The 135,514-nt window shown below is 45.1% G+C and overlaps 3 protein-coding genes across 15 annotated transcripts; 2 read left to right on the top strand and 1 right to left on the bottom strand.

The window, feature by feature from the left end:
- Positions 1-26,041: 26,041 nt before the first annotated feature.
- ido1 (indoleamine 2,3-dioxygenase 1) lies at positions 26,042-43,351 on the bottom strand. 6 transcript variants are annotated; one of them, XM_064347396.1, is made up of 13 exons: positions 43,258-43,351; positions 38,144-38,212; positions 34,802-34,876; positions 34,535-34,631; positions 32,892-32,987; positions 32,004-32,123; positions 30,625-30,743; positions 29,098-29,112; positions 28,399-28,498; positions 27,316-27,433; positions 27,127-27,178; positions 26,742-26,890; positions 26,042-26,659 (listed from the first exon to the last, which is right to left on the bottom strand). In XM_064347396.1, the coding sequence occupies exons 3-13, from the start codon at positions 34,810-34,812 to the stop codon at positions 26,262-26,264; spliced, it is 1,275 nt and encodes a 424-aa protein (XP_064203466.1). In that variant the 5' UTR covers positions 34,813-34,876; positions 38,144-38,212; positions 43,258-43,351; the 3' UTR covers positions 26,042-26,261. The 6 variants fall into 6 exon arrangements, with proteins under 6 accessions (XP_064203466.1, XP_064203463.1, XP_064203467.1 ...); XM_064347393.1 differs by having other exon boundaries at positions 34,535-34,876; XM_064347397.1 differs by lacking the exon at positions 34,802-34,876.
- Positions 34,533-57,355, top strand: LOC135261268 (rho-related BTB domain-containing protein 2-like). 7 transcript variants are annotated; one of them, XM_064347386.1, is made up of 11 exons: positions 34,533-34,672; positions 40,328-40,391; positions 46,917-47,118; positions 49,126-49,229; positions 49,331-49,516; positions 49,894-50,840; positions 52,822-52,940; positions 53,201-53,351; positions 53,622-53,710; positions 54,627-54,732; positions 55,280-57,355. In XM_064347386.1, exons 2-11 carry the CDS (start codon positions 40,366-40,368, stop codon positions 55,474-55,476), a joined length of 2,127 nt encoding a protein of 708 aa, XP_064203456.1. In that variant the 5' UTR covers positions 34,533-34,672; positions 40,328-40,365; the 3' UTR covers positions 55,477-57,355. The 7 variants fall into 7 exon arrangements, with proteins under 7 accessions (XP_064203456.1, XP_064203457.1, XP_064203455.1 ...); XM_064347387.1 differs by lacking the exon at positions 34,533-34,672 and adding an exon at positions 39,844-39,990; XM_064347388.1 differs by lacking the exons at positions 34,533-34,672; positions 40,328-40,391 and adding exons at positions 43,324-43,450; positions 43,975-44,026.
- Positions 57,356-60,933: 3,578 nt separating this feature from the next.
- LOC135261256 (phosphatidylethanolamine-binding protein 4) lies at positions 60,934-134,242 on the top strand. Of its 2 annotated transcripts, XM_064347356.1 has the most exons (7): positions 60,934-61,026; positions 61,475-61,600; positions 62,350-62,482; positions 90,577-90,675; positions 120,971-121,016; positions 122,029-122,145; positions 133,405-134,242. In XM_064347356.1, the coding sequence occupies exons 2-7, from the start codon at positions 61,482-61,484 to the stop codon at positions 133,494-133,496; spliced, it is 606 nt and encodes a 201-aa protein (XP_064203426.1). In that variant the 5' UTR covers positions 60,934-61,026; positions 61,475-61,481; the 3' UTR covers positions 133,497-134,242. The 2 variants fall into 2 exon arrangements, with proteins under 2 accessions (XP_064203426.1, XP_064203427.1); XM_064347357.1 differs by lacking the exon at positions 90,577-90,675.
- Positions 134,243-135,514: the final 1,272 nt, after the last annotated feature.

The following is a 135,514-nucleotide window of genomic DNA, read 5'->3' as shown; positions in this document are numbered from 1 at the left end:
TGATAAATTCATGTGTTTTATAACAGGGGTCCTATTAAAATCATACAGTTTTGCATGTAGTTTGGCTGTAATGGTTTCTCTATGGTAATGTATTCTGTGGTAACGCTTGCACAAAGTTGTAAAGCCACAATATTAAGCATATACTTCTGTGACAGGTGAATGTACCTAAATAGAAAAAAAAACATTAATTGATGGTTATATAGATGTGTACTGTATGTGTATGTATCTTTTTGTGTGCATTTCTTGTGCATATCTTTTGACAAGGGACTGGTAGTGGATCACTGACTTATGAATGACTAATTGGTAAGTCACATGTGTGTCAACACATACAGAACTCCCCTCTTAGGACGGACCCTCCCTAATCTAACATCTTTGAAGAAACCTCAGGTGATTTTAAGTGGTGTATTAATGTAACTCTATCAGGGAAGAAGTAGTGCAGCTGAAACAATACTCCAAATGTGTCTTTTGAGATGATATACTGTACATAAACTATTCATCCTGCCTCTTTTCTAAACCCAGATGTCTCACCAGAGCTATATGCATTTTGCTGGTAAGTACATCTGTGTGGATGGTACTGGAAGGAGTTAAGTGGCTGGTGCAATAAGTGGAGTCTACTGCAGGCTCTCCCAGCTGCTCGGGCTTGCGTGTAGCGGGAAGAGAATGGGGAGTTTTTTGCACTTCAAAGCCGTAACCCTCGGGCATGGCGTTTCGCCGCGTGATGCGCCAGTAACATATGTATTTAGGGGAGAGGGATTAAAATGTCAGCCCGTGTTGGCAGTTTTAGCATTACCTGCGGTAACGCACAAGTAGTTTCCCTTCAGTGCGCATCAGGAATAATTTCTTGGGCTAAAACAGGTTCTGAGAGTTCCCTGTAAAAAAAAAAAAAAAAAAACATTTTTTAAGTTAGGCTTTCATGGAGTGTAATCAGGTGCATGTTTGCATGCCTGAACGTTTGTGTGTGAAATACAAAGACTGATACTAGGAGGGACGTACCAGACAGAGAGGGCAGCATATTTGTGAGCCATTGGTTACTTAAAGGACAGTCTTGCTTCCCAAAATAAGTTACATTTTCTTTATGCCCCACTCTGACTTAAATGAACCTTCATTCATACTTTCTTTTGTTTCCAAGTTGAATATCTTTTTTGTGTGTGGGTTATATCAGACTTGGCAACCGTACTGGTCTGTATCGATGGCTCAACTGAGAACACCTTAATGGAGAAAACTTCATTTGCAAAGAGATCAGAGTTCATCTGCTGGAAGATGAATCAATGTCTTTTGCTATTGAGCTTTTTGCCAGTGCCCTTGCTCTTCTGCTCCCTGCCACAAAGAAACATTTTTAAGTGCTAAATATAGGCTTGTTTGAAGGTACAGCGCTATCAATGGCACGGATAAATTTCCTCTCTGTGGGATAAAGGCAACCCTCGGGAGAGGGTGCTCTTTCAAGGCCATGCGTGGACAAAAGCACCATTCACAGCTCGCCCCCACATTCACCAACATGTCAAAGTCCTTCACCTACAAAGCGTTTGTCTCAGCTTCATCCGCGATCCATTGTGAGCAGAGCGCCGAGTGGCTTCTCTGACGTCTGAGTTAAAAAAGACTTGTGTGAAAAGTTGCGGACGCTGTTGCTTTATGCAGTCGGGCAGCGTGGGTCTGGTGCAGGCAGGGACGTTCTGCAGTGTCTCCTGTGGATAAAGTACTGTAGCCTACCTTCTCCCTTTGTTTAGCCATTTCCCTTTTGTTGAACTTTCCTTTTGTTTCTTTGTGGTATTAGTGCTGTCAAATTTAACACCTTTCTTGTGGCATGGAAAGCGATGTCAAATATAGCTCTACAGATAGCAATAGCTTCTGTAGCAGTAGCTCTACAGTAGCTTGCAGATAATGTTTGCATGGTCTTCATGATCTTTTAGCCTTTCACTTGCACGGTCACATGAACTTTTGTGCCTAGCCACCCTCATCAACCTACCAGTATCATTAGGTTTGTGGCCATCTTGAGCCAAGAGGAGTTGTTTACTTGATAAGGTGCTTTATGTTAAACTGTGTGGCAGTCTTATTGTCGTTGGACATCCATTATCATTTTACCTCGCTGATGGTTATACCTTACCCAATGGAGACTACTTTAAAAGCCTCTCTGTATTTTTTTTTCTATTCTCCAAATCTGCAGAACGAGCGCATTTTCATGGTTGAACTCCCATAATGGTGGATATTTCAGCAGAACTTAAAATGGTTCTTTTATATTATGGAACAAAAATGGGTTTTATGTCCTATGCACCTAATACAAACATACAAAACATTATGTATATATGAATATTATTCAGCCCATTTGTGGTAAAAAAAGAGAAGTTTTAATTGAGAATAGATGCACAAGATAAGGCTTCTGCAGTCTTGCACCCTCATGATAACCTCTTTTTCATCTTTCATTTTAATAGTTGTATTAGACTGGTATTGCATTTAAGATTATAAACAAGTCAATGATGCTCTTTATAGTTACTTCAAGCCCATTAATATTACACAGACCAAAGGACACGCATGGAAAAGAAACACATGGGGCTTTCAGAGATGAAAATAGGAGCTGAGGATATCTGGAACAAACTATCCAGTCATGTTGTTGAAGTTAATTCCCTGGGATTGGTCACGAAAAGGCCTACGAGGGTTCTTGAATCAATAAGCTAATGGCAATCAAGCCAGAAAGAGGTTCAGCATGGCTTCTCCTTTTATTTTCAACCTGCCCAAGGTTTAAGAACAGAACCTCTTTAAAATATCTTTTTAAAAGATCTTGGAACCCTGTGACCTGTCATCCGTGTTAATCATGATGGAATTCTGAATCGCCCTGCCCGGACATATTGAGAAACCTCATAGGACAACAAAGGAAACTTGACGATGCAGTCCGTGTTGCTGAGCAATTTAGCCAATGGGAATAGGAGTCAGATGTATCTGGTGTAATACGGCACAGGGGAAAACCCACGGGCATGAGCAGTATTCCTGCCTTTCATCCTGATCATTACCGAGAAAGCGTATAGCTTAGTCATCCCACCTTCGCGACTGTCTGGCCACTATCGGCAATGCCTGTTCAACTGCGGGCAGCGCGGAGACGTCCGTGCGGGGTTGGTCTCCGTGGTGACGTCGTACTCTCTTGACAGGAGTGCCATTTACAACTTCCAATTAGAGAGGGGGGGGCCCTCTGTACCAGGCCAGACGAACGGAGAGAATTTGCAGTGCATTTTCCACAGATCCATCAAGCGCTAAACAAAACCTTTAGGGTTCCACTCTCTGGAAACAGACCGTGCTGTGGCTGTGCCGTTTTCCCCCCTTTGTTCCCGCTTTGTTTAGTCCGGATATTAGATGTTGAGATTTAGCACACGCAGAAGAGATTACACAAGAGAGAGAAAAAAAAGGGATGCATGCGAAAAGACAAGCGTTTCTCGTGAACTCTCAGAAATGTTTTTTTTTTTCCATATCTCTCATCTCACCGAATAATGAGGAACGGAGGAGAACGCAATTCGCAGTGGGGGAGTGATGTCATGTTTTCCATTGGACGCGAGGAATTTGAGTAATAATGAAAAAGGTATTCTTGGCCGGTGGACGGTGGCGTGCCTCACAACCGATCAACTCCAGGTCCGTACGCGGAGTGGAAGCAGGGCGCTGATGTCACAGGAGCACTTCCTGTGATGGTAGACTCCTTGAAGGCAAGCTTTCAAGACCTAGTACAATAACAAGAACTTAATGTCAGTAATGTGACATATTTCCTAAATGAGCACCGTATGACACAGAAAGCAAGTATGCATAACGGTTTGTGTGGGCATGATTCAGGCATTCTTTGGTTGACTTATATATAAAAGTATGTCAATGGGTGGGCCTATTTAAGATGTGGTTGGATTTCCTTTCTCATAAATGGAAACGTGCACAGTAAAATGTTCAGTGTTAAATCAGCTCTAACAGATAACTCTTGGTCCCATCCTGGTCCAGAGTGTAATGTAATCCGTTGGAGTTGAATTAACACTGTTGGAGTTGAATTACCACTGGACATTTTACTGTATATGATGACAGATGCATCTTTGGTTGACACCCTGGTGAACTGTACAATAGAATGCCTGCAATGATTGCTTGGGCTCACTTTATGACTGAAAGCATACTGTATATGAAGCTATCTTAGTTTGGTTGAACACAAAACCGCTTTTTTGTGGGTGATTATCTGGCAGAAGTGTTTATATACTGTAGAGGTATTTACGACTCCTGTTTTGAACAAGGGGATCTTGTGGGTTGATATTAACATGTTCTCTTCAGCGCACAGAACATTCTGTGTGGTTGTAGCTGCAGGGAGTGTAAGGAGCTGAACAGGGGGATATCGTTGCAATCTTTCTGGTTAGCATTCCTGGCAGCCCTCATCTCCAGCACCCAAGAGGGCGTTTCACATTGGGCCTCCCTGTGAGGCGAGCCTTTGTAAAAATCCTGGATCTACGATGCATTAATTGTCTGCCATAAAGCTCAGGTGCCGGTGGTTTCACCCTGCGTTGAGTCAGTGTGGTCTTAACGGGTCCTCCGCGCCTTTGAACTGTCTTTGATCAGAAGTTGCAGCTGGCGCCGTGGGCCCGCACCTGCCGACCGCTCGCTGGTGGATGGTGGCCTCCCCGCCCTCCCCCAGAGACGAATCATAACTCCCCCGCTGGGCCATGGATGTGTCATGCTTGCCACCTGCATGTGGACTGGGGAAGGTGCATGACCCCACAGTGAGACCGATCTCAGGGCCTGATCCTTTGAAAAGGCTGGATCTCAGTGACACTACTGTATGTGTTGCATGTGACGGGCGGAGTGGCCTGTGGCTTTGTGCTGTGGCCTGACAGTCAATGTTCTAAGTACATTGCTGTACTGTACGTCTTCACTCTGCCAGGACTGCATTGTAAGGGAAGCAGTCTAAATAAAGGAAATTAGCTCTGAATGGAGGACAGGAAACTCATGAGCTTATTTCTGTAATCAGGGCTACCTCCACCTATTCCACCACAGTCTCCTCCTATTACTACTATGGCCTTCCACTTTTATTTTTGAAAGCCTCCACCTATTCCTACAGCATCCTCCACTTACACCTTCTACAGCGTCCATCTATTCCAACTACATCCTCTATTTTTGACTGCCTCCACCTAAAACATCCTACAACATCCTCCACCTATTTCTACCAGAGCCTCCTGCTATGGACTCCATACAAACGGTTATCTTTCTATCATTCCCCTCCATGATAGAAATAGATAGCCGCTAGATGCTGTCCTCACAGCTGAAGGGCAAATTTAGCATAGACGGTGCTGATGTACAGTACAACCCACCCACTCACCTACCACACACGTTTACCCAGATAAGCTGCATGTGACCTTGGTTTGGTGTATGCGCTCGACAGTCTGAAATTTGATGCAGCACAATGGATTGTATGTATAGGGAATAATCAGATCCACTGTTAATTGTTGCTCTCAGGCACATTCAAAGACATGAACAATGTTTTGAATTTTTTTAAGAGCAGCAGGATAAATACGTGCCAGCATCTGGTATACATCATCCCCTGGAAACTGAGTGAGTTGCGTAGGTTCACATCCGACAAGGAACAAACTCGCGGAGTGAAAAAATAGTGTCAATGCTCTGTTAGGGAAATAAGATCTTGCCAGCTTATGTTTTAGAAAGTGTCACTCATTGTGTTTCAAGTCTCGAAAACAGTTCAGAGGGTAATTGTAAAAATGATTTTAGCATTCAATAATTCCATTGTGTCCTCAACATTCTTTCCATCCCATTACATTTCCGTGAGCATATAAATCCATTGTTTATTTAGTGTGAGTAATTATAGCACTAAACTGCAGTTTCAAAACTCGGTGTGTGGCTCGATCAAGGGTGTAACTTCTGGGGCGGGGGAAATGGGTTGAAATGCATAGACCCTATGAACTTCTTTATAAAATCAAAAATAAAAGATGTGAAATTATCATTTCTGGTGAATTATACTGTAAGGAAAAGATAGTTCAGACTACTGATCACTATATCCCAATCACAACATGAAATCTTTATTATGTGAAATTCTTTTTCTCATAATCATGCATATAACTACATTATTGGGGTGCTATTTGGCCTGTTTTGTAATATTGGGGGTGGAGGTTGTATCCCCCCCAGAATTTTCTCCCTTGGTCTGGATAAGCCTTTGTGAATCATCACTTGACCTATGGATAGAATAGAATTCACTGTCTGATCTTGCTGCTTGCTATGCTGATTGCTATGTTGTATGTCAAGGCAAGGCATGATGATACTTAGCTTGCTGAACCCACGGCTAACTTTTATTTTAAGGGGGATATCCAGCAATCATGAATTATAGTACTGAATTTGCTCATTCAAGGCAGGAAGGGGGTGGGCGGGAGGACAATAATATTAATGGCACTTAATTTTATTTTCATATCGCTTAATTTCCTGTAATTTAGAATTACATTTCAAAGCTTTGTGTGAAAGCTGATCCTTCTTAGAAAAGAAGCCAAGCAGTCTTTGGGAGAGAAACCATGAAATGGATGTTTGAATTCTGTTTTGTGGTCATAAGCCCAGACAGTCAGCTGTATGGTTTAACCGCTGAGACTTGGCCCTCGTGTATGCGGTGGTCACTTTGACGGCAATTCTGTTGGATTGAAGGTGAAAACCTTATGGAAGTAAAGTTGAGCAATCCAGCAGATGGACAACCAGACCATTAGCCCTCTTTGAAGGCCACATTGTTATTTGCAGTTAGCCTTTTTTGGGAAATTTCCTCTTTTTTTTTCTCCCATTTTTAAATCACTAGTTACACTTCACAAGTCACTGCCATGTCACCAGCATTCACGCTGATGTGCTGCAAGCCAGTGACTCTATTCTACAGTACTACAGGAGAAATAGCACTTATTGGAGGAAAGGTGCATCTTTTGCTTCCTAGCCTGTGGACACCAGGTATGTTTTTGAGAGAAGCTAAAGTTGCGGTAGTCCCAGCTAACTGAAACCCGCTCTTTCCCAGGCAAGATGGATCCACTTTTGTTTCCTGCTACTAAAGGTTGTTGTCACTAAATGACACAGCTCAGTTTAAAATCTGTGGCTAGGCAACCATCTGAGCTCATAGCAAGTGCTTTTATCGACTGAGTCACTCGGGGGCATCTTCCCAATTGTGCTGAGCACACAGTACTGTTTAATGTTTCTGTCACTGTGCGAGGTTTAAAAATAAAACTGGTCAAAATTACACGGTTCGCAGAAAGAGGCAGCGAGAGGAATTACGTTTTGACCGCAACTAAGGGAAAACTGGCCTCTCTCTTCATTTTAATTGATGCAAGTTGTTGCAGCCATTCCGCATTCTTTCCCCGTGCTTCCACGCAAAATGAACATGTTTCACACAAACAACTGTCCTCTGAATCAGACCCCCCAAACGAAACCATTGTTTAAAGGAATCAGTCAGCCGTATCAGTCGAGACAAGGATACGCTAGCGCTTAGCGCCGGTATACAGTACATACTGTGCGCATCATCTGCCCTGAAGTCTCAGAAAGCACAACACCAGGCCTGCAGATTGTCGTCACAGGTTTAACGAGCATTTTTCTGAACGTTGGCCACTTCAGGACAGTGTGGTTAGTTTTTATGTGGAAAAAGTAAAGGTGCGTTATCAGTTCCAGTGTATTTTTTTTTTTTTAACAGGGGGAAGAACGCATTAGAGAGAGCGAATTGGTTTCCATGATGAATGCCATAGGCTTGTAAACACCACCATCCTGCGGAGCTTGTTGTTGTGCAGATGCAGATGATAGCCAGCATGTTTTGGGAAGAAAATCTTGCTGCTATTTTTGTTTTCATTGACATTCTTCCCCTACTGAGTTCATGCTAGATTACCACAAATAAACGTCACCTCACCCCTAACTTTGATTCTCTTACCAACAGCTTTAGGCGTATCAGTGCCCACATCTTCACCGTGTGGTCGTGTGTCTCTCGGTGGGTGCGGTGCCCCGTTGCATGTGCGGGAGACAACAGACGTGCTGTGATGTCAGCGGCGGACACAGGAGGCTAAGGCTGATCTGGCATGGTTGTGAATTTAGAGAGGAAGATCGTAGCACGGGGAGTCCGGAGGCTCAGTCAAGCGCATCTTCAAAGTGAGCATGCCCCGTGACCGCGCGTTCGTGCGTGCGCGCGTGCGCGCCTGCGTGCATGCCTGTGTGCTTTTGTCTGCAGCCCTGCAGTGGACAGCTTTAAGGGGAATGACTGTGTCTGTTTAAGCAGGAATATCTGTGAAATTTAACAGGCCGCACGTAAACTACCCTTCAGCTGGACTCTGTTTTTACGGTGCCAAGGGGTTTGAGTCACGCAAAAAAAAAAGTGCTTTGTCAAGACTGCCCACAGTTTTTAACTTCGGCCGCGAATTTTACTGTTCCTTTTTTCTCCCAGCCTTTTTTTTTTTTGTTGCCTTTTTTTGATGTTCAAAGACTCCTTCTGTTCTTCTCGTAACTGCCCTCGCCCTCCTTTCTCTTAACCTTAGAGGACCGCTTAATTTTCATAATGAGGTTTTACACATTACCTCTTCGTTGGCAGATGACCGCTCGCAATTTTGCGTGCCATCAAGACGGTAACCTTGGATTGCATTATGTAAGCGAATTGACAGCTGCTTCTAATTTTAGGGATCTAATACGTTTTATTAGGTTTCTTTAACCTGAGGAGTGGTCGGTTCCGTGTATGCCCGAGACTGTTATGTTGGTACAGTGTGTTCTGCCTGCACATTCTCTCCCAGAACAGTACGCACAACATGGTAGGGTGCAGTTATGAGGTTTTTTTGACCATTAGGGAAGTTGCGGAGTAATTTACTGATTGTGGTTGCAGTGGTTTTATAGTGAGTAGCGGTGTTGTTTCATGCTGGGTCTTAAATTCTTGTCCCAGTCGCTGTCGGCAACCGCACTGCATTCCCTTGCGTTCTGATATTTGCCCTCTTCACACTTTCCTCTAGGTACTGAGCAAGTCTGGACAGGTCCATTTTTTTTAAAGTGGGGATGTCTGAAGTGTCCAGTTGGAGTTTCACGTCAAACTAAACTGTGAAAAAGGCAAAAAATATTCAGCCCAAAATTCCCAGTACATTGTGCGCGTTGAAATGAATGGGACTTTTAATATCCGCCTTGTTTCCCACACACTCGCTAATGAATGGCCGCTGGTCTGCAGGTGTTGCCTCTTACTCCAGAAGTCCAGAGCTGAGTCATGTCACACTCATGCATGAATCAGTTAATTCAGCATCCTGCTGAACAATACACAATGAATGCCCCGCATTGGGCAATGCTGCTATAACAGGTCTTCTCACTTCACAATATTTTGAAAAGAGCATACTGAGTCTTTGGAGCCAGATGCCCCAGACTTTTGACATTGAGAACCAAATGCCTCTTACCACAACTTACAGTATGCACTGCAGTTGTAAAGATTGCTGTTGTCTATTCATCAGAAAGCACTATGTACCACACCCATCACACAAATAGCCAGTATCCTCAGACATTTTGAACAGGTAAAAACACAGCTGGACAGTTTTTTTTTCCCCAGACAACGCATTGATGTATGACAGTCGGTTAAAAGTAGCTACGTTGTCCGCCAAAAACATTTTCCAGAGTTGAGCCAGAGTTTGACCGATCGCATCATGACATAGCAATACATCATCGGATAGGATACACTGTAGAGTGGGTTCACAGTGTTTTGAAAATGTGAAGAACTATACAGTAAGCATAGGGATGGCCCACTGTCCACTGCGTTCTGATACACAAACAAATACTAGCTACAGGTTATCCATGCACATCTGCTGCATCTCTGTGTGGGGTTGAAACACTCCCTCCGTGTAAGCTGTTCCTTTTGTGTTAATAGCGCTGGTTCCAAGCTTTAGTTTCTGGATTTATTTGAGAAATTTGGCCATAATTTATGAGGTCATTTTCAGTTTGGCTTTGGGACAGCTTTTTTTTCCTGCATTCCATCATCTTGTTTTTTAAAATGAAATATTTGTTTCTGTCAGATAACAAACTCACAATCATTCAGCAAACAAAATATGCTCAGAATTGCTCAGATTTTCTCAGTAACATTTGGCTGCATACTGTGCTTGTTTTTACTTTTTCTGTTATTTTATACCAAGCCAAAGAATATATCTTCTGTTAGCCACATCATTTCCCCAGTGCTCCAATTGCTGTTCCAATGTGTGAACATCTGGAATGAATCTGTTTTTAACCAGATTGGAGTCATCCAGCACCAAAACTTATATAACTTCACCTTCCTGGAAAGCAAAGATTTTTTTTCCAACAGTGACATTAAATTTGGCCGCCTTATTATCTTCTCTAGGAAAATGTCCTCAGCTGTGAGTTGTAATACTGTGGCTATTTAGCCCAACGTTTCATTAAATTTATTTGCACTTCTTGGAAAGACTAGCACAGAACAAAGCTGGATTTCATTTTAAATACAAATCATTTTGAAAACAAATGTTTATTTTTTGGGGAAACATTAGCCTGGATAGACAACTGGGATAGTGTCATAATCTGGCTCAGAAAGCACTCTCTGGCCCTTTATTAACCATTGTATTAAACAGATGGCGCTTGTGAATTGTAGCTTTTAGCAGGGTCCAGTTAAAATAAAAAAGTAGCCCATGGTATTGGATAGCCTCATATTAAAAGTGGAAACATTAAAGTAAAAAAGTAAACATTTAGATAAAACACAATCTGAAGGATTTTATGACTTTCAACTCTTCAGAAAAAAATGAAAATTATGCACTGTTAGTTTGGCTGCAATAACAGTAGGTTTGACATCCAGTTGCCCCGGCTCAAATCTGAATGTCTGTTGTATCTCCCACAGTTGTAGAAGTAGCCGGAGTATGTTTGTGCACATGTTTGCGGTTTTGTGCCTGAGGTCGATCCCTGGGACCCTGGCCACTCCTGGCACCCTGCCGACTGTTGTAGTGATTGGCTTACAGTAGAAACCGAGCGCACGCAGTCAATATTTATACGGAGAGGCTAATTGAAAGGAACTGGCCCCGTGGACACCTGCCCTCGGGAGCTCTCACAAGTCGTCAGCGCTAATCATCCGCGGCTAGCGCAGGAAGCAGCGGGACTTCCTGTTCGCTTGACTTCATTTCCCCTGTCCGTCACCACCGCCGCATTGTTTCCCCCCTCCCCCCCCACGCTTCTTCCTCCGCCTGCTTGTTTTTTCGTTCACACGCATATTTGTTCTGCTTTAAAAGAAGCAGTGCTACCCTTGTCCTGATTGGGTTTATTGATTGTGCCCCATATAGTTCAGGCCTTTCCCCCCTCCCCCTCCTCCTCTGCCCCCAGTCTCAGTGTTAAATGGCCTTTCCCTTTCACGGTTTGCTAAATGGGTTCCCACGTGTTTGTAAAGCTGCTCAATCCTCACCTGCTCATATGTTATCCTGCCCTTCTGAGGCTATTAAGACCACGAGCCAGACGCCGCTGCTTTGTGTACTCTCCAGTCTCTGGAAACAGTATTCTTCCAGAGATAACGTTAAATTTAGATCCTGTTGACCTAGTGCTGAAAACTGAACCATTATTTCTGTATGGTGTGGGGTGGGGGAGGCATATATTCCTGATTCTTAGCAGGGAGAGGCCAGCACGATGTGCATTGAAAGATTCTCATGTGTAGTGTTGGGATTTTCTTAACTCTAGGCTGACAAGCTGTGTAGGGTGCTGGTGCAGTAGTGAGAAAAAATGGGGGCGCTCCCCATCCCTAACCAATTACATAATTACAATATTTCAGTGTTACGGACAGGTGGATTATTTGTGATTTTTTCCCACCACTTGTGTGTTGACATGATACAATGTGCCTTTGCGGATTTTTTCCACGGTTGTCATAACCCTGTACAGAAATGTTACTGATGAGACATTCACACAACAGGCCTTTCACGTTCCAGAAACCTTTTGCCCATGTTCATGCTTGAAAATGCATGTAGTTCTTTGTGCTTACACACTTCGAAGGAACATGACTAAACTTTACAATGTAAGGTTGTTTGCAATGTAATGGTTACAGTACATCCCCATGCTGTGAGAACACACGTTACGGCATTTCTAATCATTGTCTCCTGTAGTTGATGAATTAAGGTCATATGAAAGCTGGGAATACACCATTGACAGGATAAGAAGGGTCAGGTTCTGTGCTGCCAGGAAATGGACTAGAATGTTAGTATCTGACAGAACCTGTAAGTATAAGGTGCTTGTACATGTCACACACACAATTGAAATACAGTATAGAATTTGGAACATGGAAATTCCCCTTTAAAGAGCAGCCACCTGATACTTCTAGTGATCCCTTGTACTGTATGCTTAGCAACGTGGTGGAATCTTTGTAAGTGTACAAAAGCAACTGCTTTGTAATGTAATCACTTCATTGAAAGATGAAGTACTCATAGTGTCCAATGCATTTTTATCACAACCATTAATAATTCAAAATATTTAGCGATTTCAGTGAGGGTCAGGCCTGGCGGATCATTTGAGCCGTTGTGCTCATTTATTAACGCGCAGAGTAAACACAGCTTTGGAACAAGTGTTGATTAAAAGAACTGAGTGAGGGTGGGCTGGCTGCTCTTTTTAATACTTACAGTAACGTGCTGTCCATATTCAAATCTGCCATACGAATAACAGCAAAACCTAACTAGCTGTCTCACAGTCCAATCCTGGACTAGCTAAACCAGAACAAGGAAGTGCCACACATAACCATTGACTATAAGATGTGGTAGCTAGCTAGTGTGCAAGCGACCACTGCAATTTGTTTGGAAGAAGATTTCTTTTGAAGTATTCTCATACAGTAGTCAGTAATATGAGGAACTTCATATTTATATTCTTGCTTGTAAATAATGCTTATAAACATGTGACATAAATCATGATATTAGATACATTATAATCAACAACCAAGTGTTTAAATGGGTAGCAGAACATGGAATTTTCTTTCATACATACTTTAAAGCTGTTATACTCATCTTATAAAGGTGTTATATAGGCTTTATGCAGGTTCACACAAAGGATTAATACTGTTCTGTCCTGAACATGGAGGGAAGCTGCAAGAATAATGAATGTCCTATAGCACACTTTCTCAGTGAATCGTGTGGGTCATCAGCTAACATATCGGGAATACTAGCCTTGCATCTTTCTGTGTTGTGCAGTATATAATGGGCATTTCTCTCTCATACACGTTGAATTGCCGTTGTGTACGAAGGGCAAAGGATCGAGACTTTATCTCTACAGAACAGTGCTTCCTACAAAAGATGACGAGTAATTTGCTATTTGTAAATGGGAAAAGAGCCAATCTTATCACGTTGTTGTTTCACCATTTCCGACGGCATTTTAAAGCAAGTATGTGTTCTGTTCCAGGATGTTTGGAGTCGGAGGTGGTGGGAGAACGTAGCCTGTTTGACAGCTTTCTGTTCATAAATGGAAGGAGAGGATGCACTGTGCGTTTGTGTTTTAAATAATCACCTGTGCAGACAGAGAGCACAAGAATGTACATCCTCTGATTGAATGAGCACTCATGTGAACTTTCACATGTTTTTTTCTGTTGTGTGTTTTTTTCTGTGTGAGTGTGTGTGTGTGTGTGGTTGTTTCCTTTTCTGCTCCTCTTCACATTTGGCATGAGGACAAGAATGTTTGGTCACCTCGATGCTAATTTTAATGAATCCTTTGGCTAAATATAGTTCCAGAACACAAACAGCAGTCTGTAATCTCCTCACTGTTTCTTTGTTGCTTCCCTTCTCTGTCCCCTTCAACTTAGGAAGCGTCATTAGAAGGTCAAGTTTCTTCTTTTTCAATATCACTAAGGAGTCGCACGTTTCAGCTGATTCTGCAGCTTTGTTTGCAAAAGCATTTTACAAGGTTAATGTAGGCCGTTTTTCTGCCTTTTATGTATGAATGGGGGCATATGACGCTCAACAGTTCACATTGGCCTGGAAAGATCGTATTAACCCAGTGATGAGGAATTCCATTGAAAGAGGACAATATGTGCTGTAGTTATTGTTAGTATGGGATTTCAGGTTAGACAAGATGATTTCAGTCATTTTAAATAGAATTTTCCACATTCCCTTAATGGGTCTGCTTCAGTTGTACCTGGTTTCTAGGTTGCTATTAGCTGTGTTAATAAAGACCACATTGTGGGAAAAGTAGTTAATGTGACCCGACTGTGCCTAGCAAACAGTCATGTCCACCAGCAGTGGGTAACAGAGTGGCTGCTTTTTTTCTGTCGTTTTTCTTTTTTTTGACAGAATAAAGTGACCCTGGCTCACAGTGCTTCAAACTTTTGCATTTACTTTTTTTCTCTGGATTCCGTCGGAATCCTCTGTACAGAAGGACATGCTTTCCTTTTTTGCTGGTTAAGACTTAAGCCTTGCAATAAATTGCAATTATGTAATGAAATGCAATACTTCCTGAAAGCATTAGGGATTGTTTCTGTCAGTTTTTGTACGTTCCTCCGTACTGATTATTGGCAAAAGTAACAAGCTTAACAAATGGAAAGCTTTGTACTTAATAATGCAGTGCTTTACACATGTGACGCCCTTTAATTATACTGTGGTTGCTATTTAGCTCTTAACTTACAATCCACACTCATGAAGAAAGTTCCGGTAAGATTCTACACTTTTACCACATTATGATCCATTTTCAAAAGCATGAAACCCTATGTATGTTCAAGTTGGCTGGTTAATGTAGCATATTTTTGTAGTTTAATATGAAAAATGTGCTCATTGTTGCTAAGGAGTGGGCTTCAGTTGTAGGCCATTGCGGTTGGCTCCTGCGTTGTGAGCAGAGGTGTATTGTTACTGACTGTGCATTGTCATTCGGATGAGTGCACAGCAGTATTATTATGTGTTGACGTGCGGAGGGAGTGTGTGTTTTTGGGTATTACAGGAAGCGTGCATAGGTGTGAAAGCTGTGATGTCACAGGGAGGGGCCAGGGCATATTTTCCACTGTCAGTCCCTGTGACATTAAAGATGGAACACCTGATTTACTATGAACAAAGGGCAACACAGTGACTGAAGGTGAACATTGTTCAAAATATGCAGTACATCAGGGTCAGGACTATACATATATTACACCCCCTTTTTTCAATCGGGTGAGCGTGAAATGTGTTCAAACGAAAGATATAAAATCAAAATGTGGGGTAATAGATTTCAACCTGATATAGTGCAGTTATAGGTATGGGTAGGATGGCAGAGCTCTTGCTATGGCATAATGAACGCATTCATCCGGTGCCAGTTGCTCATGATCTTAATGGAATGCAGTCAGACTGGAAGAGAGACGAGCCCCTCGCTAGTGTGTGGCAGCATTGTCTGAGCACGTGCAGCTGCCCTGCTGTGCACCTACACTATCAGTATCAGCATCCCACCAATCGCTTCTACCTGAATTGCATTTAAACAGCTCTGATTAGCATCCAGCTCTTTTACCTTAAACTCATTACTGCTGCGTGAGCTCCACATGGCAGAGCAGCCCTGATTCTCCTTTTTCTTGGAGTGAGAGCGTGTACCTCAATTTGATTCAGAGCTACTGGGTGATTGTGTGATAAACATTTGAACCTGGGTCTGCCTGGTGTCAGAGCATTGGGTGAGTAGTGGGGAAGCAGGAGGTCGGGCACAGAGAGGGCACAACACGGGCACAGAGCGGGCACAGAGCCCTGCGGCCTGCCTGCTCTGATGGAAAGACCCAGCCTCTCTCTCCCCATAAAAACCTGCCCCGCCCCCTTCACTCTACTAATTGCCGCTCCCCTGTCCCGTACCCCGCCACTTGTGCTCAAGAATTTTTATTAAGACCATATTTCAGCGTTTCAAGAGACGTCGGCCGAATAAACCTCCGTCAAGTTCGTTTGCTCCTCGCTGATTTTTATTTGTCTAGCGCCCTGCCTGGCAGGGCAAAAAACTTAATGGGAAGCCAGAGTCCACAAGTTCAACACCCTCCAGTCAAGAGCACAGCTCACAAACAATGTGGTGGCTTCTGACCTTAGCGATCCTGCTTCTTTGGAGCGAAGATAAATACTTTCCAAAGGGGGGGAAAGAAATGACAATAAAACCGCAGTCTGGTAAAACAGCAGGGTGCAGGAATATGGTGTATTGTACAGAGCAATAACATGCTGAGTCAAGCCTGAGAACGTTCATATTCAGTAAAGTCAAAATTTATTTATGTAGTGCGTTTAACAAAGAAACCCTCACAATAAGCTTCACAGTATAGCTCAGCCTAAACCCCAACAAAGCAATCCAAAGGGGACAAGCAGGACAGGAAAACATCCTGAATGGCCCGTAGGAAATAACCTTGGGAGGAACCAGACTCAGTAGAAGGAGCCAATTCTCCTCTGGTCAGCTCAGGGTAAAGGTCAGGTTGTAGACTTCTCTGTTAAGGTATGTTTTTAATCTCAACTTTAATATTGAGACTGCCTGATTCCCATATACTCGAATGCTTGTTGCATAATAGAGGAAGCTCTATAAGAAAACACTCTCCCAACCATTAGGTTCTTTGCGATTTTTGGGACTGTTCTTCACATACCTAAAGCATGCATTAATGTCTCTGTATCCTCCAGTGATAAGAAGTGCCTGATTTTTTTAGCAATAATGTTAATGTTTCCTGTGTGAGACAAATGTCTCTTCCTGCTACGTCTAAAATTGTGAACTGCAGTCCCAACATTACGCCTATCCCTGCTTGGTGATGACATGGTTGTTACCAGGGTGATCTATTTCTCATAGAGTACGTCGGTGCTGTCTAATCTACTGCATCTCCTGCCTGTGGGCAGGGTACAGATGCATAGAGCGCTCTCACTTGATGCTGTTGCTTGGCCCGAGTCACGGAGTAGAGGCAGAGGCAGGGCCAGTTCCCACAGACGCCATTGGTCCCTTGCCCTGTTGTAACGCAGTATCCAATAGGCTCCCCTCTGAGCTGAACTAAAGCGTTCATTAGAGTGGGCTTCCATCTCAGCATGGCAGTGTACCTTAACATAATGAGATCAATAAAACTGCATCTGTTCTTTTGGGCCGTTGCATAGCTGGCCACCAAGATAAATAAGGCACGGGCCAAACATTTTTACAAACGGGTCCATCATTCTAAATGGGTTTTAGTGGAATTCGGGAGCTGTTGAGCATTTTTGTCGTTCTTGCTCTGTTTTTCCTCCTCTCTTTTTTTAACAGAATGATGGATCTTATAGAGGAATTTTCCATCGCAGCTAATGAGATGAGTTGTCGAGAAACTGAATTCCTTGCTAGGGGAGGACAAGGAGAGTTTAATAGGGGTAGACCGGTGCTGAATTTATTATGTAACAAAAATTACTAAAAAGTTGCACACAGGTCACAATATACCGCCGTGTTACAAGACTCCGTTCGGGGTAATTGCGTTTTATAGACTTTTCTGCATGGAGATTGCTGTTGAGAACCAGAGACTGCGGCCCCGTTCATCTGTTCAGCTGTGGGTTTGCAGAGAGAGAGAGAGAGGAAGATAGAGAGTGGGGTGGGGGTGGGGGGGAGCTCACACGCTGGCTAATTTTGCTCTGAATTCGACCATGAATTTGGCTGTACAACCCATGGGCCCGGCGCTCGGTCTGGCCAGACTGAGCGTCTTGATGTTGCTGGAGAGCAGGGTGATTTTTTTCGTAGAATAATTCCTTGCAGCTGCACCATTAAAAATGCTCGATACATATGGTGTTGTGCTCCGTGTATTTGGAGGAGAGGTGCGAGATTTGCGAGGGAGGGCAGAGCGTAAATTCGGTGAACCGCGGCGGACGTGACAGCGTGCTGGCTCCCGCTGCGCTCTCCAATGGCCACCGCTAGTGTCCCTTCACAACAGGCGTTCTCTCTAAAGATGAGGAAACTGTGGCAGTTACTTACTACATTACATTACATTACAGTCACTTGGAAGACGTTCTTATCCAGAACTACTTAGAGAAGGATTCTTGGAAGACTCTTCGCTATGAGTATGCATGTTACCTACATTACGGAGTGCCACTTGAGTGTCTCTTTTCGATTAAAGTGGAAGAAACCACGTAGCTGAAACACATACACGTGTTCATCATTTCCTCTACTAAATCCCTCTCAGTGGCTTAGAACGCAGACTGAGCCGCCAGGTTTACAGACACCCGTAGCTCTGCTGCTCCCGTCACTGAAAAGTTTCGCGTCGCCATGTCAGCGTGTCGCTGCATCGCGTGTATATTAATTTTCACTCCCCAACACTGCAGCTAATTCCCAGGTTTAACGCGGCTTAGGAGGGACCGAGCCGGTGAGTCAGAGGGCACCCCGGAGTTTGCTGTGAAAGCCATTCTTCCACTGCGCTTTGCGGTGTCCTCAGCTGACATGCTAAATGTCACCCTGACAATCGCGCCGATGGTAACCCCTCCGGAATGTTCTTTGCAGTGGGTCTGATCGGACCACACCAGCATAATTTTAATGTAGATTTCATTATAAGTGCCATTTTATGCATGTGCATCTTATGTTCCAGGTAGTCCTTCTCTTTCGTCAGAACGTAGTGTGTGTTCTTATTTATTTGCAGTTAATTTGTCTACATTGTGCATAAAAGTGTGGGAAATTCTTTCTCATCTGAGATTGGGCATTATTCCCTTTAAAAGAAATGGCTGTGTTATAAATCAACCTTGGACTTCGGCCTACTGATATTTTCAGATTAATGAAAAGACTTGTGTACTTTCATTGCTCCAAAACACATTTTATTTAAATGACTTTTCTCATAACATTTTAGCTGCCCAATCCAATTAAAACCTGTATTAGCTAAATGTCCAGGGTTGCAAGTCCAGGAACAAAGTTTTAGTGATCTGTGCATCCTCTCTAATTTGATTAAACATCGAAAAGCTATCTTGTAAAATTCCTTTCACCTTTTACAGTTTGTCTGTTATTGGATAGCATTTTACCGAAGTGACCCAGTGCTTCACTTTTTAGTGATTTTTTATGTGGTACATTTTCCATAAAATCAAATCAGAAGGCTTTAACAAGCAGGCTTGCTAAGGAGATTGCCTTAGGGCTGTTGCAATCAGTTTCTGTAATAATACAATATCTCAGTACTTCTCTGAAATGCTGGGACACATTCTTTCCTACTTCAAGGGGTGTTCAGATGTTCAGTTCAAATTTGTCTTCATTTAAAACATTTCGATGTCAGGCTCCGTGAATTACTGCATTCAAGACAATTGGGTTCCAACAGAGCTCTTCTCATATTGCATAAATTTATGAGCACTCAGTTGGTTGTCTTTGGCTTGCACTGAGATCACGGTTTGGCAGGACACCTTGTAATGGTGGAAATTGTGGTAAACAAATATTTTCTTGACAGCGGCCCAGGGAATCGTTTCTGTGTGTCGGGGGGGTCGCGAAAGGAAACAAGCAGTTCAAACGTAAAGACCGAGGCTTTACTTTTGTTTACTCTTATTTGGAAATGCTAACATTGGCAGTACAGAGCCACATACTTATGAAATTACTGAGACACCGCGGCATTCCACCCATAACTATCATCCACGCAACCCAACCCCCCCCCCCCCCCAGCCCCCCACCCACCCTTAACTATCAGCCAAATTAGCCCCCCCCCCCCTAGTCAGAGGACAAGATAGCTAAGATAGCCCTTTTGGAAGGGTTCAGAAAGCCTTTTTGTGTAATTGTGACAGTATAGAGGTCTATGGGGGACAGAACTTCCCCCCTGAGTTATACTGTATAGGCGTGTATGCTCCCTGGCGGGACAGCCATGAATTGAGGGTGCTCCCGTATCTGGCAGGGCAGCGCGGCCATTTCCTCCGCTCCTGTTCCGAGGCGCCTGTGCGGCCCGCTCCTGTCGGGACGTCCCGCGGGAGGAACAGGAATGTTTTCTCAGGGAAGTCGGGGATTAGCCGGACCCTGCCGGAGTTCCCCACCGCTCTCCCGGTCCTCTCGAAACAAACTCCGTCATTATGTAAGCGAGTAATCCGCGTGGATTAATGCCGCTTGTCTCACGCAAAGGAGTCGGCTGGACGGAGTCACAGAGTGCATGTACTGTACCTGCTCCATGTGTGGCTCACCTCTCTACCTTTGCCCTGAGGTTAGGTCTGTAGTCTATCGCTCTGCTGTACCGCTGGACGTGTATGCCAGACATGTTACCCGCCACTGGCTCTGTTTAAGGCAGATGTGTGTGTTCATTAATGTAATTGTTCAGTCATATTGGCACAGCAGCACCCATTAGAAATGACGGAGTGTAGCACAGTGGGTAAGGAACTGGGCTTGTAACCGAAAGGTCGCAGGTTTGATTCCCGGGTAAGGACACTGCCGTTGTACCCTTGAGCAAGGCACTTAACCATAATTGCTTCAGTATATATCCAGCTGTATAAATGGATACAATGTAAAATGCTATGTAAAAAGTTATGTAAGTCGCTCTGGATAAGAGCGTCTGCTAAATGCCTGTAATGTAATGTAATGTAATGTAGAAATAGAGTACCATGTACAGCTGTTGGCAGGCCATGGGTGCAGCCAAGCTGAACAGTGGGTGTAAAGGCCAGTCTGTTTTTTTTAAATGACCATTTACAGAACATGTACAATAACCAGAGCAACACAAAAAATACCTACAAGAAGCAAAAAACCCCAAAACTGGTTGTCATTAAAATGAAATTCCAAAAAGCTGAACCGCACCTGACCAGCACATGAAACTAGCACAACCTCGCTGTCTGCAGAGCAAAGAATGTCAAGGAAACAAGATGACGTGATCTTAAATGAAAGTAATGGAGAGTTCCAAACAGCCGACGGGCAGCTGCTATCGCAGGTACAGTTAAGAGAGCGTGCAGCAGACCTGGAAACAGGCATGAGTGCACACCACCCGACCCTGATGGATATCTGCGCCAGAGGAGTATTTGCAAATTCTGAGTCCCATGAATGGGCGTGGGATTAGTGTTTATCTTCGATTACCTCCCTAAGTTATCTGCCCTTTGCCACAGTATTTCCCCCGGTCAGGGACAGTGCATGTGTGTGTGTACATACATGTGCAGCTGTGTTGTTGTGAGTGTGCGCATATGCGCATGCACACATTAGCACGTGTACTGTATGAGCGTGTATGCAGTGCGCTTGGTTGTGTGTGCATGCGTCAGTGATCGTGTGCATGTCTTTACTGCACTGTACTGTGTGTGTGTTTGTGCGTGCATGTGTCTTTGCGTGTGCGTCCATGTCCCGCTTGCCTCTGCTTCCTCGTCCGCGGCGGAGAGTCCCGATGGAACTTCCTACACGCCTGCTTTAAATCCCGAATGGGAAAGTCCTGATAATGTGGCGATTGTGGGTGCCTGCGGGGGGAAGGTGACATTACAGGCAACCTTTAGCGGATGAGGAAGTGTGCGGCAGGGCGTGGGGCGGGCGGGGAGGAGGGAGGGGGGTGGAGGGGGGGTGGTTAGAGGGAGCGCCAGCTCTTGAGGAGCATTGCATCATTCTGGGCCGGGTTCAGGCTGCGGGCGGGGGGGCGTGACTGGAGTAGGCCGGGGGGGGGGGGGGGTGGGCCGTGTTGCCGCGGGTTCGAGCGGAGCCCCACCTGTGAGTCACTCCCCGGGCCCCTCCTACGAGTCATAGCTGTCGCACCGTGAGTCACGCTGATGTCAGCGGGCACCCACTGCCCTCCTGACACCGTCGGCCCCTCTGAAAAAAGCCCCCGACGTGTGCCCCTGCCGACCACAAGGCCGTGCCCCCCGCTGTGTGACAGGAAAGGCTCGCCAGTGCTCTGTGTCCCTCCCTACACCGTGCAGGCAAAGGCCAGTGCTCAACAGAGGGGAAAAGAGGACAGAAGGAGAGGGCAAAGGAAGCCCAATTTCTTTTTATTTACTAGAAATAGCAAATAACTTATGAAGGGGGGGACAAAGTCGATTGTGATTTCGTTGAGCCCGTTTATATTTTCGAGCATTTCCTCTGTGTGCAAGAGCAAATGTCTTTTTTAGTGCCTTGTGCTTGCATGGTGTGCATGTGCTTTCAACCATAGCAGTCTGTCACACATGTCTTACCACATTTGCAAGTTGGGCTTGCACAGACGAGTCGAGAAAAGGCGCTCGCGGGCGCTCCGTCGACCAGCAGGGGTCGCTGGTGCGCAGTGAGACAGGGTCATTGTGTCCTGGTCTTCGAAAGCTCCACGACTGGTTCTGCACGCGAGTAGCTCCATGTATTTGCTCATATATTTTGGAGAGGGGCTTTGAGGGGTGGGGGCATGCTGCTAGTATCCCAGCATCCATCTGCGGGTCTGCAGGAACATCGAGTGACGCACCCCTGTGGAGAACTGAGGGAGCATGCATGAATGGGGCTGTGTTTTGCTGAGGAGAGAGAGAGAGAGAGACTGAAAGAGAGTGAGAGAGAGAGAGAAACTGGGGGATGGGAAGAGAGATAGAGACTGAAAGCAAGAGAGAGAGAGCACATTATGTTACAGCTTACTATAAACAGATTGACAATCAGTCACAACCGTACTGAAAAAATGTACATATACTTATGTACAAAAAGGGTATATTTTTCTGTACACTGCATGTCTAGATCTGTGTTTATGCGTTCAATTTTATGTTCCTCTCTGTGCTTTGCCAACATAGGATGTACCTCTTGTCATGCCAATAAAGCATTTTTGAATTTGAATTTGAGCGTGGGAGAGAGGGCCCTACAGGTCAGTTTCTGGGAGTACTCTAGCCTTGTCGGCCGCCAGCCTCTGCTGTGACACCCGTAGTGCACCCCCCCCCCCCCACCCCAACAGGCCTGACCGCCTCGCCAACACAATGAGCACATCCTTAGAGATGAGGACTGTTTACCGCTCGGTTGTCAGGGACTCCTCTGGACTGAGGTAATGAGGAAGGGGAGTATTTTTTTTGGCCCGGGGGCTGGGTTGTAATCAGATATGTGTGTGTTGTGTGAGTCAGCCCTGGGTTTATCCCCACTCTTCCACCTCTGTCCCTACTGTCCTCTGCTTCCCCTCGCATCCCCCCCCCCCCCCCCCAGCCACACACTACATTCCCATGCGCTGCGAGACAGGTGTGTGTGTGTGTCTTTGGGTATGGGTGTATGTGTATGTGTGTGTGTGCGTGTATGTGAGTGTGTGTGCATGGCTGGGTGCAGGTGTCCTTACTCCGGAGGGTCCTGGCCCGTGTGTGTGTGAGTGTGTCTGTGTGTGTGTGTGTGCGTGTGTGCGTGCATGTGTGTGTGCGTGCGTGCGTGTGTGCGTGCGTGTGTGCGTGCGTGTGTGTGCGTGTGTGTGTGTGTGTGTGTGTGTGTGTGTGTGTGTGTGCGTGTGTGAGTGCGTGTGTGTGTGCATGGCTGGGTGCAGGGGCCCTTACTCCGGGGGGTCCTGCCCGTGGGTGTGTGTGTGTGCATGGCTGGGTGCAGGGGCCCTTACTCCGGGGGGTCCTGGCCCGTGGGTCCTCCTCAGCCCTTTGACTCATCGGGCACCTGGGCGTGCGTCTAATGAAAGAAACGAGGCGTCTCATCCCATAATTACATTACATTCATTTAGCAGACGCTTTTATCCAAAGCGACGTACAAAAGCGACGTACAAAAGCGACGTACATAATGATCAGCAGCAGTCACCACTTGGATGCCCTCCACTAGCAGCGTATGGGGAGCTCCAAACAGGGAGAGACAGGGAGTTTTGATTCATTCCCATCATTACCCTAAACTTGTTTCTGACCATTTGCCATGATTAACAATTTGCCCAACTCAATAAGGCTCACGGTTGATTCCTTTCTGTATGACCGCGTCAGTTAAAGTGTTGACTTCGTGCCCATTGGTTGGGTTGAATCTCCTGCTCTCTCTGTCTCATAATCAAAATGATTTAACATAGCCCCTGGTGACCGTGGCCAGCCTATGAAATATGATAAACAATTTAAAAATGCTTTAGGACAATGACCAGGTAAAAGGTCAGTTCTTTGCCTCGTGTTCACATTTCTGGCTGACACCACTTTTCTTGTAATCAGAGACACTGACCTTAAATGGAAGATACTGTCAGCGTGTAGATTCATCGGCGTGCACAGGGGTGAGGGAAGGGGGAGCGAGCCTCTTTCTTTTTGGTCTTTAATGACCAAGCGGCCTCTTAAATGTATTTTCTTTTCAACACAACGTGGGCCCTTCATTCAAACAGCAGATCACGATCAAAAATCAATTAGCAATTCTAGTCTCTCCTATGCGGATGACAAATGCTGTCTGCCTTGTCTGTGGGAATGAGACTGGGGTTCTGGGGCAGATGCTTTCACTCAAATCATGACAGCTCACGTGACAACAGGGTGAATGTATTTTTTTTAATTTTTACATAGCATCCATTTGTACAGCCGGATATTTTTACTGAAGCAATTCAGGTTAAATACATTGCTCAAGATGTACCTCGGCAGTGTCCTACCTGGGAATCGAACCTGCGACGTTCAGGTTGCTAGCCCGGTTCCCTCATACTACACGCCCCGGTTGGCGGGATTACGCCGTTTTAGTTTCGTCTTTACTGTGGGCTCCCGCAACACGGCGTTTATTTTGGAACATGAAGTGGGTTGCCCCACATTCCCAGAAGCATGGGCTTGTTATCATTGCTCGAAGTGTGAAATCACAGCGAAGGTTACCGTCGGTCAGGATGTCCCGTGAACTGTTTGGGCACGTCCCCCGCCGAGGGCCCGGGCGCACGGGTCTGCGGAGTAGAGTTTCCGTGGCAGCCGTCCACGCAGCGCCGCGGCGTTATCTGATGGCGCGGCGGCTGTTGTTGTAACGAGACGCTGGCGGAGACGAGCCAGCCGAGGTGAAGAGGATACGTGTGCCCTGTGGCACAGACGGCCTCTTTATCTTTATCCCTCCCCGTTTCTCCCCCCCGCTCTATCGTTCCCGGAAGCCGCGCGGGGTTGTGGGGGTGGGGGTGGTTGTGGGGGTGGGGGTGGGGGTGGGGGTGGGGGTGATGGTGGGGGTGGGTCGTGGGCCCGAGGCTGGGCGGAGGCCAGGAGTTGGGGGATCGCTCCGATAAGAGGCGGGTCTCTCTCCGGCGGCCATTGTGCATTGTGCTCTGCCGCCCCTCCCTGACGGAGATCACCTGACGGAGGTGTGTGTGAGCCTGTGGCTGCCAGGCAACCCGCATAAGCTGGTGCCCTGTGCTGTCATGGTGTTTTCTGCTCATTGACAGGTGGTGCACTGGGGTAAGCCAACACTTACCTGTCGAGCTGATCAGCGCTGACCCCGCATGTGCACATCAGACTCACACTGTACACTGCTTCAAAATACTTAGGACTGCACTGTACATGATTCAGCTTCTACATGGGCAGGCCCAGGACGTTGCTTGTGTACAGTGGTTATCATAACATTGGCTCTTGGCTGTTCCCTCTGGATGACCCGATTCAAAATGGAATGCTTTACATTTGTACATGGACTGTTATGTATGTAGTCTTGTAAATATATGTAACCCTGAGCAGGTTCTTGCACAGGATTTGGCTACAGGTGAACTATTTAGTTTTGATCATCACTGTTTTCTTTAGTTTTATTGCTTGTACTCATTTCCATTTTTAAGAAGCTGATATAAGTACCCTGAAATAAATGACTCCTTGACATTTTGGATACAATATATTGTGTGGTAAAGGTTAAGTGAGCATGGTGTGTGTTTGTGTGTCTGTCTGTGTGCTTGTACATGTCTGTCACGCTTATCTCAGTTCAGCACTCTGTCTCATTCCTAAGACCATGCTATGCGCTTAGTGCCCTCCTGTGGACTCTTTGTGTATTGCAGCTATGTGTTGACCTAGGCTTCTGCACTGTAAAGTTGCTAAACTCCCAGGGGGTTTCAGTGCCCTGAACTCAAGTAGCTGAAGCTCTAACTGCACTGTTCTAGAAGCAGAATCTTCCATGAGCGATTCATTCCAAAACTATTCACAACTTAGCATTTCTTAGGCTTGCTGAGAGTCTAAAAATAACCACCCTCTCCAGCCATCCCTCACTGTCACCAGATGCTGTCCAGGAATTAGGGTTTGTGGGATATTTTTTGCATTCTAATTCTAATTAAATAAAAGGATTTGGCAGCCACATTACATTGAAATGAATGGCTGTGCTTTAGATTGTGGTTTGGACTGAAGCACTCAAATCGCTGTAATACTGATGGCGTGTTTGAATTCAAAAAGTGGGTCGAACAATATTCATTTTGGAATGCAGAGAGCAGAAACTCTTTGCTGACTTTAATTAAAAAATCAGATTGCACTCAAGCAAGGTCTGCCGCTCTCTCTTTGTTTTTCTTTCAATTGCACGTTGCCAGGTTTGTTGTAGTTGCAGGTTCCGGATCTTTCCATGGCTGAGGTAAAGAACGTGTCCTGGGTATGGGGTGGGGGGGGGCATTGGGCCAGGGGGTGTGGGGGGATTCAGTTATTCGACTGAGAGTCTGCTTTGGGGGGTGGCAGGGACACCACCTTGGTCCGGTCCCGGACGGTCTTGAGGAAGGACATGATCCCAGAGCCCCCCGTGCCCCTCTCCTCCAGGGCGGTGGGGGCCTTGGTGAGGGCGCCCCCCTCGCCCCCCTCCCCCCGGGCGCGGAGCTGGCGGGCGCGGGCCGCCGGCACGGTGACGAAGCGGCTGACGACGTTGAGGTGGTAGCTGCGCATCGCCACCAGCTGGGTCACGCATCGCTGGTACGCGGCGTTCAGCGGGGCGCTGTCCCCGTCCAGGACGTACCGCCGCAGGGACGGGCCCGACGAGATGTCCTGGATCAGCCGCTTGTGGTCGGGGGGCATGTAGTCCCTCATGCGTTTGAGGAAGGCCCCTGTCCGGGACAGACAGCGGTTTCAGCCGCGCGCTCTCGGGTGTGAACACGCTAGCGCACAAGGCCGCGGCGCCGCTCTTACCGCTCTGGGGCTCGTGCGACACTCCCAGCAGCTCGTCGAAGCAGTGCAGGAGGCTGCTCTCTGCCGCGCTCCCTCCCGAAATCTGCACGGGCTCTGCTTGCACCCCCTCATACACCAGCCCCTCCACCATGGAGGGATTGTCTTTCCACCTGAACAATACACAGAAACATATGTGCACACATCCACACTCACGCACACACACACATACACCCAACATGCACATACACATAAACACACACACATGTGCACCACAAATACAGGCATACATGGCACACACACATTTGCACGCATGCATGCACACACACACACACACACACAGAAATTTGAGCATGTGTCATATTTGATGAAGCAAACATCCATATCCCTGTGCAGGCACAGTACCCACCCTGAAAGAAAGATGCGCATGATGCCATAGAAAATGGCTGGGTCGACGTACTCTGGAATCACAGAAGAGAGGAAAGGGTTTGACGTGTCTGCTGCTGACCGCTCCTAAACCGCGTGCGTTCAGTAAACCGCGTGAGGTCACACGTCAGTCCCAGTTAGGCTGTATCAGAAGGATCAATCGGTACTGTACTGTGCAACAGTTTGATTGCCTCCGTCATGCTGCTCATGGATTGGGCGATGTCCTCCAGTGCCCTGGTCACCGTGCTGGCGTCTCCGCGGCGCACTCCGTTTATCACCATGGGGATGGCCTGCGACACAGACACGCCTCCAGTGACCGCATGCCCCATTCCCACCCACAGCCACGCAAATAAAGCCCGACCTGCCAGCCAACCAATCAAACTCACCCTGTCGAGGGGAAACACGTGCTGCAGGGTTGTCCAACCCTGTTCTTGGAGATCTACCAAGATATTACTTCAACCCTAACAAAGCACACCGCATTCAACAGCTAGAGAGCTCACTGAGCTGCTGATTAGTAGAATTGTATGTGCCAAATTAGGGTTGAAATTGAAACCTACAGGATAGTACAGCTCCGGGAACATGGTTGGGCAGCCCTGACCTACAGTTTTCCCAATTTGCTGCAGGACAGTCAGGAGGGTGTACCGTAACTTTTAGTTTAATTCAAGATTCAATTTCACATTTCTGTGCTTGCAGGACGAGGCACTTTATGTTCCCTCCAAGTCCTCACCACTGTGTATAAACATACAACTGTATACATGATTACATGGAAAAAGAATGTACACTGTGTACGTTGCTCTGGATGAGAAGGTATACATTTCTAAATGTCTGTAATGTATGTGTTTAGGATTTCTATTTTGGTTCTTGGTTAGCATGGCTGATAGGGATTTAGTTGTATCTGTACTCACAGATGTGAGAATGCTGTTAGCCAGCTTTGGCATCATTGCTCATATTAATCAAGTGAATTCAAATTTGTTTGTCCTATATTACAAGTTTCTCTGGATATGAGTGTCTGTTAAATTCATTTCATGTTTTTTAATATATATTGATCAACTGCATCAGCATTAATTGCTGTTGTACTGAATCTGTATTGAGTTTGAATACATCATTTGGCAGCCATTACAAAGGTCTACTAACTGCACACTTTAAATAGCGCACTCATTAAACTCATTAAGTTCTTGCAGCAACTGGCGTTTACAATGGTGTCTTCTGTCACCTTGACCCGCAGAACCGGAACTCGACGAAGGGGAAGACTCACCTTCACGGCTGGCACAGCGGCCTTCTCCACCATCAGGGTGACGATGAAGAACCCGCGAAAGCTCTCGCCCCCTGGCAGGGTGAGCAACAGCTCCAGATTCCTGTGACAGGCGGCACCGGGCCAGAACACGGGTACCAGGGTCACACAGGGCAACTCAAGGCTAAGCACTGGGCTTCTTTCAGAAAGAAAGTTGCTTTCATACTAATTTCAAGCTATTCTACCCTTTAAAAATATTTGGCACCCTACGTGGAGCTGACCATGTCCAATTCCCTCCCTAATTTGGAATGTCCAATTATCTGCAACTGCAGCTGCATTAATGCACAAACCCCACTGCTGAGCTGGGGGGTTTGCTGAACTGAATCCTCCCAATTGTTGCCCCACGGTGCTATCGCCACAGTCGGCACTGGCACGGTCCGGATTCGATCCGGATTTCGAGACTCATCAGCCCTCAATGTGGTGCCTTAACCAAATGAGCAGCTCTGCTATTCTGTCTTTCTACTGGGTGAGATGAGCCTGCTTTTGATTTCACTTTTCACTGAGGACCCATAGAAAGTAATGCAACTCATACTGTATTTAGAGACATGTGACACAACTAATAAAGCCAGCAGCATGTAAAGCCTTCCACTACAAGGGCATGTGAATCTCCACGCATGCCTGTTCAAATCTGTTTCCAAGGATCGATTGCAATGAGATACTTACTCCATGTCAAAGGGGCTGGTGAAGGAATCCAGAGATGACATGAAAAGAGAAAGAAGGCAGATTTATTTTTCCCGCAGGAGGCTTTGGCGAATCATTTTTCATCTCACAAGCCCCCCCCCCCCACAACATGCAGTTTTCTTTTCGCATTGACAGGCATCTTGATGCAGAGCAGAGCCTCAGACTCTGGAAGGCCCAACAAGGTCACTCTCTCCAGGGCCCGTCAGACTGCAATTTTACTGCAGCCTTGGAAGCGCGCTGCAGTGAGCGCTGAGGACGCAGTATGAGCGGTGGCCATGTGCGCGTGGGTCTGTGTGTGCGTGGGAAACGCTCGTCGTCGGAGTCCCATCACAACAGCCCGGCTCTGGAGCGAGAGAGCTCGCCTGGCCCTGACTACCAGTCACACAGGGGACCAGTTGTGATTACTCTGACACTTATAGATGTAACTTTAGCTGTTGTAGGTATGTACGTTTTCAAGTGTCCGCATGGGGTACTGCAAGTGTATTTCTAGAGGAAATCGGGCAGAATGTTCCCATTACTGAGATGCGTCTGCATCTTTGAAAGCCTCGGCGTGTGTGCCCATCTGAAGGCCATATCCCAGGGCCTGGATTCTGGGGGTTGTGTGCGGCGCCGCGGGCTGCATTCCTCCGGTGCTGTGCAGATTCCGCGCGGACTGAGCGCTGGGAAGTGTGTGGGAGTGTCGCTTGGCGTCCGGCTCTCCGCGTTGCTGGGGAGAGCTGCTGACATGTTTATTAGAGGCCTTGTGCCTGCTCTCCGTGTGTGTGTGTGTGTGTGTGTGTGGTAGGACGCCTGAGGAGGTTCTGTGATCAACTTTGTGTGTACTCTCGTAGAGGGGGTTCACAGTGGGGAATTGGCTGTGTCTGTGTGTGTGCCTGTGTGCATGTGTGCGTGTGCGTAAGTGAGTGCATGTGTGCATGCATGCATACATTTGTGCGCGTATGTGTGAGTGTGTGAGTATGTGTGTGTGTGAGTCAGTGTGTGCACGTATGTAAGTCAATCCATGTGTGTACGTGAGCATGTGGATCTGTGAGTGTGCGAGTCAGTGCATGTGAGTCAGTGTGTGTGTGTCAGTACATGTGTGTATGTGAGTGTTTGAGTCAGTGCGTGTGTGTCTGTGAGTGTGTGTATGTGTGTATCAGTCAGTGTGTGTGTATGTGTGCATGTGAGTCAGTGCGTGTGTGTATGTGTGTATCAGTCAGCGTGTGTGTATGTGTGCATGTGAGTCAGTGCGTGTGTGTATGTGTGTATCAGTCAGTGTGTGTGTATGTGTGTATCAGTCAGTGTGTGTGTATGTGTGCATGTGAGTCAGTGCGTGTGTGTATGTGTGTATCAGTCAGTGTGTGTGTATGTGTGCATGTGAGTCAGTGCGTGTGTGTATGTGTGTATCAGTCAGTGTGTGTGTATGTGTGCATGTGAGTCAGTGCGTGTGTGTATGTGTGTATCAGTCAGTGTGTGTGTATGTGTGCATGTGAGTCAGTGCGTGTGTGTATGTAAGCGTGTGAGTCTCACCCCTCAGGGTCCCTCTTCCTCCAGTTGGCCAGCACTCCATCAGCGTGGGTCAGGATTGGAGGAAGCCCCAGCCGCTGGGACACCTCCCAGAACGGGACAGCCAGGTTTCGGGGCAACACCTGAGGAGACAATGACCTCGATTCAGAATGTGGCCTTTTTTTTCCCTAAATTTCTCCCATTTTGTCTCTTTTGCAATCTCCAGTCATGCTCAGAAGCATTTCTCTATTGCAACATCCTATGCCAATATAGGCCCATTTCCCTACAACATTTAACACAGTGCTCAGAGCCCGCCTTTGCCCCAGGAGTCTGAACCAGTGAACCTCACAGCGCCTGACAGGTCACATTTAGCCGACTGTACAAAAGAAGCAGGCCTCTTGCTTCCGGGACCTCCAGGGACCAGCGTCACCTTCTGTTATGGACTCGTGGTGATGATGTACAAGCCAGGACATACAGTACAGTCGCAGGTTACACTGTTCCTTCACAGAAGATTAGTGACTAAAACAGGTTTAATTTTGTAGTAGTAGGGCGCCATGTCAAACCCCTCCCCACCCCATTTCATTTGTTGGCGCTCAGAGCTCAAGTCAGATTAGGTTAAACACTAGTTAGTTAAACACTAGACCATATAGTCTGAACAGCTAGCTACAGCGCTTTACCAGAAGAATCAAGTAAAAATTTAAATCTGCACAAGCAAAACTCAGCCAACTTTTTTGTCAATATAGATAGCTTGTAATCATTTGTTAATAAAAAGACAATTTTACAACGCACAGATAACTATAACTGTGAATATTGTTGTGCCATTACTGTAGAGAAACGAATGCTGGTAACTTACATTTGCAGTTATTGTCCTGGTCATTTCTTCATTGCCTTGCATTTTTTGACATTCTATGACTACCGTTCTGTTTCCATGACAATTCTAAATCAAGTACTGCCACAAAATTCTAAATTCTAAATCAGGAATGATTGCCAATGAGAAGACACTGGTGTTGGTCTTTTCCATAGTATAAGCTTTAGAATAGACCAGAAAATTCTTTAAATAATGGATTACAATTAGGAAAGGTACATTTTACATAATTTTATTATCTAGGTGAATTTTGTACAATTAAATATTAACAACTGTTCATGAATGTGGCAACTGGTATTACTATATTGTTTGTGTTCTTCTTAGACATACTAGCATCATTTTGTCAATGATAAAGGATAAATGACAGTCTCACCCCTATGCCAACTAAATCTGGTGATCTGAGTTCTGCAAATAACTAGACATGATTTGTCAGTAGGGTACTTTTGCACTTGTGTGTGCACTCACAGGCACACAGCATCTGTAGTATGCATCTGTAGTATGCACATTTGCATTGTTAAAAAGACTGCTATGGGAATACCTTGACGGTCCCTTTTTCTCCCTCCTGCCACACGTAGCCCATGGTCATTATACTGAGCGCCAGGTGGGCCAGACGCAGCTCCCTGTGGCTCTGCAGGAAACTGGGGTCCAGCTGGGGCATCTGGGAAAAGAGGAGGAGCTGAAATCGCGGGACAGTCGCTCTTGGCGGCATCGGCTCCGTGGTCGAACGTTACAGAACGTCAGCGAGTTCAGGCATCGTCACGGCCCAATGGCTGCTCTAGCATATCTGCATTGTCCTATTGGGCGTGCAGGAGGTGAGATATTAACCCATTCACTGTCACAGACTGAAAGATTACTGGATCTTTGTTCATCTTCTCTGTCTGGGCCTGGGCCATGTTATGTAAACCTCTTTGGACAGGAAGGAATAACTTGCTGTGTGTTCTGTTTTAAAGGTTAAAGGATAATCATACAGGATATATTTGCAGATGACAGGAGCTGTCATCGGCTGCATGATTGCAGTGCATTTTCTTAATGCGCACCTTTATCCGAGGTCTAAAATCATTAACAGCCCCTACTAAAATTTGCTCCAGACTGTATGTATATTTTATTGTTATTTTTTAATGCATTACAGCCTCTCTAAATAGAGAAGTGGACCAAGGGTACTTTTAATGACTATTGAGATTTGTTGTAATTTGTCAGTTGGCACTTATGATATTTGCTTTATTCTCAAAATAATGATGTTTTTCTATTCTAAAAATAATTAAACTTTTGTATGCTCAGGTTACATTTTAGGATACAGAACAGCTTTGATAAATAGCCAGCTGTATAAACAGTTTTACGTAAAAACAGTAAGCTGTGTAAGTTGCTCTGGTAAAGAGCCAAATGCTAAATGTTATGTACAGTATGGACAGGGCGGAGAATGTGTTACCTGATGGATGTGGGTACGGAGCGTGTGGGATTGGACAAGGTCTGTGACGCGTCGGGCGATGTCCATCCATGTCTGGTAGTACGGGGGTAGCTCAGTCTGGAGGAAGCAGATGCTCATCACTGATCCTCCCTTATTTCACATGACTTTACAAGACCTCTCCATGCAGGAATTAGTGAATGATGTCTTGCACTGATGTGGTCCCTCTCAAGGATAATCTCAGGACCCACTTCTACCAGTTTCCCTGCATTCGTGGACAGTAATTGTAGTGATGGATTCCAGTTCTTCCTAATTCCAGTTCTAAAGGCTTGTGCAACCGGCACTTAAAATACCATCCTGACTGTCTGCCCCATCCAGTGCTTAGCAGGCATTTATTTGGCCAGCTAAACTCAGAGGTGAACTTTAACCCCATAACTCCATTAATGAGTGATAGTATTTAGTGTAAGCCACACTGCATTAAAATGGAACATGCCTACCTGTATATCTGAACTGTGATATGTTATGTAACAGAATGTAACACAGCCAGCATACTGCCAAGCCTGATGACTATGAATATCTGTGGAAAGGGTACGATATGTCTTTTTTGGCATTTACACTATCTTGTGACTCAGAACTGAGAGTTAGTGTCTTGCTTAAATGAATCCCAGTGACCTGGGATCTTCATTTAAAAGGAGGCATCAACTGCAGCACTACGACACCAGTATCCTCATCACTGTGCTTGCATTACAGAGCAAAGACCGCCCCCTGCTGGACTAACAAAGCCACATTCAGCATCAAGCCAGTTTGCCTCTTCTTGTTGTCTTCTTACTACTGACCAAACTAAGGACCAGACAAACAAACTTCTGGAAAATGCACCATTCTTCAAGTAAGAAATTGATTATATGCAGTATATTTAACTCTGTAAATTTTTATATTAGGCTATTTTTGTTTTGACAGATTTCAACCTGAACAGGTGCATGTAAGCTCAGTTTAAATCTCATTGCACATCACACTTGCTCATAAACAGTATTCAGGCATAATCACACTCAAAATACAATACTAGAATTTTAAATTAATTGGCAGCTTCATGGATCTCAAACAGAGTGTGTCCTTTAGTAATAAATAAATAAATATCAGTACAGACAGAACAATTTCCTTAACAAGGTCAAGTCCAACAAACTAAGCCCAAAAGGTGGTTCTGTGAGTGAAAGAGAAAGCTAACAAGAGATGTAATCTATTTTAGCCAGGGTTTATTTGCAAAACAATCAATACGCGCAATCACCATATGTCACGGGTATGGAACCATTGACTGAAAAGGATAAAGTTCACCTACAAAGCAAGTAGAAGACACTGGAAGCATAAGCTAAAGTTTTTTGGGTTTTTTTTTTTTGCAATGTTTTAATACAGAATATCTGTTTGCCTGCAGAGCTAATTTTTTTTCTCTTTTTCAATGATCAAATATCTTTAGCCAGATTCTACTGACTCAACACTTAACCTACTAATGAATGAATGATTGTTCCCATATCCCCACTGCAACATTCCAGCTGAGAAATGGCGCTAAGTGATTGAGCTGTCTCTGTCCCTGTTTCATCTTACAGCTGATTGCAAATGCACCGAACACACAACGGACACAGCGACCGCATAAAGAAAGGAATCCCTGTCCCTACCAGGGGCTCCTGCAGAATGAATCCGTACTCCTCGGAGACGTGGTAGCGCTCCAGGGAGAAGGGCTGCTGGGGGTCCGCGGGGCTGCTGGCCATGGGGCTGGAAGTGGAGGCGAACGGTTGGTGCGTTCTGCAGGGACGGTGAGCATTTCCAAGTGACCAGCGCCCAGCCACACCATTAGCGCCCTCTGTGCGGAGTTCACCGGCTGGAAAGTCAACATGCATGACTCCTGGCTTGCGCAATTCCTTTTTAACTTCACCTTTAGTCACCTTTTACGCATTGCCCAACGTAAGCCCCCAACGTGAGAATGGAGTTTGCTCACAGCCTTTAGGCCAACAGGTCAGCTGTAAAAGAGACAGTTGAGGGCCATTAAACAAGCTGTGCGCCCGGAGGAGAAGATTCGGTTCGTCCTGCCAGTGTACACAGCAGAGACTGTAAAAAATATGGACAAAGCTACTGTGACGTCACCCATTGACTCTCCGTGGGTCTCTAAAACACGTTTTGAAGCTCAATGGCGGGCGCGGCCATGTTGTCGATTTGGAGCCAAAACCATAGAGTTAAGCGGTCTTGTGCTTTTTTACAATGTGATTGACAGTTCTGTGCGGAAAAGCACATCAACCTGAACGAACGATTGCAGAACGTTCTGCAACGTTGAGGCTAGCTGACTGTCTGCCGTTATGTTTTAAAATATATTATAAAATGTTTACGGAGTTTAATTTCCATCCGTGACTGTACTGTGTCATGTAATCACGTTATATGTATGACATTAATAATACAATTATGTTCAGTTATCTTCAATGTATGTTTCTCAGCAAAACGAATATGCTTAGCTAGCATATCAGCTTGCCAGTGAGCTAGGTAGGCTACCCGTGGTTAGCTCACGCATTAGCAATATGAACCACAGGGGAAGAACATCGACTACACTGCCGACAAACACGTTTGACAGATGGAATATTTGCCGGATAGGGTTAGCTAGCTAGTCAAATGGCTTGGTAACCGAAGTTGCGAACTGTTTTAGCATAGGCTACTGGCTACCAATCAAGCATAGTATCGTAGTTGTTTCAACTATTATTTGTTAAGTAGGCAAAGGAAATAGTAAAAATGACTCGGCTACCGAAAACCGAGGAGGATTTATTTTAGTCTCTAGTGCAGCTGTAAATAGCACACGCCATAATGAAGCATCAGAAATGGATGCCGCATTTCTGACTTCACACAGGTGGACCGTAGTCGGATCCGCAATGTCAAGGCCAAAAGGCGCCACCTCCCACCCCAGTGACCATAGACTGTAGCCCCTACTGTAGCTTAGTCCAATGCCGTAATCAGGAAGTGACGCAAACTGTACCTCATTGGTCCACAACAAATATTATAATAGTGCCCAAATGACACAATAAATCATGAAATCGACCCATGGACAGTCATAAGACGAATAAAATACACATATTATGACGATTTGTTCTCATGAGAAAAAATTATTGACTTTGTATTTTGACCGCATTGTACTGTAGACTTACATGGAAACCGGATATGAAAACACCTATACTGGAGCCAACCGTAGTGGCGCTAGTGAGCAACCAGGAATGAAGATGGTTTCCCATGAAGAACTATAAAGAATATATTTGACTCAACTTATTACACCGCTGGTACAGTAACTACAGTGGCAGTAATCTGTTTGACAAAAACGTGCATGACAATGTTGCAATGCTGTACCTCTACCTGGTGGAGTGTGTCTCACATTGCAGTGATAATGAAAATGTATGAGAGCATTATCAGTGTCATGCAGTTCTGCTCTTTTTTTTTGTGAAGCCAGGAAGCCCTGCTGTGGTCTCATACCAAGCCCTAGGGTAGGATCTCTGCTCAAGCAAAGCTTCAATTAAAAAGGCAATCCTACACACATACGCTTTCTTTGACTCTCTTTATGTAGACCGAGACTAAAGTTTAAAAAAAAAAAGATGTCTAATCTAAAGATGAAGGTCAGCTACCTTAAACAAATAATGAATGTTACATACATAGAAAGGTTACTGTCACAAAAGGAATGGATGAAGGAAAATACCGAACCACAGCTTGTTTCTCCCAGGAAGTCCCAAGCCAACCAAGATGAAGTTTCAAAATGAAAAGACAGCCAAATATTCCAAAAAGGCAGGGATGAAAATGTAAAAATGCCAGATGAGCTTTAAGACAAGGACATCAAACCTTGCACACACCAAACACCGAGAAGCACAAGGCCCAGGCCACAAGGTTCAGATTCCTCAGATGGCAACAGAAGTTACAACCCCTGAATCTCTACCGCAACAGATATGAACTGGCTAAGTTAAGTATCCAAAAATTCTGGCCTCAGTGAAGTTCGCATTTTAAGTTGTTCTGTGAGGGACGAGGAATGGTTACGAGAGAGGGGGCAGCAACATGTCTGATTGGCTGAGGTGTGGAAGGGCAGAGGTGTGGTAGCAGGATCAGACAGACTGTCTTATTTGAAAACTGATAAATTCATGTATAAAAGTTGCCTTATGTGGTTGGAGGCAGGGCTAAGCAATATGATATTATTATCAAAAGATTCATTGTCTTACAGTCTTTCTAATGAGACCGAACATTAATATGTTAGGAGGTAATGTCGTACAGCTAAGACAAATCATGGAAGTTTCATCCTATTTCTAACAAAGAGGTGAAATCTGTAAACGAATAATTGTCAAAGACATCCAGTTGTACTCTCCATCTTCAAGTAAAATATTTTAAATGGATCAAAAACAATCATATCACGTTATTTTCTGCTTTTAACTGGAATGCCCTGAAAATGTAGATTCCATTGATCTGGCCTGAACAACCCTTATCTTTACAGACGTTAAGATTTTTACTCAGCGATTTCAAATAAATATCACAGATTGCATTCAAAAGGAATATTCCTGTGCAGCATTCTTCATTCATTGTTGGGAATCTTCTGCCTTGTGGAACCATGTTGGGACTGGTGAAGTAACACACTGAGGGCCACTTCCCAACTGAAAAGGTTTTATTACAATAAGCTTCTCTTTTTAGAAACTCATACCCTGAAACTTATCTATTATGGTATTCAGAGGTTCCTTTAAGACTATGAATCTATTAGAACTTAAAACTCAATCTCGAGACGTGTTACCTTACTCAGCATTTAGGGCTTCCTGGAGATCTGGAACCTATTTAAGTGAAACTCAGTCTTGAGGCGTCAGGAAATGGAACCTGCTTTTCAGGAATTGAATCCTGAAAAGCAGGAATTTAATAGTGGCATTCCATCTAGATGTCAAAATAAGCCACAAACAAGCTGTAGGCACAGTAACTTCAGTCTGATGCAAATGACAGGAGATGTAATCAGTTTGAAGTCGTTTACTGAAATTGTAAGGTTTAAATCACATCGTGTCACCTGGTAGAAAAACTATGTGCTCCCGTGCCTAATGCTGCTCTCTGCCCGACTCCACTGCGCATGATTCTACTGCACGACGTCACTCACTATATTAAAGGGAGCATCAATAATCACATTAAATATACATGCATTTGTTTTTGTACATTATATACATTACCTGTCTTATACAATGACTAGAAATGATGAACTATACATTTTGCATGATATTTAAATTAACTTATATTCTCACATTGTGGCTCTTACACCTGGGATACTGCCCACAGATAGTATGCACCAGCTTTTAATGGGTTCTTATAAGCTGTGAACAAAGTATTTGTGAGGCTGCAAAAGTGTTAGGAAGGAAGATGGAGATGGAACAGAAATATGAGGATTTATTAATAAACATATTCACCAGTTAAGTTAATGACAGAAAATATGAAAACATGAATTACCTATAGCTGAACACAGGATCACATGCTTGCTACGGCAAACAAACATGAACATGCTCACTGACACAGTACATAACCAAATGATTCTGTACGTATTCCGGGGGGGTAATCTGCCTGTACGTTTGACCCCTCTGCCTGGTAGGCCCATGGCCTGATCTTCCAGTTGCTGTTTGTCTATTTTAACTTGTGGCTGTTGTGGCTTCACCAGTCTTCAGCAATGGTGAAAGTCCAGGAACACTCAAAATTGCACATTACATGTATATGTGTGGGAATGTGTATTGAGAATGAACTTAAGACACAAAATGCAACTTAATCAGACTAAAACATTCAATGAGGGTTACAATCAATCTGGCAATAAAGTAATAAAAATTCTAGGGCATTGTACACATTTGAGAGTCCACTGGCCTGCCCTTAATTTCCCCAAATGCATTCCTTTAGTGTTCATGAAAGGGAGGGGGGACAGAGAGAGAGAAAGAAAACAAGTAATATTCTGGTAGTCACTAAAACTAAATTCTTCATATCAAGAATTTGTATTATAACCTGTTAAAATGGAATTTTCCTATGGAACAGCTTTCCATAGGACTGCCTGATATTCTGTCTACATGCGATTGAGGAGGCATGACAGGAGGTAGGCCTCTAAAGTGGGTCCATTGGAAGGAACAGGGGTCCAAGGTGACTAAAATTATTATTAATACTTCACTGATGGAACAGGTTTTTTGAAACAGTAGTCGATTGTTCAGTGAGACCTCAGAAGGGAGAAATTCTCTATGTGGGGGATATGACCAGCCAGCCAGCCACAGTCCAAAAAAAGAAAAGAAAATTTATCCCAGGGATTAACTGATTATTAGAGAGGACAAGTCAGGCATTTCTCAGTGCTGACTTGAATATGTCCCATGCCAAAGTTGCCGTTGTACCTATGTTGCACAGCATTGTTAACTGACATTTTACAGTTGCATAAATTCATACTCTAGGAAATATGAAAATTCTTCTTTGTTTACATCACTTTAATGGAATATACTGCATACTGATTTCATGTATGGTTACTGCCTCCATTATACTGTGTCACTCACCTGATTCTCACATACCCTTGAAGTTGAAAAGTTACTCATACCTGGTGGACTTTTAATGTGTAACAGTATTTTTGTATTGATGGTCTGACACTAAAATTTCTTAGCATCTCATCTGCATATTTCTGTTCCAGTGAAACTGATTAACGATGTAACAGTGCTGAAATTAAAAATGTTCCATTTGGCAAAGGCTTCAAGGGTTAAGTGAAACATGAGATCAGGTGGCTGTTTTCTCCCTCTACTTAAAGGCAAAACACACAATACTACCTCATTCTTCCTTTTCATGGTGCTGTAAGCTGCCAAAAACCTTCAATGTTTTCGTTGTTCCCTTAAGAATTTCAATACGTGTGTGTGTGTGAGAGAGAGAGAGAGAGAGAGCGAGAGAGAAACTAAACAAAATCGCATGAATGGATACATTGGCTGACAATGCTGCACACCTGCTTGATTAGAATATAGCAAATGACAAAAGACAACGAAGCAGAGAACTGACGGGACTGCTGATGACAGGTGAAAGGTGTGGATCTTTTAACTAAGGCTCAGTGCATAGGGCCAGGAGTGCAGTGCACAGGACAGGAACACAGGTACGTAACTCTGTGTGACCTTCCCAAAGTGCCACTGACTTTGGCAAACTGGAGTCTGGCGTGATTGCTCGATCCTAGGGAGCAAGGAAACTATTTTTCTGCATAAAATGAGTGGTAATTTGATGGGTTAGACATGCACATGCTTTGCTGTTTCATACATACTTTGATAATCTGAGAGTGAGAAAGAGATTAGCCTACTTTGTCAAAGATAGCGTAAATTATTCCACTGGAACTGACCAGTTAAATTTCAGTGTGCTAACTTCTGATGACTGTTACAGGTGAATGGTTAAAACTTTTCGTACTGTGAGAAACCATTCTTACCAGATTTTCCTCTTAGGAAATAACTCCAGGACCAAACTCTTCACTGAGGACACCATGGAGGTTGTAACAACTTATTATGAGTGAGTTTGAATCCACTTCCCATAATTTTACTGAAAACCTTGATAACTGGACAATTGAGAGACTGCTGTAAAGTCCTATAAAGAAAACAGTAGGACAACATAAAACAATGTATTTGTAATATAACAATAGTATACAGTGAACCCCAGTGATCCCTAACATACTGTAGGACTCTCTAAATCCTTTACTCTCTATAAATGAATTTTGGCTATGGCTGTCCTTTCATCTTTAAGGTGTTCACAACTACTGTTCTATAGTTGCTGAAAGCAAGTTCTAGAGGACAATGTCACTGCTTATTTACCAGAAGCCTGGACTTTTATTTATTTTGACCTTGACTCTGGTGATGAGATATAATTTTACCCCCCCATGAACAATTTCAGTAAATTATTAATGAGGTTTTGCAGAGACGGTTCTCTGAGCTTTAGGCTGACATAACATTTTAATACCATTAGACTGGGATAGTATGGTTTTAAAAAAAATAGTCATTTGGAAATACTTGTAATTTGACATATAAAGAGCTGGAATATAGAAAGAGATGGAATATATTCTGCTTCTTGGAGTGTAAGAAATAAATTAAGTACTGTAGTATAGGCTAGAGCACACAACACTGTTTCAAGTTGTTTCAACAATTGTCCCAGAAGATAAATTATCTATTTAAATCAAAGGGATTTTCACGTTATATATTGTAAATCACCATAATCTGCGAGTCAGCAATCACACAGTTAAAACTGCTGGGTATTTGGAGATTTAGACCAGAAGCTACGGCAGGCAATTACCTTTGGAATGGGATTTCAAGAGATTTGGGCAGAGGAATGGTGAGGTCTGTTGTTGTGCGTATCAATTCCGTACGTACGGTAACTGAAGCCGCAGACGAGGTAGCTCGTCGTGCTTCGAGTCACAGCACTGAGGAAGAGCTTCCAGACGCACTTCGAGATATTAAGCAGTAGGCTGGCCTGGACTGGTTAGTTTACAGAGATATCCAAAGCGTTTGCATCGGCAACTGCTGCTGCCGACAGTTCGCATAACAAGCCCTGCTGTACTGCCGGGAAAATGAGGCTCAGCCCCGGCTTCCTGAAGGTGCAAGCTGCATCCGATGGGCATCGCGTCGTCCTTTCGCTTTCAAACATCGGCCAGCCCGATGCACCACTTCATTTTATTGCGGTAAGAGTATAATTGATCGTTCAAAAATATTGCACGATTGAAGTAATCTGAATGCAGTTATGTCGTTATATCATGCACACTACCAGAAGAGTAGACCACAGTGCTTAGGCTACCACGGGGCTGGCGATATTCTGTTAGGAAGACGTGCAGTCTTACATAACACAGTTGATGCAGTCGCCCTGAATGAGAAAGAGCCTACGACTCCACAGAAAGGTGTACACAAGCGTTTGTTTGGGGTGGGAATAGGATACCAAGCCCTGTTGGTGTTGTCAGTAAAATGGAATATAACCAAAGTAGGCCTGTGCGTCATGTTTTTGTTACATACAATTACGATGTTCGCTTCAGCAACTTACGTAAACTTTAGAATGTCTCAGTTACAAATGAACATGGGTTATAAGCATTAGGCTACTGCCATACAAGGAATACAGCGCAAGTACACGACTGTATTTAGGCTTAGCCTATATTAAACTGAACTGAAATATCAGGGTCCGGAATGCTCTCCAACGACATTTTCCGCTAAGAATTTTGTAAAGATATTCAGTCCTGGATTTGTCATAAAAATAAATCGTCAAGGTTACCGTTGAGCTAGAGAGCCATTACTACAGTATTCAAGCAAAAGATAGTTCGCAGGTGTAGTTTGTTGCATCACCTCGGTCATGGCTATATGTAGCTACTGAAAAGTGATTCCTGACTGCAGCGCAGACGAGGTGAAAGTGCCTCTATCAGGCCCTGATGATTCATGACGACGCTGTCTTGCTGAGCGCAGTCTGTTTCAGACCTTGGCCAGGTTCTCTCGAGTCAAAAGAACAAACGACGAGTGGCGCGTGCCTTTGTTGCTGCCTGAGAGGCGTCACCCAAGATTGGCAAACAAAACAAGAGGCTGGCATTTTTAGCTACGTCATTTCAGTAAAGATTAGATCTCTTTTGTATGACTTGGTTTTGACTTATTAAACATATATTGTACGAGAGATGTAGGCTAGTTGTGCATTACATTTTGATTGCATTTACTGAATGGTTGAAGTGTCTGTCCACCAAGAATGGGAAGTATTGTCGTGCAGTACATTAACCGATCTTATTATTACTGCTTATGTGACAAATAATTTTCTGCAGTAAGTTTGGTGATCACTGCACCATGGGCGAGCATTGCACCGTGCACTGTGACGTGAAAATTTGGCCTGCAAGTAGGCTATAGAAAACGACTGTACTGTACATAATACTGTGAAACAACAGCATGCATAGTCTTATTATATTGCTCTTGTTAACATTGTTGTTATTGTCATTGTTGTTATTGTTATTATTTTTTCATTTTATATTTATCTGCTTTCATAAACATTTAATCTCAAAGTGATACAGAAATAAAACAGGTAAGCTAAATAAAATAAAACAAAAAACACTGAATGCCTTTGAGTCACTCATTCGCCGTTTGATTGCCGAGTGAACCTGTGTTTTGTAGTGTCCGCAATGACCATGATATGCACTTTTGTACGTCGCTTTGGATAAAATTTTATCCAAATTTAGCGTCTGCTAAATAGATGTAATGTAATGAGTGGTTTTGCTGCTTTATCTTCTAATATCACAGTGTTATTGAGCGCATTATGAAGATGGCCAATAAAGGCGTAGGCCTGCATCCTACACCAAAAATAACCTATGCAGTCGTAATGTGACTATCCACATGGGCAATGGAAACATATTGACGTCGTGTCTCACCTTCAAGTGGCTCAACCCAGTGAACAACATTTAGCAGGCTATCTTAAATTTAGTGCCAGACTCTGGCCCGTAGTTGCACTTGCACTCTCAACAAAAAGGCGGGGACTCTTTTTTATGAATGAGTCTGCGTCAGCTGAGTAGACGTGGGAGAGGACCGGCGAGAAAGAATGATGTTTGGTCTCGGAAATTCAGGGTTAGCCAAGACTTATTTTTATGTAGGCCTGTGTATTTACGATTTTATAATTGAAGCGGTCACATAGCGTAATCAGAATGTAGGCAGCGCTACTTCGGAAGCTTTTATAGGGCAGTTCCCAACACATTGATAGATCTGGTGCACTTCCAGACCAGGCCGGATTTGTTGCACTCACTCTAGCTGACGGTAGCCTTTTTAGTTAACTAATAAAAAATGCACTGCCAAGGTAGTTCTGATACATGGAATATCTATACTCTCTTTTGTTTTACAAATTGTGTTGCCTGTCTATTTCCCATATCACGTTTCACGGCGTATTAGGATTGCATGTTGATTTGTTTACATTTGGGTTTAGCATCATTTTGAATATATTATTTAACGTTACTTCGCCTGGTAGTTTACGCTGGCCTCCGATGCATTTTTAATTCTCATCCTGTGATTGAAATATCTAATACTTGACACTCTTGTGAACGCAAACAAAATGTGCTGTATCGTTTGCTCACTGAGAAATAAATTCCGTTTCCAAGGAAACCAGAGGCTGGCTAGCGAAATCAACAACCACCATTTTCCAGGCGGGAGGTGAGCAAAGTGTGTTCCCCATATTATTCCTACCATTTTATTTAAATATGAAGGTACTCAGTCGCCGAATGAATAAGGTAACAATTTTTCCAATGCATTCCACAACTGTTGTCGATTTAGATGCATCAGGTTGCATGGATTGCTACCACCACATGAATATTGCCTCTAACGTGTTTTACGTTTAAAAAAATCTAATTGTAAAGAATATCGATTTTATTTCCAAATATTGGTCTTATATTTTTATGTCAGTATTGTCATGTCACTGAAACGTGTTTTCTTTTTATTGAGCCAGTATCCTAGCTATTAAAATGTTCTTATTAAAAATGATTGCTGTCACTGTCTCAAGGGAATTCAGTCGTGTCTGTGTATTGATGTACTACATAACAGGGTTTGGCATATTTACTCAATCATTCCACATCTAGTAATAAACGGCGCTACTTGCAGTAGACTAATGCTTTACCTGCTGGCAGGTACTATAAGGGAAACAAATATTGACTTCTACAGTACAATATTAAGGTTAAAATCGCTTGTGGTGATTCAATTAATGTTATTCAGTATATTCCTATTGATGCTTGCTCAGCCATGCTCTTTGTTCAGTGCAGTTGTCGTGATTCTCATGGTAGGTGTGCTTTTTTGTGGTTGGTTTAGATGCACAAATAAATAATATATTTCCCTTGAAACAGATAGGTTTAATATATTTCTAGGAACTTCAAATAGATGGTCTGTTTGCCTACCGGTGATCTTCCAGTGAGTATTGAGCGTGTCTCTAGATTAATGCAGCGATCCACTGTCTACATCAGCCAAAACTTTTGATTTTACATTATTTATCTCTTATCTACCTCTACTACTCACTCTCTCTACCCTGCTTGTAATCTCTCCAGATTTCTATAGCTTTACTATTGTAGTAATCCTCTTTTGCTTAAAAGAATATTGGAAATTCAGATTCTGTAGTGCCATGAGAAGTCTCCTGTGGGAGTCTGGGGTTAATTTATTAAATTGCAACTTTCTGTCTGCCATGTCATTGATTTTAAATCTTTGCAAGATTTGCTTTATTGTGTTAGTTTTATTTTATTTTCTGATGTGTTTCAAAAACATGGGCTAATTCTCCAAACCTTAACATTGCTTGCCGAAAAAAAACAAGCTAAAACGATCACACAATCAATGTGATCTAACAATGAACAATTCAGAGAATGTGACACATTTTTTGTATTATCATTGCCTGTGTGTTTTATTTAGAATTTTTTTTACACTTTTATCAACTGACCCTGAGAGATATAAAGGAGAGAGATGTTGTCAGCCAATAGAAAGCTGTTGCTAGGCAGAAGGGTTTGAGGGAATGAAGGGGAAGTTGGACGTGGTGTGTACACAGCAGCTAGCTCTGCCAGACACTCCTGTTCCGAGGCATCGGCAGCACTCCCGTCCACTCCCCTTCTGGGAGTATGCAGAGGAGATAGACATCATACACAATAACAGGTAACAATGCTTCTCTGAAATATTAATATCTGCTCAGTGGCCTGTATTGTGTGTGATCATGCCATTATTTACAGGGGTCACAGTAGGGTACTGAAGACAAGCTTCAGAAGGAGGAGGAGTTACAATTGACACAAGGCACGCTTTTTTGTATTTGTGTGGGTGTGGCAAGTTCAGCCTCTTTTTTTCAGACGCTTATCATCACTTTGAATGCTTCTGTTTGTGTATCAGACAGCCTAGGGAAAAGTAACCATTCATCATGAGATTGTACTCAAGATAGTAGTCAATTAAAGTAGCCTGTTTCGGGCAACATGCTTAGTTTGCTGTTTTCCTGTTGATGCAACATTTTGTTCTCAAAGCACATTTGATGCTTGGAGTTACGCGCACCTTGGGTGTGGAGGTTATTAACAGCCAACAAAAGGTGTTTGTTTTTTTGTTTGTTTTTCATTACTAAAAAGTTGTGTTTTAATTTGGGAACCACTGTAAAAAAAATTTAAAATTTTTTAAAAATTTGTTTGTTATTTTTACTTCTGGTTAGTTGGTTTAGTTGACCTATCTTTTCCTCAGTGGTGCTGCAATCTGTGGGGTTACTTCAGATGCTGTAAAATGGATGTCTGATACTGAAATAAGTTGTGTCCAGTCAGCATCAAAAGGAGACCTTCATATTACAGCAGCTCCTGTTAAGAGGATGTTTGTTCTGCCCTTTGCTTTGAATCATTGAGTAATGCATCCTGGGAAATGTGAAGTCAGATCTCTTAGAGCAATGCATTTGAGGGTGGTGTGCACAAACTGCACCTTATTTTAACTGGTGCCTTGTCTTCCAGCCATTCTGACATTTCTTTGTTAATGGAAACTGTTGCAGACATCACAATGATGAGTATTATTGCGTCCGCGGACATGGCTTCCGCACTTAGTACAGGGGAATTGAATTATCAGAGGGTTACTGTTTTCTTTCAGGGACATCTCCTTCCCCATTTCCTGGAGCTGGACCTCTCCTGCCCCCCCCTCCCCCCTCCTTTAATGTGTCTCACTGTAAGAGGAGATAGGCTGGGAGTGACAGGGTCACTGAGTGGGCTGAGCTAGCTGCATTCAGGAAGCGCATGACCAAGCATTGATATCACTGCAAGCAGTATGAGTAATGCGGTCCAGTAATAACCACAATGAATGAGAATCATCCTCTTTATCTGCCGTAGAGCTCCCTGGGTACTCTATCAGTCTACAGCGCGGTACCCTTTTCCTGGTGCTTGAGTGTGCTCGGGTTGAGTGGTTCAGGTCTGGGGTCAGGCCTGCAGTTAACTGGCTAGCGCAAGTGTCGGATTGTGTCCGACAAGGTTGGGCTGATATTTCAATTAAGCAGAAGGGGCCTTTGGGCTTTTTTTTTTTTTTTTGCTGTTTTATTCTAATTCGACACCCTTGACAGGTCCCAATTGATGGATTCTGACATGGACTATGAGAGGCCAAACGTCGAGACTATCAAGTGCGTGGTGGTGGGGGACAACGCCGTGGGGAAGACCCGGCTCATCTGCGCACGGGCCTGCAACGCCACCCTCACGCAGTACCAGCTGCTCGCCACGCACGTGCCCACCGTCTGGGCCATCGACCAGTACCGCGTCTGTCAGGAGGTGAGTGCCCGTACTGCAGGTCCCTCGATGGCTGCCCTAGCAGGCCGATGCACTCTACCCGACCCACTCCTTGTGCTAAAAAAACTGAAGACTGTACCATGTAGAATGCTACGTCCATTAATGTGGTTCCTAGAGCAAAGCCTAGGCCTTACCTATCACATACTGTATGTGGAAGTACTACTTGGGCAAATTTAATTGTAGGAAATGCATGACAAATTCAATGTATTTGTGAAATGTGAGTAACTGTAGAGCTCAAGTCAAAGACTGATGATTTATGTTCCAGCTGATTTCATTTGACATCTACAGGGCGGTTTACAGAAGTGTGCCCCTTATCAGACCCCCAAAGGAAAACAGACTGTTTGCTGTGCTGACAGGGAGTCAGCGGGGTGTGATAAAGAGACAGCGCTCAGTTGCAAAACACCCGACTGGATCAGCATTATGCAAACCTCAAGTTCTCCATAATACAGTGTAATCATGTTTGGTATTGTTGGAAAGCCGATGTCACGGGGAACGCGTTGGTGTCTCAGTTACAAAGGTTAACGCAGTGGGATATGCTTACAGAGGGAGCGCAGGCAGGATCATTGATGTACTGTTTTGTTCTTTATTTGATGACTTGGGGTTTTTCCTTTGATCCCTAGGTATATACCAAGACAGACAGCCATCCGTATAGAGCCACACTACTGGTGGAAAGTCTCCTCCATCTATGCATAACTGTTAGCACAGAGGAAAGGTTGAAACGCTACTTTGGAGTCAGATAACTGAGATATAATTAAATTAATCCCATCGCGGTAGCACTGGGGAAGACTGCACGCGTTCGCTGTTTGGTGTGTCTAGGGGGTTTCTTACACATGGATGAGGTTTAGATTGCTGTTGTTAGGGACCTGCAGTTCTGTTTGCTGCCCTCCTGCAGATATGATCATTTCACTCTATTGCCCATTGAAATAGAGTTTCAGGCTAAATTCATGCATCTGTGTGGGGGTTTTGGAAAAATCAGTGCATAACCCCTACGCTTTGAATTTGAGGAACCTCAGGAATGTATTTTTATTTTTGCAATTATTAATCCCTACCTAATGCATGACTTTCTTACGACAATTCTGCAGTGTTTCAGCTGTATCATTGAATATGAGTAACCTTAGCTACAGCAGTGCGGCAGACTGAGAAGGCGCAGTATCCTGCTCGCCCAAGAACCTGAGCTTCTGCTTCTGCACCACGTGGACGAAGCTGCGGCATCTTTGAGTGTCTAAATTTGCCTGCTGCAAAACCATCGATCTGGTCCTACACTCAGCTGAACCCTTTACGTAAAAAAGAACACAGATTATTTCAGTGGGGGAAAAAAAGCTTTTTATTTGTAAGGTTTAAAAAAAATGTGTGCTGCTCTGTGAAACCTCCTCGTTAGGGGCTAATGATCTCTTTAAGCTTTGAAGTTATTTTGAAAAGCCACAAGACGATGTGGCTGTGGCGGCGTGGTTTTTTAGGCTACTTTCGTATCGGTAACCAAACCCTCATTTACACTGTTGAAAGTGTAAACACAGGTATCGGATATGGCTCACTTTTATAAAAGTAGATGTAAACAGGAAATCACAGTCAAAACAGCTATTAGACATTTGTGTTGCAGAAACACACAGCTAACATAAGTCTACCCTATCTTGTGTGAGATGACAGCAGTTGGGCACAGTAAAACATCCAATGTTAATTCAACTCCAGTAAGGACCATATGTACTTTTTAAAAGTTGATTCAACACTGAATTTACTGTGAGTGGAACTGTTCTAGAATCCCAGTCAGTGTCTTTCAATGACCAGATTCACAGTAGAAATGTTTGGCCAAAGTAATTGTCTTTTCATTTCTGGTTGTTTGCTTTTTAGAAAGTCTGTGAAAAGTCTGTTATCGCCCTTGTTCAGGAGCATGGCAGTAACTGACCCTCTGAAAGACATAGCTACACAGCTCTGCTGCAGATGAGTTTGTTTAATGCCAGTGCGTGTGACGCATGGCCTTGTCTGTCTGACCAGGTTTTGGAGCGGTCCAGGGACGTGGTGGACGATGTCAGCGTGTCCCTACGCCTCTGGGACACATTCGGGGATCATCACAAGGACCGGCGCTTCGCTTACGGCAGGTGTGTCCCGCGTACTCCGTCCCGCTCGAAGGGGATCCCTGAGGCCTGTGACGGGCGTGTGTTTAACCCCTCCCCTCTCACTCTCCGTTTCGTCGCTGCAGGTCGGATGTCGTGGTGCTGTGCTTCTCCATCGCCAACCCCAACTCTCTGCACCACGTGAAGACCATGTGGTACCCCGAGATCAAGCACTTCTGCCCCCGGGCCCCTGTCATTCTGGTTGGCTGCCAGCTGGACCTGCGCTACGCCGATCTAGAGGCCGTCAACAGGGCGCGGCGCCCCCTAGCCAGGTAAGTGGGCATGGCGTGCCTCTACCAATTTGGGAATTCCAAATGAAGAGTACATTATTTATACCAAATATACTATTGTATGTTTGGAATGACTGTAACGTATGTGAGACATTTAAAAGCAGTGCTGTGCTCATTTCATAGAAGTGAATTCTTAGCATATAGGACACCATCTAACCTACCTGTCAAATACTGCACTATTTTGAGGAGAAACTAATTTGCTAAAAATGTAACTCAATTAACTATTCTATAGCTATGGGCATTTACTGCTAATGCTGATTTAACAGATCTGTATCTGTAATTATCTGACTTGCTTTACTTTTTTAATTGGCTGCCATTTACAAGCCATACTCTTGCCTGTTTTTTCTCCTGCATTGCAGACCAATTAAGCCCAATGAGATCCTGGCGCCAGAGAAGGGCCGCGAGGTGGCCAAGGAGCTGGGCGTGCCGTACTACGAGACCAGCGTTGTGGCGCAGTTCGGCGTGAAGGACGTCTTCGACAACGCCATCCGCGCCGCCCTCATCTCGCGGCGCCACCTGCAGTTCTGGAAGTCCCACCTCCGCAACGTGCAGCGGCCGCTCCTGCAGGCGCCCTTCCTCCCGCCCAAGCCCCCGCCCCCCATAATCACCGTGCCCCCGCCCCCCTCCTCCACCGAGGAGCACCCGGGCCGCCTGCTGGAGGACCCGCTGTGCGCCGACGTCGTCCTGGTCCTGCAGGAGCACCAGCGCATCTTCGCCCACAAGATCTACCTGGCCACCGCCTCCTCCAAGTTCTACGACCTGTTCCTCATGGACCTCAGCTCCGAGGAGAACGAGGAGGCGCGGCCCCACCGGGCCCCGCCCCTCAGCGGGCGGGACCTGCTGATGCGGGCGGCCAGCTTCGACGTGTGCGAGAGCAGCGAGGAGGGCAGCCGGGCCGGCCTGCGGGCCTGCACCAGCGACGGCACCCTGAGGGGGGGCGACGGGCGGCGGGGGAGGCTGCTGTCCACCTGGAGCCGGGCCTTCGTCAGCATCCAGGAGGAGCTGGTGGACGACCCGGTCACCTACAACCCCCGGCCGATGACCGTGGTGCGCATGGACCCCTCGGTGCAGCTGGGCCCCTTCCGGGCCGTGCTGCGCTACCTGTACACGGGCCAGCTGGACGAGCACGAGAAGGAGCTGATGCACATCGCGCACATCGCCGAGCTGCTGGAGGTCTTCGACCTGCGCATGATGGTGGCCAACATCCTCAACAACGAGGCCTTCATGAATCAGGAGATCACCAAAGCCTTCCACGTGCGCCGCACCAACAGGGTCAAGGAGTGCCTGGCCAAGGGCACCTTCTCAGGTAAGAAGCACAAGCACGGTTTCCACAAAGAGAATCTAGGCCTCCAGGACAGGTCAGCAGAGCCTACAGAAATGCTTGGAGAAATTCTAATTCTACTTGTGATTTTATAGTAGTTGTACTGTATGGATGTAAATGGTAATGGTAAATGGACTGCATTTATATAGCGCTTTTATCCAAAGCGCTTTACAATTGATGCCTCTCATTCGCCAGAGCAGTTAGGAGTTAGGGGTTAGGTGTCTTGCTCAAGGACACTTCAACATGCCCAGGGCGGGGTTTGAACCGGCAACCCTCCGACTGCCAGACAATCGGTCTTACCTCCTGAGCTACGTCGCCCCTTGGATGTTTATTACAGACAATGAAAAGGTTTTGCACGAGCTCGCACAACCTTGCGGTTTCAGGTATGTGTACAGTGCATTCACATTCCAAATGAAGGGTCCTGAGAATGTACTCAAATATGCTGTGAATCAGGACACAAAGAAAAGTTTATTTAAAAAAAAAAAAAAAAATGATGATTTTGTCTGCAATTACATGTTATTGAGACCAGTGGATTTGCAATAATGTTGAAATTGAAATCTTTTTTGAAACATGAAATGACTGTTATAAATGTTAGGTGAAGTTAAATATGAAAAAGTGAAGTGTAAATTTATTCACACTGCATGTTCATTTTTAACGTCTCCGGGTATGCCAAAAATGTGCTAGATTTTTTTTTTTTGGGAAAGAGCTCGCATGGCTTATTCCAAAAGCTTGAGGTTCACCAGCTTCCTTTTGGAGCAGAACTTTCACACTTTTTTTTTTTTTTTTTTTTTTTACTTTCAGAAAAAAGAGACATGTCTTGATTTTTGGAAATAATCCCTAGAGCTTGGAGACCCATTTTCATTTCTTACTGTTCGGTTTCTGGTACTCTTAATGTTCAGTGTGTCTGTAAATTCATGCTTCCAAACAGGTGAGCTTAGGTGCATTGCTACGAAGCAGAATTTAATGAGAGCTATTCATAACTTGACCGAGACAGTCAATCGTACTGAAGATAGGAAATTCTCATGCTATGGAATAGGACATTTATTGTGCGTCTGGTGAAATGCAGTATGTGAAAGTGCTGGCATATAGCTCTCAGGTGTGAGGTGTTGCCTGTTAAAATGTTAGTGCTCAGAAAAGGATTGCAGTTTTCCATTGAGTGTTTTCTGGGGTGCCTGGTGGTGCGCTAGGTGGGTGGACAGGGTGCAGTATGTGCATTAATCACCATATTTGCATTTACAAAAGGATAATAGAAGATGCTGAAATGAAAGAACGCTGCATTCTGAAAAGCGTTAGCGCCTTACGCACAATGCGAACCACCCACGGAGGTCTTCACTTGTGCTGTCATTTCCAGGTTATATAAATCAAAGTCTCTCTCACGATAAGAGCCGTCAAAATGCCCGCTGTACGGGTGAGGCGTGTATTTGAAGGTTTCATGCACTGTTTTACACAGGGGCTATTCTGTGGGTGTCTCAGGGGCCGAATACAGCCTGCCTTAGACATACTTTTGACCTTTTGGCAATTGACATGATGGTCTGTATTAGCAGTGTTATCAGACCTCCCTTTAGTGACAGAATGATAAGTAAAAGCAATAGTATTCATATTTTGTAATGTGTGTTGTATGTGCACGTAGGACACATCTTTTGCCGTTTGTGTGTGAGTGCGTGCATGAAAGGGTGAGTGAGAGGCATTCACTGTAAAGTGCTTTGTGCAGTAGTTGCTGGAAAATGTTCTATATAATTGCAGTCCATTTACTGTGCAGCCCATCTTCTTCATATACTGTTTCATAAATAGTATGGCACATTTTTTGACCTGTAAGCACCATTATTTAATAGAGCATGGTCCCTAGTAATATGTAGCTAATAACTGTGGACAACACTGTCACAAGTGCCTTTTTTGTAATGAATGTAAAGACATTTGTAGTGTATGTGGATGGATGTGTGGCTACTGCCTTGTGCCTGTGTTTCAGACGTGGTCTTCAAATTGGATGACGGCACCATCCTGGCCCATAAGCCTCTGCTCATCTCCAGCTGTGACTGGATGGCGGCCATGTTCGGGGGGCCCTTTGTGGAGAGCTGCACTAAGGAGGTGGGTAACTCCAGACCTCACAGGCTGCTTTAACATTCTGAATGGGGGGAACAAATTTAATTTCAGTCAGACAGAGACTGTAGGCTTGTGTGTGTGTGCTGTTTTCAGGCAGAGACTTAAGGTTTGTGTATGTTGTGTTGAGGCAGAGACACAAGCCTGTGTGTGTTTGTTGAGGCAGAGATGTTAGGCTTGTGTGTGTGTGTGTGTGTGTGTGTGTGTGCTGTGTTGAGGCAGTGATTTAAGGCTTGTGTGATTCCCAGGTTCTGTTCCCCAACACAACGCGCAGCTGCATGCGGGCAGTGCTGGAGTACCTGTACACCGGACGCTTCTGCTCACGGCCCGACTTGGACGCCATGGAGCTTATCGTCCTGGCCAACCGCCTATGTCTGCCTCACCTGGTGGCCCTTACAGGTAGAAGTACAGAATGCATACTGCAAACAGTGCTGTGTAAACCAGCTCTCTACAGAACGGCTTTCCAATCATTTTATACCTAAACATTTACATGTGCATCGGTTTTATCATTATCTTTCATGGCGCTCAGTGCTTTGTGGACCTTGTGCTGCTAATGCTTTCAGGAAATGTGAGCACAAATAGAGTCGAGCAAAGGCAGAATTCAGTGTGGTTGCCAGGAGACAGAGCTGGAGAGATGAATGCCATTGAGAAATGCGGTATCTATTTCAGAACTCTACACGGTCACAGTTCTAATGGAGGCTGCCATGATGGGGGCTGATATCGACGGGGATGTGCTGGTGTACCTCGAGATGGCTCAGGTATGAGGGGTACAGTGCCATTAACATGTGCCAGGCTGTCCGCTGCCATCGTCCGGTGGGGCGGCTCTCCGAGGCCAGGTGGTTTGGAGTGGTGACAGAAAGGGATCCACTTGAGTTCGGTAGATCGCTCACTCTCCCGCCGGGTCACGTGGGATTGTTTTTCAAAGCTCTCACTGCTGACCTGCATCTCATAACTGGCCGAGTCAGAACAATGAAAACCGCAGGGAAGCAGATTAGACTGCAGTCCTTCACTTTCTGCTTCCTTCCACCGCTCACCAAGGACTTTGTCATTATACGAAATGCCTTAGCAGACACAATTGTATTGCGCAGCATTGCAGTCAACCAATATTTCAAGGAACTCAGAGAATGTGTTTAATTGGGACGTTTGGAATTTAGCTGATACTGCTGTGAATTATTTTAAGGGAATGTAAAGTATGCGTTATTTATTTGTTTATCTGCCAGCAACCCTTCCTGCTGACTTCAGGAGGAGATGGCTGACTCATGACTCCTCTGATTCACATGAGGCCTGTTCTCGTTATTTTCCACTCTGCAGACGCACCACCAATCATATACGGCCCTTGTCGTCGGAGGGCATCTGCAGGCACCTGGTCTGACCAGGAGTGGCCGCTAGAGAACAATGAGATCAACGGAACTAGTCGTTTTACCCCCTATCACTCCCTGATCTAATTGTTGCCTTGCCAATGTGGACTTTGCCTTTAAATGGTGTGACTGGAACTCCAAACACCCAGTCACAGGGCCCGCATTTTGCTTTAGAACGAGCGTTTACCACCAAGTTTGCATTTTTCAATGTGTCAGTGGCTACAAAACAGGGAAGTGCTCTTGTGTTTTTCACCCACATAGTGGGCCATGTGATCTCTCTTTCTCTCTCTTTCTGTTGTTCCCTCCCTCCCCACAGTTCCACTGTGCTCATCAGCTCACTAACTGGTGCCTTCATCACATCTGCACCAACTACAACAGTGTTTGTCGCAAATTCCCCAGAGACATGAAGGCCAAGTCCGCAGGTACACCACAGTACACTACAGACCCTGGTAAACATGATCCATTGGACCATGGTTGGGCTTATGTCATTTCTATCAATGGCCCAGTCCTGGGTTTTTCTTATTGGCAACCCAGAGGGAATGTTCCAGTGTTGACCAGCAGAAAGGGCCTAAGAAAAAAAAATCAAGTTGGCTCTTTACTCTTTGATAAACAGCATGTGATGAATTGGTGGCCTGGCCAATCTAGGCTGCTGAGGAAAGGTTTGTTCTTATAGCGCAGTTCAGACCAAAATTTTGCATTGGACAAAAGCATTTTGAATGTTGCAGAAAGGAGTTGCAGTGTGCATTATCCTTCTCAGAACATCTGATGCCAACTCTTGCCTTTGCAGGTGATTCAGTTTTCCTAATAGCAGGTGGCGCATTTTAGAACGTTGCAGCTTGTTATGTCATGTCTCAAATCTTTGGTCTGAACTGGGCTTTAGATATATCAAACGGATTCATTTGGGAAGTGGTTTTCTGCTTTTATTTTAGTTTTGCATCTCTTGAAACCCTCTTTGCGCGTGTCTTCCAGAGAACCAGGACTACTTTGAGAAGCACCGCTGGCCTCCGGTGTGGTACCTGAAGGAGGACGATCACTACCAGAGAGCGCGTAAGGAGCGGGAGAAGGAGGACTACCTGTACCAGAAACGTCAGTGCAAGCGCAAGTGGCTCTTCTGGAACCTCCCCTCCTCCTCCTCTTCCTCCTCTGGTTCTTCTGCTGTAGTTTGAACAGTTTTATGAGGAGGCGCTGTGCACAAATCAAGAATCCAGAGGGATGGGTGTGGTTTGTGATGTTTCAGCAAGGCTGGTGCAGGCAAGCTCATTCAGGCCCACCCTCTCCATAGCTGTATTGCCACGGGGCTGTGCTTTCCCAGGTCCAGGAGATCTCTCATGCTGTGAAGGTATAGTCATGCAAGGCTCTCTTTAGTTGTTTTGTTTTGTTATTTTTGCTGCTGAGAGGTTTATGGCCTCACTCCTGCACAGAGCTTTGACAGAGCTCAGAGGTGTTCGGAGATGTTCAAACTTTGCCTACATCTTCTGACTCTGGGAGCCTGATGTCTTGTTTGGAGGAAGTGCAGCCAATAACTGATGCTGACAGTACATTGCTGCTATTTCTACATTCACCACCAGATGGAGTGAAACGTGAATACGCTCAAGAAAGTTTGCATGGTGGCCTCTGGACTTTTATGTACTTGAAAATGATAACCAAATGCTTATCAGCTGCAGCAGAACATAGCAATGGCAAACAACCAGCAAAAATAACATCAAAACAAGTCTCAGCGGTTCAACCTTTCATTCAGAAAACACTTAACTCCCATGCCAATATTGTCACTCTCTAAGCTATTGTTCAACCAGTGGACCTCAAGGAAACGCACATACTGTATTATTCAAACAAAATGGATGTACTTGGTCCAACGCTGCAGCTTGAAGTCCAGGAAATTAGGTCAAACATACTTTGAGCGGTACAGTGACGTCAAGAACACTCTTCACACCTTTGGTCAACAGTTTAGAGTTGTGAATTGACCTTGAAGGAAGAAGCAGAAGCTTTGAATTCTTGGTTGTAATGTTCCTATACATGTGGGTGTTTTGTGTTAAGTGGTGGCTCTGATGTGGAAGTGATAGTGTGTGTGCCCCATTTGCTGTCTGTACAGTATCTTAGTCTGTGTCCCCTTGCCAGAAAAAGGGCTTCTATCAGTAATGTGGCAAGTCACACATGCTCTACGGAAGACTTTTTGAAGCCAGTTAATGGTCTGGAGTCAAGGGAACCTTTGTCACATGTCAGCCTTTTACTCTTGTAATTTCACTGAAAACTAACATGTTTCTGTTTTGAAACTATTGAATGTTTCTTTAAATATGTTTTGCACTATGAGATCAGGTTTCTTTTTTTCTTTTTTAAGCTGCAAATTGTACGTTCTCAAGGCTTGTGTAATTCCACTCTTCTCTATTTTGGACTGCAGAGCTTTCATTGGAAAAGACCACTCTCAACAATAACATATTTTGTACTCACAAACTGTAGAAATATTTGAAAAATAATTAATGAGGTAACACTATGACTCCAGGACAGTGTTTTTCAAAGCAGTGGCAAAATAGGGTGGTCTGATTGGTCATTCTGAGAAGGTTATTTTAAGTGGACCTGTGCTTTGCAAAGACAAGAGCTAACCAAAGGTTTGTTCTGTTGACTGCTGTACTTTTAAAAAAAAAAGCAAAGTACACGGGTTTCTTTGGCATTTTGTTGAAGGCGCTGATGATGCTTACGGGGAGGGCTGCCTCGTGCCTGAGCCTGTTAATCTCCCTCTGCCTCCTCAGCTGCCTCGAATGCACCACTTTGAGGACCCCTCTCAGAAAGTCCTTTCTTTGATGGTGAGAGCCTGAATCAGGAACACCACAGATAGCACTGAAGCCTCAGCAGTGACTAGTGGCTAGAGAATGCTGCACACAGCCCCCTCTTAGCACCAACCATGTGGAGACAGATGGACACAGGATCATTCCAGGCAGTCCGGAATGAGTTCATCCACGAGAATCACAAACTTCTCCAGTATCTTGTTGTAGTCAACCGCGGTCAACTCTGTAAACTTTTAAGAAGCTCAATAAAGTGTTCTTTTACGTCTGGTCTTTTCAGCTGTCTGTGGAAAGAAGGTCAGTTGTCTCGCAGTGCTTTATGACCATTGTACAAATTAGATGCTGTTTGCTAGGATGGCAGAACCAGACTATTTCTTTTGTGTTGTTGTTATTGTTGTTATTTATTCAGGTTTATTGTTCAGTGGTCTGTTTTTTTTAGCCCATGGCCTCCATCTTGCCATGCAGTGTTTATTACAACTGTAGGCAGTTGCCTAATGAGCAAATAAAAAAAGAAATACCAACACGTACCTGATGTATACCAACCTTACGTGATGTGTTACTCATACCATTTTAAACAATAACGTCATGTGCTTGTAATGAAGTGTATGATAAACCCTATTTTTGTATTAACAGTAGGGCACACTCCCTTGCACCTTGTATGCACACGCACAACATGAATTGCATTTACATGCACGTAGTGACACAATTATGAAGTGCGTAAAAACTATCTGGCGCAATTTACTTAAAATGCTGCGGATTTCCATTGAAAATCAAAACGGTGTTTGGAAATGTTTCTGCTTGACTGTTCAAAGGCAAAAGTAGAAAGCATGCGCGAGACTAAAATTGCGATATTTAAAGAGAGATGGGTGAAAAAAAAGTAGTTGTAAACGGTATTGTTTTTAGTGTAAATGAAGAGTTGGGATTCGGGGAGAATGTAAGGCAGTATTTGAGCTGCAGTTCTAATTGAGCAGCATTACCCCGATGGACAGATTACGAATTAAAATGATTATTGATAACTGCAGTTGCCTGTCGTGTGTCCCAATAAGACCCGCCCCTGCTTTTTGTGAGGTTTGTGCCGTATCGCTTTTTGTGGTACAGAATTAAATTACAACCCAGTTGCATTTGAATCACTCCATTGTAATTCAGTCACCAGGATGACTAAGTCTTATGGGTATAACTTTAAGTTATACTATATTGTTACAGGAAGTTAAGTGATAGTGATGCATTGCACATTTGTGCCAAAATGCAGATTTGTTTTATCGTCATATTGTTATCATTGTCCTTCGGAAACATTATGAGCATGTCATTTTGTGCACATTAACAAAGTGCAAAGAGAAAACAAACCAGAAATAATTTTTCATTTGAGCTTGTGGGTGATTTTTTTTCTTCGTGTGTGTAATAAATCCACGATTCCTAGGCGATGGTGTTTGAAGCAGAGATGTACCTGACTGGCTTCTCTCATTAGTCCTCCTCATGGCTTAATGTACAGTATTGTGTGTATGATGGTCTGTGTCAATGACGTATCCTTGATGTGTGTACAGTATATACATTTATGTTTATGTACATGTGTTTATGGATACATACACACTGTGTGCAATTCCGTCACTACACCATATGTATTTCACTGTAAAACTGTGCCATTCTACTCGTCAAAGCACCACCCGTTCTCTAACATAGACAACATGCTACGTCAAATTAATGCAAGAAATCCCACTCTTTATTTATGATTATCTACTCAGTTTTTCTGATTTTTTTCCTGCGCATTACAACCTATGATGGATAAGGTGTGTTAGGTCCAAGCTTTAAAAGTAGATGGTACATGGTTTCGTGACTGCTGGTAATGAACCCATGCGGAATTTAAAAATAAATAAAATAAAATAAAAACTTTTTATTTTTGAGAATAGATGCTAACCGATTCCGTGCACTACGCAGTAAGATATAGCTGAGCCTGTGTGAATCGCCTGTGCATCTCAATTAAATGCAGCTCCACTTTTCGCCAAGCGAGCTTCAGTAGTCTTAGGAGCCGAGACACAGTATCTCAAAGCTTGGAATAGAAAACATCAGGTGCTAAAGTGCAACAACAACAACAACAAAAAGTTTTTACTAAGAACTTCTGGAGTCCCTCTCCACGTGTTTTGGTGCTAATATAAGCGCTGCAGAGAAGCACAAACCAAAGGGAGCTTATAGCAGCACCAGGAAAAAGATTATGCTGTACAATCACTATAGCGTAGAATCCTTTCAATAAAGAAGCCTTGTAAAGTTATTGGCTGAATTCAAAACTTGAATGTTTTTCTCAGCGTTATACTGAATCGACCTTTTCGTTAAATATATATATATATATCTGTAATTTAGTTCTAGGAGTAAAATTAAATAATAAAACGGTTGTTTGTATCGTTTGTTAGGAGCCGTAAATCTGGAATTCTGTAGCATGTGTCCTTGAACATGTGTAAATAATGTTTATTTATTAAATATGAGTAATCAGTCAACTTGTGTGGTACCTTTTTGTGTGCTTGTTTAATTCAATGAAACTATTGTATTGTCATAATTCGTCTGTGCATGTTTGTTTTACAGGTGGTTGTGGTAAAATAGAGCAGTACGGTTGGCACGCTATAGCACGCTTGTTTTGCGCCGTATAGGCCTGCAGATCATGCTCGTTCTATGTCTAGGGGGAAATGACAACTCTTTCGAACATGCAGCACCGCGTACGTGTTCCATGTGTCGTCAATATCCGTCACCGTGGCTCACTTTCCCGAGCGTATTACGCCGGGCACCCACCGCACGCGTCGCGTAAGCGTCGCAGCAGCACGGCGAAGCAGCACGACGCGGCGCGTAGGGTGTCTCCACTGGTTCCGTTTGTGTCGCGCAAAGGCTTGCGTAAAAGCTATATATTCCTAGTAGCTCTCGCAGTCTACAGTGGGATTACATCGTGTATTTCATGTTTGTTCAGGACTGTTGATTATGGGTTAAGTGAATACTTTGGTGAGAGACCTTTTTCAGTTTGTTAATTTGGTAATATTTCGTTAACTTGTAAATACGTGAGAAAGTAAACGCTTTCAAGAATTACCATGAACTTAAATCGCAACGTAGCCTGCATAACAATCAATCTCAAACTGTATTAATTTATTTGCTTGGTTAACAAGCGTGCCAATTTCATGAAGAATAATGATCATAATAATAATAAATAATCCGTAATCAACCATTGGGAATTCCCGTGTTGTCTTGTCATTCACGTCAAAACATTTATAGGATCATATTTAGTAAAATCAGCTAATCATGAAAAAGACAGTAACAGTTTAATCTTGAAGAGATATGAACACCACAACGCCATGAACACCGGAAGCTTTGAAGTACAAGTGCGATAGGCTACGTCTTTCTGTGGTGTATTTTCAAATTTACCCCACCCCCTCCGCAAAATAAGACAGCGAAACTAAGTTTGCCTTTCCCCCAGGTTCCAGTTATTTATTTATTTTTACAAAACGAAAAGGCTTGTATTTTTTTTAGCTGCTTAAAAAATATCTGGGAGGTAACTAGGGACACACCCCCAGTAATATAAGAATGAAATATAAATCAGAGCATGTATACCTAGCATTTTAGAGCATATTTCTGTGTATAAACAGGCCAACGTGACGCGCGACAAGCCGAAAAAATAGAACAGAAGCGAAAAACTACGCTTCAGTTCGCTTGTGTCGCGCGAGCTTCGCAGCCGGTACGCGACGCGTTCGCATCTGGTGGAGACGACGTCGCCCGCTGCCGTTGTAATAACAGTACTTCAACTACGCTTCAGTTACGCGCGTAATACGCGCGTAGTGCGCTCGCGGCCGATACGCGTGCGGTGGGTGCCCGGCTTTAGTCCAGTACCCTTTCCTGCAACGGGGTTGGAGTTGTGGGTTAGTACTTCGCTAAATTTAGCTCCTTCCTAAGAAGTCGTCGTAAACAAGGGTAAGACAGCATTTTCAACTACATTGACAAATACTCTAATGTTTTAATTTCGTAAAAACCGATTTTGCACCTGCACCTGCACCGATTTTGAGTTATTAGTCGGCTATTACACAGACGCTCGATAAAGTAGTAGCCTTGTGGATATTTTCAAATATGCTCAAGTTTGAATTCAATTCAGACAACAGTTTAAAACAACAATAGTTGTGGACATGTTAAACTTATAGTTTTATTTTTTTCACTTATTCAGAAAGACTGGTCTCCGATTTCAAATCCGAGGTTTCTCCAGATCAAAATCGCTTAACTAATAGGCTACTGATCTGCGAAGCTATTATAAAATTCCTGTCCTCTCCTCTTCTCCCAATAATATTGCATTGTAAAGGAACGTCGTTTGTTTTGTGCAAATTTTGTGAAATATATTTGCATCAAGTTGCTTGTTGATGTTTTGCAGTGGCGACATGAAGAGGCTGGATATTTTTTTGCTGTGTGCTACCGTCAGTTTGTACAAACCACACGAAGTTTGTGGAGGAGATTGTGTTGCAGAAACTCTGAGCGAGGTCGATGCGAGTTTCTGTCAGTAAGTACAGTTGTTAAAACTGGAACAGCGGTTAAATTGTTTACTTTAGAGAAATACAGTTACAGTACAACCTTTGAGGAGAATGACCTCGGAGCAAGAAGCGGAATTATTTACACCTACAGAACCACTGGGTGACTTTGAATCCAAATAAATGACGTCAAATGAACAATTAAGAGCTATATGGCCGAAAGAAAGCCACTGCACCCTGTGTCCTTCAGTGACTGCGAATTGCCTTCTCATTTGTGAACACTCAGTTGTTGGACCATATCTGCTTTACTATAATAATTGTTATTACAATGAAGTTAAAGAGATTAACCAAAAACGCACCCATTAATCGCTGGCATACAATTCGTCCACGCAGAACTCCTGCGCACACTATGTGCCTAAATTGAGTGGGCATCTTTGCAGTTGTGAAATGTACTGCTCAATCAAAGGGTGGCACTTGAAAACGGTGAGCCCACTCAAACTCCCTCCACAACTGAGTCGTGCTTGTTTCTTAAATGTGAAGCTGTAGTGAAGTGAAGCTTGAATTAAGACTTCATTGTCAAATAATAATGCATTAATTAGGTGTTGATTAGATGTTTTCGTTGTCCGATCAGGTTTTTGAAAAGCAACGCACTGACACATACAGTATGTAGTCCACAGGAAATAACCACTAAATGGAGAAGCAGGGATATACATGTAGACCATAGAGTGTTTGCTAAGGGTGCTAATCCGGTACTTCTCATTGGTTTCCTCTTGCTCTGCAGCGGGGGATTGGAGGTGATTTATCCTGACCTGAAGATCAGCCCGTGTAGTATTATCCCACGTGGACAGAGCCTGAGGGATAAGATGACCGGGGAATGGGGACCTCCTCAGGTGCGACTGACAAACGCTGAAGAGGTGAGCGTGTGTGGGTCTGCAAGGGTGCTGTTGTCATCACGCTGAAGAGGTGGCCAAAAAGTTTTCTGTTAACATCTTGAAATGAAAAGTTCACATCTGGGTGAATACTCCAAAGTAGGTTGGTCTCAGAGTGCCTGAAATGCATTGTTTTTGTTGTTGTGTTATTCATAATGAAAGTATCAATATCTTACAAACATTGTTTTGTAATCACTGCAAATTATAAGGTTTATGATTACATGCATAAATGCATAAATGATTACATTCTATATGCTAAGTGATGGAGGAACTTAAGGAAACAACAGATTTTTTTTACTCGTAATAATCCTCAAATACAGTTTTGTTTTCTCTCAATACACTTCTGTGGTCTTTCCAAGTATAACTCCCCATCTCAAAGAACACTTGGCTTTTTTCATTTTTGAAGCTATCAGTTACTGAAGTAAGTCTGTGTTGTAGAATGTGTTTCTCAGTTTTGAAAAATGCCTCTAAGTGAGAACTGTTAATGATGTTTCATATACCTGAATAAGTGAGCAATCAAGGCTCATTTGTTTATTCAGGATTTGACTTGAAGAAAATTTGCAACACACACTGCACCCGCCTACATTTCCTATTTTAAGGCCTCTTCTTGTGTAGCTACCCTCTCGCAGCCGCTTCATTACATTGGAAATGTTTTATAATTTATTGACCAGTAGATGGTGCAAGCATACTGTTTTTCTGGCCATATAATTTCCACTGTTTTAAAGGATTGACTGTCATCCCTCAGATTCATTGCAGTTCAAACCAACAACATTCCTTTGTTCTTCTGTGCTCAAAATGTTGATTTCAGTTGCTGTATTTTAAATTACGGAAGTTACCCTTTGAACACCATTGTTTTTGGTGTCATTAACTTGGTTCTTAATCGATGTACAAAGATTTGTTTTGTGATTCACGTACTGATTGTTTATATGGTTTGCAATGGATGTGGTACCATCCCCGTTGAATACATATGCTATGCTATTACATACATTTCTTCTGGTACTTTTTTCTTTATGGGCAGTTTTAATTCTGTGCCTTTGTTCATGTAATGGCACAATGCTTTTTGATGTATTGTATGGATTTTGGCACAGCTGGTTTGTTGCATTTATTGTAATTGGCTTACAGAATTAATATTGTATATCCTTGCTTGTTTGCTTTGTTAAAATTGTTCTAGGGAGGCATAATATTGCACATGTCTGATATTACATACTACAGTATCCATATTATTTCCTTAAGACATTCTGGGTGAATGTGTTGCTTAAGAGTGTAGCAGCAGTGCCATATATTAAATTTGAACCTTTTAAATTTGAACATTTTTCACACACTGAAGTCGTTTCAGAACAAAACCAGGCCTTTCAGAATGCCATGGTTAGAAAGGCATCTCCTTAATTCACGCTGAATAAGTCAGTCTTGTGTATTTTGTTTTGGGCTGCAGTAGTGCATTTAGTGGTCTTATGTGTGAGCTAATGTCCATGCAGGCATGCCCGTCTGCATGCATGTTTTTGTGTGCCAGCATATGTGTGTGTGTGTGCGCGTGCGTGCGCATGTTTGTCTGTCTGCGCATGTGCATGTCTGTGGTCTGTGTGCACGTACACATTTGTGCGCATGTCTACATGTACGTGCATACTTGCTTTTGTGTATGTGCGTGCATGTGTGTATGCATGTGTGTGCGTGTGTTTATGTATGCAGGTGTGTGTGTGTGCACGTACGTGTGTGTATGTGTGTGTCTGTGTGTGTCCGTGTGTGTCCGTGTGCATATGCATGTATGTGTTTATGTGCCTATGTATGCGTGTGCTTGTGTGTGTGTTTGTATGTTTGCATGCATGTGTATGTACATGTCTGTGCGTGTATGCATGCATGTGTCTGCGCGTCTATGTGTGTGTGTGCATGTGTATGTATGTGTGTGTGTGCGTGAATGTGTGTGTGTATGTTTGTGTGTGTATATGTATATTCATGTGTGTGTGTATATGTAAGTTTGTGTGTAGGTGTGTGTGTGTGTGTGTGTGTGTGTGTGTGTTTATGCATGCAGGCGGGCCCTGCAGAAAGTGAGCCAGGCGAGGGATGCATTCAGTGTTACCTCACACTCCACTGGGCCCTGCTCCAGAGACCGTCACTCAGCTCTCCTGGAGGTTCTCTCACAATGCAAAGGAGGTCCATCTGTTCCAGCCTCTCATGCTCTATCAGGTCTCTGTGGCACCGTCGTCGCTAGCAGCCTCGGCTGTGCTTTTCAGATTACGTTGAGAGGTGTTGCTGTTGTATGAATGTGGCAAGCTCCATCGCAGGTTAAATTAGGAAAACCTGCACGAGTGAAGCGACTGTATAATGTACCATCTGAGAAGTTGTTCCTCATGAACGAGCCATACATCTGTTGTTTCCGACATCCAGACGGAGTAGGTCCTCGATAGAAACCCTGGGAAACCGTACAATGCATAGAATGTGTGATATATGGTATTGTGAAAAAACACTGCCTGACGTATAAGTTGCTCAGTTGCTGATGGATCTATTAAAAGTAGTTCTGAGTAACATTGAAATAAAGTTTGTCAGTTGTTCTCTCTGGGGAAAGTGCAGCTCGTCCAACTAGCAAGGATCAATGGGACACAGACTCAGTAACATGTCCAGTGCTAATTCAACTCTCACAGAGTACATATGACTCCAATCTGAGCCATATATACTCTGTAAGAGTTGATTTAACCCTGAACATTTTATTCTGTCTGTATGAATTTGTTTCAGCTCCTTTCTGGCATTATCTTCTCTCCTCAGCAGTTCACCCATTTGTGTTCCAGTTCTAATTATGGGTCTGCAATGGACAGAATGCTGTGCAAGTACAGGGTTTCTCAGCAGTGGTACAATAAGCTTGGTAACGGGTAGGAAGTACATCATGGGGTACAGCCGTTGGCAGGTGCGCCTCATTGGACAAAACCAGCAGAACGGCCCCAGAGGATCACTACAGTAAACTAAAAATAAAATAAAATCAACCCGGAGAAAAGCCCATATCTATAAATTGAAAACTAAAATTGAAAGCCACTTCAATTTAGGAGGCAGTTTATAAATTCCATAGCTAAGCAGTCTGGCTTGAACATGATATATCGCCTTCGTGTCTCCGAAACCCCAATTGATGTATGGTCGTATTATCTATAATGCTGTCTTACATGATTCTCTTTTATTGCCAGAGTTGGTGGCAGACAGCAAAACAGATTACATGTGAGATCAAATCAATACGAACTTTATTTACTGGGCTTTGAAACGCAATTCCTTTTTTCCCTGACGCTTATAAAAACATACGGTAGCTGGGGTTAAAAGCGGGGATTTCTCTCGACTTTGGGGGCAATTTGGCCGTGTGTGCGGTAGGTCGCTGCTGCTGCTGCTGCGCGGTCCTGCCAGGATTGCAGCCGGTGTTCGCCGTGGAAACCGAGGCCAAACGATGGTGCGCCGGTCACTCACAGTTTCACCCTCCCACTGCGACACCCACTTCATTACCCTGGTGAAAGCATGCTGCATGACTGTAATGGACCCTAATATAGGCAGAGGTCCAACAGAAACACTTTGAAATGGGCTTGTGTCACCCAAAACAGAAGCCAAAGGCCACAGCCGCAACATATTTCTTTGTTGAAACGTCAAAGTAACGATTTACCACGTTAGGTAAACTGAGTTTTCATTTTTGGAGCCTCTTTATATTATTTTAATATACATTTTGGGTTTGAATTATTTCTTTGTACCATCTTAATGGAAAACGTAGCCTCTGTGTGAACATCTCCTATCAGTGAGGGCTTATTCTGACTAGCCATTTCTGCTCTCGCAAATGAGGCTTTAGGAATATTTGGGAGTGAAATGTGTCATCGTTCCTGTCGATAGCACCAGGACGTGGTTCCGTTTCTGATGAATAAATGCAAAAACGAAAGGGTAGCATTTTGCGTGCTATCATAAGCCCATCTGTATGTTTAACTCACTCTGCATCTCTGAACCGCGTGTGAAAAATCAGTTTCCTGAGGTGATGTTTTAGCACAGGGGTAGAGTGGAAAAATGAATTGCCCACAGATACATGGCGTATAAATACATCTCCGGAGATGGTGGTGCTGCCATGAATGTACTGCTTTGTTGTTTGCCTCGTAGCTCTCTGTCGGCAATCTAACAATTGGGAACAAAATAACGTTTGATGTCTGTATGGTCTTGTGGCAGTTATATATGTATTAGAAATGTTGAATGTATGATTTAAGACTGACTGAGTGCATTTATGTCTTAAATAGTAGGATAGTGACGCACCTCATAAAATTAATTTGACTTCTATGTTATTCCACCGTCAAATCTCAAATTTGAACCTCATCATTCCTATTCTTGGCCTGTTGGGGATTCCATATAAGAGCCCATGTAGATAATGGCAAAATAACATTGGAAAGGTTCTCTTTTTTCTGTATGTAAAACAATTGCCAAAAACAAAATGTAGAATAATGTTGCTCTTAAAGGGATTAGAGTGCATTCCTCCAATGTAAGTCATAGCAAATACAATCTGATACTTTTCTGAGGGGAGCCATCACCTGTAATGATAGTCCTATATTTGAAACAATGACATGTACTTAAATACTGCCTATGAACGTAGTGATACCCACGTGGAACAAAATGACATCTGCTCAGGGTTTTCAGGTAGAGTGGGCTCTTGACAAAGAAAAAACACAACTCTTCAATGCTCCTGAGGGAAAAAGTAGAACAATTCCCCTTTGTCATCTAATATTTGAGAGTAAACCCAGACACAACCATGCAATTTTCAATTCATACAAATGCTAAACTCAGTGTTCTGTATAATGGTATGGACAAAAGCTTGATTGAATGTTTTTAAAAAGAACTTGAGGTGTGAGTACAGTATTGCCACTACTTCCTTCAGAATCTTATTTAAATGGTGGATTATATATCAGTCGGGAATACTTGTGGTTGTTTGGATCCAGATTTGTTTTTAAGTAAGGGCTTTGTTACAGCTATTGACTGATTCTGGTACATATCCCTTGGAAAGGCATGCACTGGCTGGTTGGCACAGAATAGCTTGCTGCTACTTTGCTAGCTGTATTGAAATAAGCATGATTTTGAAGTCATAATCATTTGTTTTCACTTGTCAAAAAGAACTGCATGTGATTATTTGTTAATGTCATTTTATTTTGAAGTTTTCTTCTGTGGAGTCAGAAAATGAAGAAAACATTAAGTAGGCCTCTACTTGAACTGCAGCTTGCAGCATGACTGTGTAACAAAGGTGGACATATGTGCTTATTGCACAAGGGATCAGTTTATGACTAACATACTGTATCTTAAATAAGTGGGTCTACTACTATTTTTTCTACTTTAAGTGTATTTTGTTCAATGACATTACAATTGCTAATGGATGCATTGACAAGTATTAGCCTAATTCTTACAGTAATTTCCTGTGGTTGAATTCCATAAACTGTACATTAGAGAACATACACACTACATTAGCTGTTCAACTCCAGAATCACACTGCTGCCCATTGAACAACTCCTGCCATGCTGTCCATGACTTAACCACAGGCCATTACTCTATCCATACCACACTGTCCATAATTCAACCACAGCTTTTACTCTATCTGTTCCACACACTGTCCATCGCTCAACCACGTTCCTTTACTCTAAATATCCGTACCACAAACTGTGTGGTATCCTAACTTAACACTTTCGCACTCACTATTCATACCACATCACTTCTGCTCATATACACTACATCATTACCTATACACTCACTTTACAACACCACTGACCTTACACTCATTGAACACACCACAGAACACTCTCCTCATCACATTACATCCAGTATTCTCGCTCTCTCAGTGTAACTACTGCAACCCTTCTGATACAGCCACCTTCCATACCATTAGCTGCCTGTGTTACCCTACTGTCTCTCCGGTATGAAACCAGTACCCAAACCACACCAGTGTCTAGGTGGAAGTGATCAGTGAAATGTAAATGGTCGGATTGTGGTAAGGTTTGGGCTGTCTCGGATTGAAGTAGCAGTGAACTGAGATCAGGGGAGGAAAATGTTTTAGCTAATGATTTATCTGTGTCTGACTAATGATCAACACTAATTTGACTAATTTATTTGCATGATGAAATCAATTATATTTTGTTTCTTGATTTATTTTAAAATGAACTTTTCTAGAATTTAGTGGGACGTACAGTACCACATATGCCATGCATCTAAAAGGCCTTTAGAGATCTTGGCATAGGAATTCAAGGTTGCATCCTTCTGCGCTGGGTTGTCCTTTCTCACAGAAGGGCCCTGGGTGCCTTTTAAACCGTTAGCACACTTGGAGCCGCCGCGGCTCGAGCTTGCTTACCGCCGCTAATGGCTGTGCTCTCTTTTCTCTCGCTCTCTCTTTTCTCTTTCTCGCGCTGCGTGTGAATGATTTTGAACGCTTTAGTAAAGTAGCGAGGTATGGGGGCGGTGAGAGAGGATTTAAATGCACTCCTCTCCCCCCTCCCCTTCCTTTTTTTTCTTTTATTTTTTTTTCTGAATTTCTGTGTTTAAAAAAATAAAAAAATAAAAATCAGTTGCTGATGACGATAGGGCGGCGATAAGCCTGGACGTGCCCGCGGCGGGCGACCGTCTCCAGACGGCCCACAGATACTGCCCCCCCCCCCCCCACCGCCCTCGTACGCCTCTGCTCCAGCAGGCCCTCTCTTTCTCAGGGAAGCCTACGCATCCACCCATGGAGGAGATTCCTTAAAGGTCTTCCCATTGCACTACAGAGACCGACAGAGTGAGAGCAAGAGAGAGCGACAGAGAGAGCGACAGGGAGAGAGAGTGAGAGGGAGAGGCGGGGGGCCAGGGAGAGTGAGAAAGAGAGGTGACAGAGAGGGGGTAGCAGGCTTTCCCTTGTTGCTGCATCCAGCCAGTAGCCATGCATAAATTTGTGTGGGTCCGAAGGCAACTCTCCTGGCAGCCTTTAAAATTACCCAAGAGATCAAGTTAGCGAATAACTCACGTCAGCCGTAGTAGTTTATACATAAATCTGGCATGGTCAGGTGGGTGTCTTTGACAGGGAGGATCACATAAGCTCATTTTGACAAGATTCAGTTTTTTATTCTCCACTAATTTTGCCTCTTGCTACGGTAGCGGCTGCATAAACCTGACCTTTAACCTACTTTCCCCCAGTCATCTCCAAATCTTACACAACATCTATGATTCATGCCGGGCTCTGAACAGAGGAGAATTACAGCCCCTGTTATCAGGAGCCCGGGATTGATAATGCATATTCAGTTGAATTGAGAGAAGCAATAAGCCACATAATCCACACTTCCACAAAGAGGAGTGATTTACATGTTTGGTAGGCAGTCAGCTTGGCGCAGGCTCACCCTGTAAGACTTTTTGGTTGCGATAACGCGGGCTGTCTCTGCCGGGCTGCGTTGGCAGCAAGGGCCCCCAGGAAAATGGGGTCATGGTGAGATGCGCACCCCAGCATTGTGTGGTCCCAAGTTAAGGCCCCAACCAGCCAGCAGAGAGAGAAAATAGAACACCCCTCTCTCTCTCCTCTCTCTCTCTCTCCCTTCTTTCTCTCCTCTCTCTTTCTCTCTCTCTCTCTCTCAGTCTCTGGGGGAGTGGGAAGAGAGCGGGCAGTAAAACCTCATGCTTCGCTGGCTGTGGGAGAGTAAAATATGATTTCAATTACCATGAAAATGTGTTTTATCATCAATGAGGGGATTAGGGCGGATCCGGGGGGACACCCGGGCAGCGTGAATGGCTGGAGCCGCGCTCGCGGGCAGGCAGGGGTGTTAGAGGGAGGATGGATGCCCGACGCCGGGGCCGAAACGCTCGGGAGGGAGACCGCTCGGTTCCGCTCCCGGCCCCTCTGGCTCTGAGGGGATTCCTCACACCCTCGTAAGGAGCTGCCCAAACGCGGGCCGTCTGCTTTAGTGGCACTTTTTCTAAACATCGTCCAAACGCGAATGGTCTCTCTCTTTCTCTCTCTCTCTTTCTCTCTCTCACACACTCTCTCTCTCTTTCTCTCTCTCACTCACTCTCTCTCTCTCTCGCTCGCTCTGTTGGTCTCTCTCTCTCTCTGGTTCTCTTCTTCCGCAACAGTGATTGCATTTTGTTGTAGACCATATTACTGTTACGTCTCCTCTGGGAAACAGTACTCTTGAATATTCTGAGCATATGTCCATTCCAGTGGTTGGTCAGAGGACTCGATTTTGAGCAGTTTTCATATTTTTGGCTGTATATGTTTTCATATAACGGCGCTTTTTATTTTTAATGGGCATCTCCAGGAGTGTTCCACTCACCGGTGAACCCTGCCGACCTCCACGGCATTCACCCCTCAACCTGCCCACTCCTCTTTGTGCCGTCTTTTGCCAGCTATTGACCGACTGTAAGGAACCCTTTTAAGGCGGCAGAGTAAACTCAAGTAAACTGATTTTCGGGTGACAGATGTCCTCTGCATGGTTGAGTCAAAGTGCAGTTTCAGTCTTATTCTGTGTTCTCAATTTTTCTGGCATACGTCGAGTTAATATGAGACCGAAGCACATCCAGTCATTCGCCGCGCGAACATGACAATTGTATGTGAAAACGTACAATTTTAGCTTTTCACGCACAGAGAAACGTTCCTGACCTTCATAATTTCGGAGCAATTGAGATAAAGGGTGAGAGACAGACGTCTCTCTCTTAATAACCCCAGATTTGCAAGTTATACAGTAAAATTCATTAAAAAGTGAAAGTATTCTCTGATGAAGCGTCAGCTCATAAAGAGCTGGGATGCCGATCTGTGCGAGTTGAGAGATTCATAATCGGGGCATGAAGGCGCTGGAGCTGTGGATGCTAGAACAAACACACAGAAATGAAATTCTATTTATACAAACCATAGAAACCATACACTGTCTGCTAGACACTGCAATATGGGTCGGATTCACTTGCCAGCATAGACGCTGTCATACTGTCATTCAGGTTTCCAAAGAAATCAACACTTGTTAATGAGGGGCTCTGAGCACTGTCTTTCAGGACTTTGTGAAAAGGAGCCAGCTTTGCAGCAGTTTCTGCATGGCCAATTGTAAAATGAGTGACCCTCTTCTTGCTTAAAATAATACCTCAAAATGGTGTACTCCCTCTTCAAAGTCTTGTGTGCCCCATTACTCAGTAGTGTCCGGTCAGTTGACAAATGTCAGTGACAGTTTTGTGTGCTGTGTCGTTTTCTGTCCATCATTTTACTGTATTTCATATATCCCTAGATATTTTATGCCTGCGTTTTCAGTTTATCGTTTGTGCGCGTTCATGTGTCTCTTCATACGCAGATGAGCACGTGTGCACGCACGCGTGTACGTTTGAGGACACTGAAGTTAAGAAAATAAGAGAGATTAAGTTACCCCCGTACAGTAGGTAGAAGAGTTCTTTGATGGCACTTTGCCCAAATGATAACGTGCTTCTTGTTCACTGTTTATAGCACAAGGTTTTAGCTCCTGTCCCAATCCGCTGATTCACCCTTTTGAAGAATATGTGTGGGGGCTGCTCATAAACCTGCGATCTGTCCCCATTTCCTCTCCTCCAGTCCTGCTTTTGCCCCAACCGTGGAAAGAGACGAAGTGAGAAAAAGCGGTGAGGTGAGAGAGCGATGGGGTGAAAGCAGTTTTGGCACGGGACTCTTTGTGGGCGCTTTTTTGAAAGGACAAGACAAATCAATTTACCGTGTTGTAATCTCATTGCTATACTCCATTGTCACCCTTCCCACCAGTCTTCAAATTCCAGACCACATCAGGAAATAGACATACAGATATTATTTATAGCAATATTGGGTAGCTTAGACAAATTCCTTGTGAATTGCTGTGTGTAGTATACACTTTTCCTACTTATAATAATTTTTAATGCTTTTTGTGCTCACTAATAAAAATATCCTGGTTATTAAAATACTGGAACAAATTCATTAAAATCATGAAAATAAATTCATTTTAGAGGAATGTAATGGAAAGTAGATATTGTCAAAATAACATTTGTTCTAAGATGTTAGATTTTTGATGTAGAACTTTACATGCTGACAACCGTACAGTTTAAAGATTTAAACAGTTGACAGTTTGAAGAATCTATTTTGTCAGTTCCTTAGCAGCTGAGTGATTTTGAAACAATTACACAGAATCTCTGTAAAACGAGTATGGGTAATAATATCTGTTGGAGATTCAGATGTGAATTATGGAATCTGACCAAAGTAATAATGCTTGTAAAAATGCATTGATGTCCCAAGTGTGTCTGAAATCAGATTTGACCTTGTTATTTATAGAATGATGAATTCAAAGCCACTGTGCAGTGAATTAATGCTGCTTTGTTATCATTAATTACTTAAGATCCTTTTCTTTCTTGTGCTTTTCTATTTTTGTAGTACACTGTTCATTTACCAGGTAAGGAATACAGGATTATTTATTTGCCCTCTGTCTCTACTCTTCTCCACGGTGTTGAGAGAAAATAGTGTAGTTTAGACTTACCACCTCTATGTAGATTTGGAATGGTTGAAAAGTGCTATCAGCCAAATGGATGTAATTGTAATATACAGGGTGTCCTGTTAGTCAAGTAGACTATGACATGTTTCAAACATTGTGACAAAACTAGGAGGACTTGAATATTGGTATTTGTATTGGTATTAGTTTCTACATTTAAGCAACCCCCTTTTATTTTAAGAGCCCTGATTGCTTTAGTGATGTCATGGACATGTTAACAGTCACATGTTCAGAGCAGTCATCAGAACCATAAAAGGGGATGTGCTCCATTGATATTTTTGATTGCAATCTACAAAATAATTCCCCATTCGTGGCTCCCCATATCTAATGAATGAATGTGAAAATTTGCGAAATTTCCTGACCTCATTTCCTGGTTTAAAAAAAAAAAAAAAACGAGTCTGATCCCATCTGCCTTTGTTCCTCAAAGAGGATGCGCGGCGGAGTGATAACACACAGCAACCATCACTTCCTTGTCATTCCTCTGATCCTGTGGTTTGGAAGCTATGGAAATGTTATGCAAATGATTTGTTAATCCCTTACGTTATTTTGTTCCGTTTCTCCCCTTTCATTCCCGCGCGCGTTTTTTTCCCCGAACGCCAGCGTCTGCGTTCTGTGGAGCAGCCTCGGTTCCACTGCTTCCAACTAGAACAATTGCCAATCAATCGGTCTTGATTTGGGAATGTAACTAATTAGATAAAGTCATGTAGCAGTGTGGACTTATCTCAGGAATAAAAGGCGAATGTAATTCGTGGTGAATTAGCCTGAGGCGTCATCGTCAGGGAAACCATCCGTACGGTGTATAAAAACCTGATGTTTTAGTGCTGGATAGAAACGTCTAGTTGACTTTATGTGAAGACCAGCGTGTAATGGTGTGAAACCAAATCAGAGATTCATAGCCAGTTTGACTTTCTATCAACAGGTTTCATCCATGTGCCATTATCTGAACTTTCTAAACTTCTGCCTGCACACCCCAACTTCCTTCCCTGTTTTCCCCATACTTTTTAATTATTTTCTCAATAAATTACCAAACTGTCACAGTTAAGAATGCCAAAAATAGTTAAGTGCTCAACAGTATTAAGACCACTTATTTGACAAAAGCAGGAAGAGACAACCAAGTCTAATTCAGGAGAGGCAGGCTATAGATATGCAACTGTGACCCATGTCGGTCTGCTGTTTTTGTTGTCCTAAGGGTTGGTGTTAAAAATAATAAGAAAGAGGTGGGATGGTTTTACATCCAAGAGGCTTAAAAACCAAAATCTCAAATAAGCTCAATTTTCCCCAGCCAATCGCATTGCATTTTTAAGGGGGGGTTTTGTTGTTGATCATTTCAACTGACTCACAAACACCCCCCACCCCTCCTCAAATAAAAACACTAGAGGTTTATGTGGCTTTACAAAAAAAATGTATCTAGACATTTATCCAGTTTAATCTTCTTAACATATTAAAGTGATTTGCATTACCCTGCAGTCAGTGAAGCTGGATTGTGCTCCTCCCCCTCAATGCACGAGGACTTGGAAAGAGATGTGGACAATCGCGTTTCTCAGATATATGAAGACGAGGTGGGGAGGGTAGGGAGGGAGCAGGAGTCAACTGCAGCAGATGTAGGAGCTGTGGCCATCTCTGCTGCGTTTTACGTGTGCCAGCTGTCGCTCTTATCCAGTGGAGTTGCTTTTTTTTTTTCTTCTTTCCTCGCAAGGAACGCACTTGAGCAGCAGACTGTTTTCTGACAGTCAAGTGGACAGTGGCAGAGCTCCCTGGTTTTGAGTTGTGTGGAAAGCGCTTTTCCCTCTCATTCTCTGTTCGTTGCTCTCCCATTTTTAATACCGCATTCATAATGCCACGATGGGACCCACGTGTGTTCAGGACCAGCGTGTACCCCACGTCAACCGTTACTTTGTCTCAGTCTCGCTATCACGGCCTCTGTCATTTCCGAATTTGGCCATTTTTAATTAAATAAATAATTAGCATTTTAAAATAAAAAAGGGGACATAATCACTGTCAGGACATTTAATGATATGCCAGCTTGGCTCTGTCTGTCTAGGGGATTGGCTGTTTCTTAAGACAGACATGTTATTAACCTTTTCCAACAGACAGACCGAAGAGCTGTGCTTATATTGGTGATGACAGCCACAGTGTGTTGTCTGAGAATCCCGGCTTCTCTGTCCAGGCGACAGAAATGTCAGAGTCAAACTCGGTAACTGATCCGCAATCTGAGTCCTTATGTGCTATGATCTTTCTGCCGGGCCCTGGGCCCTGTCTCTTTCCAATTAGCGTGATTACATAATTACTAATCAGAGGTGCCGTGTGTGACATCCCAGTTGGATCTTTGATACATTTAGTGACCTAAGATTTATTAGTTCACAGTGATCACATCAAAACACATACTTCAGAATAAATAAATAAAAAACTCCACTACCCACAAAACTATTGTTTTTGTGTGCTGCCCTAATAATTACAGTGGCAATGCAATGAGGCATTTTCTGGCAATTTAAAATGTCTTTAAATTCACACTCCTTTGTAGTCTTTGTCAACCCAAGCATTAACTGATGAAAAGATTGGGCATTTTCATTTCCAATGCCAGTTTAGCTGCTATTTTTCTCTCCCCCTCCCCCGCCCCCAAGATGGATACTCAAAATTATTGAACTTAATAAGCACAGTTCGCTTTTGAGTTGCAGGAGGCATTACACTCATTGAGCATATCAGAGAAAGCTAAATTATACAAGCTGTGTACCAAACAGATTCAGCCTAGGCAGACTATTTGTTCTGTAGGGACGTATGTGTAATTCTACCAGAAGTAAGTGCATTTATTATCCTCATTATGTTATGTTGGTGTACATTAGTTGTTCTGGTCTTATATCTCTATTAGAACAGTGCTGAGTAGCCTGATTAAAGTTATCTGTTATTTGGGTGTGAAAATGGATTTTAAAAAGTGGACTTTCGCCCTCTGAATTTTCTTTTTTTTTATATTGTCAGCCGTTTTGCTGTCCCAATTGCTCTCAATCACATTTTGTCCTGAGTGCAACCCACTTTTGACAATCTTTTTCATCCATGTCGTTCCAGGACTAAATTGCAATATCTGAGGCTTTCACAATGCCAGCGAAAGTACACATGAAGTGCTGGCCGTTTTTCTGCCATTTAAAGATGGAAAGAGAACACAGTGTCTTAAATGTGGGATCCAGGCTCTGTCAATATAGCAATGCTCAGTGCAAACACTTCAAACAAACTACACCACCAACTGGTCCTTTCTTTTCATGCCACACAAAATTGAAGAAATTGATTGAAACTGAAAGGATGTGAAATACCTAAGCTTTTTCACTTAGCCACGCATCTCTTGCCAAAAGTGGCTCACAGTCTAAAAAAATGTTTTGGTTTTGTTTTTTTTTCCCCCCTTCCCAAATCCCATCGAATGCCGCTCCAGGTTCTTCCTAGAGAAAAAAGTTGAGATTGTGGGGAAGAAGAAGAAAGAGGTTTTATGTGTGCAGGAATGTGGATTTCTTCCTCCCGTGAAATCCTAATTGTGCCTTGGAGGGCTAGTAGCATGTAGGGTATCTGCTCAGCTCGGCTCAACAGGATTTGGGGCTCTGTGTGCATTGAAGAATTTCGTTCAGCCTGGATGCGAATGTAACCCTTTCAGCTCACAACCCAGCTATTCGTGCTGTTAGCCGCCAGGTCGATGCTGTGCGTCTGTTGCACTTTTGTCGAACGCATCATCACTATCCGTCGATCTAGAATTTTTTTTAAATGGCCGTGACAAGCTTATTATATCTCCTTTATTGGAATAGAAAGCTAGATCCGTGTGGGTGCTCAAATAATGCACTCGGGGGCCATGGCGACACTACGACAAGCAGCTAGGCTAATGAGGAAAGCGGTCAGTTAGCTTGAAGGTACAGTTCATGCTCAGCCTGTAATGTTTTGCAAAGGAGTTGGGCGTCAGCTGTGGACTGACGCTCCCGGCAGGCTTGGCTGAATTACAAACCTGCGTTTGCCTGGCCGATTCCCTGCTAAACCACAGCCTGCCCGGGGCCGTGTAACCTTCGTGGAAATCAGAATTTTTGTCTGTCAAAAGAATGAACAGGTGATGAAAGGCAAGAGCAGGAGGGGTTAAAGATTTCCATAGTTATTTAAGAGCTCAACTATGCTCTGAAAAGGCACCGACTGTGTACTTAGTAGTGTTTGTGAAAGCAGGGCGGGTTTTGAGCCCCGCCAAGCTAACTCAACAGGACTCGTGATAATTTGCTGGACATGATGATCAACAAATATGAAGGTTACCCAAGTACACTTTGAACACTGCTGTAGCCTTCCTTGCCCAGTTTATCAATTTTTTAATGAAATGGCAATGAAAGATTTAAGTTTAACATGACTTCATGCCTCAACTAATTCTAACACCACAGAAGTAACACATATGAACGTACACATGTTCACACCAACTCCTACGACTTTGCAGGTGTATTGGCAACATACACAACTGTCACACTCACAAATTACACAAGATTACAGGATTCTCTAATCTGTGCATTTGTTCATATGTACAGTACAATGTTTGTTTTTCAAGGTTGTTTGAGCGATCACTGTCGCCAGTGACTTTGTGACCTTTAGTGTCTATATCTTAACCCTTTATGCCAGTGACCGAGGAATGTCTTTGTATATTGTGTTCGTGATGTATTTCTTCTTGAAAATGATGCCAGTCTTTTAAAAACATTTATTTTTTAATTCCTCTGCAGAAAAACTCATGTTTTTGCTCCCATCTTACTTAGTGAGCCTGTTGGAAGCAAGAATATATCAAAACAGTAAAAAAACAAGAAAAGAAACGGTGAAAGTGGGTGTGTTGTGAAGATTTTGGAATCGGCACTGTGCGAGCCTGGAACCTTCACACATACGCACTCAAATCTCTGGTGCTCCGCAGTAGAGAAATTTCATCTGAGGCACGGGGACCTTTCCATGCACTCCTGCCGATGGCTTTCTTGGCTTTCTCGACCTGCGATGCTGCCGACGCCTCACTCCAGCTCGCGCAGAAGAGGGCGCTCTCGAGCGGCGCCACACCTCGTGCCGTGACGGGGCTCCCGTCGTCTGGCTGGTGGGTCACCGGGTTCCGTTTTGCGCACGTCAGGCCTGGCGAGCCCGAACGCCCCCCCCACCCCCCCCCACCCCTTCGTCCCCTGACGCCCGACTGCCCCCGCGCCGCGGAGGAAGACCGCGACGAGGCAGACGCCGGAGCTTCCCGCGCCGACGCCGGGAACTCTGGGAACTGTCCTCCCACTGCCAGCCTGGTCCCGGTCCAGCCGGCGCGGCCGCGCGGCGGCGGCGGCGGTGGCGGTGGCTCCCTCCTCACGCTGGCACCGGCGCCGCCCCGCTAATCCGCGGCGAGAGCGGCCCCGCGGTGCCAATGGCGTCAGCGGCATCTTCCCCCACAGTCATGAGTAAAGCCCGGTGGCAAAAAAAAAAAAAAGAGGAATGTGACACCCAATTACGCTCCGGCGACGTCGGCGAACGTCGGCAGCCGTAATTAACGGTGATGGGACGTCGCGGGAAAGGAAATGAAGGAAAGAAGTGGAGGCTGTCCTCCCCGCTGATGCACGCCGTGCCCGGGAACATGCCTGACAGCTCTGATGGGCAGACAGGAGAGGTGTCGCTGCCGCGCAGCCGGGCGCCCGTCAGCACACAAATATCCCCTTGTCTGGGAACGCGGCCTCCAGTGAATCTGTGTCTGTCTCTGGTGTTACACTCGCCACGTAGGTTACTTTTTCATTTACTTCTGGAAAGTTTCACTGTTAACTGCTCATCTCCCTGGAGCAGGGCTGAGGCACAGAAATACTGCTTTCAATACCTGGTGTATTATTATTATTATTATTATCACTATAATTTTATTATTATTATTATTAGTAGTAGTAGTAGTAGTAGTACTAGTAGTAGTAGCAGTAGTCGTACTAGTACTAGTAGTATGAATATTGATTTGTCAGGAATGGCCTGACAATATTCTAAACTTCCAATATATAGATAAATGGAAACTAATATGGAATCACTAATGTATTTCATCAAGAATTTAAACGTGAAATTGAGCCAAAAGTCAAATCCAAATAACACCCTAATCCAGTCAGTCGTACAGTTTGGACAGCATTCAGGAGAACCTGAATTCAGTCAGAAGAAATGAGTGATGGTGACTGCGAGCTCCGTCTTTGAATGAAAGAGGGGCGGTGGGGGTGAGAAGTGGGGGGTTTGAGGTGTGTAGGAGCAGTGTGGATACGGATGCTGATTGCCAGAATTTGAGGTTTTTTTTTTATTCACAGTGAAACTTGTAGCCAATTGGAGGGAAAAGGGGGAGGTCCCAGACTAGGGGGAGGGAGAAGACCAGCCGGGCTGCAGGGTTCAGACTACTTCAGAGAGTTGGTCTTGCACTGGAAAGACAGAGTTTTACTTCGCAAAAGGACTTCACCTATTAAGGACAGATTCTGTGCATGTGGAATCGGAAGAGCTGGTATAGTCAGTCAGTGCCGTGATATTTGGATCGAAGGTTCAGTCATTGCCAAGCAGTACTCCAAGGCACATTTGGGTCTGGCTGTATTTTTTAAAAGGAAATGGCCAGTTTCTGATTTTCAGCATTGGAGGTTAGATGCTGAGCTTGAGGTCATGACACGCTGTCAGTGGAAGAATCTATTAAGTACTGTATTATGATTGATTTAGCCTCAGTACATGAACTGTCCATCATTATGAAAGAATCATCACATCTCTCTTTTCACTATTTCAGTGCTTAAAATGGGATGGAAAAACATATCACTGGATTTGTCTTGATAGCATACATATAGTGTATTACATATTAAATGTATATTTCCACAGTGTTTAATAATAGTTATTAGGTTGTATAAAATTCTTCAGTTGTTTTAGTGAACTGGAAACATTGATGTTTCAAAAGTGCGTCAGTGGCGCAATGCAGGAGCTGAAGATGCCTTTCCGCCATCGAGTGCTGCATATGTTGCTGAGGAAATGGGGCCAAAGCAGGGAGTTTGGAGCGGTGGAGGGGGGTGGGGGGGGGGGGGGTGACTGAATTGACACGGTGGACCATAGAGAAGACCTCGCATTATGCAGCAATGGCAATGTAAATGTCTGGAGGTAGACTGCTCAAGACAATGTGCCTTTCCATCCCCCTCCCCCAGTCATTATCACAAACAAAAAAGGGTTGCCATGGCAACCATATAGCTGCCTGAAGTCAAACTAAAATCCCATTTCCAATATGTGTTTATATTTAGAATATCCTTCTCAAAGGGTTGAATATCAGATGGCTCTCGGAGACCTTGTTTAATTGTCTTCAGGCGTTTATAGCTTTGAAAAAATAATCTTTCTCGATATTGTGTGACTTTTGGAAGGAAGAGGAGAACAGCTTGCTGCCTTAGAATATACTTGTGTTTCCAATTAAATTGCTGCAGAAGTTGGCACTGTCCAGGCTCTGAGGTTTGGCAAACACTCACGGTTTTCATTTTGATTAAAGATACAGAAACAATTAGCATGGCTTTCACCTTGAATGTAGATCTTACCCGCAACCCCGAAGCGAATAGCGATACTACCACATCTACACATCTAATGAGGTGTAATGCCTATCAGACCAGTGCAGACATCACTCCCGTGTGGCAGTTGATGCACGTTTTAATCAGATATGTATTTGATATATTAATATGCTGCTGTCTATAAAACAAGCAGTTTCTCCTGTCCTCTTCATTTAGAAATCTGTTTTTCTGTGTCTTCCCCTTTGTGTGTGTGTGTGTGTGTTTGTGTGTCCAGATTCCTAGAACTATGTGTGAGATTTTTTATTCCTGGGAGTGTGTATAGCCGCATGCAATCCTGGGACTGTTTTTGTGTGTGTTTGTGTATGTTAGTGCGTGTGTGTGTCTCTCTGTCAATGTGTGTGTGTCTTTGTGCATCTGCGGCAGTGTATTCATGGTTGTGAGTAGGTGTATATGTGTAAAGCCACCACTAGAAAGTGTTGAAAGCCACAGCTAACAAGATCGCATCCAGGGTGACTAACAAGCTTAACATGAGCATGGCTCTGTTCGCAAATACACGGCGGCGAAAAAAGTGTTCTCCACGTAGAGAGGCAGAGATGCTGGAATCACACTCAGGGCTTCTACAAATCCCACACACACCCCTCCACCCTCGAGCAAGCGGGGAAACATCGCACCCTCCATCAGCCGCTGATAGCTGAGCGCAGAACTGCCATACTTGCCACTGTATTATATGAAACAATAAAGCAAATGTTGGACCCAAAGTCTGTGGAGCGCTGCAGGAGCGGCGGATCGCTGAGCTAGTGCTGCACAGGCAACAGGCGCTGTGAGTTGAAGCCGCTGGCGGCTTGTGGTTCAGGTGTGGAGTTACCCAGGCAGAACCCAGAGAGGGGTAGGCGGCCGTGCAGTATAATGGCTACAGTGCCTGTTGTCTTGTAACCTGAAGGTCACAGGTTTGATTCCCAGGTAGGACGCTGCCCTCAAGCAACGGCTTCAGTGTATATCCAGCTGTATAAATGGATGCAATTTAAATGCTATGTAGAAAGTTCAGGAAGTCGCTCTGGATAAGAGCGTCTGCTAAATGCCTGTAGTGTATGTAGCGGGTACTGCTGCTTCTCCTCACTGTGTGGCACCAGTGCTCCTCTCCAGAGTGCCTCTGGCCTGATTTCGCATGGCTGACTGGAACTGCACACTAGGCTGCAGTACATGGAGCACAATGGGAACAGTGATGTGTCTATTCTCTGATTGGATCCCCTTTTGGATTTGGACCACAGAGTAACCCGGTTAGGGCTAGACTGGTGCCTTTGTCCCGCATTGTGGTCAGATTGAAGACGTGTGATTCCATGTATTGGAACGTGCCGTGGCCTGGTTATGTGTGTATGGGTCACTGATTTGGACCACATAGTGGCCTGGTTAAGGCCGTGTGACTCACTGGTTTGGACCACATGCTGGCCTGGTTAAGGCCGTGTGGCTCACTGGTTTGGACCACATGCTGACCTGGTTAAGGTCATGCGGTTCACACTGGTTTGGGCCACATGGTCGCCTGGTTAAGGTCATGCGGTTCACTCTGGTTTGGGCCACATGGTCGCCTGGTTAAGGTCATGCGGTTCACTCTGGTTTGGGCCACATGGTCGCCTGGTTAAGGTCATGCGGTTCACTCTGGTTTGGGCCACATGCTATCCTGGTTAAGGTCATGCGGTTCACTCTGGTTTGGGCCACATGGTCGCCTGGTTAAGGTCATGCGGTTCACTCTGGTTTGGGCCACATGGTCGCCTGGTTAAGGTCATGCGGTTCACTCTGGTTTGGGCCACATGGTCGCCTGGTTAAGGTCATGCGATTCACTCTGGTTTGGGCCACATGGTCGCCTGGTTAAGGTCATGCGGTTCACACTGGTTTGGGCCACATGGTCGCCTGGTTAAGGTCATGCGGTTCACTCTGGTTTGGGCCACATGGTCGCCTGGTTAAGGTCATGCGGTTCACTCCGGTTCGGACGGCACGGTGTGCCTGGTGCCCGTGGCCTCAGAAGCCGCTCCACACTGCGCGTGTGGGTGGGAGGCAGAGATAAAAATAGGCAGGACTGGAGGTAGCAGGCAGCTCTCAAAGAAGGAGCACCACAGTAGCGGGAATTAAAGTCCTGTGCAGTGCACCGTGGAGGGAGAGTGTGTGTGTGTGTGTGTGTGTGTGTGTGTGTGTGTGCGTGTGCGTGTGTTTCCTCTGTGGCCATGCGAATAATAGCCTCTCCCAACGAGGCTCATCTGCTCAGGTGAGGTAGAGCGATGTGGTTTTGTGATCCGCGGGGCAGGCGAGGAATGCTGATCTGTCTCGTTGCGAAAACTCTTAATTCTCTGGCGAAGGTTATGTTTCCTAAATGGAAATGATTGGGGTCATCGCCTCTACGCTAATTCGCCCATGCATTAAAAGACTCATTGAGTGGCGACCGCCGAAGGGGGCGGGGGGGGGGGCGGAGGACCACCGGGTGGGGGGGAGGCTGTGGCTTCTAATAGCGCCGAGAGCGGGAGAGGCACATTGCCCGCCGTCACGCCGCGTGCCGATGGACGGCGCGCATGCCGTTCGCGCCCATCGCCAAATTACCATAATGACATTCGGCTTCCATAACGAGCTGCGCGGCGAAACCTGCGGCTCGCTCAGCTTGTGCTCAATCAGCGGCTGGGTTTTCTCCCGCGGCGTGGGGCGTTCGCTCCGGGCCCTCTGCCGGTTCGGAACGCGGGAGGGAGCTCGGTGTGAAACGGCAGCCGTAATTACAGAACCGGAGCGGAGCGCGCTCGCCTGGCTGCACGTATCACAATAAAAGCTCCCGAGATCTTCATTAAAGGATCGTGCCCCACGTTCCGTAGAATGTGGCTTTAATGGATTTTCTTTTGATGTTCAAAAACAACAACAACAAAAAAAATCGCAGCCTATTTGAGGTTCAGAGTCGGCGACGCGGTGGAAAAATGCAGTTGATCTGGACAGATGACACTGTGATCGAATGAGTGTCAGGTGACTTGTCGCCAGAATGGGTTCCTGCAGCCAATTCCTCTTAGACTGATTACTGCCCTGCCCTTTGGGCCTGGCAGCGAGAGGGGCAGTGGACTTCTGGTCACGCAGAGGTGGGATGAGGTAGCGTGTGAAGCCTTTTTTTGGGGGGGAGGGGGGTGGGGGTGGTCTTGTTCCTAATGACAGGAATACAGCCTTCAGTCTCAATCCGGTGACCCCTTCCCAGCCACCCCCCCCTTCCCTCCCTCCCACCCCCCCAGGGTGGTGTCAGGCACCGGCAGCAGCCAGCGCTTGGCCAATATGGGCGGAGTCAGGACAGCGCAGCCACCGACTCCCCTGCATCCCTCTAATCTCTGGACCTTCCGTCTCCACCGCTCCGCAGACAGGATTCAATTACTGCCGCCGCGTTGACCCCTGACCCCCCCCCCCCACACCCCCCTTCCCCTGGACTCCCGCGGGACAGACCGCATCCCTTGCCCCGCCGCAGACGTGCCGGACGGGACCCATGGTTAACCCCTTCTTCCTTTTCTCTCTTCCACCCCCAGAATTCCTCCACTCATCTCCCTGTGAGGTCCCCGAGGGTCCTCCTTATCTCTCTGTATCCGGCTGCGCTGTGATTGGTTCCCCGTCTGCTCGTCGGTTCCACTCCTTAACTTAACACCCCGCATGACGGACACAAGAGCGATGGGCCAGTTTACAATGATGCTAATCTCGTGATGTAAACTCCATGTAATGTCTACAAAGTCTGTCTTTCTAAACAATGTCATTGGACATGAAAGAATGAAAGGGTATCTTGCTTACCCTTGAGTAACTGCCAACTCAAAGGACAAGGGGAAAAAGCATGCGCTAACAGACCTTCAAGGACTCGATCCGCGTAGAGATAAAGTAACCCAAATAGCATTTGAAATGGGATTCAGGCCTCAAATTAGCACACAGAAATCATATCCTGGTCAGTTTAAGCGGAAGATCTCTGTTCATTTAGGTATCGATCAGCCAACCTTGCTGTAAGCTGCAGTCGATATTGCTAAGCTGTCTCCGTCTCTTAATCACAACACAGATACCTGTTAATTACCAAATGAGTTCAAGTGTTTTTGCTACTTAACGAGGGATTCGGGATTGATTTATTGCTTTGCTCCGGGTGAGCGGCGAGTACAGTTGACCGTTTAATGAAACGCCGCTGTTTTTTGCCCCCCCCGACCGAGCAGGCTTGGCGGGCGGGCAGAGGAACGGGTGCAGCCCCCCCGCGAAGGAGAGCGAAGAACAGAGAGGATGAAGGCATACAGGCCGTATTAACAGGCAGCTCCACGAACGACAGGGTTTGGTATCGGGTCAGGGATAAAGCGTGAACTTGTAAACTCGCTGAGGGGCTCCTCGCGCTCGCCCTGCTGCTCGCTGTCATCAGAAAGCGGGTCGTCCGAGAGCACCAGCCGCCGGTGCGGCAGCTCAACGCCGCGCCGCGCCGCGGTTTAGCAAGCCTCTGATTCTTAGCCCCGGCAGAGTTCACCCAGAGGTAAACCGGTAGCGTTCACCTTCAGGAACGGCAGTCTCCTTCCCCTCTGTTCCCCTCGGTCCTCTGTGTTGCAAATGCCTCTGCATTTGATGGAGTTTCTGAGAGAACCTTCGCAAAACCTTTGTGTTGTCGACGCCGTGGAACAGATTCACAAAGAGGTGACATCTATCAAAGGGTAGACTAGAGCAGAGGGTAGTCTTCCAAACCAAAATATATGCTGGACATATTCGGAAGCGTTTGATGTTCTGAGGCGGCCAAAGCATACATTTTTGGTCAGTGTGAATTTGTGTGTCGCATGCAAAATTTATGGTATCGTCAAGTGGCCCCACGTATCAGCACATCAATGGAAAACATGGCTGTGTCAGTTGAATCACAATTCAAACACGCCGGTTGAGGTGCGCAATATCCCCTGCTTTCTCTCCTACCCGTTCAATGACGGGTTGTTCTGGGAGGGTGCCTCTTGTACCCAAAACCTACCCCATGCTTGAAGGGAGATCCTTGGATTTAGAGTGGACTGGGGGCGGGGGCGGGGGCGGGGGGGGGGGGGGTCCTGTGTTCCCTGGCCCGATCCCGCGCGATTGTGTCGGGGCAGACGGTGGCTCCCGTCCAGAGATAAGGGGCAGGCGTGACGCGAGTCCTCTCATTGACCCGGCCGGCCAGCACAATGTCCGCGGGCTGTATCTCAGGGACCCACGCCGGGAGAGCGGCCCAAATCAATGCATTTTCATGGGGGAGAGGTGCCTGGATTTAGTGCCCCAGTCAGTGGCCTTCATTGAGATGTTGTGTTTACAAGAGCGGTACTAGCACAATGCTCGCGCGTTTGAGGGGGGAGTGCAGAAGAGACGGGCTGTAAATTTTCTCCTTTTTACTATTATTTTTTTTCTTCCGTTTTTCCAGATTATTCCCTGAAGACACTGGTGTCTTTCAGAGGTGACGCCAATAGCACCGTTCTTCAGAAATGTATTTTTCATCGTGATCCGCACATCCATAATGTACAGAATCGCCCTTTTGTATTATGGAAAACAACCATCAGCTTCCTAAAATATTCATTTCTTTTTTCACATTTAGAAATTTGATTTGTGCAGGCTGTGGCTCCCTGGAGTCTTTTCTTTGTTATTGTGAGATTTTGTCCAAAGCACTCGCCAAAAAAAAAAATTAGCAGGTGCGATTCCATCTTCGCTGTTTTCCTTTGAGGCATTTTGAAAAGTCATTTAAAGCTTTAAAGCGCATTTATAGTTTTGTTCTTTTCGCACCCTCAGGTGCACAGGTGCGTCGAAAAGAGCAGCGCTGGATTTCTTTGCATTCAAGTGTGCACTGTCAACTCTACTCTGCGTGGAGCTCTGTTTGACATGGCCTGTCTGCGAGCGTAATGAACAGCGGCACCAGTGGGCTTTTTTTTTCCACCAGCGTCCGTAACGCGACTCCGCGCTCGTGGTCAGGCCATTCAGAGGAGGGTTACACGTTCCCGCCCGCGGAGAGAGCTCTTCTCTCCCCCAGCGCAGACGAGCCGCTGCCCAGCCGGACTCCCCCTAACACGGGCCGGCGGCCGCGGCGTGCGGGCGGGGCCGCTCGCGGGGGTAATCGCATTGTCCCGCCGCCTCATTAGAATCCCCAGCGGGGCGGTTTGCTCCGAGCGCCGAGCGGCAGTGGGAGGTTAATCCCGGGGGGGACTGCGGGCTCAACCTCCTCCCCCGCCCCCAGCCCGCACCCGGGTCCCCCACGCCGTCGGCTTTAATAGCCCGCGCCGGCGGCGTGGCTCAGGCTAACGGATTCCCTGGTTCTCGTGGCTCCAGGCCGGCTCTTTAGGGCCCCGGAAGGTTCCGGAGCAGCTAAATGGACTGACATGCAGCTGTCGCGTAGAGCAGTGGAGCGGGCCGTGAACCTCCGCTGCCGCCCAGGGCACTCACTAAATGGGAGGCCTCTTCGCTACTGAAAAAATAGCTGACGCTAAAAGAATGTAAATGTAAATGTATTATGCTAAATATTGTCATCATCAATGACTCCTCATGCCTAGCACTCAAATGAAAGCTGTGTATGCTGTTATGCCTGGAACGGCTTCATTTGTAAGTATCAGATGCGCTAACTTTGGTAGCTGCATGTGAAATGGAGTGTTGAGTTTATAAACGGTAGTGGCAGGTAATGGTGTCTCTTGACCCCAGCGGTGTCAGCAGGGAGGGCCAATCAGGGTACACTTCCCCCCAGCGATGCTGGGGATGTGACTGACTGTGAGAGCAGGGGAAGGGAACAAATCTGTCAGTCACACTGCGTTGCCACTGCATGAGTACGGAGTTGGCTGCATTCTGTGGACTACACGGCCCTGCTTGTGTACCCCCATTCACACACACACACACACACACACGCACACACACCCCACCCCCATCCACAGGAATCAATGTGCTGGGGGAGGTCCCCATCAAAGAAGAGAGGTCAGGGGCATTTGAAGTTATGGATCGCCACTGGGGTGGGAATTCTGGCAAGTTAATGAGGCTGATTAGGGAGTGTGTGTGTGTGTGTGTCTCTGAGAGAGAGAGAGGGAGCGAGAGAGAAAGAGAGAGAGAAACAAAGCCAGGGAGAGTGAGCATGCATGAGTGTGTTCGAGTGCCTATGCAAACATTTCAGCCGGATGTGTTAAAAAGTAGCAGCTCAAGGTCTCGGCAAACAGGCATATCTGGGTGATTAGTACTGAGGTTTGTTCAGATTCATTTTTGAGCACAGCCTTTTCCGTCAGTACATTCACACGAGGCCAACAGCCATTAGAGAGAATAGCCTATTTTAATGTTCATCAGTTTTAAACATTTTTACACTTTTGATTTACTGGTAAGAAGTGTACTTCCTTTGGCTTTTGCCCAACGTTCGTTGACTGTGCATTTCAGATAAAAATGAGCAAATTTTGTCTAAAGAATTGAATGACATTATAACAGATAACAATATGCGTCTTGTTCCCCGGAGCCCGTGTCTCATGCATATCTATCTGCAATTACTGTGCACTCTGACAGATGGAAGTAAAAAGTGTGCTTGTAAGAGAGAGCGCATCATGCCACAACGTGTGAAGTGCAAGCATAGAGACTCTATCCCTTCTTCTATGGGTAATGCCAGCTGGGCTAGACATCTCCTTATAGGTGTACACACACATGCACCTGCTAACACAACACACAGCTCTCATACGTGAAGTCTCTCTCTCACACACACACACACATTCACACGCACCTGCTAACACACTCTTGCAAACAGTACATACACTTTCACAAGCACACACACACACACACGCATAAATTGACCCAGAATGACAGACTCTGAAAGTACCGTGGAGACTAAATTTGTCTGAATTCCTCTATTTTTTATGTTGAGTTTGGCAGGCTTCACAATCAACAGTTCACCTTGCAATTATTATCTTACATTTGAATATCACTGGGAGCTTAAAATTGTTTTTGCATTTCCTGTGATTATTAAATAAGTATTAAGGAAAGGAAATTCAGGGGAAGTTTTACCAAGCACTCTCCGAGTGGCTGGTCTTTATAAGGCTGATTTTAATTGCTTCGTGTGTTCGACCACACTTTTCTAGGGTTTTATATTTTTTGAAGGGAGAGCCCTAGGTGCCCTCTGGGTACCACAGAACAGTCAATAATGTGTTCTGTAAATTGGGGGCAAGCCGGTGAATATATCCGTTGCTACTTTAGTGACTTTTGACTCCATTAAAATAATGCTCTGAGAGACATTAGTCAGTACCATTTATTGCAGCCGCAGCCGAAATGCAGGCCTCTGAAGTAGCATGAGACCCCGTATTAAAAGCCACCTTTGGCAAGGGGACGTAACGTAGCAGAGATACTCATGCTTTTTTGGAGCTTCACAAAAGTGCGCTTGGGAAAGAGTTGTAGCTTCCCGTTGCACATACTGTAGTTCACCTCTTGTCTTCTTAACTCACCAGCCTGCAGGGATCCATATGGAAACCACCAATGTCAGATTACTTAACCAGCTGCTGTCCGTCTCCGGTCACAAGTGCAGGGATGTGACCACGACCACGAACGTGACCGCGGTCACGTCTTATCTCACGTCCTCTCGACCAGCGTCGGGTAGAACACGGCTTCTGCTGAGGAATAACCGAGGATTACCGCGATCAGACGGGGGACGGGCAAGCGAGCGTGTAATCTGCCCTGGGGGGCTCATGGGGGACAGTCACCCTTCGCTCGACAGGCTGTGGGTGAGGCGCGGCCGCCCCCCCCGCGTTTTTTTTTCCGGAATCACTTGGAGGCACCGTCAGGCGCAGTTTAACATTATCCGATTATTAGGCTTATTGCTGTTTTGGCTTAATGCTGCTCATCAGGTTAGGCTGAGCATCGCGCCGCTCCCAATGAAAACATTTAAAACCGCAGAGTCTGCTTTTGTTTGCACGCGCCATATTGTTTGTTGCCTGAGATGATGCACAGGCCTCTTAAGAGCACAGTAAGCTTCTCGGGAGAGCACAGGCAAGCGAAGCCAACAAAGAGGCTAATAAATCCTGTGCTAGTACCGTACGCACTGTGCAGAGCAGTCGTTTAGATTCACACCTTGATGCGCTGGATTGTGATCTAAGAAGCCCTTGCTGATGGACCACAACAACAGCCCAAAAGTGATCAATCTCGATTTTTAAACGGGTTCTCTTCTCATAGCAGGACAAGGTTAAAGCAGGATTCGGTCCCAATGTTGTGTGGAGAATTCCTAAATGTAGCTCGGAAGGTGGGGTAGGGGACAGAGTGCGGAGTTGCGGAGGACAAAGGGTCCATAGTTTTCGACACATTTTTACTCACGCCCGTGACAGTCATTAAATCCAAGGAGGCGTGAAGGGTGTGTTCCTTCTACTGTGGCATGTGTGCCTATATTTCTTTTAACGCTCTGCATGTGTGGGTATACCGATTCCCAGAGATGGTTCTGATGGCGTTCTCTTCCTCCCAAAGGACGGGACACATCATGCGCTGCGTGTTTTTTTTCTGGGGTTTTCTTTCTTAATACAGCCTCTCTATGAAGTGCTGTCATCTCGCTACATTTGAAATGTTTGCTTCACGGCTGCACAGAGGCCTCATCAGAGCTGAATGGCTGTGATTGACATCTCTGTTGGTTTGGAAAGTGTGTAAAATAAGAACCATCATATGGTCTGGCAGATTTCGGGCAGGGGACCAGGGATGGCAAATGTGCTCTCGCAATAATTCAATCTGCTCCCATAATTCTCCAACTTTAAGAGACAGACAGAAAGGAATATTTTGTGCAATTAAGCTGGCAAGTTATTGTCATTGAGCCCAATGACTGGGGCAGAATCTTTATTGAGGATTGTTTTGCAAAAGAGAAATTTGCTGACAGATTGAGGGTGGAAAGATGTACTGAAGGGATAGAATCTAAGTGTCTGAAAATATCTTCCTGCGAGTAAGGTTTCAGCAGATAATGAATGCAGCCTTCTGTAATGCATGTTACACTGTGACTTAACAGTAAAATACAGATACACTGGTATGAAGTGTGTTTCTCTGCCTTCATATTAAAAGCTAAGATCCATTGATTTCTCTCTGTGAAGTGGCTGGTGGTGATTATGTTGACCGTTGACAGAAAAGCTTTCACGGTCTTAATGGCGCACATTTTCGCTGTCGTCAGGGGAAGAGGTACGCTCTGATGATGGTGGACCCGGACGCTCCGAGCCGCTGCAGTCCCACCCTCGGCCACTGGAGGCACTGGCTGGTCGCGGACATTGCGGTAAGTGCACGGCCCGCCGTGTCGGCCTCTGCCCGACGACCACGCTTCGCGAGAGACCTGTTTATGCAAACGTCCATGACCGTGCCGGACGGGAGCTCGACTGTAGAGCACTCTGACACCATCTGTTGAGCCAAAATGGGGGTCAGCGCTACCTGCAAGTGTTTTCACATTTAAGGTGAAAAGGTTGGATCAGACCTCTCTAGCCTCCTGCCGTTTAGCTGTGTCAATGGTTCGGCAACACAGTGCCCCTAGCCATTTATCACCAGAGCCCTCAAGAGCCCAGCTTAAAAACACTCATTTGGCAGAGACAGAACCACACATAATGTATGCTAAAGCATAAGGACAGTATGGTACTAAAACACTTTTTTTTTTAGGGGGGGGGGGGAGGGGGAGGGGGAATTGTACATTTCCCTGTGTGCTTCACACTTGTGCGTTTCTGAATTGTTACATAATTACGGAATAAAAATATCAACTTAGTCATCATCCTCGCAGGATTTGAAATATCTTGAATCGGTTCTCTCTCCGCACCGTGGCTGCTCCGCGCTTGAGCGGCTCAGTTTGAAGCGTCAGTTTATCAAGTTCAATATTGACTGTTTCACCGCCGTCAGACCCAATTTGAGCGTTTAATTTGCTCAAAAGTGAATTTTCTCGCTGAGCTGAGGTTCAAAGCATTTGTAAATTTTCCCTCTCGCACACACACGCGCGCTAAAAAAAAAAAAAAAAGAAAAAAAAAATAGCTCGAATCCCCGAGTGAGGATTCTCTTGGTTTTCTCTGCGCATCTTAAGCAATAAACTCATGTGACAAAAGTGTGGGAGTAAGTCTTTTTAAATGGCAGGGAAAGTTTGTGAGCCCCTGTCAGCGGTAATTTTCCTCTGGCGCACAGCGTCTGGGACGTGTCAGCGCGGGCATGCGGGCCCGGTGATTGAGGGGAGCAGCGTGTGAGGCGCGGGCTCCTTCGCAGTGCTCTAGGCTCCTGTCCTTCCCCACCCAGCCGAGAGATTTTGGCAGTGCGTCCCCCCCCCCGCTCCCCACTCCCCCCCTCCCCCCCCTTCATCTGCTCCCTGAGGCCCGCCACCCCCCCCCCCCAAACCCCCCAACCCCCCTCCACACTTCCACATATTTTATGTGAAAGTGCGCCTCCCCTCCCTCTCCTCCGCCGCTTCGCGTCTCCTCCTCGTGCCGAGATCCTTCAGCGGGTTTTTTTCGGCTCTGCCTGTTTTCTCGTGCCAGAGTGTGTGTCATCGGAGATTGGCCCCGGCATTAAAGGCAAACGCTCTTAATTCAGCCAAACGAGGTCCTCGCGACGCCACCATCGATTGCGTTCCTTAAAGACGTGGCCCGCTTAAGCGGGGGGGGTGTAACGTTTGTTTCTGTTTAATATTCATGTTGTGTAATTGTCCCTTGTGCTTCTCATTTCATGACCTGAGGTTTCTGCTTGGAACAGAGGCATAGCTGCATAATTTAAACATATGATTATCTGTTTCGCTGCATGTGCTGTACAAATCACTCAAGTGAGATGGAAATTTGAATGACAGCCCCCAAAACACTGATAACAAGCGTTCGACTGAGTTAGGTTTTGAGATCCTCCTTCAGTTGTAATAAATGACTGTTTTTCACAGATTCGATTACTTTTCCCATACTGTAAAGCATGTTCCAGAGCAGGCTCGCTGTGACCTAATTTGATCAGTCCTGCCGCACACAGTACATGATTTGTAACTTAGTTAGCAATCTTAGCCTTTTGTTTTCCTGCGAAGATCTTTGACAGTCAGGACTCCTTCCTGTCTGGCCACCGCAGTGGGTGAAGAAGTGAATGCATTTCAAGATGCGCAGACAGCCTCTCACCTACTATTCAATATTCTGTCACCGTGTAGGCGTTGACAAAGGAAAGCTGCGCGGCGATTGGCTGCTGCACTGGGGTGTTTGCGGTGTCAGGGATGGTGGTTGGTCAGAGGGGTTAATGAGGATTCTGAGTGATGTCTACTCTCAGTGGGAGGTGTTTAATTGCTGGGAATGGCTGACTGACATGCTATGACCCTAGTCTAGTTATCAAGCTTGCACGTGTGAATGTGTCAAATTATTCCCAAATTCCTTTGGGGTTGCCTTGTAATATGTACAGGTAAAGTATACATATACTGTGTGTGTATATATATATATATATATGAATTCACTGAATCTTCAGACTAATTATTGACTTTTTTACAATCCATAACCCCATTACATGACTTCTCATTGTCCTTCTTTGAACCCAGACGTAACTAATGTCAAGCAATGTTGTTTTCTACTGGGCGGCCATTACAAAGTCTGAAGCACTAAATAAATTTGGTAAGTTAAATAAATCCTCAGTCAGTCATCTGTCTGTTGCCACAGTTCCTTCTTGATAGTCAAAAATGGCACATTATATTCCCTTAGCAGGAAATTAGGGGAAACTACAGTTAAAATACGAAATAGATCAAAGCAATCAAAAGTGATTGGATATCTTCTGGCATACTTTTCTCCTTGTTTCTAAAAGGACAGCTTTTAATGATGTAATCATATGACATTTATTTAGAATTCAATGTGTCAAGTAAATTTGTATATCAGTTATTGTGCATACTTTATATTTGTATATACAGTATCTATTTGGAATACTTTATTTTGTGTTGCATGTACAGTATAGTCAAATATATTTAACAGTGAATAAGCATGACATCTCATTAGTTGAAATATGGGAGACTTTAGCTTCTGTTTGAAACATTACACTGAAAGATTAAACTTGACTTACTGCTGAATGCATGAGTATCAGGGAATCGAAATAATTAGTTCTTTTTCACAGCTTTTCCTTTGCCACGGGTCACGAGGTTAAGTGCTTTTTCTTATTTAGCGGGAAGTGGCTGGGGAAAGTTGGCGGTTCATCTGCAGTTCGCCAGCAGACCACCGCTAAATTCCAGCGGTGGCTAAAATGGGTGCATCGAAGGGCAGGAAAGGCTACACACATTGAGACCGCTGTACATTTTTATAAAAATGAGAATATGGACCCTCAGAAGATGCCACTTTAATCCAGTGACAAGTCTGCGCCAGCCATCATATCCAAATTCCCTATTTATACATTTTTGAGTGTCGGTTGAGGAAAAATAATATGTGTGTATACATGTGTGTGCTTGTGTGTGTGTGTGTGTGCGCGTGTGTGTGTGTATTATCTCTCTGTATGAACTGTCTGTGTCTCAGCTTTGTCTGATCTGTTTCTCTCTCTCTCTCTGTCTGAACTTTCATCTTTATTTTGTGTTTCCGCGTCTGGGCTTCGTGTCGCAGTACAAGTTCTGTTTTTCCCCGCGTCTTCTTTTTTTTTTGCTCGGTCTCCACTCTCGTTTCATGTCTCTCTTAACCATCTGGGCGTCTCTGTGTCAGAGATATTTCTTATTTTTCTCCGTGTTTTATCGTGTTTCGGCGCTCTCGCAGGCTTCTCTCGGCGCGTCCCTGCTCTCTCTGTCCCACCCTCGCCTCGCCTCGCCTCTCCATTGTCTTTGCGGTGCGTCAGCTGTCCCTCTCTCCATGTGGGCTCAACTCCGAGGTTCATGCGGAAACCCTGTAGCGCCGTCTCTGCCGCACGAACGTGTCAGTTTTCAATCTCCTCGCATAAACCGAAGGCTGAGGAAGCAGCAGCAGGTCGAATTTTGACATAATGCGTGTGAATTTGCAGAATGAGTGAGAAGACTTCTATAAAGTTGAGTTGAGTAATCCGGTACTATTGTTCCTGGCACTTAGCCCTGAGGGCCTCATTGAGGCACTGTATTCTCAATCCATCCTTTGGATGGATGTAAAATTCTTTGTCTAGGTTAAGGCTTTGAATTTACATTTTCCCCTTAATGGATGCCAATAATTAATCCATTAATAAGGACCATGGGACTGTAAAAGGATTGCACAGATAATTTCTTTTTTAATGTAGCAGTATAAATGCGCACGTTTATTTATTTATTTTTCTCTTACGGAACGGCGAAGATATTAATTGCAATGCAGCAGATGGCAACGCAGTGTCGGCTTGCATTTGTATACTAAGTGAACCAAGTTATATTCCCCAGTTCATTGCTCACCCCCTTCAACCCCAACCCACAGCTTGACGGCCATTGCGGCTCCACTTCTGCTACTTTCACTCATGGACAATTACAGAAATTATTTCTAACAGATTGTTCATGCTGTACCTAAGGCACCATCCAGATTGTCTCGCCATCTCCCTTTCCCTCTCCTTCTCTCTATCTCTCTCTCCGTCTCTCTCCCATCCCTCCTTTTCTTTCTCCTCTCCCTCCCTCTCTCTCTCCCTTCCTCCCTCTCTCTCTCTCTCTCATGCTCTCTCTGCTTGTCTCTCAGTTAGCTTCTCCTCCATGTCTGGAACGATGCAGATGTTCATGTTTGCTCTCACAGCGATAATTAACAGCTAAGCCGTTAGAATTTTAAAAAGAGCAGCCTGCTTATGTAAATAACCTGTTAGGTATACTGTTCAGCTGTTGGGAGGGGGGGCATATTTGTAGGTAAATCATTGTTAAAGATTTAATTAGGGTAGGATCTGTTCCCTGGCATACATGCAGTTTTTGTGTGATTTAACCCTTGCAGGTCTTATTAAAATAAATAAATAAATAAATAAAAAAACATTTGCACCTGGGGTCTACAACCCTGTAGAAAGTTTAGTGTATGAACAACGAAACACACTAATGACATTCATAATAGACTCTATTTGGATAAAATTGTTTTGTGCCTTGTCCTGTTGTCTCTCAAATTTCAACATTTCTTTAACTTGTCAGCTTGTTGCTGCAAGTTCATATTCCCCAATCTAATTATACGCATAGCTTTTGTTTTCAGGTGACATCTCGTGTATTTGACAGCATGGAGGTCGGAGGAATGCAATCACAAGATGTTCTAAGTGTATCCAAAATGGAAAAACACCGCGTCCCTTTTGTGCGTTGGTTCTGCGCGTGGCGTATCTGCTTCAGAACGCGGCTCCGAGGCGAGTCCAAGTGTCGCGAGCCAGAGGTGTGGGCTTTCCAGCGAGCGGCCTAAGATTAACCGTCATCCACGCGCGTGTTGCTATTAGCTATTGAGAAGGATGCCCTTGAATGCCTTGCCGGATTAGGTTTTTCATCAGCGATTACACTGTTTTTATGCATTGTCTTGGCAGAGGCCCGGCCTTATGTGGCACGATTTACATAGCTTACGTTTTACATATTATCCTTTTATACAGCTGAGTATTTGCGGAAACTAAGAGCGGCACGCTCAGCGGTGAAAGGATGGGGCCCACCGAGACGCCAGATGCGACTTTATGATTGCGAGCCCGCTTCCTTAACCACTTCATCACACCGTCGCCCTCTGCGCAGCTGATATCGTTTACATCGTCAACGCGAATGTCGCTTTAGCGTGCGATTATGATTCGATGAACGCATTCGTATCAAATTAGGCAACGGCTGACTTAAGGATTCCAGTGTGTTCTAGAGTCTAGAGGTGGGTACAACTGTAAAGCGTATTAGTTTTCTTGATTATACATGTTAATCCTGCCATTTCACACACAGAGCTGCTTAAGTGAATGGTGGGTAGATGCTATTTTGGCAAGTGTTTCAGCGCATACTGCGGATACAACCTTCCGCTTCTTAATGCCAACTCCTCTCCTCCAACGTGCTATACATATACCTCACAGACTTAAGATGTACCGCTGGTGTTTTTAAAAAACACAAAAAAAAACCTGGATTTGATCAACACGAAACAAAAGGGTTGTACAGCACGGGTTGCAGCCTTTGTTTTCTGCCTCCCATGATTCATTGCAGTCTGAGTGGAAGTGGAACTTTTTTTTGTGCCCCACCCTCAGACTCCCAGCTTTCTTTTTGGCCTCAAGGGCACCACAGTTTTTTTTTTTTTGTATGTTAACCACATCTTTGCTCTTCTGGGGTCAGTGCAGGACAGATGGACAGTTGCGAGCAACAGCCAGCTATTGTACATATTTCCTTGCAGGAGGGAGGATGGCTGTTTTGCTGTTGACGCTGGGTCTATTTTAGAAAGCTCCCCCGATGGAGACCAACGGCTCGCGCTTCAGGACATAGTAACACAAACAGTGGAGGTATTGTGGTTGTGTCAGAACAGCTGCAGCCGCAAGGCTGGGAGCCTGTGGGGATTCTCCATTCTGCACTTTAACACTTTCATTCTCCGCAGATAAGATTGTGATTTTTTTTTTTTTTCAAATCAGAGAGCCATGCTTTTTTTTTTTTCGAAAAGGCATCATGTCAAGTGTCAGGATATGCTCTGAGTGTTGAGAATGCATTTGCCTTAAAAATAATAATTTTTTAAAATTTTCTGAGCTAAGTAGAGGGTTAAAGAGAGTCATAAAGCAACAGTCCATCTCAATCGTGCGTGGAACAGATTTGTAATTTATGCATTTTAATAACTATTGTTGTAATAACATTTTGCAACCACACCAGTTTAGAAGTATGCTTTCACAATAAAAAAAGTAATCTTTAAACTTTTCACTTCAATTAGAACTAATGCAGAAACTGAGAATTAGGCAACCAAATCAACTTGTACCGTGTGCAATGACCGTCAAATCCTGCGCAGCTGTAGTTGTCATTTATTGGTTGTGATGTATTATCATATGATTCTTGAATTTTGTATTGCATCATGCATTATTTATGTTTTGTTTCTTAGCTAAATGTGATGTGGTCTTGATAAAGAGATTGTTTGTCTCAACGGGACAACCACGTTAAATTAGGTTAAATAAAAAAATATTAAAAATGTAACAAAATTGTACACATTGATGCATATGCCACCTTCAAATTCACTTCATATCGGCAAGTGTCACGGTTCTTTGTGGATATTATGCTCTCCTTAATCCAGAGAGTCACTTAAGTCCATAAAAGAGATAGACACCACTGGTTATGTGTTACCTAATCTCCAGACTGTAGAATGTCAGCTGGTGGCTTTAGACGCTGGGGGATCATTGGGAATCAATGGGTCCAGTCCACGGCATGCTTAAGAATGTTGCATATCTACAACCTAGTTCGTATCGCAAACAGTGCGGTCAGTAGCCTATGGATCCAGTATTTTACCATGTATGTGCTAGTGACAAAAAAAGTGTCATTGGAAGCTTTTTTGTTTACTTTAGCATCACCAAGGTATTTTTCATTTTGATATTGGGGTTTTACAGTATTACAAAACCCTCAAATAAAATCAGTGCATAAAATCCCAGTTTACATGATGATAAAAATTGCATTTACAATTGGATACAGTACATATGTGGGTTTGGTATGATACTCCCCTGGATTTTGTAGTTTACAGATTACCCTCCAGTAGTCCTTTTAAAAAAATACTGGGTCCTCCAAAAAAGACAACTAAGTGTTTTTGTGCTGTTAATCTTGCGCAACAGTATGAAAAAGTTTGTGTTAACATCTTGAAAATCAACCGCAATGTTTCTCTCCTATCTTTTAATTTTTATTATAATCACTACCAAAAAGAGTTGTGTGCATTGGACCCAACAGAACATATCTGTCTGATATTTTTTCTGAATGACAAGAATGTTCACCAATAAAATAACAAAACTAAAATCAATGTTGAAAGTGTTGTGGCACAGCAGGCATTGGTATTTAATCTTGGCTGCATCATTTTCATGCACACACACATACACACATTATTTTTCCTCAATTAATTAGGCATGATTTGCTTACATATTTGTCGTAACATTTTTGCAATGTAACATTGCAGTATTCATGCATACGATGCACTAAAATGTAATCTTACAGTTTGTTTTTTTTTTACATCTTGGTTTATGTTTGCATCGAAAGTGTCTTCTAATTAAGCAAAATGCTGTGAAACAAGTGAACACACAGCAGTTCTGCTCCTGTATGCAGGTCTGTTGTGTAATTAACAGTTCGAGGCATTAGCCCTTTGGTTATCCATGTCTAATGTACAGGGTCCCAAAAGTGACCTGGCTGTATTTTTTTGTTCCTATAGGCCAAGCAACCACCGGCGAAGCCGTGGTTATTTATCGCGAACAAAGATAATTCCCGGGTATCATTATTCATAATTATTTCCCTTTCGTGTGCTCAGCTAAATGTTTTTCTTTCTCTTTATTCGTGTTGCGTTCTCGTTCCCACCTTCTGTGCTTCGCACCTCGCGGAGGGAACATCTGTCTGGCGTCAGCGCTGAGCCCGGCTATGCAGATTGGAGCAGGTAGAGGAGCACATAGCTACCCGGCTAATGATGAGAGTGTCTGCCCTCTCTCTTTCCTGGAGACGCGAGCTGCCGCCTCACACTCGCTCGCTACGCACACACGCCCAGGGAAACAGATTTCCCAACATATGCAGCGTATTTTTAATTCCAGTGGAGCACTTCAGTTCCTAACAAACACAGATAACCTTACGGGACATGAGTATGTTTTTTTTCTCTCTCTCTCTCTTTTTTTTTTTTTTTTTTTTGCAGGTGGTGGGGGTAGGGGGCTGGGGAATTGAGCAATTTATTTCAAGTCATTGTATACCAGACGCACTGAATATGCACACGTTTAGGTTCACAGTTTGTCTGTGGAGAATTCGTGGATCTTGGAAGAAAGTGTTCGCTCAAGCCTCGAATTGCATGCAAGCTAATGAAGTGTGGGCAATCTTTGAGAGATATTGAAAGATAAGCGTTTTCTGTGTGAAGAATACACTAAATTGCATCTTTAAAAATCAACTCTTGCCAGAGCCAATAACTCTGGAGTTGAACCTTCATGTGCACAAGCTCCTCTGTAAACAGGACTTTTTTCTGTATCTGTACGGCTGAATTCACCGTGAATTCACGGCTGAATTCGGGTGATTGTGCTTGGCTTTCAGCACCCCCAGCTCACGCTCCGTTCTCTTGTACGCAGTGCTTTGAGCGGCATGTCACGTTCCTGCTTTGTTTTGTGCGGAAAGCGCTGCATCCCAGTTCTGTTTCTGTTGGCATTAAACCCCCCGGGGTGACCTGTGTCCTGTGCGATTTCGAGGATCAGCCCTCGGTGTCAGAGAGCAATCGCTGTGCCGCGCGTCGGTGTTCAAGTCGCCTGACATTTAGAACTGAGAATCCTGAAACCCTTCAAAATGTACGTGTGAGAGCAGAACATCACCTCTGATGGTATTTTTAACTGTGAGGAAACCATGTTTCATTCTAAACTGGGGAAAGCCCTGATCCTCTTTGAGATGGAGAGTAAAAGCAGGAAATTAAAAGGTTGTAGGGCAGTTGCCAGGGTGCTAATGTACTGTAGAACGTTCCCTGTGACCATACTCAGTGAATGGGGTAAGGCTTGGCAACATTGGCAACACTGGAACTGCCAGTGGATGGCAAGACAGGTTTCCCCTAGCAAAGGAGTGCCTTGTTCAGTGATTTTTAAAATGTCTTTATTTATCCCATCCAGAGCGTCTTACACGGGTAGTATGATTGAACGCATATTACAGGGGAAAAAAAATAACAACAAGAACACGTGTGAAAACCGTATCTGTGCGGAACATCAAGGATTTCAGTAACAAGGCATCAAGATTGGAAAAAATGTGCTAAAATCAAAAACTTGGCAGAAAATCACGTCTGTGATCAAGTCTTTGTACGACGCGGCTGCCGCCGCGGAAAGTAGGATGAAATATGTTCCTCCGAACGTCTGCTGTCTTAACACCAGAAATGTCACTGATCAATGTTCAGAGTGGCAGAGCCAATTTACTCCGTCTTTGAGTCTCTGTCGTTTCCGCGGTGCACATGGACTGGAGCGCGTTGAGAATTCTGAGTGCCTATAGAATTCTGCCTCACGCTGTGGAGATGATATTCTGCGCTATGCCGGACAGAACGGCATCACAGTTTTCTATAGGAGGCTTGCCAGCAGTGTGTAACATACAGCTCCATTTCCAACATTGCAGCTAACTGTAAGCAACACCGAATCTCCAGCAGGACCAAGCTACGCAGGTTTCACAAGCGTCTTTTGATTTTTCTGTCACATATAGGGGCTATTAAATACATTGAATTCCCTAAGAATTTCGTATCTCGCGTATCCTGCATGTGGAGATCTTTCTGCACTTGTAGACATTTTTGTTTTCTGCTTCTTCAAGACAAGAATAAACACTGAAAGTCATGATTAAAGCACTCCAAGTTAAATTCTCTTCATATCACCCCCAACCATATCTTTCGCTCTTCCACCCTGTAGCAAATATAACCTCCAATGTTTTTGAATATTTGTTTTTTTATTTCCCTTTTCCCATTTTTATGCAAGGTTTTTTTTTTTTTTTTTTTTACTTACAGCTATCAAGGGGAGAATGGATGTGTACTTTTACAGTTGTGTTATTTTTAAATTGATGTCATTTCTTGCCTCCAAGCCTAAATTTATTTTATACTTCAGCCATACTTATATTCTTAAATGTAAGTAAGTTCATGTTTTAATGAGCTGTGTTCACATACTGACAAGTTCAACAGCAGCAGTTGGCTATTCCCTGATACTGAATTTGCAAAGAAAGTTGCCAAGAGCTCTGTTTATGTGTGTGTGTGTGTGTGTGTGTGTGTGTGTGTGTGTGTCAGTGTGTGCACGTGTGTTGGTGCGCGGTTCTTGTTTTTTCATTATGGAGGTAGGGTCTAACGTCTGGGGGAAAAAATAGTGTATGACAATAGTGCATTTACAAATTCCATGTCCACTCCAGACAATAGTCAAAGCAGCCCCTGGTGAATGGAGTTCATCTTAGGGTAACCACAGTTCCTCACCTTCATCAACCCCGGCACTCCCTCTCCCACCACCCCATTCCAGAGGCTTTGTGTGTGTTTGTGTGCTGCAGTGAGTTGTGTGGCGCATGCAAGTGCTGTGGGGCTGTGTGTTGGGAGTGCCGTGTGTGTGCACTTGTGTGTGTGTCTGTGTGTGCGAGTGCACGTGTTTGTGTGTGTGTGCGCATCTGTGTTTTTAGGTTTGTGTTTGTGTGTTTGTCTGCATGTGATTGTGCTTATGTGTTTGTGTGTGCATGTGCATGAGTGTGTGTGTGTGTCGTGAAATTATGTCTGAATGTCAAGCAGCTGTGTGTGGAGTTCATTGTAGGGTAACCAGTCCTCATTCATCACGCATCCTCTACTTCCGGGTTGTGTGTGTGTGTGTGTGTGTGTGTGTGTGGTGCATGTGGTGTGTGTGTGTAGTGTGTGCTGCAGTGCGTGGTGTGTGTGTGCGTGTGCATGTGTGTGTGTGTGGAGTGTCAGTGTTGTGGGGTGGTGACTTGTGTGTGTGTCTGTGTGTGTGGTGCAGTGTTGTTGTGTGTGTGTGTGTGGATGTGTTACACGTTCTGTGTGTGTGTTGTGTGTGATGGTAGTGTGTGTGTGCTGTGTGTGTGAGTGAGTGTGTGTACGTGTGCATGCATGTGTGTGTGTGTGTACGTGTGCATGTGTGTGAGTACGTGTGCATGTGTGTGTGTGAGTGGGTGAGTGTGTGTGCGTGTGCGTGTGTGTGTGTGTGTGTGTGTGTGTACGTGAGTGAGTGTGCATGTGTGTCCATGTGTGTGTGTGTGGGTGAGTGTGTGTGCCTGTGCGTGTGTGTGTGAGTGTGTGTATGTGTGCGTGTGTGTGTGGGTGAGTGAGTGTGTGTACGTGTGCATGTGTGTGTGTGAGTGAGTGTGTGTACGTGTGCATGCATGTGTGTGTGTGTGTGGTGAGTGTGGTGCTGGTGTGTGTGATGTGTGTTGTGTGAGTGGGTGGTGTGTGTGTGTGTACGTGGTGTGTGTGTGTTGTGCGTGAGTGAGTTGTCATGTGTGTCGTGTGTGTGTGTGGGTGAGTGTGTGTGCTGTGCAGTGTGTGTGTGAGTGAGTGTGTGTGTGCGTGTGTGTGTAGTGGGTGAGTGAGTGGTGTACGTGTGCATGTGTGTGTGAATGTGTATGTGCTTGTGAGTTTGTCTACGTGTACGTGTGCATGTGTGTGTGTGTGTGTGGGTGAGTGTGTGTGCCTGTGCGTGTGTGTGTGTGTGTGTGTGGGTGCAGTGTGTGTGCCTGTGCGTGTGCGTGTGTGTGTGTGTGGGTGAGTTTGTTAGTGTACGTGTGCATGTGTGTGTGTGTGTGTGGTGAGTGTGTGTGCCTGTGGTGTGTGTGTGTGTGTGTGTGGGTGAGTGTGTGTGCCTGTGCGTGTGTGTGTGAGTGTGTGTATGTGTGCGTGTGTGTGTGGGTGAGTGAGTGTGTGTACGTGTGCATGTGTGTGTGAATGTGTATGTGCGTGTGAGTTTGTGTATGTGTACGTGTGCATGTGTGTGTGTGTGTGTGGGTGAGTGTGTGTGCCTGTGCGTGTGTATTGTTTTTATTTATAGAGCGTGGTGCAGGTCTTTCCTGTGTGCTGCTCCCCCTCCGGCAGCTGCTGGAGAGGTAGTAATCACATTATAATTACTGCGAGTGGCTCGCCCTCGTTGTCAGCTAACTTACAAGCAGGTTATGCTGAGTGTGGGCTGCTGCTGCCGCTGCTGCTTTTTTCCCTACCTAAAGGGGAAATTACATAAGAGTCCTCCGCTCCCTCGTCGGCTCCATCCCCATCCGCGCACCGCGCTCGTGCCGGTAACCTTCACAGCCTCTCGCCATCACCATAACAACTGCGCTCCGCGCGGCGCCGGGGCCTCGCGGTTGCCGTGGTGAGGTGGCTTAATGTGTCGACCGGAGAGCCGCTGGTGGAAGGTGAGCGCGCAGGGCCCAGAATAGATTTCTTTGTCAGCGGGTTTTACCTTTAGGATTCCAGTGGGTGCTGGAATGAACTCCACGGGTTCGAGTTCTGGAACATTCCATGAGGAAGACATGGGAATGAAGGCAGCTTTAAGCACCCTCGTTGTTGTCTATAGCGAGATGGGGCTTCTGTGGGGCATGGTTGAGGAGCTGTGTGTATTTGTACGCGGTACGCATCGGGGTTATTCAGAACTTGTCGTTTCACGCCTGTAGTGTGTCAGTGTGTTATCTCGCCATACACACCACACTACTGTCCTAGATACATTGACTTTCTAAGAAAAAAAAGAGGGGGTCTTGTTTTTTTGAAGGAAAAAAAAACCCCACCATAATCCAGTCCGTCATGCCGCAGACACTCGGAAAAACAAATTGGACCCTCTCCACAGAAACGCAGTTTAAAACCACAGCTCCGTGCACACAAATGCCTCTATATGAAAAAAATAGTGCTCCCTTTCCTCACACCCACCACTATTGTGTATAAAATCCCAGTTTTTTTTTCCCTGAAAAGATCACCACATGCTGCTGCAGACAATGTTCCCCCACGCTAGCTGTCAACCCTCCCTTAGTCAGTGTAGCGGGATCTCTGGCAGGGCCCCGCGGATGATGTGTGCGGTGGATGTGTGCGGAGGTGTGTGCGGTCGGTCCCGTGGATGATGCGTGCGGTGTTTCCAGGGGACGGGCGCGGGCCGGAGGAGCCCGCCTACCCTGCGCTTGCATAAGTCGGACAATCCTGGCTGGAAACGGGCGAAGAGAGAGGGCGGGAGAGCGGAGGAGGGAGGGGACCGGGACTGCCGAGGAAAACCCGTCCTCTGCGGGGGAAGGGCCGCGGCGCCTCTTAGGGCAAGGCGAGGGGGAGGGAAGGCGAGCTTTTTAAAAAACGCCTCGTCCACAATTAAGCCCGCTCGAAATAGCGAGACAGGCAGGCAAATCGCACCTCGCCATGTGATCGCGGGCCTAATTCGGGTATATGGAACAGTGTCAGTTATTCAACAAAACAAAAAAAAGTAGACCTCCCACCAAGAACTTGCTCAAACTTCTTCGGTTGTTGCTCATGCTAGGTTGTATCATACATGAATGTACTAGCCCCGTTATGCTATTGTGAGTCAAGTTGTCGACAGTCCAGTAGGTCTTTGCCAGAAAGTAAATTAAACTGAGAAGAACAAGCTAGTTTTCAGAGTGAGGCTCATTTTTGAATTTAATGTCAAATTGTTGTTTTGTTCATTGTTTGGCATCCTACAAAATTTACAGTTCCCTTTGTTCAGATGCATTTGTGTTAGTCTTTTTGAGTTTGCATTATTACACTAATGCTGGATAAAGGAAATTAGAATGTTTTTTTCCCCAAAATTATTTTTGTTATCTTCCAACGAATTATTGAGTGCCAAATGTGGATTTGTCTTTCACCCAGATAAAAAGTTATGTTGTTTATGTTTTTGCAGATTTATGTGGAGTGACTGTGCAGAATGTGGCCGTTAGTAATACGAGGGGCTGGCGGCGGATGTCGATCAGTGAGTCAACAGATCAGCAGATCGTCCCTGGCTTGCACCAGATTGCCTTGGCTGTACTATAGGCAAAGTGCAGCCTGTCATTATTCCACCAAATGTACCCTGACTCCACGGCAGAGGGGGGGGGGGGGGGTTAGTCAGCGGACAGGGAGTCGGTGCCCACCGTCTGAGGGAGTCCGAACTCCCTGTCTCCCTCTGCTGAATTCTGCGCTTTGGATCTATGGTGCTGCTGTGAAGCGTATTAAACTATAGCCTGTAGAAGAACCAACCGAGTACGAATCCTGTAGTACATCCGGTGTGCCTTTACTTGTACAATCTAAGTGAATTTTACGGAAGCTACATCGTGTGTATTTCATATTTATTTGCATATGTTTCATGCTCAGGGACAGACATTGTACAATACTGTATGAGGCAGAATGTTGTCCCCTCCAAGATCGTACGTTCCAACGGTTACTAATGTTAGCACAACCTGTCTGAATACAGAAGAATTCTGCCATTGCCAATAGCTGTAGTAGCTCAGTGTTTACTAAATCGATGCAGACTGAATTTGCGGTGATTAGTCAAGAGTTGGGTAAATCTAAGGCCGTTAAAATCCGCCGCCATCTTCAGCCTTGTTAAATTCCGAGTCACCGTATAGATTTTCCACTCTCCATTAAATTAAAATGGCAGCGCGGCGTATTGCGATGCGCCCCGCGGCAACGCAGTTTTCCTGAGAGTTCACCGTGCAGGTTGAAAGGGGAGTTCCTCTGAGGTGGATTAAATCTCTCCCTCGCCTGTTTCCTTCCTTCCCCCACCCCCCCGAACCCCCCCCCCCCCCCCCCCCCGCGTTAGCGAACTCGCACGGCTCGCAGGGCTGCGCGGAAAGGTCGCGGCGCGTTAGCGCTCACAGGTAAGAACAGCCACGGGTCAGAGGTTAAGAGGGATCGTTGAGCCCCGGGGTCTGCATCTCGGGCAGAGCAGAGCGCCGCGGCGGAGAACACATGCAGACGCGGCGCCGGCACGGTGCCAGGGAAACTAAATTGGACGTGATGGGGAGGGGCTGCGGCTTCTGGGCGGTAATGCTGATGCTTTAGTGGAGACTGTAGCCGCTGTTCTGGTGTATACAGCGCGAGACCAGTTCAGAATGGGTAGTGCCAGGTCCCAGTCTTAGAATCAAGAGAGCTAATTTACTGTGCAATGCATTGTTGGTAAAAAAAAAAAGGAATATATATTTTTTAAATGAAAGCAGTTCATATGTTTGGCCCCTGCAGAGCGCTTTTGTTTTGTTTTGCTTGACGGAGGCGCGTGCGGCACAGTCCCGTCCCATGTGAGCACTGGGGCGTTAAAGCGGGTCGCCCTCTCTCCAAACCGCCAGGGGAACAGGAGACAGCGGAGCGGAGAGGTGTCAGTCGCGGGGCGCGTGACCCCGCCCCGCCGGTTTCCGGCACATTCCCGTCCCCGCGGCCCCACCGGACCAGGAGCGTCCCTAATTGAATGTTTCACCAAACGGGGGGGAAAGCAAAGAAAAATACCGACCGCCCGGCTGCAGATTTCCATATCGCAAAAAGCGCCATTCAATGCAAATTTTATTCAAATCACACGTGGTGATTGTACCACTTATATTGTATGTTTTCATTGTATGTTTTACCACTAAAAAAAAAAGAAAAAAAAAAAAGGAATTAATGAAGAATCGTTTTAGCCCGTAATTGCTGTTCAGACAATTATGTACTTAGTTCCTTCGTACAAATGCATTCCGCATCATTGTTTGCCTTTTTCCCCCCCCCAATCTTTGTGCATCAGATAGCGAAGCACCCGCAAGTCTGCCACCTTTCATTCCGGCAGGGGCCGTTTTTGGTCACTGTCAATAAAAGCATAAAAGCATTTATTTTCCGCGTTCGTCAAATTAACAGCGTACTCCATCTCCCATAGGAACTGCGGTTCATTAACCCGCCTGTGAAGTGGGACTGGTTTTCAGCGGTTACCGCGACCTCTGTTCCGTTCCGATCTCCATTATAATAGAAGAATTAAATATCCAGCGATTCAAAATAGTAATGCAGGCTCTTAAAAATCCCTCTGCACCCGAGCCCGGGCCCGGTAATCAGTGCGCATGCTGAATGAATCACGCACAGAAAAGGCGGGCAGGAGACGTAATGGCCAGAGTCGAAGCGGGACACAATGGATGCGCTAATATGCGTGCGGTGCGCAGGGATCATTTTCCTTCGGTAATGGGGCTTTCTGTAAACACGGTAGTCACAAAGAGCACAACGCATGGCCTCCGCGAATCGCGCATTAGGTTCACGAACAAAGACGCGGTGCGTCAGCTATGACTGATCGCGCCAGGGGCACAAGTTTAGCTGAATCTTGCAGCGGAACTTTTGGGTTGTTTGAACATTTCTCTTGTAAGATCGCCCCACTTCTTTTGCAGTCACTGTTTATTTTGTACGAACACACACACACACACACACACATATATAGTATATAGGTATTCATTATCAGCTGAAATTTGGTGAATTACTGTAATGTGACATAGTATCCTATTAAAAGTGCATTAAGTATCACAACCTTGCTCAAATCCAGAGGTTACACACTTTTGAGTGCTAGCTTCACCTCCACCCCCTCTTGTCCAAATTCCTCCCTCGCACCCTCCTACGACTCCTACAGGAATTGATTGACCTTGAACTAATTAGGAGTTTAATTACACGCCTGTTGATCCCTTTTAATGGCCTTTTAATTGAAGCGTCTTTAATTGAGATTGCACAGCCCTCACAATTAAATGACCTTCATCCTCTCCTTCCTCATCCTCCACCTCGTTTTTGTCCGGTCGAGGTCATGCTGCACAGACACCCCGTTGGCCTGTACTTTCATTACACTTCTTTAGTACGTACTTTTAGCTTCATGGTTGCCTTTAGTTCAGGCTTCACATTTAGAAAAGCCAACTGACTGGCTTTGTCGATTTTCCTTTGTGTGTCTGCATTAGTAGAAAGGATGTTGAGCACCAGTATGTATAGCTGACTGACCACTTTCTCTGTTGATATCGCTGTAAAGACTGATCTCTTCTTGTATGGTACCGAGATTAAAAACCACATTTTATACATTGTCTACTTTACATAGACAATAGCCTGCGGTTCCATTTTTTTGGGCCCAACACCACCTCAGCTCTTGTATCTCACTTGTTGCCGGGGACTGCCAACTGCAGTCACCAGCAGGCCTCTCATCTTCTTCCAGTGTCGGCTGAGCAGTCACCTCGTCAGTCCCTGAAATCCTCTGCGAGTCTGTGAGGTGCTCTCTGTGTAGCTGCCGCAGTTCCTTTTTCTGTGTCCCCTGTCCTCTCCTCCTCCCTCAGCAGCCTGTGGCAGAGCTGGGGCCCCCGCCGTTTGATCCTTTGCTCAGGAAGGTCTGGCCTCGTAGGTGTTAATTGCCGAAGGGCTGGCGGGGCCGCGTGCGGCCCGGATGCCGGAGGTGCCGGCTGCGTGCCCGCCGGCGCCCCCCCTCCCCTTCCCGCCCCCCCCCTTCCCGCTGCGGGTAGCTCCTGCGTGGGGACATGTCAGCTCTTTGTTTGCTTGTTTGCTGCTGATGAGGCTGGGGGTGGGGGGAGGCGAGTGGGCAGCCGTGTTCTAGGATTCCCTCCAAATGAGTCAGTCAGCCCCCGGTCTAACCGACTGTTACCTTGGGAACTCAGGCTGGGGGCTTCCCTCGTCCGCCGCTGCGTGGCAAATTCGCCGCTGACTGTGGAGAGAGGGAAGCGGGCGGGCGAGCTGGAACGGAAGGCGTGGACGGGAGACCGAATTAGCATTATCGAGCGCTTATGCAAGAGCGCTCCCCCAGGTCCGCCGCGCTCTAAACAAACAGGCCGCGGATCCAACTGGACTGAGGAAGCAGGCCCACCAAGCCCTACAAAACTTTTGTTAGTGGTTATATTTTATATGCATTTCATATACACTATATGACAAAAAGTATCTGGACACCCCTTGGTCTGGGGCTGTTTTTCATGGTTTTGGCTAGGCCCCTTAGTTTCAGTGAAGACAAATCATAACACTACAGCATGCAATGACATTCTGAATGAGTCTATGCTCCTCCAACAGTTTGGAAAAGGCCATTTCCTTTGCCTGTCTCAACCCCATCCAACAGCTTTGTGATCAATTGGAAAGCCAACTGCAAGCCAGGCCTAATCACCCAATCAGTGTCGACCTCACTAATGCTCTTCTGGCTGAATGGAAGCAAATAGCCCTGCAGTAATACTCCAACATCTACTATAAAGCCTTTCCAGAAGAGTGGAAGGTGTTATAGCAGCAAGGGATGGACTAACTATATATTAATGGCCATAATTTTGGATGAGATGTTAGACGTCAGATGTCCACATACCTTTGGCCATGTAGTGTATAATTTAAACTGATTGAACTCTCGCTGTTTCACAAAGAGCCCCCTTGGCTCTTGATGGGCAGCCTTTGGTTTAGAGCTGTAACGTAGTAGGCCCTTATCGAAATCTCAAGCAGAGAAGTGCGGGGCGCCAGGTTGTGTCGGTGTAGTGTGGGAGTTGCCTTATTAACTGGACTGTTTGCATTGTTAACCGTGTTCATTACCAGGGGCAAATGAGTTTCTCTTCCAGAGCCATTAGCCTAGCGGAGGACTTGTTAGGGGAGTTAATTTGTAGAACTGATGAGGCGCTGGAGCAGATCTGGTGCGACTCCCCCGCCGTCTCGCCCCGGCCGGCCCACGCCGCGTCACGGTCCGCGCCCCAGGTTGATCGTCGCTGCGGCCCGGGGCCCCCGTGGCTTCGCCTTTCTCCCCGGGCCGGGACCACCCCGGGTTTTTTACGAGGCAACAGCGGCTCGTTCCTGCGCTTGTTATCTTTTGAAATATGGCGTCCGAACGGAGCTGGAAATAAAGCTAGCGTGATTTCCCCGGGACTCGGCAGTTTCAGAGTAAAACCCACAAACGGGCAGCGCTCGGTTGTTATTGGCATATTCCGAGCGGGCTCTCCGAAAAGAGCGCTTGAGCCTTGCCACCGGACCGCCGCCGTTTCATTTTTAAACATAATGATCGAGAATTTACATATTTTTTTTCCGAACACCAAGTAAAACGCGTCCGATTAAAGGTGCACGTCGGAGGAACACCCCAAAGAATTGCATGTTAGTCTTCTAAGGTGGTTTGGGTAGAGTTTAAAAAATGCTCACTATTGGAATAAGGATAGCTCTTCATTTAGACAACCACTGAGTTCAGAGGCTTTTTGTCACTGTCACTGTAGTCATAATTATATGCCCAAGCATCAGTAGATATTTGGTTTGTAAAGAATAAGATTTAATGTTGTTTTCCTAAGTACTTAAAATGGTTTTCTGAAAACTGTAAATGTGTGAAGTGTATGGCTGGACCTTCTAAGAATTTGTCAAGACCCAAAAATATCATATTTTACCAGTAACTGTATTGTATATTTTCAAATAGGTTGATCATATTTATTGTAACCATTTAAAATATAATCCTTATAATCCTGTCAATATGATCCTGCATTGATCTTTTGTTATTCAAAAATTGAGAGAAGCACGTTTTCCAGAATAATTGTCCATTCGTTTCTATTAACACCTTTGTTAATATCTATGAAATCACAGTCCAATGACATTTATTAATGGACATCTCAGGGTGTTTTACCTCACATGTCAGGTAATGGGTATAAAATGCTGGCAGTTTTCAGCAGAGGATCCATTTTCTTGAAGTTCAGAGCTACTGTACTGAAAGGGTCATTACCCTGCAGGGAGGAGGACACAAAAAATGCTATAATGTGCTTGTGAATTCAAAGGGTAGCATTTGTGGGTCTTTTATTTCTTCGAGGTCTGGCTTGTTTGAGATAGAAAATCTCAAAAATATCCCATTCTGTTTAGGCACGTGTGTACTGTGTACTTGGTCTCCATGGCTGACAGTCATGGAAGCTTCTTGCGAAACCATAGCACAAAATAACCGAAATAACCAGCACAAATGGTCTGTGCAGAAGCAGTGTGAAAGGTGCTTGTGGTTTGATTAGGCTTAGCTTTATCTGACAAGAGCAGGAAAAGGTGAAGCTAACAGTGAGAACATTTGCATCCCCTCGAAATGTGAAATGTTTTTTTTTTTCTTCTCCCCCTCCTCCATTGGCTGAAAGCCTCCTATTAAGAGGCTCCAGCTCGGTCAACGGTGGATGTTCCGACAGAAAGGGATCCGAAGCGAGGATCCCAGCCCACGGGAAATGTTCAAGTGAACAAAATTTGAACTCAAAAAAAAAAAAAAAAGAGGCGTTCGTAAATGGGAAAAACCCCAGCAATGAGACTGCCTTGCGAGGGAAGGTTTCGGTTGGAGAGGGGTTCGTTCCAGTTTCATTGTTAGCGGCTCCTCCGGTGCCCACGTCGTCCCGCGTTTGCCAAATGCGAGGAGCGCGCTCCTCCGACGCGGCGCCGGCGCGGCTCAGCTGGGGGACCGCAGGTTGAAAGGAAGTGCCGACAGACCATACGTGCTCCACGGGAGAGGACAGGAATGCAATTAGAAAAGAGAAAAGAGAAAATCTGGGATTCAAATTAGATTAAAAATATAAACAAAAAGACGATCGTATTTTATTCTAACCATTTAAAATATAGTCCTGTTAATATGATCTTTTGTTATTTGAAAATTGCGCATTTTCCTGAAGAACTGTCCATAATTTTCCAACACCTGTGTTAATACCTATGTAAACACAGTCCAATCACATTTATTTCTTTGTTGTAGCCATGGTGCTGTCCACAAGGGTCTGGAGATCTCATTGTGTTAAAACTGATCCCTCGGTGAAGTGCTTAACCTCTTAAAAGACTACAAGAAGTGATTTTTTCAGGTTCATTAATGTCAATGCAGGATGCAAAAAATACTCATTGCAGGGGTGTGGATAAATTTAATCATCAGGTGAAAGTACCGAGTTATTTAAATATTGTCATGTTGATTGGTGCTCCATTGGCAGAATTAGGTTTTCACATATTTACATTCTTTAAGTATGAAAATTTCATTAACACCTAGGAATCTATTTGGAGACCACGGTATAGACCAGTAGGTTAGATCAGCTGGTAATTGAAAGATCATGTATTGATCTCTGGCATATGTGCTGAAATCCACTTTAAAGGACAGCCAGCAGATAGAGCGGAGCCGTGCTGTACAGCTCAGCTAACTCAATTCACACTTAGCCCGTGATGAATGGACTCCAGTTATGCAGAGAGGAGAGGAGAGGAGAGGAGGAGAGGAGAGAGGCTGGCATGGCTCTGGTAGCGCGGGGGGGGGGGGGGGGGGGGTAGCAGCGGTAGTGAAAGTCCAGCGGCAGAAATAGAGCTGTGAACGCCATCTGTCGCGCCCCTCATCCTCGTCTGTTCCCCCCCCCCCCCGAACGCGTGCGGAGCCGCGCTGAGTCGTGCCCTCGTCCCCGTCCCCGTCCCGGGAGGACGTGGGTGCCACGCTGTTGTAGGTGTGGGTGTGCGGGCGAGAGGGAGAGGGAGGGCGGGATGGAGGGAGAGGAGGAGGAGGGGGGGGAGGAGGGACAGAGTGCGTGAGTAAGCCCTGCTGACAAAGGGAAGCTCTCACCCACACAGGCAAGGAGGACGGTGGGTGGGCAAGCGGGCATCCCTGCTGAAACCCCCCCCCCCTTCCACACACACCCCCACCCACCCGCCCAAGCGAGCCAGCCTCCCACCAGGTGAGTCCTGTCGGAGAATTCCGCTCTGCGAGCTTTAGCCTTGCTTATCACGGCAGAAAACTCGGAGAGCGGCTCTGTTGCTTCAATGAGAGAATAAAAAAAAAACTGAATGCTGAATACCAGAAGATGAACTGACCTTTCATTTTCAGTGATAAACTGGCTAGACATGTAAATTCAATACTTTTAATTAGAGTTAAACATATTGAGCTCATTTGGAACATTGGTTCTGTGGAGCCCAGAGCTTACTGATTATTTGACACCGGAGTCAGTTAGTTCTCTCTCTGCTTCTGATATGAAGCAGAAAGTAACAACAACTACAGCACTTGGCTGTTGACAGTTCAAGAAATCATTTAAGGTCCGGCTTAATGGATAGGTGCAGCCCTAGGCTTATTTTGCCTGTAAGACTAATTGAAGGTACTGCTGCTTAAAAAGACAGACGATTGCATAAGTAATAATGGCTGGCGTGGACCCCTGGACTGTTGCCTTATTACAGCATACAGGCCTATGCGTATGAAATATAAACACCACCTTGCAATAATTATTGCAGAACTCTTCGCTTATTGTTTATTATATCTATAATCTATTCCCCTGCTCGGTTTCCTTGTGCGTTCATGTTGGACGGAGGTTCTGGTAATTGCTCGGGGTTCGAGGCACACGTTTCTTAATGAGGCTCTCTGTAATTTCACGCTCCGGCCACAGAGGGGGTCAGGGCACCGGTGAACCCGCTCTGAGGACAGCCTCGGCGCGCGGATGCTGACTCAGGCCCCGCCTGTCCACCCATGGGCAGTTTGGCTGGACGCTCGTTCCACCGAGCCGACCGAAATGCGCCATCGCATTCAAACCGAGGGGAGAGATTAACTGGATGAATTAGATATTAATAAAATCACCTTTGCGAGCCCTGCAGCGTGCGTATGGGTGTCATTAGCGGGCCAGCCTGACTCACCCGGTGTTTCGGTTTCCACTTCTGGCGGTTATTCTTTCCGTTTCCCCACAGATGGATAGCCTATGCATTTCAAGCTGTTGAAACGCTATTTGTATGAATGTAGTATTGTCTTTCCTGTACAAATAAAATCTGGAAGCAGTCATACTGAGGTCATTGGGCATATTTTAGTTTTTTTTCTGTGCATTTTTTTTTTTTTTTTTTGCAAGTGTCTGATTTGCCCAGAGCACAGTGTTAGTACAGCTTTGTTAGTAATTGCCATATGTTAATCCACTTTTGTGCATCAGCTGAAGTTGCGTGTTTGTTCTTTTCATGAGTTTCTGACAGGGTTTGCCGTTGTCAGAATTGCTCCTAATGCAGCTGGACTCTGATTTTATTATTTTTTTTAATTGTATGGTGTGTAAACTCCATTTCAGAGCTGTGGATTCTCTTTTGTTTTTGAGTGAAGCGTTCTGATAGCTTAGATAAACACTCAGTTGTTCGGTTTGAATGACTCACTCTTGACAGAGAGAAAAAAAAACCCAATAACAATGCCTGTTTTGTTAATAGGCTAATTCACATTTTCAGTTTGATATGGTGTCTGTCTTTTGTTTTTCTGAATCGTACCGACTGGGGTGCAAGTTGTGTTTTGATTTTCACTCCTGATAAAAATGCCCGTAGCGTTCCGTGAACTCAGCTTGGCTTCGTGTTTTTCACTTGTGAATTCTATAATCCTGTTTTTTCCCCTCTCTTCGTTCAGACAACACTCCAAAGAAAACAATGAATTTTTCTTAAACAAAAAAAATGTTGGTTTGTACAGTGAGTTCTCTTTGCCGTCGTGTTCCTTAATTACAGTCATTCGGCTTCCAAAATGGCTCTCAGCTCGGTGACTTTTGACAGTTAAGAAACAACATTATTACCTGTCGTTTAGTATCACGATTCTAAAAAGACATAAAGCTATATTTTTCCCCCCTGCCGAATGCTTCCCCCTTGATCCATTTTTCTGTCTTCCTGGTCTCCACAGTAAGCACTGTGGCCCTTTCAGAATGATGCACATTTTAAATGTAGCTTAAACCTCGTAACCCACGGCTCAAATCCAGCCACAGGCAGTAGAACCTTCCCAAGTCTTTTTTTTTCACAGGACTGTAACAGACTGACTTTTTGAGCACCTCCTCTAACTTGAAAATAACTACTGCGCTACAGTAGAGGGGGGGGGGGGACACTCCTTCAGTCCTTCAGTAACCCTGTCTATTCATCTCTGTGTTTATACATTTGGAGAGAATGATCTGGAGATTGAGAAAGTTGGCAGTTCCCCTGGGGGGCCCAGTCCTGTGACTAATTGAGCTACTGGCTGCCTGTCTGACCTCCTCTTTTGACACAACTTCCCTGCCACGCCCCCGCCTCGTACCTCCAGGGAGAAGCGGGTCCACTTCGTGAAAATGTCATGTAAATAGGTGCGAATCCCACAGGAGGGGCTGTTTTGAGCCCTGTTTCCCCATAGGAGTTGCTGGTCACTCCACCAAACCGCTCTGTCTGACGTTCTGGCCACATTTTCCATGAAAAGTTTGTGCCGCAGACTAAAGATCGTTCCGATGGAGTAAATTTTCACCATTGGCTACCATTTCTAGATAGATCTGGGGGCAGCACTATGCTGTCCTGACTTATTTCAGGAACTTTGAAGAAGACTCAGGACTTGGGTTAAATGCTGTCTCTTGAAGTATGTGGGTACCTGTCACCATTAGGCAACGCAGACAGTGAAGAACAGGAGCCACATTAAAGAGGCACAGTGACGTGTGCGTCGTGTCTTTCTCCACCGTAACGTATTTGATTGCCGCAATTCCTCATCTTTTTCTCTGGCAGGTGGTGGTGTTAACAGGCCCCCTAGTATAAATGAAGTGAAAGGCCACAGACTAAGTCTCCAAAAGGCTTAGACAGATCAATAGAAACCATCACAGTGGGGAAACTGTGACTTTCGCTCTTAAATGTTGACTACCTGTTGCTATGGCAATGAGCTTGGATTCAGCAGGCTGTGTAAATCTATTTAGTTATTCTAAATAAAGCTGCTCACAGTGGGTTAGGCAACAGTTATTCACACTCGAAGATTCCTGCATATCAGCTCATGTAGCCTTAGCTAGCTGTGGCTTCAGTATCACAAATGGTGAAATAAAGGATACATAATTTCCAAGGAGTAATATTCATGACCAAATAATTTTTCCCTTTTTAAGTGATTAGATTGTAAAAATCACTAATGAAATTTATCTTGAAATGGAGGATTAGGCAGAATTGCTCCCCCTCCACCAAAAGGATAACTTGAAATTGGGATATATGCTTGTTTGAAACAAGAATGCTGAAATGGAGGGAATATTCTGGAAATCTGCTGGCCAGTTGAATGCAAGGAAATAAATTAGTATTACTACTATCATCATCTTTGTCGTTGACATTTTCATTTTTTGTTTCAAATATTTTTTTTTTTACATTTCAAAAAATATGTGGCATACTTTCGTAAAGGAACAATTTGCATTCAATTTTTAGAAGAAAAAAAGATGACAGTGTTATCAGTTATCAGTTAAATTAAGATGGCTTCTTTGTGCTCTTTGGGTTGTTTGTATGCTGATAGAAGATATTGCACTGGCTTACTTCTGTAGTGTAATTTCTAATGTTGTGTAAGGCACACTGGATACAGGAGCAATAACTGGGCTCATAATTTATATGATCTTTATTATAGTTATCACATTGATTTACATGGATACTTGAAGCTGTTACAGTTGGGATGTGTCTAACTATTCCCAAGACTTACGTACTGAAGCACTACAGCCATTAAGTATTCAGAACAGCTGAATTGATTGTGATATCTTTATTTAAGGGATTGGTTCCCATTGATACATTAACGTGTGTGAGGGGGATTGAACGATATCTCAAATGTTTTCGAAAAATCCCCTGCTTTGCATTAGGCAGGGATTTATTTTATTGTCTTATTTTTTGTGGTTCTGTTCGGGGTCTTTTAAGTTGAAATGATCAGTGCTGGCCTACAGTGAGCATTCACTTGAATGATACATGAGAAAATATTCATGCTGTAGATTAATTTCTTCCGTTCGTTCCATAGCGATTGGTTGAGTCGATCCACTTTTGAAGCAACGTACGCAGTTCCATGCCATGCATTCCATCCTCTACTAACATCTGAAAAACACACAGGGGAAGTGAAGGCACTTCAGGTCTTCTCTTAGTCTTAAGGTGTGCCTCCGCTCTCGTGTTTCAAGGCCAAGGGACGTTGTCCAGTGCGATGCTGTGGCTACACCGAGCTTTCCACGGTGGGACGGCAGACAGTCAAACTGCACCACCCCCCACCCCCTCTTTGTCTCGGGCCTTCGTGCCAGTTGGTTCCCAATTAGCACGTGGTGAGGCACGGAGGGTGCAGCCGCAGCCAGAACGTCTGGAGTTTAGAAGGCCACGCTGGTGACGACCGTGTCACTGTCATCGAACCGCCCCCAACCGGAGCATCCTAAATAGACTGACTGCTCACGGAGGCTGAGTCGAGTATCACTCACTGGCTGGGGCTGCCTCATGCTTACAGCATCGAACCACGGGGGAAAGTCATCCCAGTTTGCTGAATTAAATCATCACATTTGAGGTGCTTCATTAAAAAGGCAAGGGAGTTCACAACATCACACACTGAAGGATCTGGGGACAGTGGCTATGGGGAAGTTTGAAAGTACAGATTATGTGGAAATTTTTAGGAATTAAAAATTGAACTTTAAGTGTCGGCCTGTTGCTAGGACTGATGCCGTGGATTGCCTTGTAGGCAATGAGCGCAATTTTAAAGCATGTCCAGTATCACACAAAGAGCCAATAAAATGTGCATAAACCCTCTTGATATGAATGAGAGAATTTATGCAGCCACGGTTATGGACAACTATTAATTTAACAGCATTCTTTAGGTGGCACACTTGACTTGCATTACGAGTGAAATAATTTCATAAAAATGATAATTACAGTTAACTTAGTGAATAGTTTCATAATGCATGCATAATATGCACAAACCCTCATTCTATTGTTAGAACTCTAATTTTTCAGCAGATGCAGTTTTCCTGACATCCCTTAGGGGGAGCAGGTGTCTGGTGAATAGAGGTTTGACTTGGGGAAGGGTGAGACTCTACTACAGTAGACATGTCTCTGTAGAGAGAGGTCTACTGGCAGAGTCATGAGATTTTTTGGGGGAACTACCCAGATTTACCACGAGAGTTCCGTAGGTTCTAGGCATTTTAATAAAAAGTGTTTTTTGGCTAATTCCTCCCACACAAGTATGCGACCTCAGCAGACCATAATCACGTCTATCAAGCAGGCGTTCCTCAGTGCTGCCTGTAATGAAGTGCCTGTCCGTGAGGACTGCACGCAGATGAGGTTTCATTTTTCAAAGGTTGAAATGGCCTGTGTAAAAAAAAATTTTTTTTTAAAAAGACGATTTAATTCAACTGATCTCCATCAGAATTCCTGTTCCTAGGCAACCGGGAGTTCATATACAATTAATAATATGGGAATTTGCCATCCTGAAATCCAATCAGGTACTTAATTTGGCCGGGCATTGTCTCTGTCTCTAGATATTGAATATCGCAGATCCCATGTGGAGCAGGCATTGACATGCTTAAGCCCAGATCTGCTGGAGATTGCAGCTCAGTGCCTAGTTGAGTCTTATGTCCAGCTCCCGCTAAGCCAGGGTTTTCAGCCCACAGGTGACTAATGCCATGAGTCTCTCAATGGCTCCCATGGTCCTTCCTTCTCCAGTACAAAAACATATAATTCAACATACCGGATATGCCTCATGTTAGACACTGTGTACATCTCAAATTAAAAATTATTCTAAAAGGCTCTACCCTGAAATATTACAGTTCAACAATTAAAGACAAATACAACCCCCCCCCATTCTCCCTCCCCCCCCTCTACCTCTCTCCTCGCTTTCTCTCTCTCTCTCTCTCACTCACTCACTCACTCACTCACTCTCTCTCTCTCTCTCTCTTCCCTCTGCTCTAAGGAAATGTCACCATATTGACAAGACAATGAGACCTAATGAACTTGTGGGCTGCAAGGCTGTATGGAAGGAGATCACGTTCAGTGTTTCTGAAACGCTCATTGACTGCGCAATGCTGTGGAGACAATGTTCTCACCCTCAACGTCACACTTTCTCTTTGCCATCTCGGGCAAAGTAATACAATCAAATCTATGTCTGACAATGTACAGTTACATGTCACAATATTTATCACGTCACTAATACAGTATGTTGTATGTTGAGCTATTGTCCAAATGGAGCACCCCTGTATGCTCAAGGTTCTTCAATTTATTCAATGTGGACTGCAATGATTTTCATTTATTCATTTATTTCTGTGAATGTCATAATAGTAAGTATCTTCATATATCCTGGTTTTCCGCCTAACAAAGAAATAAAGCAATATTGTCTTGACAGTTTCCTTCCAGTTGGAGGCACAGACGCGGTCTGTTGTCATGGAACCTTTCATTCTCTTGCTGCCCATTTTATGATTTATTTTCAGAATGTCTTATGTATTTTAATTTATCATACTAAGAGAAATCATACATACCGAAAATTACATATAAATTGTAAATAGTACTATATATCAAATTACATAAGCACATATGATTTTAAACCCTACACCAATGTAATGAAGTTTCTATACTTCTCAAAAATAAATATCTATTTTAGAAGACAAACACATGAAAATACCCTCCATTATTCATGGATGTAGGGAATTACTTGTGTGGGAATTAAATGTGGGTAGTGTAGTATTTTTGGTGAAGTGCCATTTTGCTTATTTTGTACATTGGTCTTTCTGCACTGTGAGCATGCATTTAATCATCTTAATCTATCATATAAATGGTGATATAAATTTTGATTTGTTTCTATTGTTCAGTAGGTTTTTGTTTTAAAATGTTTGCAGTTACCTTCAAATAATTTTTTATTATGGTTTTATTTTTTTATTTTAGTAGTTTTTTATGTTAGGAATTGGATTTGGTATTTTGGAGAGATTTAGTTCTGCACTTGCATAATCAACAAAGCACTTGCATGTTGGTGATCAACTGCACAGCTGATGCTGTCTCTCTCACTTTCTTTGTCTCAAGTCAAGGGCTTTATTGGCATAACATACAATAAGTACACGTTGCCAAGGCATTAACAACATTCACTGAGAAACAAATTAAAAACAAGATATCGCTTTGTCAATTCTCGAGTACCACATAAATAACAGTAATGATTATTTTAAACGCATATTTTTATCCAGGGGTAATTTAAAGTATCTCCTCACTTGGATTTTGGGCAAACAGTCATTTTGTGAAAGAACATTTTTGTAATTTGAAGAAAAGTGTTGTTCTGTCTTGACATGTCTTTGTTGGCACCCTTTTCTTGTTTTACCTTTGTTAGGTAATCTGTGTGTAATAACTGTACTGTCTATTTGGGCTCAATAACAATTACATTTACTTGGTGGATGTAATTTCCTTAATTTTCCTTCATTACGTGATGAGGAAATTTAATAGCAATTTCCTTGTCATGTCGAGTACAGCCTGGTGTTTGCAGATTGCTTTTTTATTGTGACCAGTCCGTTGGTGTATAAATGTTAAACAGGGTTGAGCATCCAACTAGAAAGCGTTTAGTTTTGTTCTCTTGTTTCTAATTTTAACTCTACATTTATTTTCTGTATGCATTGCTCTTATTTTAAGAACTGTGTAAAGGAGTGTAAAAACTGTGTAAAAATAAATAAATAATAATAATCTTTATGCCAAACTGAAGGCAATGTTTTATGAAAATTGACAAGACAAGCAAATGTCTTTAGTTGCAAGTAATGATCAATTGGGATATATAGAATGTAAATGTGATGTGTAGTTTGATGTTGTGGGGAAAAGCAAATCTCACTCACGGTACTCTTGCTCATTAAAGAAGTGTAAGATTATTTTGTTTATGATACTGCAGAGACACCTTCCACACATTACTTCCATACTAATGTCCTGGTTGTTGTTGAAGTTGAATCTATCTTCGATCTTAATGATGGGCATTATTCCTTCAAGTAGACTGTACTCAGAAGGCGATTCAACAGATTTAGTATTGCTTCCTTCACTTTGCTGCTAATGTATTTTAACATGTCATTGAGGATGCCATAAGGCTCCCTTATTTTTTCTGATTAGAGGGCCTATTAGTCTCTCCTCTACCTCCTTATGAGCAATAGAGGAGTCCAAGTGATTTTGGTCGTTTTTTTCCGCCAATAATTCTTAGTTTTTAGTTTTTCACAGATGGAGAAATGTTCTAATTGAGTTATTGGAATTTGTTCAGAGCAGCTCTAAGTTTTCTTTCTGTTTGATTCGCTTGCATGTTTCCAGTTTTCCCATATCTGGATCTTTTTGACAGACACTTTGTGATGACAGTCAGTCGTTTTTGTCTGTTGTTGTTCCTTCAGTCTTGGTGTGTGTTTATCATAATTATGTATCTCACAGTAGTTCAGGTGTAAATGAGCAATTTTATCTCTCTCTCACTTGGTTACATTTTCTCTCGTCTTGCAGGGAAGTGACCTGAAGAAAGGTGATCTCAAAGGCTTGGTTCTGTCTGGTAAGAATTGTCGCATTTATTTGTTTGTTTATTTGTTTGTTTGTTTTGCGTGGGCGTTAATTGGATTCCGCACCAGAAGGAACACTTTTAAAAAAATTATCTGTATTTTTATGTAAAGTACAGATATGGATAATGCTCCCTTTGTAAGCAACTTACCTGAGTCCTTTGTACTCGTCTGTTTCAGCCTTGTCACACCCTAGTGTTTAATGTGCAAGCCTACAGAAGCGCGTAGCCGCGCTAACGACGGTGACAGTAATGTAGCGGCGGTCTGTTTGTCTGCGAGGGCTCCGGTGGCTGGTTGCTATACCTTCAGCCCACCTCTGCCTTTCTTGGCGCTGTGGTCTGGGGCGCTAGCACCGCGCGCTCAATGGTGTGCGAGGGTCACAGAGCGGCAGCCTAAGTGATCGGCCGCTTCCCGCCCAAGCCCTCGCTAACTCCACCTGCCCTCCGCTCTCCACTGACGGCCACAAAGACGCTGCGCTCGAAGCACCGCAGCTGTTAACCCTTTGAGGGTTTCCCTGAGGTGCTCCCAAAGCCAGCACAAGAGAAGACGAAAAGTGAGGGAGGGCAGAGGAGAACACACCTGGGAAAAAGATATACATGCTCGGGTAACTGGGGTGGGGGTGGTCCTGACCTGTGGACAGTGGGAGAGGACTGATCCATCAGTCACAACCCCCCTGCACTGTGCCGGGGCTGGTTCTCCCATTGGGCTGGTTCACACTGTAACCATGGGTGGGCAGGAGTGATAGTACTGGGACCTGGGAACTACAGTACTCCGTCTTCTGGTTTTTGTGTGCACTGGAGAAACATTATGCAGTAGTATTTTACCTTTCTGAATCTGAGGGGTAAACATATTTAATAATTGTGTGGTAATTGTCATTGAGTGGATTCTTATTGATTGTCATGTTTTTATTGGCTGTTGTGGCTGGTGTAATTTTTTGTTTCAACAGATTTTTTTTATCAGGCAGCAGCTTTAGGTTTCGGCATCTAAGTACTGCTGTCTCTCCTGCAGAATATCGCCGCCCAACCCCCCCAAGAAGCACTGGTCTCCATCGCTACCAGTTTATGTTGTTTGAGCAGCCGGCCGACAAGACCCTTAGCCTCAGCCAAGAGGAGTCCTCCTCTCTCGGTATGAATGATGCGGTTAGCTTCCACCAACGCACTGAAAACACAAAAGCACCGAACTCACCAAACACACCCACTCAATCAACACGCAAGCACCCTCGGCACATAAATACACACACACACACACTGGTTTAATGAATACACCCGCCCCTCTGAACTCACAAATGCACAACACGCACAGGCATGCACACACACACACACGCACACACACTGTACACCCTGGCACTGAACACACTGACCACACCCAGCACACTGAACAAACCTACACAAATAAAATTCCCAGCTCTAAGCCTACGCGCACATCTCACAACCCACTGAACACACCAACTCAATGAACTTACAGACGCATCGGTTTCGGCACGCCTACAAAGAGAAGCACTGAGCACCCATGTTTTGAACTCTACCAAACCGAAAAACACACAATGACTGAGCAAACCCACACTTTAAACACAATACCAAACACGCCTAGACACTACAGAACTGATGCACTCAGCGTTCAGTACTACAATGAGAAAGTGTGAAGCACACCTCCACAGTACAACAATGACACACTTGTATGTTATTAACAAAGTGTTTTAACCCCCTGATTCTGATATTTAAGCCATCACATCCCAGCCTGCACGTGTTAAACCAATTTTCCTATGGGCTCCCATGCCTGTTTCTGTAGCTATGTTTCCATGTCCATCTCCATACTCAAACACAGGTGCTGCTTTGAAGTGTTCCATGGTAGTGATGTAAGCGTGAAGGCAGACGTCGGCCTGGTATACTTGTTTATTGCTCGGTTCTGTTCCCTCTCATTTCTCTATTGTTTCCAGTAAAGGACATCACCAGCCGCACACGTAATTGCGAGCGCTTAATCAGGGGCCCTCTGCAGCCAGTTTCCGAAGATTATTTTCTCAAAGTGCTCGAACCTAATAAGGGAAATGCTAATGAAGTTAGTGAGTCAGTGCGCATCTCGGAGCGCGGGCTAATAAGGTCGTGCTCAGAGTCCTTGAGCCCACGCACACCTGCACTGGCCTCAGCCACGTTAAAGAGCATTGGCCAACACCCCTCCCCCTCCCTCCTGCTCAAAACAGAGGGTTAGGGTTAGGAGGGAAAAGAGAGGGAATGTTTGCGGTCTCAGATAGTCTCAGATATTACTGGGGACGGCTGACCGTGCTGTACTGACCCATGGAAAAGGCTGCAAGGCAGTCATGGCTGGGGGACGTCTTGGCTGAATAGAGACACCGTCCTGCATCTGTGGCGTTGAGGTGCTGCGTCCCTAAAAGTAGCCTGAACGTTCTGTGGAAGTTAAGGGTGCAGCTAGAAGTTAATGTGCTGCAATATCTGAAGAAGTTATGTTTTTGTAATCTTATTGCCAGAAACTTCCACAGAATGCGACTGTTCTTCGAACCTCATGCAGGGGTGTGTCCAGCTGTCTGTTCTGCTCGAGCTGCAGTGTGGGTGAGGGGGGGGATGAGTGTGGTTTGAGACTTCAGTGATCACCGCCCTGTGTGAGCAGGGCTGCCAATCTTCCTTGTGTTTGAAGTCTTTGACAATCCTGCCAGCAAATAATCCCTCTACATTAAGGTGAAGTGTCACAACAGATGTTCTCTGCTTTCATTATTTATTTTGCACTTCAAGAAATTTAGCTGGAAACATCTAATAATTGGGGGGTGGGGGGGTTCTTTGCAAATAAATATTGCCATTTTAGAGTTTAGGAAATGGGGTTATTGAGATAAGAGTTTTACTTTAGTTTTTACATTATTTTTATCTCCACACCTAATAATTTTGAGTCTCATCCTATTTTGTACAGTTGTTTTGTGTTTGTGCTTACAGAAGGCAATGCTTGTTCAGGTTACGTTTCTATTCATCGACTAGAGTGTCTGCCTAATCAGCTCAAGTGAATACAAGTACAAGTGAATAACATTTTGGATAGTGAAGAAAATAATCTTCTGATTGTGAAGATGTAGTGACCGAAGGCAAGAAAATAATAATGAATAATAAACTTTATTTATATCGCACATTTAATAGTATGTGAAATACAATGTGCTTTACAGTAAATAAAAACACAGACAAAACAATAGGCAAAAGATAGAGGAGGAGAATAAAAATAAAATAAAATAAGGGGGGAAAACAACTCGACAGCACAACAAAAGAACTGAGTTGCTCTGGTGAAGCACCAGAAAGAGGAGACCCCAGGAAATCATTCTAGGTTTGGCGCTCCCCAGGTCTGTGTTCTCCCCGACACACCGGACACTAGTGGTCATCAGTCCCGTCGGCGCCGGGAACTCCTCACCCACACCCTCACCACGGCTCCCTCAGAAGCACTTCCCCTCTACGGCGCGCTCTTCTCCCACAGAGCAAATCAAATTAAGGGCTTCTCGCTCCACGGACGTAATTAAATGTGACTCTCGATCGGGCGGTGCATGGGAACGAGGGAAAGACAGACAGACAGAGAGAGAGAGAGAGACGATGCTAATCGTGTGTTGTCGTGCGTGTGCCACGGACACACGTCATGCCCTCGGCCTCATCTGTCCTCGCGCTCCGGATCAGCATGGCGCGCGAATCGGCGCTCGCGATTGGAGCGCGCTTTGGTCGATTCACACAATGGGATAAAAATGGCTGGGCCCGCGGCTAACGAGCATATGGGGCGCTGTTAAACCCTACTCTAGTTAGCGGGTGAGACACAAAATGCCGGCCCACGCCGGTCCTGCTCCGGGACTACCTCTGCCGGCGCAGATGGCGGCTGTCCCCAGAGTGGCGGCTGCCCAGCTCGGTGACGTCCCCTGGCTCTCCTCTCCTGAACGGAGCGGGGGTCTCAGGTTGGGGTGGGGGGGGGGGGTTTCACCCTTCCTGGGACAGCAGGCGAGGCAGGGGGAAACCCCGCTTCTCAATTATATTTTTTATTTTTTTTTACCCCTCATTAAGCCATATTCAGTCTCCGCCCCATGCGGTCCCGCTGCAGTACTTTTCACAGCAGACGACACTAATTCGTATGATTGGAGGGGAAAAGACCGCAACCACGGGTGGGAGATTCCTCATTTTTAATCCGGTTCACTTCCAGCGTCCTCGGTCCTTGACTCAATTTAGACTCCAATTTGCTCTGTTGGATTTATTTATTTTTATTTTTATTTTTTTTTTTAAATCGATGAAAGAAATAATGAGTATCTGTTTAACGGCAGGGGGTGTGCGGAGAGCGAGGAGTGACTCATGCCACAGCCTCGGCGGAGGAGGCCGGAGTCGTGGCTGAGCGGGACGCAGGAGCTCGCGGCGCTGGCCGGGAGATGCCATATGTGGGTCAGCGGACGGGACGAGACAGCTGGTATTTTGCGCGGGCGCGACCGGAGGGCCGCGATCCGCGATCCACGACCCGGCGGCGGTAGACGGGGGGTGGGGGCACGGGAGCGGGGGAATCCCCCTGCCCCTGCCGGGCTCCGTGTCAGCTGCGGCGCCAGGGTTTTCGCCGGGGCAGAGGGCGAGGGCGAGGGCGGGCGTGGGCGTGCAGCCAGCCTGGTGCCACTTTGCAGCCAGCTGGCATCGTGTCGGTGAACCACAGACCCAGTCTGTCAACCCGAGAGGTGACAGCACAACACCCAAAGCCATTTTTCATAAGAGCTGTTTCAGGGGTCTGAAAGTAACAGCACAGTCCTTACAAAACACTGACCTTCCCAGTGGTAATGATTATGATTATGATCTGGATAAGAGTGTCTCTCAAATGCCAGTAATGTAACATAATGTAACCTAACAAACAACAGTTCATATTGTAGCAAAGGGAAAATAACACTAGACAGAAAACCTAGCTTTGCACAGCCATATCTGCCTATTACACCTAACATGATCTCAACAGGAAATCCAAAGAAAGAGAGGATCTATAAACAGGGTCAGAGGAGTCATCCTGCCATCTGAACAGATGGGCCTTCAGTCAGCATCAGAAGATGGGCAGGGTTTGTTCTGCCCTGGCTGCAGTGCGAAGTTCATTCCACCACCAGGGGGACAGAGCAGTCCGGAGACATGACCTGGAACTGCAGGCACACATTTTTATACCCGTGCTGTTAACAGCATGGTTATGCGCAATATGCTCCGTTGAAGCTCAGTGAACCAGAAGAGGGATGCAACTTTTTGCATTTGCAGTTGTTGCACCTTTACTGTTCTTGGCGCAGGGTTTTTCCCGTCAGAGAATGCTCGTAATATCAAGGACAGACCAGAACAGAACAGCCATACCTGGAGTCAAGTATAAACACATGAGGTACTGTAGTCATGAAGTGAAGAATAAAACCGTTCAAAGTTAAGAAGATTTCAACCAAAAAGTAAAAACGCAGATAATGGTAGTCTTTGAATTATGCTGTATGTACTTCATATGTGGTTTGATTAGGTTGGTGCTTGATTCAAAAGAATCAAGCCCCTACCTTTCTACCTACATTAATATTCTGATTTAAGGAGAAAAAAGATAATTATTTTTCTGTCAGAGGCCAACGGTTGAGCCACAACCCTGCCCCATAAATAAGAAAATTTATGTCAGTCTGCTATTTTTTATGTATAGAACCGTTTACATTCAATTGGAAAGTGAACACTGAAATAAATTGGACTGTATGTACATAAATGTATGCACATACGTGAAAATGGACATAATTGATATAGAATATCTTCTGATGCCTTCAGGTGTCTTTCCTGTGATCTCTGGTGATCTCTGACTAACCCCATACTGCCCTCTGTCAGGGAGGTGGTGAGGAGAGGTGAACAGGACCATCACAATGTGACGGTGCGTCTGGATGACCGGAGTTGAGGGCTACATGGTATTGTCCTCCGTTGGCCTACAGGAACGATATTGCCGGCTCAGCAGAGCAGCCCCCCCGCTGTAATTGAAACCATTTGCAATGTTGCCGTGTGGTAATGGGCAGATCTGTGTCTCCCACCCACCCACAGATTCCACCATTAATCAGAGCTCCCGAAGACAGGAAAAAGCAGCGACGCTGTTTCAAAGTCGGGAAGCTGCACTAACACCAGGTCAGACTCTGTGGAAGGTGCTAATGTGGTGTCAGTGCCTGGGAAACACTAGTACCAGAGTCTTGGAATTTCACTCACGTTGTGCCAAACGCTGTCTGACTATGTCTTTGCGAGGATTTGAGAGCTCGGTTGATACGTTAACATCCAAATGGACGTTTAAAAGCGTCTCACCCACACAAAAAATGAACTCACTTTCTGATGAATAGAATTCCTCATTCCGCCAAATTTTTTGATGGTGCTTGCTTAACGCTCAGGCGTTGCCCAGTGTGACTGGCGGTAATCCCTGGCTCGGGAATCGCGATATTGATGGAGGGTTTCGTTTGCATTGCCGCGCTTCCCCTTGGAAGCATCTCGTTTGAGGATGAGACAAGCCATCGGCAAAATGTAGGTTTGGAGAGTGTTTTTTTCGTCATTTGTTTGTTTGTTTTTGTGGGAGACTCTCCACTGCAGCTACTAAAGATATGGTTGCGCGACAGTGATATTGCAGATGGCTATGTGGGAGTGCAGCTTTGAGAGAAGGCAGGTCAGAGTCTCGTGCGGTCTGCTGTGATGTGATGAGTAACATTTTCAGCAGTGCAAGAATCCCCTTAAAGCTTTTGCACTTAAAGGGACATTACCTCCGTTCTGAGAACAGGTTCGTTTAAGGTCACAGCCACACAGTGTGTTTGTAAATCAACACGTATGCAAGCACACGCACACACACACACACACACACACACACACACACACACACGCAACCGGCAGCTGAAATGGTTAATAGGAGCACTACCCACACTGCCCTCCATCTCCCTCCATGCGCCAGCTCCGCCCCCTCATGGCAACAGTCACACCATTCACTTCCTGTATTGCACAGGCAAGAGAGAGAGAAGGGAGAAGGGGGGGGGGGGGAAATGCCGCGTCATTCACAGGGCCTGTGTGCACTTTCCATGAGCGGGCAGATTAGGGAAGTGGAAAAAGCGTAACTGCTATGAAAGGACGTAGAAACGGACAGCAAACTATTTATAGGACATCTGCAAATCTGGACAGCGAATGGGTGGTTCCCAGGCCGGCATGACAACATTTGTTGTATTGGGACCTGTGTATTTTTGAATGTGAGTGTGTGTGTTTGTATTTGCCTAGCAAACCATCTCTCCAGAAGGGGTTTCCCCCAGCCCCACAGATGTACCCATCAAGCCCTTTGTCCCTATGAGCTGGAGAGGGATATCTGTGTGTATGTATGTGTGTGTGTGTGTGTGTGTGTGTGGGCGGAGGGGTGGGTGGGTGTTTCTGTGTGTGTCTGTCTATCTGTGTGTGTGTCTGTCTGACTATTTGTCTGTCTGTGTGTGTGTGTGTGTGTGTCCATGGTCCATGCTGACTCAATAGCATCATCACAGTTCCTGCAGATTTTTTGCCAGTTCTAACTCACCTCAAAGGTGCTCTATTGGGTTGAGACCTGAGTAAATTGGAATTAACTGAAGTCGCTGTCATGTTTATGGAACCAGCTTGAGATGATGTGTGCTTTTTGAAGTATCCATTTGAAAAAGGGTATACTCTGGCCATAAAGTGATGCACACGGTCTACTGGAATTCAAATGATGCTTAGCCTATATTAAGGGGCCTAATCTGTGCCAAGATAACATTCCCCACAGCAATATACCACCACCAGCAGCCTGCACTGTTGACCCAATGAAGGACAGATCCATGGATTCATGTTGTTTACGCCAGTTTCTGACCCTATATCATCTGCACATTGCAGAAGAAATTGAGATTCGTCAGACCAGGCAACATTTTTCCAATCTTCAGTCGTCCAGTTTTGGTGATTACATGCCCACTGAAGCCTGTCTTCCTGTTCTTAACTCACAGGAGTGGAACCCAGCACGGTCTTCTGCAGCTGTAGCCCATATGCATCAAGGTTCTTGATGTGTTCACAGGTGCCACCAGTGGTGTAAATAGCTGTTATTTGAGCAGTTATGGCCGTTGTCTAGAAGTCTGCCCATTCTCCTCTGACCTCTCTCATTATCAAGGTGTTTTCATTGACAGAACTGCTGCTCACTGGATGTTTGTCTTTTTCACTATTTTTTTGTAAATGGAGTTCTGAAAATCCCAGGAGGGCTGGAACCACCACATCTGGCATGAAAAAATCATACCGCAATCAAATTAGCTTACAACACGCTTAGATCACCCATTCTAATGTTTAGTCGAACAACAACTAAACCTCTTCACCGTGTCTGAATGCCTGATAATTGAGTTGTGCCCACATGATTTGCTGATTGGAGGAGCAGGCTATTTGCATTAATAAGTAGGTGTACCTACTAAAGTGGCCACTGAATGTTTTTACCTTTAATTGTTCAGTTATAATATCTCCAGGTAGAATTTCTCAAACATTGAGGCTTGGTGACTGCTTGCTGCTCAAATATGTCTTCATAATTTTAGTCATTGATGTTGTTCCTCCTTCCTTCTCAGAACCAGGTAAAGGGTTTGGCAAAAAGGAATGATTTGATATCAGTTTGACTTGATGGATGACTCAGATCTATACATTATGATCACTTGTGCTACTTGGGCTGATGGTAAAAGATTGTTGACAGGGCAGCTAGGGGGCTCATGCGGCTGAGGTGCTACTCTGTGACCTCACGGCCTCGGATCGAATCCGGACCGCGCCATGCGATGACTGGCCTGTAGTTCCGAAGGGCAATGCGTAATTGCTGCCTATATTGCCCAGGGAAAAGGAGGGTTCAGTCCCATAGGGATCCACATTTCATCAGTCTTAAGCGGCCTCCACTGGCCGAAAAGGGGGCTGGTAGGACTGCATGCCCAAGCCACATATGAAAGGTGCTCTTCCGAAGCTGCTCTTTGCGACCTTAGCTGTGGTCTGCGATGTGAAAATAAGTAGCTGTTGGACACCACGAGTTTCGGAGGAGAACCACAGATTTCTCGGTTCTCCTGAATCGGCAGGGTTCGCAGTTAGGGTGGGTTAGGTTGCGGTTAGGGTGGGAATTGGATATATGCAGCCTTGGGTTGTGTGGCAAATAAAATAATAAAAAAATAACAAATGTTGAAAGCTGCCGATTAAAAGTACACACTTAAATCAGCGTTTAAAAGGTCTGCATCATGGAAGAAGTTAGGGTACTTTTAAAAGCCATGGAGTGGCTCCAAGAAAGTGTAGGAATTTGTTAATCTTTCAAGCGTAAACAGATACTAACGCGTGCATTGGCATTTTGTGCTGTCAGTGCGAGAATGTGGCTCACGTCAATTTCTGAGATTGTGTCAGACAGCATTGATGAGTCAACGGTGGACATGCTTCCTGGTATAGAATGCTTTATGGCTCAAAGATGCTCCACAATGTCCTGGCACCTGTGTGGGGGGGGGGTGGTGGGGAGGTTGGAGGGTGAGGGGGAGGGTGCGCTACCCGACTTCGGTGCTCCAGGGCTGGGTCTGGATCTGCAGAGGCGGCGCATTATCTCCCGGGGGTGCAGAGAGCAAGGGGTCCGGAGCGGCCATGTCACCTCATAACTGCAGGTCAGCCAACCCCATTTCCCTCTCTCAATTAAGAGCCCCCTCTGCAGGCGGCCCGTGCACGTGCGGTGGGCCCGGCTGGGGGGGATCTAATCTGCTCTGGGTTATTATTCATCTCCTCCTCCAGCTGAGCTCCAGGCTCACCGTGGTCTCTGAGCCACTCAGAGACCCTTGGTGTCGCTGAGGTAGTAAGGACAGTATGTGAGCAATGTTTTCTAACAACACCAGATGGATCCTGCCTTTTTCGACATTCAAATGATTTTCCGATGAGCATCAGGCAATTTAGCGGAAAACGGCCTTGGACGGTTTTTCCAAGAACGCGTGGATAAATCATCTTTGAGAACTCTTTTTGTTCCTCCAAATCATGTATGTTAACCTGAGCCTTAGCTGACCTCATCTGGCCATGACACAGTAAACTCTTATTTCATCTCTTATTCAGATGTTCTTGTGGTTTCTCTCGTTTTTGGGAGATAGGTAGGAGTCAGTGGTCTCACCAGTGTTCTATCTGTCCTCCTGTTGCTCAGGCCTGATTGGTGGCTATCTTGTGGATGCCTCCTCCTGTTTGCTGTAAAACAGGTGTGCAGTGGTATGTTGGCAGGGTGGTTCAGTCACGTGGCTGTTGCCACGGCCATTGTGTGGTCTCGCAGGGGGCCTGGCCACAGTCAGATTTAGTTCCAGGTCAGTGGGACACCTCACTACACCACTGAAATGTAGTGTCTCAGCTGGGTATAGCACTCAACACCCCCTGAGAGAAATACTGGATTATGCATATATTAAAAATTCCATGTACACATACAGTTAAGTCAGCTGCGTGTATTAAGGGGCCTAATATATGCCAAGTGTAGTCCCAAGTTCCAAGTAAAGTATCCAAGGAGTGTATCCAATTTCAGATTGAGGAACAATGAGCCTGTGACAGTAGGAAACTGAAGGTAATTGCTTGGCTGTGGTATCGCAGTGAAATAATTCTTGCCCTTAATATTGGATTATGGCTGCCTGGGCAGTGACTGGGTTATATGAGAAGGTGAGTTTGCTGGGGAATAGTGCTCCCCTGCCTCTCTGCTCAGGATGAGCGAGCTGGGAAAGGTTTGGTCCCGTGAGGCCGCACAGTGGAAATCTTTTATTTCCTATGAGACCGAAGCTGAGCGCTTTTGTATTTTCCACCTTCTGAACAGTACACAACAGACACTCACATTAAAATCACTTCCTGAATGCCTGTCTTGACCCTCACATTGTGACACACAAACCCGCACGGTGAATGCGCATACTCAAAACACATTCACCGGCTCTCTGTCTATCTGTCTCTCTCTCTCTTAATATCTCTCTCCCTCTCTCTCCCTCTCTCTCTCTCTCTCTGTCTCTCTGTCTCTTACTATCTCTCTCCTTCTCTCTCTCTCTCTCTCTCTCTGTCTCTGTCTCTCTGTCTCTTACTATCTCTCTCTTTCTCCCTCTCTCCCTCTCTCTCTTTCTCTCTCTCTCTCTCACTCTCTCTCATTCTTTCTCTCTCTCACATACACACACACGCTCATTGTCACACATGCAGAAGTGTACTCTTTCCAGGATGTGGTGAGCTTTGCAGCTTTGAAGTCGCTGGGGTTTCCCTCAACATCTTAAGATGTTGCCTCTCTTGTCATTTGTTTGTTGGCTCAATTATTTTTTCTAAATAATTTCTGTTCGCTTTGGTTTTTGCCACCACGTGCCTTTCGTTTCAGTGCCTCTTTTCAGCATCATCTCTTCTGCAATTCCCCGTTTTTAGTTCTCCTCCCCTTATCTGTACATGTCGTGCACGGTTCACATTGTGCCCTTTTCTTATGGTGGTTTCATAAATGCATTCACACCCGCTTTCCTCTCATAAGAAAATATACTGAATTGCAAATAGGAAAGATGGTGCAGTGACGGGTCCAAGCAGGGAGAGAAGCATTCTGTGCACGAGACTTAAAATAGCCGTCATTACCATTAGACTGCAGGCCAACATTCTCCTCCTCCTGCAGCCCCCCAAGCTTTATTTACAAAGAAAAAAAAGTTCATCTCCAACGGCAAGAAAATAAAATCAGTTTTGTCGGCTTGGAATTCTAATTCAGATTTTGCGCGCGGGGAGGGGGTGGGAATGGGGTGGTTGTCAAAATCCATGAAGTGATATTGTCATACCAGCCGGACGGCCGTCTGGTGTTTGTTTTAAAAAGGGAAGAAAAAAAACAGTACAGGCGATCGAATCATCTCCACTTGCCAAAAAGTGCTCGCGTTCCCACCTCCAGCGCTACGGCAACATGTTTTATTTTCAGCAGTGCTGTTTCTCAGTGACTCACGTCCCAGAGCCACGTGCATCGCTGCTGCGTCTAATTTCTTTGAGAACGTGGAGCGAGTGGTAGCTGCGGATATGGACGTCTGAGTGAGGCTTGTGCGAAGGCTCTTTCACCGTCGGTTATTCCCTTTTTCAGTTTCAGTGCGCTCGTACAGTATTCACTAGAGAAATCTGTGGCTGGAAACATCGTGTATGAATCAATTTTGGGATGTCCTTTTCATTCAAGGTTGGGGGCACAAGGGCAGAGACTGGGGATGAGTGGGGAGTGGGCGGGGGATTGGGGGGGGGGGTCCCAAAGCTAACAGACTAGGTCTGTTAAATTCATCATATAAAACTGCTCATATTACTTCTTGTCCTGCATTTACTGATATCTTTCTCTTGGATAATGGAGCAATGTTAAATATTGATATTCATTAGAACCTTTATTCTGGACTTCCTTGTTGTTAAATTCCCTGAATTTCTCACAGGATTTGGTCTGTTGTTTTAGGGAACTGGGATCCACAGGCATTCATCCAGAGGTTTGGCCTGGGGAGGCCACTGGCCTCTGTGCAGTTCCTCACACAGAACCCCAAGGACTAGCAAGAGAAACCTGGCTGACATCACCCCCCGTGACCGATGACCTCTGATCTCTGACTCACACCCAGAGTCAGCAGGGTATAACCCTGCCACATGTTTACTGGTGTGTGTCATCTGTGCACCAGAAAAGCATGGTAGACAGTTCTATGTCAATGCTTAATGAGGAGACCGCTGCTTTCTGCTTTACTGAACTCTATGCTATAATTTTATGTGGCATACTTGTCGCTTCATGAGGTTCCAAGAGCAATTGTGTTTCTAGAAATGACTGTATCTCACAAGCACTAGCTGTTTAGAAAATGTTTTGGGACCCTGGGTCTAAATAGCATGTTATGCTGTTATGGACATGCTATACAATGCTTGGATCTTTGCCCCTTGATTGCCATGATTGTGCAGGTATTGTGTGTTTTGAATATGCTTAAACTATGTGCTATATAAAATGGATTCGGTGTATTACCCTCAGTGGAATCATAAAAATAAGCCTTTGTCTGAGAGGTAATGTTGAGTCTGCAGTAGTGCATTCTTAAATTCTGCTGTCATTTTTCCTTTAGATTCTTTGATCCTCCCTGACTGTATTTCTCATTGATTAAGATTCATTGGGCTGTTTGGTTTCATCGGGATGTCTGTCTTTTCACTGTTGTGTGTATCACTGTATTACTGAAGTAATGTATTATCGTAGGGCAGTGTCACTGTAATCAGCTCCAAGCTGCATATTTCGCCAAACTCTAGCAATAAACAGCATACTAAAATTACTTAAACTTTCTCAGCTTTTTTATTTTGTGTACTTCAGGCCAGACATCAGGGCAAAATATATATTGTGCTTACTTATCAATGTATTAAGTTCATTGTGTAAGGTTTTTATTGCACTTGCTCCTGTTGTTCTTATTCATTGAAATATTTAAAACTTCTGACCGTCCAAGTTTGCAGAAAGTTTTAGTTATATCTGCAAATTTAGCTCCCATTAACCAGCAGCTGTCCTCTTGTTCCCAGAATTTGCATTTGCAAACTTTATGAGAACCCTGGTTGCTCTCGTATCAAAGTTCAATGCTTGTATCCATTATGTGCCATTATGTGCTATATAAGCACTTGTTTCAAATAGCTACAACATTATCCATACTGGGGCAGCAGATTGCGTTCAATAGCCCAAATATACACTGCATGTGTCAAAAGTTGTTAAAAACATTGGTAGATTGGAATCAATGGAGAATGCACTGCATGGCAGTATTTCTAATAATGCTTATCAGAAATGTACTTTCACACGGGCTGGTTTCTAAGCAAGATCTTCAAAATCCCCTATGAAAGTTTATTTGCTGTTGTAAACAGGTTGTGGCAAAACAGAATGCTGTTTCTCGCCTTCGTGTGGGGGTGAAGGTTACAGAGACACACTCCGACCTGTGGGGGGGGATTTCATGTCAGTTTCCAGACGCTAATGAAAGTGGAGGGAAGAAGGCCTGATATCATGGGTCTGAGTGTGGAAAGAGTTGATTCTAATTCAGGGGAGGAAATACGTCAGGGCCAAGAGTGGAAGTGGGCGTTGAAACCGAGACCACAACACAGCCGGAAGCCGCAGTGGAACTTGGACCAAAATACTCCTTTTGGCCCAGACACTTAAGAGTGACAGGCGGGGTGGGGGGGGGGGGGGGAGAGTGGAGGGCAGCTGATATTGGAGGGGTGTAGTTAACAGTATTTTTTTTTAAACTGATGTTTGTTTCTGAGAAGGGAAAGTTCTGTTTGTGAATGCCACTGTAATATTTCCACTGTGCTTGTTTTATCAGTCGAAAATAATACTTGGGTAGCTAGATTGTACAGTAGCTATTTTTAAGCCCAGTCTAAAAGCACGGGTACCTAAGCAACGCGAGGCCACCATATCAGTGCCTGTGAGTCGAAGCCTCAGTTTGAACTGAACCCAGTGAGGATGAATGGACTCATCTTGAACCCCGGGCCCTGGGTAAGCAGCGTGGACCCGATGGCTTTGCACACCTTTCAGTCTTTGCATTGACCTGTGTGTGGAGGGGAGTCGGGAG

Source organism: Anguilla rostrata, chromosome 8 (genome assembly GCF_018555375.3).
Source record: "Anguilla rostrata isolate EN2019 chromosome 8, ASM1855537v3, whole genome shotgun sequence".
In the NCBI taxonomy this organism is placed as follows: domain Eukaryota; kingdom Metazoa; phylum Chordata; class Actinopteri; order Anguilliformes; family Anguillidae; genus Anguilla; species Anguilla rostrata.
Note: the sequence above shows the minus strand (reverse complement) of the source record. Positions and strands in the feature narration are given on the sequence as shown.

Bases quoted from the DNA above. Each gene is read 5' to 3' on its own strand.
- ido1 (XM_064347393.1), bottom strand. From the start codon at position 34,756: ATGCATGTTGACTTTCCAGCCGGTGAACTCCGCACAGAGGGCGCTAAT. The intron at 27,434-28,398 runs GTGAGTCTTCCC...TCTGTGTCGCAG, and splicing joins CCGCTGTGCCAGCCGTGAAG to GCCATCCCCATGGTGATAAA. The intron at 26,660-26,741 runs GTAAGAGCGGCG...TGTCCCGGACAG, and splicing joins GTCGCACGAGCCCCAGAGCG to GGGCCTTCCTCAAACGCATG.
- LOC135261256 (XM_064347356.1), top strand. From the start codon at position 61,482: ATGAAGAGGCTGGATATTTTTTTGCTGTGTGCTACCGTCAGTTTGTAC. The intron at 61,601-62,349 runs GTAAGTACAGTT...CTTGCTCTGCAG, and splicing joins GTCGATGCGAGTTTCTGTCA to CGGGGGATTGGAGGTGATTT. The intron at 121,017-122,028 runs GTAAGAATTGTC...TCTCTCCTGCAG, and splicing joins CAAAGGCTTGGTTCTGTCTG to AATATCGCCGCCCAACCCCC.
- LOC135261268 (XM_064347384.1), top strand. From the start codon at position 43,929: ATGTGCTGTATCGTTTGCTCACTGAGAAATAAATTCCGTTTCCAAGGA. The intron at 52,941-53,200 runs GTGGGTAACTCC...TGTGATTCCCAG, and splicing joins TGGAGAGCTGCACTAAGGAG to GTTCTGTTCCCCAACACAAC. The intron at 53,352-53,621 runs GTAGAAGTACAG...TATCTATTTCAG, and splicing joins TCACCTGGTGGCCCTTACAG to AACTCTACACGGTCACAGTT.